The sequence below is a fragment of the Dendrobates tinctorius genome, unplaced genomic scaffold (assembly GCF_039654945.1).
Source record: "Dendrobates tinctorius isolate UK_male_01 unplaced genomic scaffold, ASM3965494v1 ptg000075l, whole genome shotgun sequence".
In the NCBI taxonomy this organism is placed as follows: domain Eukaryota; kingdom Metazoa; phylum Chordata; class Amphibia; order Anura; family Dendrobatidae; genus Dendrobates; species Dendrobates tinctorius.
The window spans coordinates 12922079-13066257 of NW_027361743.1; the positions used below are offsets into that span (position 1 = coordinate 12922079).

The 144179-nt window shown below is 45.3% G+C and overlaps 1 protein-coding gene across 1 annotated transcript; it reads right to left on the bottom strand.

Annotated features, from left to right (window-relative positions):
- Positions 1–5001: 5001 nt before the first annotated feature.
- On the bottom strand, positions 5002–99003 carry CUL5 (cullin 5). Its single transcript, XM_073583002.1, has 19 exons — positions 98846–99003; positions 86300–86409; positions 84596–84695; positions 78075–78251; positions 77792–77933; positions 76044–76189; positions 75863–75943; positions 74744–74837; positions 59200–59330; positions 58892–58999; positions 55334–55398; positions 50619–50751; positions 48849–48980; positions 44093–44216; positions 15451–15626; positions 14032–14193; positions 13820–13938; positions 11078–11201; positions 5002–9879 (listed from the first exon to the last, which is right to left on the bottom strand). Exons 1-19 carry the CDS (start codon positions 98867–98869, stop codon positions 9685–9687), a joined length of 2343 nt encoding a protein of 780 aa, XP_073439103.1. The 5' UTR covers positions 98870–99003; the 3' UTR covers positions 5002–9684.
- Positions 99004–144179: the final 45176 nt, after the last annotated feature.

A 144179-nucleotide genomic window follows, 5' to 3' on the forward strand; every position in this document is an offset into this window, starting at 1 on the left:
TGAGCTATCTGGGCACTCTAAGCCCGACTGGAGAAAAGCCAAGATGTTGGGGATCGAGAATCCCAGCGGGGAAACACCGCGGCGTCGACACCAAGCAAAGAACACCTTCCAGGTGTGGTGGTAAATTTGTGCTGAAGCAGGCTTCTGGGCGCTAATCATTGTAGCGACCACCTCGCTCCCGAACCCTGCCTGGGTTAGAATCCAAGATTCAACGACCATGCCGTCAAACACAGGGTCCCTGAATTCGGGTGGCAAATCGGCCCTTGAGACAGTAGATCTGGTCGCTATGGCAGGCGCCAAGGAACGTCGGCGAGCAGCTGCATTAGATCTGCGTCCCATGCTCGACGGGGCCAGCAGGATCGTCGGCACCCCTTCCGTCTTGATCTTTTTGATGACTCTCGGAAGTAGTAGCAGCGGAGGAAATAGATATGGGAGGCGAAATTGGTGCCATGGCAGAACCCACGTGTCCACCACGAATGCCTGCGGGTCCCTGGCCTGAGCGACATATGTGGGCACCTTGGCATTCACTCTGGAAGCCATCAGGTCCACATCCGGAGCTTCCCACAGTTGACAAAGCTGCTGAAAAGCTTCGGGATGTAGAGACCACTCTCCGGATGCAAGACCCTGCCGGCTGAGAAAGTCTGCCACCCAATTTTCCATGCCCCGGAATGTGGACAGCCGAAATCACTGAGTGGTTTGCTTCGGCCCACTGAAGCATGGTTGCTCTGCTGCGGGTGCCCCCTTGATGATTTATGTAAGCCACCACCGTGGTGTTGTCCGATTGAATCCAGACGGGGCGGCCTGCTAGAAAGTGAAGAAACTTCTGCAGAGCCAGCCGAATTGTTCGTATCTCCAATAAGTTGATCGGGAGGCGTGCCTCCTGTGGCGACCACCGTTCCTGGGCTGTGTGGTGGCGAAACACCGCTCCCCCACCAAGGAGTCTGGCGTCGGTTGTCATTACCAACCAATGATCTGGGGGGAAAGGTTTCCCCTGGGCCAGAGAGGAACTGGTTATCCACCATCTGAGCGACTGCCTGACTTGAGAGGACAGTCGGCACAGCCGATCGAGCGTGAAAGGATTCTTGTCCCAGGCGGACAAGAGGGCGTGCTTCAGGGGGCGAAGGTGGAACTGGGCAACAGGTATCGCTTTCATTGCTGCCACCATTTTCCCTAGAATCCTCATCCTGCATCAGATGGTATGATGGACTGGTTGGTGAAGTGTCCGGACTCCCTGCCGGAGAGCTAGCGCCTTTTCCTGAGGGAGAATTACCAACCCTCGGCAAGTGTCGAAGATCATTCCTAGGAAGGAGATCCTCTGAGCTGGCACAAGGGATGACTTCTTTGCATTGCCAACCATCCTAAGCGGGCAAGAGTATCTAGCGTGATATTGACATTTTCCTCGCATGCCCGTATTGACGGGCCCTTGACCAAGAGGTCGTCCAGATAAGGCAAGACGACTATGCCTCGAGAATGCAGTGTGGCCATGACAACTGCCATAACCTTTGTGAACACTCTGGGAGCCGTGGCTAGCCCGAGGGGTAGCGCTACGAACTGAAAATGTTGATCGCCGATGGTGAAGCGTAGAAACCTCTGATGAGGAGGAAAAATGGGAATATGCAGATATGCGCCCTGGATGTCTATTGAGGCCAAGTATTCTCACTGCTCCATGGCAGATATGACTGAACAGAGACTCCATCCAGAAATGTCTGATCCTGATGAATTTGTTCAGAAGCTTCAGGTCCAAAACAAGCCTGACAGACCCCTGAGGTCTTTCGTGTTCCGGCACTGGAACAATGACTCCGTTGTGCTGGAGCGATTTGATGGCTCCCAATAGAGCCCTTGCCTGGGTATCCACCCTGGGAAGCCGGGAAGAAAAAACCATCATGGAAGATATCTGACAAAATTCTATTCTGTAACCCGAGGCCACCAATTCCTTTCCCCATGCGTCGTGAGCGACATTGACCCAGACGTAGTGAAACCAGTGTAGGCGGCCGCCCACCTTGCCGGTGTTGTCTGGTAAAGGCCTCGAGTCATTTGGCCGACGATCTTTGGGATCTGGATCCCCTCGATCTGGGCTGCTGAGTATGCATTCTCCCCAATGGGTTGGCTCTATATGAGACCTGCCGCTCCCTATCCTGGTTATCCTGAGGCGGCGGAATTGGCCGCTGTAGTCCTCCCGGGGTTGCGAAAGGCCCGAAAACGTGCCTGAAAACGGGTGACGAAAAAGCGTTTTGAGCTTTTGTTGAGGGAGAAACCCGCTCTTTCCTCCTGTGGAGTCGGAGATAAGTTGATCCAACTTCTCCCCAAATAGGTGGCCGCACTGATAAGGCAGGGAAGTCAAGGACTTCTTAGAAGTAGAATCGGCTCGCCATGTCCTTAACCATAGGGCTCTTCTGATAGAAATTGCATTAGCGGCAGCAAGTGCTGAGCAATTGTCCGCATCCAAAAACGCATTGATTACATAGTCTCCGGCCATCGCCATCTGACCTGCGACCTCCGAAATCTCTGCAGGTAGAGCCTGTTCCTGCGCAACCTTGTTTAATGTTTCGGCCCATATCATAGCCTTGGCTACCCAAGTTGCTGCGAATGAGGGAGCGAGCGCTGACCCTGACGCCTCATATACTGAGCGAGCTAAGCTCTCTATAAGGCGATCCGTGGGATCCTTAATTGAGGAAACACTAGGGACGGATAGCAGGGTCTTAGTGGCTAGGCGCAAAACCGGAGGATCCCCAACGGGGATTCCATCCATCTTTTACAGAGGTCAGGAGCAAACGGATACCTTGTTTCGAGTGCCTTTTGACCCGAGAAACGCCTGTCTGGACGTTCTCTGTGCCGCTGCACTATGTCCTCAAACTCCGGGTGAGAGGAAAAAATTCTGTGTGGGCGCTTCACTTGCTTAAATGCCACTTCATGCCCCGTAGCCGCTGCGTGATGCTGGAGAATCCAGGTCAAGGGGCTCGACTGAGTCACATTCTGAGGTCTGCTCGCTTTCAACCACTGGTGACAGGGAGCGAGAAGCAGAACTTACGGATGCCAAGGTACCGGATGGACTGGGCGACACTGTGTGGATTCGTTTCCCTCGGGTCTGCCTGGAGTGAGCGGCCCCTGCAGGCGAGGGACTCTTGTGAGGTGGAGGTCCCCTCTAAGGCCGGCGAGCCACTGTCCCTGCCCCCATCTGAGGCCTGAAGGGACTCAATTGCATGAACTGTGACAGTGGTAGGACCCACTCTGGGGGGCTTGGCACACTGGTCGCGGTTGCAGGGGAGGACGGACACTGAGGTTCTGTTAGGCATCGGGTTGAGGGCGCTGTACCGCGGGAATCCCGAGCCTTGTCCTCTGTGGTCTGTCCACACCAGTATTGTGGGTTCGGTCGCAAGGGAGGGCTCCTGGGCACGTTTGGAGTCGCCGGCTTTGCATAATCGCCTGCTCTGTGCCTGCGGAAACGCAGCCCAACAAGAGATGCATGCTGCTTCTTCAGACATGCTGTATCTGTCCACTGCTGGGGATAGGGGGAAGGAGGTAGCGCCTCGCTTTCCCTGTGGTCTCCCGGGCAGCACTTACCCTAGTCTTGTGCCCCCCCATTCCTGGACGCCTCCGCACAAAAATCGCGTGCCACCAGCCATGGGGCGGACCGCCAGCATATAAACCGGTCCAGGGGCGGTATATCCGGGTCTGCGGCCTAGCCGCGCTCCGAAGCCAGGGACTAAATTTATGCCCCGCCACCCAGGTCTGGGAGGCAGGCCGCTGGAAGTGATGCCCAGCCCGGAGGCGGAACTTCCGGTCGCGGCCTAGCTTCGGCTAAAGCCGCGGCCTCAATTTATCCCCTGCCCGTTGATGGTTTGGGGAAATCGGACCATTTCAATAGGATCCGTTGCCCCTGTCTCATCTTCATAGACGGTAAAAATAAAATAAAAAAAGGTCTGGGGAAAAAGGCCCAGATATGTCCCACGGTGCGGGAGAGGATACGTGGAGACGATATTCAGCACGTGCTCGCCCGTTGATAGTTTGGGGAGATTGGACCCTTTTAATAGGGTCCGTCGCCCCTGTCTCATCTTCATGGAAAAAAAAAAAAAAAGTCTGGAGCAAAACCAGATGTGTGTGCCTCCATGGACACTAAGCAAAAATCTAAGTTTCGCCCGCAATAAGGGCAAGGGTGTATACAACGGAGGAGGAGCTAACCTCTTTTTTTCACTTAGTGTCAGCCTCCTAACGGCAGAAGCATACACCCACAGCACCTGTGTCCCCCAATGAGGCAAAGGAGAAATCTTCCAATGAGTATGGCCATTAGTGACAGGACTGCTTTTGGATGCCACAGTGCTGACTTGACAATGTGTATCATAAGGAAGAACAAGATATTCCCCATCTCTGTTGGCCGTCATTAAAGCATGGTACTTAGACATGAGTGACATTAAATGTACGACCTTCAGTATGTGATCAATTGGTGCCCGACTCTTAGATTCCCCATCAATTAGCGTAAAGGAGGCCACAAATGTCCAGCATCGCTCTTCTCAATGCGTCTGAGTTTGGTAGGTCACTCACTTTAATTGAGCCAAGCTGCTAAAGACAAAAGGGTGCCATAAAAACAGTCTATGTGTTTCCAGCATAAGGTGAGCCCAGTGGAGAACTTCGTGTCTTATCTTCTAGAAGACATTCATGATAGGGCAGTGCCTAAAATTGGGGTTAAAAAAATGGGGTTAAAAAGCTGTTAAAAAAATGTATACCTTGATAATTATGACAAGCGAGTGGCTGAAAAACACATGGCAGCAGCAAAACCCTGATGGCACACAAGTGGCCTAATTGTAGGATGTTTCTCTTGGCCACCCACCTAGGCCACAAGGTGACATAACTAGTACTCTAGAGATGCGCAAGCATTCCCTGAACTCCCAATAGTAAGTGTTCAATGAGTAGAGATGTAGAGAATGGTCTGATCATGGTCTGATGTTACACATATGGTCACTGTACGATCTGATAATAAAAATGCATTTGCACATGATACAAAGCTTTTATGCACCTCAAGGTTTTTATTGTACAGCTTAAAAGTTAATAAAACTGAAGGGTAACATGAAAAAGACTGGACATAATCTCGCCATTTACATACACATGATCACATTCACCCTTGTATTGTGTTGTGTACAAGTTTACCTTCGTTCGGTGCTTTGTACATTCAGATTGCGATGTGTGCGGACATCGGGCAAGTAGGGATTAGGACTGACGGGTAGGAGGTAGGTCCACTAAGCACCCTTTTAAATGAGCTGATAATTGTCCACATTTGCTCTCAATAATCCGCCCGTGTAAACAAGACGGTGATTACCAGTTAAACAACTGTCTGTCGGGTGATAAAACCATTTATTCTAGTGTCTAAATAGTTATTGGCTGAATTTTTTTCTGTGAAAGCAGGAGAAGTGCTGCCGAGAACATTGCAGTAATAATCGTTCCGGCCCCATTGGTTTTCGTTGGCTCGTTTTTAAAAAAAAAAATGCAGGCGTCGATAGTGGAACATTGTAATTTCCGGGGAAAAAAAAGGGGAGTCTAAATAGGTCTTAAAGGGGTTGTGAAAACAAGACACGGTAGGTGACAACTTATTGATTGGTGTGGAGTGTGACCAAGGGGACCTGCAATAAATAGGTGAAAGGGGCCAATTTTATCTCTATGAGTGGCAGTGCACACGCCCGACAGCTGCTCCATTCATTCCCAATACAGCTGCTGAGCGGTGCGCTCTGCTATTTCTGGCAGCCACACAGAATGAGTGGAGCGGCGATCAAATATCCAACCGGTATAAAAGCGCCCCATCAGAAATAAACATTTCCTGTTCTGTCAATCGGTGTGCGTCCCAGCTGACCGAATACCAACCCAATGAAGAATTAAAAATGTTTTCACTGGACAACGTCTTATCTAGTCACACCAGTTATCATCAGTGAGTTGTTTTTGCGTGCTGTTATCTATAACAATTTGTTTTTTTCTTTAGACACTCTTTGTTCAAACCTATAGATTTCTATATGGAGAACGACCAGAATAATGGACTGGACCCTGTACTGGAGGATGGAATCTCAACGGTAAAGAATCCGAAAACCAATGAAGATTAGTAGAGATACTGCGGAAATGCCTTGTGGAATAGCCAAGGACAGGATCACCTCCCATACTATTTGATAAGGAAAGTCATCCCCACGGCTCCACATGAGAAAAAGGCTTTGCTAATTTCAGTGGAGCGCATCCGCTCTCATTGGCACTGCACATGTCACCTCTTGCATCTATCACTGACGCTGACATTTACAGTACTGAAGTGGACAATTTCCATACTCCAGTCCTATAGCTACAGTGATGCAGCTCAGATATGACCCAGAGAGAGACAGGGTTCAGACGGCCACATTTTACAGACCGCCACAAGTCTCGAGATAAAATTGCAGATTCAGACATATATGAGGTTGGAAGATCAAGCCAGTAGACTTATGAAAAATAGCGGTCTTAGCCCGGCCCAAGAAAATTCAACGTTCATTGTATAGATGTTACTATGCACCAGATACCTGCTCACAATAGAGGTCAATAAAGAATTAAGTTTCCTTTATGACGGTGGTTTGCTCCAGCTGTGAACATAGCCTAAGGGTTCTTTTATAACGGCAGATAAGCTGCCCAATCAAATCCGGATCACCGACAGAGGAAGTCGTTGGCATGTCTTCTACATGTGGTAATCATTCTGCCAGTGGTATGGGGAGGAACAATCGGCACAACGACCCTATTTATTGGCAGCTGAAGGAACGTTCCTAAAACTACTCTTACTTACAAAATGCGTAAAACTGAAGAGAACGACTGTCTCCTCGCAGTCTACATCGGCAAAGGCTCTTATGTGAGTGTCGATCCGCTAATTATATTGTAAGCTCGCGGCTCGTTATCGGAAGAAATCTTCCCGTGTAATAGGACCTTACATGTGGGGCTTGTGCTACCGACAAATATGATGATATTTTATGCCTGCATAGAATATGCAAACAGCCTATGAACTAGATCGTTCGTCAGCTGGTCGCCGGGATATTTACATGGGCGATTCACGGGAACGTGCATTTCCATCAACCTTTATTCTGCAGAAAAATGGACCTTTAGTCATTCGTGTCTTTGGATGTCTGGTGATGACCAATGTATTACAATGCCTATCGATTGTAGTGGGAAGCTCAATTAGCAAGCACTAAAGCTGTTCTCACACATTCGTGGACGGACTGCGTTTTCCGGAGCGGTCACAGGTCGTCATTCTGACTGACACTCAATATACCACTAATGTGGCTGCCGAGATCTGGGCAAACTTTACACGGCCGGGACCGAAAACGGTCTGTACACCTTCATTTAACATAAAAATATACCTCCTGCTCTTGAGAAGCTACATGGCCTGATAGGTTCATGGACAGAAAAAAAAGACTTATTTTGGGAATAACTATGCAGAAGTAATACTATATAAAAATATCTGGTGCAAATATTTAATTTATTTAGATATACATCCTAGAGCTGATTGTGTTGGCTTTGTGAAAATTATGATTATGTACAAACACGCACGCACACACATATATATACACACACACATACATATGTACAATATATATACAGGCACGTGCATATATATATACACACACGTGTGTGAGTTTATGGGAAAAGTTAATACACAAAATATATGTCTGGATGCATAAGAGCGCATCTAGACATATGTATATACAAATGCATACATGTACAATACAGTCTTTACGATGGCAGTCTCTGCTGTAAGAGGCCTTCAACAATAGGTGACATTTTCATATTAAAACGGGAGAAAGTGCCAATGACTTTTTAATGTGTATTTTTTTGCTACCAGGCTCTGTTCACAGCACGATGTTGTAGGTACACGTTGGGAGTATTCCTTGGCATGCCACTGTATTACCATACGTCAGCCACATTAAAAACATATCTTTTTTATTTTTTCAACGTCCCTTTGATTAGGAAAGCGCTGTAGACTTTGCTGTCCTATAAAATGTATGGTGAAAGCGAGCACATGCCCAAAGTGCACTCTTTTAGCATATGCCGGGTGCAGAGGACATATGGACATGTCAATGGTTTGCTTCGAGGAAGTCCCGAGAAGCATGTAACCAAAAACGACATGCCCAGAGCCTTACAGGTCAGCATGAAACTTCTGTATTCATGTTTTTCAGTTTTAATCGAACATTCTGAATCAACTACTGGCATGAAACGACAGGGAGGTCCAAAGCCCAGATCACGTGCATGATCATCGGTTTTCGGTACCAGGTCAGTCATTCGATTGCACACTGGTGACATGCAATAGGGTCCGTTGGGTGTCCATCTTTTTGACGAGAAGACTAGAGTTGCAATACCGCATTATTCTTACTATCAAACATGCCTTAATCTGCTACAGAGAATCAAGATCGAGCCTTTCTTTGGCTAAGCTCACATAAGGGCATTTTCAGTCCAGGCGCACAACGGATAACATATGGACCACACATGGGCAGATGTAAACCCATGGGCAAGGGCACATTGGCTATTTTTGACACAGACCCAGGTCCAAGTGAAAAAAAAAAAAAAAAATGGCAGCATGCGCCAGTCTGGTCCGATTTACTGTTGAACTAGTGCAGGCAGCTCTTGCACCGATCGGCTGTGTGGACAAACACGTGGAGCAGCGGATGTGACCGGTCTGAGAAATTCAAAGCCCGTGTGAACTTAGCCATAAGTGAATCATTTACACTTTTATACTGGCTCCTTGCATTGACCAGACCTTAAAAAGAAAAGACAAAAAACAGTTTTTGAAGAGGACCAACCAGCTTTCCCGACTGGGTCTCACCAACAGAATACCAATTCTGGAGTACCCCGCTTTAGATCTCTGTATTGTCCTGTTTCGCTGTTATTTCTCCTGGAAATAAATGAATAAAGTCACGAATGGATGTTACCATTCCCAATAAAGTGTGAGTTTCTGCACAGCCCAATACTGTCAGCATTGAGTGGACAGTTGCAGAAACACAAGTGCAATGGTGATGCCCATATTTCCAGGAGGAATAATAAAGGGATGACACAGTACATCTAATTATGCAGGATTATCAGGTTTATAAAGAAATAAGAGCAATAAGTAAACCAAAAGTGCCGGGAGAGCAGACAGAACCAATAATAATACGAACCTCTCCAAAATGAATGATGGGTATAAAGGAGTCACGAAAGTTGTGCAAGAGAAAAAAAAAAAAAAACAGCGATTAAATTAATGCAATGTTTTGTTATGAAAGTGCGATTTTTGGGGCAATTTTTGAATTTTTTTTTTTTAGTTCTTTTTCTTCCTTCCTTTAAAGTCTAACAGTAACAGCAATAATCAGTGCATTATGAAATGTGATAATCCCGTCCCGTGGGCAGGAAAAGAAAAAATTAGGAAAAAACTGAACACTAAAGCTTCATGGTAGGACAAAAAAAAAAAAAAATTACCGTACTCTACAAGCTCACAAGTTCTTCCAAAACGACTTTCCATTAAAACAGCATGCTGGTAAAATCGATGTGAAAGATGCTGTCATGCTGGCAGAATGGCACTGGCAATAGAGTTTCGTCCTTTAGTAATGTAAGGCAGGGGGGCTGTCATATTTATGCAATACAAAAGTCCACAGTCCGTTTGCTTTTAGCATAAATATTCGAGTTGGCCTGCTCCAGCACTCACGTCATCCAGATATGTTAGGCGGGAGATCATGCCATGTATATGAACGTGTTGATATCGGACTCGTCTCTTCGGATGTATTTGTGTTCTATAAGCCATTCAATTTGTTCTTTTATCATTTTTTTCTGTGGCAAAAACATGTTTTTCAAAATTTCTACAAGTTCTGTCTGGAGCTGGGCGTTCGTGATTTTCTTCCTCATCTTCATGATTTGAATAATGGCCTCCTAAAGGAAAAAAAAAAGAAAAAGGGAACATCTTTTAGGAAAACTCACTCGTAGGAACAGGGACCGAGGCACAGTACTGCCACTGATCGGGGGGCTCTGCAGAGACTGAAAACACCGTCCCATTTATCGAAATCCACTTTGGCAACTCTTTCACAAGTCCATCAGAGTATGGAGTCTTACTGGGAATGCTCCACTTAGTGAAGGTCAATGTTCAACACTTCAAAGGGATTGTTTGCTACTTTTAAAAAGTTTCTTGAAAGAATACAGAAAAGTAGAAAACAAAAAAAAACACACCCATATTTGCTTGCTTACAAGACTTCCATTCTGCTGCTGGCATCATCATCTGGTGCCCACAACAGCTAACTAGCAGCCACTGCAGAGAGCCAGGACACCGGCAAGAGGTAGAAACGGAAGGAAATACTTTCCTACTGGACCAGTGCCATGTTTTTTTTTTTTTGTTTTTTTTTTAACTTTTGCAAAACCCCAAACCAATGAGAAACAGTTTCAAAATGTGTGACCCCTCAAAAGAGCTTTGCGATATGACTAATGTGCCTAGTCATAGGACCGAACATTCATTTACGTGGTAGCCACCTCCACTTGGAGCTAGCACTAATGAAAAATTCTAGCAAAAATTTGCATTTGAAATGTAGTCATTTTTTTTTGTTCATTTTTACAAAAGTTTTTTTTTTTCTAAACGCTTTTATCACTTCTCCGCAAGATATGAGATAAATGTATGATCAGAGGGGTTTGGCAACTGGGAGATTGAACCAATCCAAGTCCCCTGTCAACAGAGCAGTAGTGCGCTTACAAGACCAATGCTATGGCTCCATTCCCACAGTGGACTTTGGCACCCCCGTTCTTGGGACTGCTGGACATTGCAGTGGTTGGACCCTTACATGTTTTCCAATTAGTTATGATAGGGTATATAACTTACTGATCGCTGGGACCCCTCCAATCCTAAGAATGGGGCTCTGCAAAGCTCCATCTGAATATAGCAGAGGTCGAGCATGCACACCTCTGCCACACTCCTTTTCTAAAGCGCTGCTGGAGAAAGTCCAGCGCTGCAGACAACTGGTCACTAGTGAGAGATGACCGCTGTGCAACATACACAGGGATGAAGATACATTTTCCAGGGAGTATTTAGTAATGGAACATTGTCTAGAAATAATTAGACCGATGATGTGCTGCCCACACGTACCTGTGTCCTCAGTATTCGTAGCTGCACAATGCCTTCATTTTCTTCCTCCCTCATCCTTTCGGTTGTCAGCTGTAAACGGCCGATCAGATTGATCTTTCCTCGCTTCTGAACTTTTCCATTTTTTCTGCAAAAAAAAAAAAAAAAAGACAAGTCAGGTTGTACAAAGTGGACAGTCGAGAGGATAGACGAATAGTGTGCGGGTCAGATTGTGAGACTGATACTTACAGCAGATTATAGGCGGCCATGCATATTGGGCGAGTCATCAAGTTTGGCGTAGCACACAATCATTTGCAGGAGTAGAAGTCGCCAAACTCATTAAATAGCGCATGCCGCTTAATGATCTTAGCGCCTCTACTAAGTGCAATGCGCTACGCCAAAAATGGTTCATCAGGCAATGACTGGAACAGCATTTTCCAGCGCACAAAAACTAGCAGGCGTAAACTACCGTAATTAAAACATCCGTGAAACGCCAACAATCACTAATTTTTTAAAACTTTTACGCCAATTTGGTGGTGTAAAAGCTTTGATGAATGGGCCACAGAGTATTTAGGAATAGGTTGATGGTGTAAAAATCATTGAAAACTCGTCACTACGCCAATGCAGCCCCGCATATTTTACTCAATATTGAACACATTGAATCACATCGGGTGAAGGACTAACAATATTTTTGGAAAGCCCATATCACATAGCCATTCTTTCTGCCAAAAATAGGATTTTGGGTACTGACTGTAAAATCTCTTTTCTCAGCGCCTTCATTAGGTGATATAGGAAGCCATGGGTGTATGCGGCTGCCACCAGGAGGCTGACACTACGCAAAAACTGTTAGCTCCTCCCCAGCAGTGTACAATCGTTAACTGCATTTAAGCAGTCCCAAGGGTGAGCAAAAGGACAATACCCTCAAGTCTGAGCTCAGGCCACTGAGGCTTGCAGGACCCTTCTACCGAGGTTTGCATCCAACGAGGCCTAGGTGTGAACCCTGTAAAAAAAACTTTGTGAAGGTATGAATGGAAGCTTTGTAAAACTGGCAGGCTGACTCATGTTGGTGGGCGGCCTATGTTGCTCCCACTGAGCGAGCAAAGACCCCAAGTGGATGCGCTCTGTCCCTAATCCAATAAACATCCAGAATGACAGAACAGATCCAGCGGGCATTGGTAGATCAGGAAGCAGGGAGGAAATTAAGACCAGAGAGTCCGCCTGTCTGAAGGGTGCCATCCTTCAGTGTCAGAGAGCATTTCTGGGGATAGAGAGCAGCCCCCAGGTGACAAAACTTACCAAGGTGCTGGAGCCTGTGACCCTGGAGAACAGCTAGGAACAGTGGTTCAGCAGACCTGGGCAGTGAGCTGCTGAGTCTGAAGCAGCCAGAAAGCCTGCAGTGGTTGACCGTGAGCCAAAGAGTAGAAGGTGGTGGTACTGGGAAGAATCATAGTAGGTGGCATCAGAAAGCGTGAGCTGAGTTCCCCCGCTTTTGAATGAAAAAAAGCACCCTGATAGGCCGAGAGCAGTGGGTGGTGAGAGAGCCAGCACACGCAATTGGCCTGGCTACCGGAGAAAGCCTAGGCGAAAGCCGGTGACTACATTTATAAAGCGTGGGCGCTGCTGGAACCATAGCTGATCTTGGAGGGGAAGACAAGGAGTGAATAGGGCGAAAAACTAGTAAAAGAAAACAAAGTATTAAGAAACCACAGCAAGCTCACCAACCAAGTCAGAAGGTGCACAGAACTTCGTCTTGATGGGATGAGATGTCTAGAAAAAAAAATGGTGATGATGTTCCAGCTCCTTAAAAATCTTCATACTTTATTGATCCACCATGGAAATACAGCAATAAAACTCCTTAGAAAAGGTGAACCTCAGGGGTTAAAGCTACGCGTTTCGATCTGGAACAGATCTTTATCACAGGTTTGATTAGGAGTTTTATGGCTGCATTTCCATGTTGGATCAATAAAGTATGAAGATTTTTAAGGAGCTGGAACAACATCACCATTTTTTCAGGGTGAAAAACTACCAGGGAAGGAAAAGCTAGGAAATGTTTGTTTGTTTTTTTTAGGGAAAAAAAAAAAAAAGCTGTGTGTGCATGAGATATCTGAAATCTCATAGCTTTTACTCAAGAGCTACATGTGGTTCGTGGGTCCGTGATATGTGGCCTGCGGCTGTCTGCCAACATTGTGTATTACCACCAGGTGTAGCACGCAGCTATTAAGAGTAGCTCTCTAGATGGTGACTTTTGTGTGCAGCCTTGCACAGAAGAGCAGATCTGAATGGGGTAAGATAGGAAAGCCTAGAGCTTGGCATACCTGCCTTAGTGCGATTTCAGTGGAAACGCTTTGGCTGTCATTAAACTGGTAATGGGGGCTCGGGGTATCACTAATGTAAGTGGGACAGGAGCTGGATGTGGCTCGCGACCCTCCGGCCTAAAGGGTCACAAATGTCCGATTGCTGGAGCATTACAAATCACAAGAATGGGGGTATTGAGCCCCTCTCTGTTCCTTCTATATGATCAGCCATGCACCCCGGCACCACATTAATTGTTTCTACAGCTGATGGAAACATGGGCCACTGTGCTTGTTTTATTGCCGCTCTGGTGAAACTACAGCTCCCTACACGACCAGTGGAAATACAAGTTGTCAATCAATTTGCAGACATTTGGTGACAGTCAGACATTAGCAGCTGATATAACCCTATGTGATTATTTTCTGAAATAGAAACAGCAGCAAAAAACAAGAGAATCGGCTATAAAGTACTTACATTAAGCTGAACTCCTGGTTCACAGAAAATAAGGTGCCTTCAGCGAAGTCTTTTGGGGAGTTTACTTGCGGTTCATATGACAGAACTTGCCTTTTCAATTTAGGAAATGCTACTAGAGACTAAATACAGAGGAAATTGTTAATATTAGCTTTGTCAGAACGTACAAACAGAATGCTAACAACATACAGAAAGCCACAAGAACAAGAACATACCCACAGGGTCCTCCGCAGCTCGGCATCGGGCAATTCCGTTGCCAATTTAAGATTTTCAAAGCTTATTTTTTCTTTAGGTCTTTGATTCCAGGCAAACAAAACTGCGAGCTGAAATGTGGTGACCTCCAGGTCGTACTGACCCACTTCATTCTTAAATGTGATCTACAAAGTGGAATAAATGGATAATTAGGGGCATCACAACATGTCATGACACAGTGCATCAATATTTATAAGAAGAGTTTAAGACGGGCTGTCCAATAAGTAGTCTGTATATAAATAAAAAAAAAAAACTTCCAATATACTAACCATTAAAGGGACTGTCCAATACATTGATATTGATGACCTGGAAATGTCATCAATATCAGACCGGTGGTGGTGGTCTGACATCCAGCACCGCCACTGATCTGCTGTCATCTGTCAGTTCTGTAACAAAGCTGCATTCGCTGATTTGTGGGCGCTGTGGAGAACTGCAGCTCAGCTTCAAGAGTCGCTGGAGCAGATAACAGCTGACTGTTGTAGTTAAGGCCCCGTCATATACAGCGATATCGCCAGCGAGATCGCTGATTTTGTGACGCCACAGCGATGTCGCCACGCCAGCAATATCGCTGTGTGTGACGGGGATCAGCGATAGGCCCCCCTGCTGGGTATTGCTGATCGTGCAGGATCGTCTTGGGCCGTTTTTTGATCGTTGGTCTCCCGCTGGCCAGCACGCATCGCTGCGTGTGACAGTGGGAGAGCAACGATCAGCGACACTGCACGCTGGTTTCCAATGTAAACAGCGGGTATCCAGGAGCCGCGCAGCTCTTGGATACCCGCTGTTTACATTGGAAACCAGCTTGCTCGCTGGTCCTGATGGCTGGTGAGTCTGTCTATGTGACAGTTCACCAGCGAACAGCTAACTATGTCCCAGCGATCCCATCCACGTCGGATCGTAGGTGGGATCGCTGGGACATCGAAGCGTGTAACGGGGTCCTTACACAGATATCGGACCCCCACTGATCTGATACTGATAACGTCATCAATATCCAAATAGTGGAAAAAGCCCCATTAAAACCCCCCTGTTCTAAGCTGCCACTCACTGGCTGGCTTGTGCATGGAGTCGGCCACACTAATATCACATTCATAGAGGAGACATCAGGTAGTCACATTATCCAATTGCTTACGGCCTTTGTGAAAGGTGCACAATTTTACTGATATTTTTAATGAAAAAAGTTTTTTTTTTTCTAAATTTTATGTGTTTTTGCAAGTTTAGGTAATGGCCAATTCTGAAACAACTCTTCATGTCATTTAGCAGCAGGATAGCCCAGAGCTGTATCCAGAGGCAGCACAAACCCGGTGACAGTTCCATTTATATATACATTCGGGAAGCGCCAGTCAAGAGGACACCCAGATGCCAGATCTCCTACCGCTCGTACGTACAATGCCATTAGACATCAGATGGTGCCAGTGCAGTTTTCTACCGCTGTGGTTCTTCTTATAGAATTCCTCTACTTCAGGAATAAGGTCTTCCAGTTCAGTGGGTAAAGAAACAAATACTTTTTCAGAACTTCTCGACCAAGCACCAGCATTCAAAATTTTAATATTCACAGAATCAGCTGAAAGAAAAAAAATTACAATCATCATGAAAAAAATCAACTGCACTATGAAACAATTTTCGACATGTAATGTTCCCACCTCAAAGGTTTTAATTGGTGGAAGCTGATGCCGAAACCCTAATGAAGTGGGAGGACTGTTGTGCCCCCTTTGATAAGATGGGGCTCTCACAAGCCCATTTTCAGGTGACCGCACCTCTCCAAGTAGAGTTAAAGGGTTCGGCAGAGATGTGCAGATCTAGTGAGATTGAAATTCATAAAACTGTGCAGATTTTACTGACGTGTTCGATTTGCATAAAAATTTATGCTCAACAAACAATGTTTATTATGCTCTGGGGTCTGGCGAGATCCTATATCTTAATTAATGTGAGGCCTCCTTCACACATCAGTGTCTCCAGTACGTCTGGTGTTTACACACACACACAAACATTTAATACCTATGGGAGTGTCCGTGTGACCCACATGTGGACATGTCCATTTTTTTCCCGGTACCACGGATGTCAATATGTCCCGCACAAGTGTGTGTCATTCCCATGACATGTACTGGAATTAAATGCTCTGGCGGCTGGGAAAAGCAGTGAAGTCTATGCTATTCCCGGGTGCTAACCGAAACTGACATCATCCTGACCTACGATCAGTGAGACTAGGTGATGCTGATAACAGCTGTAGTCAACACCCAGCGCGCCTGGGAATAGCATTAGGGTTGATCGAATAGCTTTGGATAAGAGCTTATCCGAATAGCTACAGCGCTTACCGAATAGCTGCATCAGAAACCTGGGACACCTGGAGCACACCCAGCTCTCCATACATGTGTTGTGATAGTGAAACAGCCGCTACATATGCAGCTTCGGCGCCGAACAGCCGATCATCAGGAGCTCTCAAGGTATCCGGGTTCCTGATGCCGCTATTCGGTAAGCGCTATAGCTCTTCAGACAAGCTCTTATCCGAAGCTATTCGATCAACCCTAAATAGCATGCAATAATTAAATTAAAAAAAAAAAAAATATCGTTCTGGCGTCCCCCCTATATTTTAAAACCAGTGGAAATAAAGAAGACAGTATAGGCTTCTATTATCGGGTTGGGAAGGTCCATGATTATTGGCACGTCCCAGTCTAAAAATACAAGCACGCAGCCTCCACAGAAATGGTGCATCCATTACATGTGACAATTCTGGCGATGAGCTTCGGCTCTTCCCAATTGCCCTGGTATTTGGCAATCAGGGTAATTGTTTTGGGGTTGGCTGTGTAAAGTCTGCTGACATCAAGCCCAGGGGTTAGTAATGGAGAGGCGTCTATCCGGGGGCTGGCTGGCACTTTTCAGCCTGGGGGGCAATCACAAGGCAGTGGCCCTCCAGTTGCGGTGCTTTTGCCCTGCTTATCTCTCGCCGCTGCATTAACCTCTTCCCGACCGCCCACAGTAGATAAACGTTGGCGCTTGCTGGGCTTTGTGCAGCGCCGACGTTTATCTACTGTCGGCGGTTTTGTGCCCCCCGGGACCCCCACGTACCTTATAATGCAGGGATCCCGGCGCACAATGCATGCTGGGACCCCTGACCTCATCGAGACCTGATTGGTTCAGGTCCTGAAGACGTCAGATCACAGCAGCCAATGAGAGAGCTCGCTAGGAAAAGTTTGTTGTAGCAAGAAACTTTCCCAGCGATCTGCCTTATAAAAATGCTGTTTCTCCTCAGAGCTCCTGTCAGTGAGAGATTTGAGGAGAAACAGCGTTACAAGTGCTGCTGGCAACAGCTGTGCCAGGCAGCAATTGTGCTATAAAGTGAAAAAAACAATAAAAAACCCAGATAAGGCAGGTTAGGGCTAGTAACAGTTAGGGTTACTGTTAGGTTAAAGTTAGGGTTACGTCAGTCAGTCACGTGACGTCAGTCACGACACGTCAGTCACGTCACGTCAGTCACGACACGTCAGTCACGACACGTCAGTCACGACACGTCAGTCACGACACGTCAGTCACGACACGTCAGTCACGACACGTCAGTCAGTCACGTCACGTCAGTCACGTCACGTCACGTCAGTCACGTCAGTCACGTCACGTCAGTCAGTCAGGTCACGTCAGTCAGTCACGTCACGTCAGTCAGTCACGTCACATCAGTCACTCACGTCACCTCAGAGTTTTCTATTTCTGGAAAAAAAAATAAAAACTAATAAAATGGCCCGTCCGTATTATAGTACAGAGGAAGCTTATGCACTGTTATGTTCTGACAGTGAAGAAAGCGCAGTGTCAGATGGCGATGTGGATTTCGAGGGCTTTAGTAGCAGCGACAGTGATAGCTCAGAAATGAGCAGTGATTCTGGTCCATCTTCACACACAAGGACCAGTACAACAAGAAGGACAAATAGTGCTTCTGGAGAAACGTCTCCAACTCAGGGAACAATGCCCAGTACTAGCGCTGTCCCTAGTGCTCGTGAATTGGCGCACGTCAGTGTCCCAGGGGCTTTGCCTCTTGATGTAGCATTTCCCAGATGGGAGGCTTCGGATTCGGCTACTCCATTCATCCCTAATTTTAATGCCATTCCTGGTATAAATGTGGAGGTGGAAAATTTTGGACCAATTAATTTTTTTAATTTGTTTATGACAGATAGCTTGCTAGAGCATATTGTCCTACAAACAAATTTATATGCGTCCCAATTCATCAGCCAGAATCCACGATCCTATTATGCTAGGTAAAATTTATGGACACCAACTAATGTCTTAGAAATGAAAAAATTTTTAGGACTTACATTCGCTATGGGGCTTGTAAAAAAAAAATGAGCATTCGGTCCTATTGGTCCAACCGCCCTGTTCAAGCCACCCCTATGTTTTCTGCAGTTCTTCCTAGGACCCGTTATGAAATGCTCATGAGGTTTTGGCATTTTAACGACAATAGTCAATCCCTGCCCAGAGATGCCTCAGAACATGACAGACTATTCAAAATCAGACCCATCATCAAAGACTTAACAGAAAAGTTCTTGAGGCTCTACACCCCAACAGAAAACATTTCCATTGATGAGTCCCTTGTAAAATTCAAAGGAAGACTGCACCTCAAGCAATTTATTCCTTCTAAGAGAGCAAGGTTCGGAATAAAGCTCTATAAAATGTGCGAGAGTTCAACCGGATACACAGCTGCTTTTCGCATTTATGAGGGGAAAGATAGCCAACTAAACCCACCAGGATGCCCTACTTATCTGGGGACATCTGGAAAAATTGTTTGGGAGCTGATAACTCCATTTTTACAAAAAGGCTATATGTATGTTGACAACTACTACACCAGCATACCCCTATTTAAAAGTCTGGTGGACCATAACATAGGGGCTTGTGGGACCATTCGCAAAAACCGTCAGGGGTTTCCACAATCGTTGGTCAACGAAAAGTTCCGAAAGGGGCAGTCAGGGGCTTTACGCAATGGAGAGCTGCTTGCCCTTAAGTATAAGGATAAAAAAGATATTTTTATCCTGAGCTCGATCCACACAGATGCCACAAAGGCCATTGCAGACCATCAGGGATCCACTACTCCAAAACCTGTGTCTGTCATTGACTACAACAAATATATGGGGGGTGTGGACCTTGCAGATCAGGTTCTACAGCCATACCAGGTATCAAGAAAATCATATACCTGGTATAAGAAGTTAGTCATTTATTTGTTTCAGGTGGCCACATATAATTCCTTTGTGTTGTACAGAAAAGCCGGAAATACAGATACTTTCCTTGATTATCAGGAAAAGGTCATTGAACATCTTGTTTTTGAAAATTTTGTCCCCGCCAATCCTTTAGAATCTGAAGATGTTAGAAGACTCACTGAGCGACATTTTATTGCACTCATTCCAGCAACTGAAACAAGAAAGAACCCCCAGAGAAGATGTCGTGTATGTTCCAAGAGAGGAATGAGGCATGATACCCACTATTATTGCCCACAATGCCCATCATTGCCAGCCTTATGCCTCCATGACTGCTTTAAAATCTTCCATACAGAACCACGTTTTTAAACTTTTTTGACTTTCAATGCAGTCACTTTTGGGGGCTTATGCTGTTCTGGCACCTCAGGGGCTCTGACAATGTGACATGACATCCTCAAAACATTCCAGCAAAATCTGAACTCCAATATGGCGCTCCTTCCCTTCCAAGCTCTGACATGCGCCCAAACAGTGGTTTACCCCACATATGGGGGGTGTCATCATACTCATGACAAATTGCACAACAACTGTTGGGGTCTAATTTCTCTGGTTACCCTTTGGAAAAAAAATTGAGGGCGAAAAGGTAATTTTTTGTGGAAAAAATATGATTTTTTTATTTTCACGGCTCTTCGTTATTAACTTCTGTGTAGCACTTGGGCGTTCAAAGTGTCCACTACGCATCTAGATAAGTTCCATGGGGGGGTCTAGGTTCCAAAATGGGGTCACTTATTGGGGGTTTCCACTGTTTAGGCACGTCAAGGGCTCTGACAATGTGACAGGTCACCCACAAACAATTCCAGCAAAATCTGCTCTCCAATATGGCACTCCTCCCCTTCCAAGCTCTGCCGTGCGCCCAAACAGTAGTATTCTCCCACATATGGGGTATCGGCATGCTCAGGAGAAATTGCTCAACAAATTGTATGGAGCAATTTCTCATGTTACCCTTATGAAAATGCAAAATATGAAGCTAAAAATTTATTTGTGAAAAATGTTGCTTTTTTTTTATTTCCACGGCTCTATGTTATAAACTTCTGTGAAGCACCTGTGGGTTCAAGGTGCTCAATACACATCTAGATAAGTTCCCTAAGGGGTCTAGTTTCCAAAATGGGGTCACTTATTGGGGGTTTCCACTGTTTAGGCACGTCAAGGGCTCTGACAATGTGACAGGTCACCCACAAACAATTCCAGCAAAATCTGCTCTCCAATATGGCACTCCTCCCCTTCCAAGCTCTGCCATGCGCCCAAACAGTAGTATTCTCCCACATATGGGGTATCGGCATGCTCAGGAGAAATTGCTCAACAAATTGTATGGAGCAATTTCTCCTGTTACCCTTATAAAAATGCAAAATATGAAGCTAAAACAATTTATATGTGAAAAATGTTGCTTTTTTTTATTTCCACGGCTCTATGTTATAAACTTCTGTGAAGCACCTGTGGGTTCAAGGTGCTCAATACACATCTAGATAAGTTCCCTAAGGGGGTCTAGTTTCCAAAATGGGGTCACTTGTTGGGGGTTTCCACTATTTAGGCATGTCAGGGGCTCTCCAAACGCAACATGGTGTCCGCTATCGATTCCAGGTAATTTTGCATTCCAAAAGTCAAGTGGTGCTCCTTCCCTTTCAAGCCCTGCCATGCGCCCAAACAGTAGTATTCTCCCACATATGGGGTATCGGCATGCTCAGGAGAAATTACTCAACAAATTGTATGGAGCAATTTCTCCTGTTACCCTTATGAAAATGCAAAATATGAAGCTAAAACAATTTGTGAAAAATGTTGCTTTTTTTATTTCCACGGCTCTATGTTATAAACTTCTGTGAAGCACCTGTGGGTTCAAGGTGCTCAATACACATCTAGATAAGTTCCCTAAGGGGTCTAGTTTCCAAAATGGGGTCACTTATTGGGGGTTTCCACTGTTTAGGCATGTCAGGGGCTCTCCAAATGCAACATGGTGTCCGCTATCGATTCCAGCCAATTTTGCATTCCAAAAGTCAAGTGGTGCTCCTTCCCTTTTAATCTCTGCTGTGCGCCCAAACAGTATTATTCTCTCACATATGGGGTATCGGCATGCTCAGGAGAAATTGAAAAGCAAAATGTATAGACCATTTTCTTCTGTTACCCTTGCAAAAGTAAAGAAAAAAAAGTCTAAAGGAAAATTTTTGTGAAAGAAAAGGAAATGTTTATTTTTCCCTCCACATTCCATTCATTCCTGTGAAGCACCTGAAGGGTTAATAAACTTCTTGAATGTGGTTTTGAGTACCTTGAGGGGTGCAGTTTTTAGAATGGTGTCACTTTTGGGTATTTTCTGTCATATACTGACCCCCCAAACTCACTTCAAGTGTGAGGTGGTCCCTAAAAAAAATGGTTTTGCAAATTTTGTTGTAAAAATGAGAAATCGCTGGTCAACTTTTAACTCTTATAACTTCCTAACAAAAAAAAATTTTGATTCCAAAATTGTGCAGATGTAAAGTAGACATGTGGGAAATATTATGTATTAACTATTTTGTGCGATATAACTCTCTGATCTAAGGGCATAAAATTAAAAATTTGAAAATTGCAAAATTTTCAAATTTTCACCAAATTTTCATATTTTTAACAAATAAACGCAAGTCATAGCAAAGAAATTTTACCACTGTCATGAAGTACAATATATCACGAGAAAATAATGTCAGAATCAGCAGGATCCGTTGAAGCGTTCTAGAGTTATGACCTCATAAAGTGACACTGGTCAGAATTGAAAAAATTTGCCCGGTCACGAAGGCAAAAACAGGCTCGGGTGCGAAGGGGTTAAAGAAGCAGAGATAACAGGCTTTAAAAACAGGGTGGTACATAGATATGGGAACAGAACGGAGCTAGCTGCTTATATATGGAAGCAGAACCAAGCTTAGGGCCACGTCACACATAGAAATCTCGCTAGCGAGATCGCTGCTGAGTCACAAGTTTTGTGACACAACAGCGATCTCACCAGCGAGCTCGCTGTGTGTGACAGCGATCAGCGACCGCCCCCCTGCCGGTATCGCTGATCGCTCTTGGAAACCGCTGGACATTTCTTACATCGCTGGTCTCCCGCTGGCCAGCACGCATCGCTGCGTGTGACAGGCGGGACACCAGCGATCAGCTGGTAACTAACGTACACATCGGGTATCCAAGGGACGTGCGTCCCTTGGATACCCGATGTGTATGTTAGTTACCAGCTCCCTGCATCAGCGCGCTGGTAACTAACGAACACAGCGAAGCCGCGTGCTCGGCGTCGCTGTGCTGATCGCTGGTGAAGCTGTCTGTTTAACAGCTCACTAGCGATCACATAGCGACTTACCAGCGATCCTGACACGTTGATATCGTTGTCGGGATCGCTGGTGAGTCGCTATGTGTGACTCCAGCTTATCTGCCCACATAGATAATGTAACAGAAGCAAGCTGGCTACATAGACACGAGACCGGAACCAAGATTGTTAAGTAGATAAGGAAACGGACTGGAGCTTACTACAGAGATATGGGACCAGAACCAAGCTTACTACAGAGATATGGGAGCAGAACAGAGGTCACTACAGAGATATGGGAGCAGAACCAAGCTTACTATACAGATATGGGAGCAGGACCGATCTTACTACAGAGATAAGGGAGCAGAACCGATCTTACTACAGAGATATGGGAGCAGAACCAAGCTTACTACAGAGAAATGGGAGCAGAACAGAGGTCACTAGAGAGATATGGGAGCAGAACCGTGCTTACTACAGAGATATGGGAGCAGAACCGAGCTTACTACAGACATATGGGAGCAGAAACGATCTTACTGCAGATATATGGGAGCAGAACCGATCTTACTACAGAGATAAGGAAGCAGAACCGAGCTTACTACAGAGATATGGGAGCAGAACAGAGGTCACTACAGAGATATGGGAGCAGAACCAAGCTTACTATAGAGATATGGAAGCAGAACCGATCTTACTGCAGATATATGGGAGCAGAACCGATCTTACTACAGAGATAAGGGAGCAGAACCGATCTTACTACAGAGATATGGGAGCAGAACCAAGCTTACTACAGAGATATGGGAGCAGAACCAAGCTTACTACAGAGATATGGGAGCAGAACCGAGCTTACTACAGACATATGGGAGTAGAAACGATCTTACTGCAGATATATGGGAGCAGAACCGATCTTACTACAGAGATAAGGAAGCAGAACCGATCTTACTACAGAGATATGGGAGCAGAACCGAGCTTACTACACAGATATGGGAGCAGAACCAAGCTAACTATAGAGATATGGGAGCAGAAAAGAGCTTACTACAAAGATATGGGAGCAGAACCGAGCTTACTACACAGATATGGGAGAAGAACCAAGCTAACTATAGAGATATGGGAGCAGAACCAAGCAAACTATAGAGATATGGGAGCAGAAAAGAGCTTACTACAGAGATATGGGAACAGAAAAGAGCTTACTACAAAGATTTGGGAGCAGAAAAGAGCTTACTACAAAGATATGGCAGCAGAACCGAGCTTACTACAGAGATATAGGAGCAGAACTGAGCTTACTACAGAAATATAGGAGCAGAACGGAGCTTATTACAGAGATATGGGAGCAGAACCAAGCTTACTACGGATACTCCAGAGATATGGGCCCAAAACCCAGCTTTCTACTGAGATATGGGAGCAGAACCAAGATTACTACAGCGGTATGGGAGCAGAACCAAGCTTACTACAAAGATAAGGGAGCAGAACCAAGCTACCTACAGAGATTTGGAGCAGACACACACACACACACATACACCAGCTGAAGAGCCCGGCGCTGCCCGGGCATAGTAACTAACTGTGGTTAGTTATAACAAATTATAATTATCCTCCATCCCATAGTCCCGTGCCCATATACCCATCATACATATCCACCATCCCATAGGCCGGTGCCCATATACCCGTCATACATATCCTCCATCCCACAGTCGAGTGCCCATATACCCATCACACATCCTCCATCCCATAGTCCCATGCCCATATACCCATCACACATCCTCCATCCCATAGTCCCGTGCCCATATAGCCATCATACATATCCTACATCCCATAGTCGAGTGCCCATATACCCATCACACATCCTCCATCCCATAGTCCCATGCCCATATACCCGTCATACATATTCGCCATCCCATAGTCCCGTGCCCATATACCCATCATACATATCCTCCATCCCATAGTCCAGTGCCCATATACCCATCAGACATCCTCCATCCCATAGTCCCGTGCCCATATACCCGTCATACATATCCTCCATCCCATAGTCCAGTGCCCATATACCCATCACACATCCTCCATCCCATAGTCAACCATTATGACATCATAATGAGCGGCGGGGCTTGCAACCTATGATGACATCAGTGTCGCCATGGCAACCATTATGACATCATAATGAGGGGCGGGGCTTGATACACACTTTTTCCCCATTATGTAGATAGGGTCAAAATTGTTTGGTGAATTGGAACGCGCAGGGTTAAAATTTCGCCTCACAACATAGCCTATGACGCTCTCGGGGTCCAGACGTGTGACTGTGCCAAATTTTGTGGCTGTAGCTGCGATGGTGCGGATGCCAATCCCGGACATACACTTGAACTTTACACTGTGTTCCAAATTATTATGCAAAAAATATTTCCTCATATTTTCTCTAAATTCCCTATATGAATTGCAGTCATTGTTATTTTCCAGTCATCTAATATTCTAGTATAATTGCAATGTTTTTGAACAAACTGCCTATGAAAACAGTATATTTTTAAAAATAAGAAACACTCAAAATGCATGTTCCAAATTATTGTGCACAGCAGAGTTTTCAACCTTTTTATTTTTATTTTGAACAAAAAATGGTCAATTGTGAAATAAGCATTATCAGCTTATTACAAAATGAAATCGAGGGGGCGTGGCTATGCCGTGAGAGGGAGAGGACGCTGGTGAGGAGAGCTCCGCATAATCCTGACTGATCCTGATCTCTAGACCCTTTCCTAACAACCCACTTGCTGCTGACTGGATCCCCCTTGACGCTGGGACCCCCTGGGCACTCCGTGGCAGGTCGGGAGACTGCTTCTGGGAGCGGGCGATGGGGGAGATAGGAGCGGGCGGCTGGTTCTTCCACGAGGTGGCGGCCATCTTGGGAGCGCAGCTCAACTGCTGAGAGCTGCAGCGCCGGCTTCCCACTGCTGCACCGCCGCCGGGGAGAGAAAAAATCTGATTGATAATCCGGGGGAGCGCGAGGTGAGTGCCCTGGGAAACGGGCCCCTGCGCGGTATCCCTCTCTGCCCATCCACTCACTACCGGCTGGCGCCATCATTAAGGGAGGCTTTGTGCACCCTCCCTCACTGCAGCTGCCTCTGTGGGACCACCTCCCCCCTCCCTCCCCGGGCCACAAAGATCATCTGGACTGTGCCTAGCTGCTACCCTGGTAATCCCTCAAACGTCCCTCTGTAGCTTGATTCACAATTAACTGTTACCAGCCCGCTGTGATACCCATCTGTAGTGGGCAATACCTGGATTGCACACCTTAATTTGTTTTATCAGCCACACTGTAGACAATCATGAGCCGACTTAAGGGGCCGGGAGCGGCGGAAAAATTAAAGGAGTTTGCTAGACCTGACCCCGCTGAAAGTGCGCGGCACAATAGGAGCACATCTTCTCAAGTTCAGCACAAAAATCGGCAGTCTGGGGGAGAGGAGGAGACGGATCAGGAAGAATTGACCCTTAAACAAGCGTCTGCGCAGTTGATGCAGGCTCTCTCATTGACCAGGACATCCCTGACAGAGAAAATTGAGGATGTTTATACGGAAGTGGGGAGACTCCGTCAGGATATGCAGGCCATGAAGGGACGCATTACGGAGGTGGAGACGAGGGTGTCCAGGGTGGAAGATACCATTACACCCATGGAGGCTAAATTAACGAAGGTGGCGGGCTCCATGAATGCCTGGAAGCAAAAGGCGGATGATTTAGAAAACAGTATGCGCAGGAATAATATACGTATTGTTGGACTGCCTGAGCGCTCGGAAGGTCAGCATCCTGGGCAGTTTCTAGAGGATTGGCTTAAGACCTCTTTAGGGGACGAATTTTCCTCAATGTTCGCCGTTGAAAGAGCTCATAGGGTCCCTACCAGACCCCTGCCTCCGGGGGCCCCACCTCGACCATTCCTGGCACGCCTGCTCAACTACAAGGACAGAGACACCATCTTGCGCCTGGCACGCCTGAAAAGTCCTATTAAATTCAATAATGTTGTCATTTCCATCTTTCCGGACTTCTCCGTGGAGCTGCAGAAACAGCGGGCGCAGTTCTTCGAGGTCAAGAAGCGACTCAGAGACAGGAACATTGTATAATCTATGATATATCCAGCCCGGCTCCGAGTTGTCCATAAGGGATGAGGGTTCTTCTGTATTTTTTACGGATCCGACGGAGGCGACTGAATGGCTGCGTTCCCTTGGGTCGTTCCCCTGCAAGGGAGTCCTAATGCGGCGACTGTTATTTCGGATCCTTTCAACCAAAGGTCTAATTGGAGCTCTCCCGGCGAGTTCCCAGATACCAGCTATACCGGACACTGTGCTCAGTGATGGTATCCCCTTGTTCATTTTCTGTTGGGGGCGTAAGACTGTACGCCTATGTTACTAGGTTCCTGCATTGCTTTTGCTTTTTCTTTTTTAAAAGTTTTTTTTACGTTTGTCTTTGTTTAGATAGAGGCTGCAGCCGACGTCAAATTCTGCTATCTGTGTGGACTCTCTGCACCTGGCTCGGGCACCATTATACACCATATTTGAATGGATGGTAATGGGTTCTGAGCTGATTTGTATGACCTGGAATGTGAGGGGCATAAAAACCCCTCGCAAGAAAATTAAGGTATTCTCACAGGTCAGACATTGCCGTCCTCACATATTGGCCCTAGTGGAGACGCACCTGACCAGGGATACAGTTCGGTGGGTGCAGAAGCCGTGGGTGCAATGGTTTATGCATTCTTTTCACACCAGCTACTCAAGGGGAGTTTCTCTGTTAATTCATAAGGATGTTCGGTGGGAGGTTAGGGAAGCCCGGAGAGACCCCGAGGGACGATTTGTGTTTGTTGATGCGCTGATTGACTCTCAGAAATATGTCATCCTTTGTATTTACAATCCCCCTCCGGCTAATATATCAATTCTCCAGAGGGCATTGAGCTTCGTTTTAAGTTACCCAGACGCACATGTCATCTGTATGGGAGATTTTAATCTGGTCATGAATAGCCATCTTGATAAATTGAGACTGGGCGATGGAATACAGGGTGGGGTCCCCCCCCCCAGGCTCATCCCAGCTGTCACAATTCATGGCAGGTAGTGGGTGGCTAGATCTATGGAGAGTGCACCATCCAGAGACGAGGGAATACACTTGCCATTCCTCCACTAAACGCTCTCTGTCTCGCATAGACTACATTTTTGGATCCAGCCGTTTGGCGGCGTGGGTGGAGGACATTAAACACGGGAACAGGGGAGTTTCGGATCATAGTCCAGTCATTCTCAAACTTACATATGGGCCATTGACTAACAGAATGGCATGGAAGCTGAACCCTTTTTGGCTGAAGTTGATAACACCCCCTGATAGAACGATAGATCAGCTATGTTGCTTCGTCTCGTCCCACCCCGAACCCTAAAATATTAATGTATTTTGGGATGCTCTTAAAGCCTATTTACGGGGTTGTTTATCCTCTACAATTTCTCACATTAAGCGAGTGACATCGGAGGAGGATGGCGAGATGGAGCGACATCTGAAAGACTCGGAGGCAGCCTATATATCGGATCAATCTAACCGTAATAGGATAGAATGGCTGACCGCTCAAAGGTTATATGCTCAATACACGGATACCAAGACGAAACGTAAATTATTTTTTGCCCGGCAGTCTTATTTTGAGATGGGGAATCAGGCGAGTAAATTTCTGGCCTACTTAGTACGACAGCACAATGCAACCAACACAATTCTACAGATCTGTGATTCAGATGGTACATTGGTCTCCTCAACTGAGGAGATACTAAGGTGCTTTTCTGACTATTATGGCTCATTGTACAATTCTAAGACAGATGTGGATGGCCCAGAGTGTTTGAACTATTTGTTAGATATAGAGTTTCCCACGCTAAGTCCTTCCCAACAGGCCTATATGGATGCTGCGTTTACTCTGGAGGAGGTAGAGGATGCCATACAAGGCATGGCCTCCGGGAAGGCCCCTGGGCCGGATGGATTTCCTGTGGAGTTATATAGAAAATATCAGGATATACTGGCGCCTCTTTTGTTGACAGTGTTTCGTGGGATTTGGGAGGGGGGATGCATGCCGGAGTCTTTTTATGAGGCCAATATAATAGTTCTAAAAAAGGAGGGGAAGGACCCTTTGGATTGTGGATCGTATAGGCCTATATCACTAGTAAATGTGGATTATAACATTTTTACAAAAATTTTAGCCAAAAGAGTAAATACCGTTATATTGGATCTTGTACACCCTGATCAGACGGGTTTTATGCCGGGTAAGAGCACTTCCACAAATATCAGACGTGTCCAGTCAGTGGCCCAATATAGTTCTCTGGTACCGGATAATGAATAGGCATTGGCATCACTAGATGCGGCCAAGGCCTTTGACTCACTTGAATGGCCTTTCCTCCGTGCATGTTTGCAGAGATATGGATTTGGCGAAAGATTCCAAAACTGGGTCAATGTCTTATACATGAAGCCCAAGGCCCGGGTCATCGTAAATCGCTCCATATCTGAATCATTTTCATTGCATAGGGGAACCCGTCAGGGGTGTCCTCTTTCCCCGGCCCTTTTTGCTCTCGCTATTGAGGCGCTGGCAATTCGTATAAGATTATCCCCTGATATCGCTGGTATAGAGATAGCGGGTCGGACGGATACCATAGGCTTATACACTGATGATATGGTGATATTTATGGACAAAGCAGAGGAAACCCTGACAAGAGTGATTACTACCATAAATAAATTTAGTAAATATTCTGGCCTTTACATAAATTGGGATAAATCTGTTTTGATGCCTCTTTCCCATTTCCAATGCCACAACTTGAGACTCTCTCCCTACTGCCCATCGTGACCAGTTTCAAATATTTGGGGGTTCATATCTCTAAGGGCAGTAAATTTGATCTACAACTCAATATACAACCACTGCTGGAGACGGTTAGGGGTAAATTTGCGATCTGGGGTAAGCTTCCATTGTCTGTAGCCGGACGTATTAATTTAATTAAAATGATATTACTCCCCAAGCTTAACTACTTTCTTCAACATAGTGCGGTGGTGGTGCCCAAATCCTTTTTTGCTCATTTAAATTCCCAAACCACATCCTTTATTTGGGGGAAAGCCAGGCCTAAACTGAAGTTAACCACTCTACAGAGGCCCAAGAGGGGAGGGGGAGCAGCATTACCCAATTTCTTTTTATATTATCTAGCTGGACAGGCCAAGGCCTTAAGTGCATGGATGCCTGGAGGCCACCTCCCGAATTCTAAGAGTCATCTTCTTCATGCTGCAGGGACTGGTTGCCCACTAGGTATTTTAGAAATGAGGAAAATAAATGTCCCGAAACTGCTGCCTCTGCTCCCTCTGGCACAATCAATATGGAGACAGATTAAGGGGGTGGTTGGATTTGGCGATGTTATAGCTGAAATGCCCCTGTGGAATAATGACTACCTCCCGGTGCTGCGTGAACATCCGTCTGCCGAGTTCTGGGTTCAGTACGGTGTCTCTACGATAGGTGATCTATAAGATCATGGTACTTTAATATCCTTTGAGCAATTACAAGTCAATCGCGGTGTCCCGAGATCCCAGTTTTTCCGTTATCTACAACTAAGGTCAGCTTTTCAATCGCATATGAGAAATTTAGATATGAGTGATGACATTTCGTCTCTGCCCTTGACAGGGATCCTCAAGTCACAGGGCCCTCAAGGTCTCATCTCCTCTCTATATACATATACCGTATATACTCGTGTATAAGCCGAGATTTTCAGCCCATTTTTTGGGGCTGAAAGTCCCCCTCTCGGCTTATACACGAGTCATATACCGGGGGTCGGCCGGGGAAGGGGGAGCGGGGGTGTCAGATCATACTCACCCTTCTCTGCAGCTCCCCTGCTTGTTCCATGTATGTCGGCGCTGCTCTCTTCCTGCTTCAGCTGTCAAATGGCACCCGCTCATTAAATATGCGCATATTTAATGAGTGGGTACCACGTGACCGCTGAACCAGGAAGAGAGCAGCGCCGACATACATGGAACAAGCAGAGGAGCTGCAGAGACAAGCGCCAGGACCCGGTGAGTATGAACAGGGGGGGGGGAGGCATATTCACCTGTCCCTGCGCTCTGCTGTCTTGCGTCCTCTGCAGTGACATTCAGGTCAGAGAGCGCTATCGCGCTCTCTGCCTGCACAGTCACTGCAGAGCGCAACGCTGATGAGCAGGGGGCAGCGACGGAGGTGAGTATACAGTTTTTTTGTTTTTTTTTGTAAGGGAGTCAGGGGCAGCAGCAGCATAACAGGGGCCACTCACTGCGCAGCATAACAGGGGCCACTCACTGCGCAGCATAACAGGGGCCACTCACTGCGCAGCATAACAGGGGCCACTCACTACGCAGCATAACAGGGGCCACTCACTGCGCTGCATAACAGGGGCCACTCACTGCGCTGCATAACAGGGGCCACTCACTGTGCACCCTCGGCTTATACACGAGTCAATAAGTTTTCCCAGTTTTTTTGTGGCAAAATTAGGGGGGGGTCGGCTTATACTCAAGTATATACGGTATGTTGTCAGTGGGGACAGAATGCGCCATAGACTCCGTTAAGGAAGAAATGGGAGAGGCTCATTCCTGATACACGGGATGAGGAATGGGAAGAAATTCTGCAGTCACCAATCTGGGTGTCTCTGTCTGCCAACAACAGGATGATACAATTGTACATTATTAATCAATCATATTTGAACCCAATTCGACTCTTTAAGATGGGCCGATATCCATCATCGGAATGTTTGAGATGTCATTCAATGGATGCAGACTTTATTCATATGATTTGGTGCTGTCCTGTTGTTGTGCAATTCTGGAGAGGGGTGACGTCGTTATTAACATCCTTGGTACAAACGCCTGTTCCCCTCGAACCGCTGATATGTCTGTTTGGAGTGTGGGATGAGGAGACGTGGGGTCATTATGTTGGGATTTTTTTACGGGAGACACTGTTCATGGCACGAAAGATACTGGCACTACGATGGATGGGGAATTCACCTCCTTCTCTTGGGTCCTGGATCACTCTCGTAAATTCGATTATCCCATATGAAAGGACACTGTATCAGAATAGATTTGGGAGAGATGGAACTCCTCTCACTTTACCTTGCAGAGCGGAGATGTCGCACAATAAACTGCTTGCTATATAGAAGTAGGCTGCAGAATAGTTAATGTTTTAGTAGATGTCGGTAGAGTTTAGAAGCCAGGCAGGTTTTATTACTGGTACAATAACATAACACCATTGTGATTCAACTGATATTATGTCTGCTTTATTTACATACAGTTGATGCACATATTATGCCTCATGTCTTCATGCTAATTGTACATATCTATTTTGTACTAGGCTTCACATTTGCACTGAATGTATGTATTGTAAAACTGCTTATGGTTTAATAAACGAATTTAAAAAAAAAAAATGAAATCAAACAGTTTTCAAGTCAAAACTTTCTTCTAGGTGATGTTACATTTTCACATAGGACCCCTTGTTGGAAAGAAGCTTCTGAACTCTCTTGTCCATTGAATTTGTCAGTTTTTGGATGGTTTGTGCTTCAATTGTTTTGCATGTGGACAGAATACCCTCCCAGAGCTGTTGCTTAGATGTGAACTGCCTCCCGCCATCATAGACACTACTTGTGATGATGCTCCAGAGGTTCTCAATGGGGTTGAGGTCAGGGGAAGATGGTGGCCACACCATAAGCAGCCAGAGATGCAGATGTGTTATTTGCAGCATGAGACGGTGCATTATCATGCATGAAAATGATCTTGCTGCGGAAAGCACGGTTCTTCCTCTTGAACCATGGCAGGAAGTGCTGTTTTGGAAACTCCACATAGATTATGGAGTTCATCTTTACCCCTTCAGGGATCCTAAAGGGGCCGACAATCTCTCTCCCCATGATTCCAGCTCAAAACATTACTCCACCTCCTCCTTGTTGGCGCCTTAGCCGTGTTTTCATGGGGTGTCCATCAACCAGCCATCCTCCACTCCATCCATCCATCTGGACCATCGAGCATTGCAAGGCACTCATCGGTGAACAAAACAGTTTGGAAGTCAGTCTTCATGTATCGTTTGGCCCACTGGAGCCGTTTCTGCTTGTGTGCAGTGGATAGAGGTGGTCGACAGGATGGCTTACGCACAGCTGCAAACCTCTGAAGGACCCTGCATCTTGTTGTTCGGGGGACGTTGGAGGCACCAGCAGCTTCAAAAACTTGTGTGCTGCTATGACAAGGCATTTTTTCAGCTGCTCTTTTAACCTGACGCAATTGCCTGTTGGAAAGAGTCCTCAAATTTTCCTTATCAGCACGCACACGTGTGTGCTGGGAATCAGCTACATACTTCTTGATTGTACGATGAAGTGTCTTTGCAATGTTGATTGTAGTCATGCCTTGACCTAAATACTCCACAATTTGTTGCTTCTCAGCAGCCGACACATCCTTTTTCTTTCCCATTTTGGCAAAAAATGTAGGCTGCTTAATAATGTGGAACAGCCTTCTTAAGTAGTCTTGCCAAACTAATTTGCACAGGTATCTGCAATTGCTTTCAGTGATATAAAGAGCCCTGACACACATCACCAATGAGTTTAAATGACAAACAAAAAAATTCTAACCTTATCACTCCTAAACTCTTTTTGCATAATAATTTGGAACACTATATATATATATATATATATATATATATATATATATATATATATATATATATATATATATATATATATATATAAACTGTGTTCCAAATTATTATGCAAAAAGAGTTTAGGAGTATATATATATATATATATATATATATATATATATATATATATATATATAGTTAGTAGAATGGCTCCAGTTGCCCCATGTATATAGCAAGATGACCCCAGTTCTCCCATATATATAGTATGATGGCACCAGCTCCCCCACATATAGAGCAGGATGGCCCCAGTTCCCCCACATATAGAGCAGGATGGCACCAGTTCCCCCACATATAGAGCAGGATAGCCCCAGTTCCCCCACATATATAGCAGGATGGCCCCAGTTCCCCCACATATATAGCAGGATGGCCCCAGTTCTCCCACATATATAGCAGGATGGCCCCAGTTCCCCCACATATATAGCAGGATGGCCCCAGTTCCCCCATATATATTAGTAGGATGGCTCCATTTCCCTCATATATATAGTAGGATGACCCCAGCCCCCATATATACAGCATGGTGGTCCCAGTTATACATATATACAGTAGGATGGCCGCAGTTCCCCCCCATATATACAGTAGGATGGCCGCAGTTTCCCCACCATATATACAGTAGGATGGCCACTGTTTCCCCCTCACATATACAGTAGGATGGCCGCAGTTTCCCCCTCATATATACAGTAGGATGGCCGCAGTTTCCCCCCACATACAGTAGGATGGCCGCAGTTTCCCCCTCATATATACAGTAGGATGGCCGCAGTTTCCCCCCACATATACAGTAGGATGGCCGCAGTTTCCCCCCATATATACAGTAGGATGGCCGCAGTTTCCCCCCATATATACAGTAGGATGGCCGCAGTTTCCCCCCATATATACAGTAGGATGGCCGCAGTTTCCCCCCCAGATATACAGTAGGATGGCCCCAGTTCCCCCATATATATAGTAGGATGGCTCCATTTCCCTCATATATAGTAGGATGACCCCAGCCCCCATATAAACAGTATGGTGGTCCCAGTCCCCCCCCTTATATACAGCAGGATGGCCGCAGTTTCCCCCCATATATACAGTAGGATGGCCGCAGTTTCCCCCCATATATATACAGTAGGATGGCCACAGTTTCCCCATATATACAGTAGGATGGCCGCAGTTTCCCCCTCATATATACAGTAGGATGGCCGCAGTTTCCCCCTCATATATACAGTAGGATGGCCGCAGTTTCCCCCTCATATATACAGTAGGATGGCCGCAGTTTCCCCCCACATATACAGTAGAATGGCCGCAGTTTCCCCCCATATATACAGTAGGATGGCCGCAGTTTCCCCCTCATATATACAGTAGGATGGCCGCAGTTTCCCCCCCACATATACAGTAGAATGGCCGCAGTTTCCCCCCATATATACAGTAGGATGGCCGCAGTTTCCCCCTCATATATACAGTAGGATGGCCGCAGTTTCCCCCTCATATATACAGTAGGATGGCCACAGTTTCCCCCTCATATATACAGTAGGATGGCCGCATTTTCCCCCTCATTTATACAGTAGGATGGCCGCAGTTTCCCCCTCATTTATACAGTAGGATGGCCGCAGTTTCCCCCGACATATACAGTAGGATGGCCGCAGTTTCCCCCGACATATACAGTAGGAAAGCCGCAGTTTCCCCCCACACACACAGTAGGAAAGCCGCAGTTTCCCCCCATATATACAGTAGGATGGCCGCAGTTTCCCCCCATATATACAGTAGGATGGCCGCAGTTTTCCCCCCATATATACAGTAGGATGGCCGCAGTTTTCCCCCCATATATACAGTAGGATGGCCGCAGTTTTCCCCCCATATATACAGTAGGATGGCCGCAGTTTCCCCCCATATATACAGTAGGATGGCCGCAGTTTTCCCCCTATATATACACAGTATGATGGCCCCACAGCCATTTCATGTAAAAAATAATACAATTTATACTCACCTCATCTTGATTACTGGCACCGCGGCCTCCATCCATGTCCTCTTCTGGCCTGTAGAGAACTGGAGCGGCGTGAGACAATGACGTCATCGCGCCGCCTGCGTGCACATCACAGTCTGTCTCATAAGCCGCAGACCGCGGCCAGCAGGAGCTCGGGGCTGACATCAGTGTACCACTCAGAGTACGCTGATGTCTCAGCCGCAGCTTGGGAGATTAGACTGTGATGTGCAGGGCCATCAGGCGGCCGGCCCTGCACAGCTGCTGGGGGAGCGGCCCGGGGGGATTTGCCTCCCTGCCACCTGGCCCAGCCTGCCCCTGCGTCTATCAGACACCACCATTACCCTGTATTCAAAAGAAATAAACACACATGCACAAGTCATTTAATTCTAAAGAGAACTCCCTGACAATTACTCTCTTTTACCCATTTATTACCATAAAAAAAAAAAAAATAATAATCCACAGTCTGCCGCAATCCATAATATGGATGTCCCATGATGATCCCTGACTGTGCTACATCCGGAGACTGTGATAAGCAGTGACATCAGTAACGTTACCGCTCACCACGGCCGCAGGAACACACAGTAGTGTGAGGACCAGCGGCAGTGATGAGCGATGACGTCAATAAGGTTACAGCAGGTCGGCTCAGAGAGAGGTTACCATGAGCACCTTACCATGACCTGTGGTAAACTTAATGACGGTACTGATGCTGGCTCTCATGCTACAGCAGTGAGTTGTAAGCGTTAATGTTACTGATGTCACAGCCTTTGGATACAGTGGGATGTCCAAATTACTGATGGCGGCAGATCCTGAGTATGCTAATAAATGGGTAATTGTTGGGGAATACGTTTTACAATTAAAGGATTTTTGTGTACTCACCGTAAAATCTCTTTCTCTTAGCCTCTAATTGGGGGCCACAGAACCATGGGTGTTATGCTGCTGTCCACTAGGAGGCGACACTATGCACAATCTGAAAAAGATTAACTATGGCTCCTCCTCTGCAGTATACACCCCTGGACGGCGTTAGCCTTCTCCAGTTTTATGCAAAAGCATTAGGAGGAATATAACAAACAACATAACCATGCATGTAAGAAGGCCACTATGTTCGAGCTCAAAGAACAATATGAGAACTCAACCGTAACAACTGCCCGTAAGGGCAACAGGGTGGGAGCTGTGTCCCCCAGTTAGAGGCTAAGAGAAAGATTTTACGGTGAGTACACAAAAATCTCCTTTACTCTGTCGCCTCATTGGGAGACACAGAACCATGGGACGTCCCAAAGCAGTCCCTGGGTGGGAAGCAATGGACGAATATTGTGCAGACAGGTCCCTAAACTTGGGGCACCGCCGCCTGCAGAACCCGTCTACCCAGGCTCGCGTCCGCTGAGGACTGGGTATGAACTCTGTAGTGTTTGGTAAACGTGTGTAGGCTAGTCCAAGTGGCCGCCTTACACACTTGTTGAGCCGAAGCCTGGTGCCGAATGGTCCAGGAGGCCCCTACCGCCCGTGTAGAATGCGCCGTAATACCGGCCGGAAGGGGAGAATTTTTAAGGCAGTAAGCATCTTGTATTGTGGATTCGATCCACCTGGCAAGGGTAGCCTTGGAAGCCGGCAGACCCTGGCGGACACCTTCCGGAAGAAGGAAAATGGAATCAGACTTCCGGAAGGGCGCAGTCCTAGACACGTATATACGCAATGCCCTGAAGAGGTCAAGCGTATACAGAGCCTTCTCCACTCTATGAACCGGAACCGGGCAAAGGGACGGCAGTGAAATTTTCTCATTGAGGTGGAAGTTGGACACAACCTTCGGATGGAAGGATGGGACCGTTCGGAGAACTACCTTGTCCTGGTGAAAAGCCAGGAAGGGCCGTCTGCAGGAGAGTGCCGACAGTTCAGACACCCTGCGTAGTGATGTGATTGCCACCAGAAAGATCACCTTCTGGGATAGAAGGCAAAGTGGGACTTCCCTACGGGTTCGAAGGGAGGTCCCTGCAATGCTGTCAGGACCAGGTTGAGGTCCCACATTTCTAGTGGACGTCTGTAGGAGGGAACCAATCGGGAAACCCCCTGAAGAAAAGTTCTTACTTGCGACTTGTTAGCAATTCGTCTCTGAAAAAGCACTGAGAGCGCTGACACCTGGCTCTTAAGCGAGTCCAGGGACAGTCTGGCCTCCAGTCCTGATTGGAGAAAACCAAGTACTTTGGGGAGGGAATAAGGGAGTGGGATCTGGCCGCGAGATTCGCACCAGGTAAAGAGAAGGCTCTCCAGGTACGGTAATAAATCTTGGCAGAGGCTGGCTTCCATGCCCTGATCATGGCTCCAATGACATCCGGTGAGAGCCCTGCCTGGGTTAGAACCCAGGTCTCAAGGGCCACGCCGTCAAATTGAGAGCCCCTGAACTCTGGTGGTAAAATGGGCCTTGTGACAGAAGATTGAGACGGTCGGGGAGACGCCAGGGGGCGTCTGCTGTAAGTTGTACGATGTCGGCGTACCATGTACGTCTGGGCCAGTCCGGCGCGATTAGGATGGTTGGAACTCCCTCTTGTTTATCTTCCTCACCACTCTGGATATCAGGGGGAGAGGTGGAAAAAATGTACAGAAGCTGGAACTGGGTCCAGTCCTGAACCAGGGCAACCGTTCCGAGCGACCGCGGATCGTGTGTTCTGGCCATGAAGTTGGAGACCTTGGCATAGAAATGGGATGCCATTAGGTCCACGTCCGGGGTCCCCCCGCGATGGCAGATCTGGCGAAAAATTTCGGGATGGAGAGACCACTCTCCTGAGTCCATTCCTTGTCTGCTGAGGAAGTCAGCTTCCAAGTTGTCCACACCCGGAATGTGGACCGCAGAGAGTACCGACCCCGTGTCTTCCGCCCAGTGGAGGATGTGTGTCACTTCTCTCATCGCCTGGGTACTGCGTGTCCCGCCTTGGTGGTTCACATATGCCACAGCCGTAGCATTGTCCGACTGTACTCTGATATGAGAGGCTGCCAGTAAGTGACGAAAGGCTCTCAACACCAGGAGGATGGCACGAATTTCCAGGATGTTGATGGGCATGTTCACCTCCACTGGTGACCACTTACCCTGTGATGTAAGTGCACCGCATCCCAACCCGTCAGACTCGCGTCGGTGGTCAGAACCTTCCATTGACCTGTGAGAAAGGATTTCCCTGTTGCGAGCGAGGTTGGCTTGAGCCACCAGAGCAGGGACCTCCTGGTTGACGATGTTAGCTGGAACTCCCTGTCGAGGGAAAAAGGATTCCTGTCCCAGGACTTGAGAATGGCGAGTTGAAGAGGCCTGAGGTGAAACTGGGCAAATGGGACCGCTTCCATTGCTGCCGCCATCCTGCCGAGTACCATCATGGCAAACCGGAGAGATCGGGGGGCTGCGGAGGAGGATGCGAACTCGTAGATGGAGAGCCAGTGCCTTGTCCTTGGGAAGGAGCACCAGACCCCTGGAGGTGTCGAATAGCATTCCCAGGAAGGTCAGAGACTGACTCTGGGTAGTCGATGACTTTTGTAGGCTGACTAATAATAATAATAATAATAAATTTTATTTTTATAGCGCCGACATATTCCGCAGCACTTTACATTTCAGAGGGGATTTGTACAGACAATAGACATTACAGCATAACAATAATCACGTACAGTAGATTATAACAAATACCAAGAGGAAAGAGGGCCCTGCTCGCAAGCTTACAGTCTATGAGGAAAGAGGTAGACATAAAAGGTGGGTGGTAACAGTTGCCCTGATTGTATGGACCAGCCATAATGTTAGGTGTGTGACAGTACGGACACAGAGGGATGCATAAAGCATGTGGGAACATGATGCGGGAAAACTGGTTATGGTAAAACTTTTGGCTGTGCCACACAGGGATAGATTAGGTTAATGTGTTGAGGCGATAGGCCAGTCTGAATAAATGCGTTTTCAGGGCACGCTTAAAATTGTGGGGATTGGGGACTAATCGTATTGACCTGGGAAGTGCATTCCAAAGAATTGGCGCGGCACGTGTAAAGTCTTGGAGACGGGAGTGGGAGGTTCTGACTATTGAGGATGCTAACCTCAGGTCATCAGCAGAACGGAGGGCGCGGGTAGGGTGGTATACTGAAATAAGGGAGGAGATGTAGGGTGGTGCTGAGTCATGGAGGGCTTTGTGGGTGAGGGTAATAAGTTTATACTGAATTCTGGAGTGGATGGGTAGCCAGTGTAATGACTGGCACAAGGTAGAGGCATCGGTGTAACGATTGGCGAGGAATATGATCCTGGCTGCAGCATTCAAGACAGATTGGAGAGGGGAGAGTTTGGTAAGAGGGAGACCGATTAGAAGAGAGTTACAATAGTCGAGACGAGAATGAATAAGAGAAACAGTAAGAGTTTTTGCAGAGTCAAAAGTAAGAAAAGGTCAAATTCTAGAAATGTTTTTGAGGTGCAGATGACAAGAACGAGCCAGTGATCGAATGTGGGGGGGCAAAGGAAAGCTCGGAATCAAGTATGACCCCAAGACAGCGGGCCTGTTGCTGGGGAGTAATAGTGGAACCACCCACAGAAATAGCAATGTCGGGTATAGGTACATTAGTAGAGGGAGGAAACACCAGGAGTTGTCTTTGACAGGTTCAGTTTCAGATATAGTGAGGACATGATAGTAGACACAGCGTTTAGACAATCGCTGGTGTTTTCTAGAAAGGCTGGCGTGATGTCAGGAGAAGAAGCGTATAATTGGGTGTCATCAGCATAGAGATGGTACTGGATCCAAATCTACTGATTGTTTGACCAATAGGGGCAGTGTACAAGGAGAAGAGGAGGGGGCCTAGAACCGATCCTTGGGGGACCCCAACAGTAAGGGGAAGGTGAGAGGAGGAGGAACCGGCAAGAGATACAGTAAAGGAGCGGTCGGACAGATAGGAGGAGAACCAGGAGAGAACGGTGTAGTTGAGGCCAATGGAACGGAGCATAGTGAGGAGGAGCTGATGATCCACAGTGTCGAATGCTGAAGAGAGATCCAAGAGAATTAGCATGGAGTAATGACCATTTGATTTAGCTGTTAGCAGATCATTAGAGACTTTAGTGAGGGCAGTCCAGGCGACTCAGTGTCGATTGTGATTGAGACGCTGAGCTCGCAGTCCTTGAAGGTGGAAGCTTTGATGAGGAGATCGTCCAGGTGTGGAACGACTACTATGCCTCTGGAGTGTAGAACATCCATGGTGGCTGCCATGATCTTGGTAAACGTTCTGGGAGCCGTGGCGAGTCCGAACGGGAGAGCCACGAACTGGTAGTGGTCCTGGCCGATTGAGAACCTGAGAAATCTCTGATGGGCGGGAGCAATCGGTATATGCAGGTATGCGTCTTGTATGTCTATGGAGGCGAGATATTCTCCCTTCTCCATGGACACAATGATGGACCGAAGGGACTCCATGCGGAAGTGACGAACCCGTACATATTTGTTGAGTTGTTTTAGGTCCAATATGGGCCATCAGCTGCCTCCTTTCTTGGGGACTACGAATAGATTGGAGTAGAACCCTCGGAATCGCTCAGCCGCGGGAACCAGTACTATGACTCCTGCTTGAAGAAGGGAGGAAACCGCTTGGTGGAAGGCACGAGCCTTGGCTGGCGGTTTTGGGGGAACAGAGAGGAAGAATCGGTTCGGTGGGTTGGAAGTGAACTCTATCTTGTATCCGGGAGACACTAGTTCCCTGACCCACCTGTCTTCTGTAATAGGCAGCCAGAGTTGCTGAAAGAGCAGAAGTCGTCCGCCTACGGGTGGAGTGTCTTCCGGAGTTCGTGAGTCATGAAGAGGAGAAAGTGTGAGGTTTTCCTCCTTTGGGCTTCGACTGGCCTGCTTTTGACTGCCAGGGCTTGTCCGACCTTTGCGTCGACCGTGAGTTGTCCCTGCGTGGAGAACAGTTACGATTTTGTGCTGGACGCGAGACGGACCAGCCCAAACTGAAGCGAATGCGGGAGCCAGAGAGGCCCCTGTAGCCTTGAAAATTGAACGAGCCATGCGTTCTACCTGTCGGTCTGCTGCGTCCCTGAGGGTTGAGCTATCTGGCAGTGAGAGGAGAGTCTGTGCTACTAGTCTAGAGACTGGGGGGTCCACTTCGGGTGGATCTGTCCATTCTTTGGTGTCCTTCTGCGGGAAAGGGTACCTTGCCTCCAAATATTTGTGATTAGTCAATTTCTTCTCAGGCTGTGAGAACTGCTTGTTAAGGATCACCTTAAATTCTGGGTGATTAGAGAAGACCTTCGGCGGTTTCAGAACACCTTCAAAGGAAATCTTGTGTTCTGGGGCCTCCGGGGGTGGATCGGAAATATCCAGCACCCGATGGATGGAAGAGATTACGTCCTCAACTTTCGCTGTATTGCTAGGGGGAATTGGGATCAGGGACCCCTCCGTTTCGTTGTCTGAGTCGGAGTCACAGATGCCTTCCGAATCCTGTGTATCGCTGAGGCGTCCCCTGGTGGGTGAACTGGGGCGGAGGTCTTCTGTGGTCGGGGATCGCTGTGGAGATCTACGTTGTCTGTCCCTGGTAGGGGATGGTCTAGGTGACCCGGAACTACGGTGTCTTTCCCTAGAGGGGGATGACCGTGTGCTATGGAATGACGCAGATGAACGCAACCTGTGGGTCCGCTTACGTCTGGACCCGAGTTGAGCTCTCCCTTTGCTGGGTAATGTTCATAGCCGAGGCATGACCCTGCAGAGCCTGAAGCAATGTGGAGGTTAGGTTATCTATAGACTGCGTCATAGATTGCGACATCTGAGTAGCCCATCCCGGCGTGGCATCAGATACCGAAGCATTGGTAGGGGCTTCTTGGGGTTCTGACCCAGTAGTCTGGATACAGTCCCGGCAGTGCGGGTACGTGCTGCCACTGGGGACAATGGTTCTGCAGGCTGTGCAGAATGCATAAAAGCAGTCCTGCCTGGTTCTCTTGAGCCTTGAGCCCAGCACAGTGCACGAGAGAGGGGTGGGTATGCAGAGGGCCTTACAGGGGAGGCTATTCAGAGGAACCTATAGGGAGTCTTATAGGAATATCGAATCACAGCCGAGTAAGAACCCCAGCTGTGATCTTACCCCATCAGTGTGCCCCTAGGTCCAGCGCCGAAGATCCACAGTCCTGTGCCCCCTCCCGGAGACTGGCTGGCCTGGACGATATGCAGGGTTAATCTTGTCCTGCAGCAGAAATGGCCGCCGTGAAAAAAAAAAGAAAAAAAAAAAAAAAGGCGTCAGGTCTGTGTAAAAAAAACGCGCCCTTTCAGTCTCGATCCGCCCCGTCTATGACACTGTAGAGTGTCATAATTGTCATCCGGGGGGGCGGAAACAAGGCGGTGGCCTCGGCTAGGCCGAGGCCGCGGCCTAAATTAGATGTCCGATGCCCAAGAGGGCTCCAGGTAGGCGCGGAAGTCTGGGAGGGGAGCGGATCTTAACCGGGCGCTCCCGGATTGAAGGCATGATAGCGGTGGGGCTATAGGTGGTGGTGGGGGGTGGGCTAAAGGATCCCCCCCCTGCTGCTGCCAGAGATACAGGGCGCAGGGAGACCTGTGTCTCAGATGTGCCATGCCTGCCTGCACTCCCCCCCGGTCCCGACAGGAGCCCACAGCTGGGCTGGGGTCCCTGGATGCAGGCGCAGTGTGCTGGCCCATGCTGCTGGGAGCTGCAGAGTGCTGCCTGTGCAGGCCCTACCTGAGGCGTCTCAACCTAATGCCCCCAGAGGGGGACTAGGGAGGGTGCTGCTGTCACCTCCAGGGGGCTTTATCGTCGCCTCGACCTCAACCCAGAAACCAAAGGGAATTGGGGAAGGAGGGGGATCTCGACTTCAAACCAGCACCCGAGGGACTGGGGAAGGAGCGACATGGGGAATAGCCATCTCGACTTCAACCGGGCACCCTATAAAAAGGGGCAGAGGAAGGAGCCATGTCGGGAGTCTCGCAGGAGACCCACTTTTCTTCATCTGTAATCCTTAGGTGTGCCTCCTATGCGACACTAAGCAAAAACTGGAGAAGGCTAACGCCGTCCAGGAGTGTATACTGCAGAGGAGGAGCCATAGTTAATCTTTTTCAGATTATGCATAGTGTCGCCTCCTAGTGGACAGCAGCATAACACCCATGGTTCTGTGTCCCCCAATGAGGCGACAGGCTTTTGCACATGACGTAAGGTTGTGACATACGTCGTGTCATTGGCGCGTGATTACAACATGCTAGTCTCTGCCTGAAGTTCCAGCACAGCGTGAAGATGCATGGGGTTCCATTGCGCGGTGTTGGAAAAAAGATACCGAGGACTTATGTGGGAGAGCTACAAGCAGAGGTGGCAGAAAAGGCAGGCAGTAGGTTTTTACGCTTTTCTTTTTTTGATTAAACCTTTTTCCAGCTCGCTATGATTTAGCAAAATGGCAGCAAACTGGACACCAATTTGCTGAATTTGCACAGAGCAAATTACAAAAAAAAAAAAAAATCCACATTCTGGAGAATATAGATTTTTCTCAAATTCGAGCACAATTCCATTCCACTCAAATACATTCCCCCAAATCTAGTGTTGGGTTGAGCCCCTCTTCCACCTAATTTCTGAGCTTCTCCGGGGCCTTAACACTCTGCTCCCACCCATCACATTCTGGGAATATGACTATATGTCATGTCAAAAACATATCTAAAAAGGAGCATTTTCTCTAAGTAGGTTTCATATACCGCCTCTCGCTTTATATGATAGGCTTTTTTTAAATGGCTTATGTCAGATCTGGTTAAAAAGGATCTTGGTCCAGGATAGTGACGCTGGCATCTCTTGCCATACGGTTACTATGGACATAGTACTGATCATTGCATTTATGTGCATCGTATCGCCATCATCTACCTGCTGCACACTACATATTATCTGCAGGATCGATATTTTTCAAAGTACAGCAGAACGGTTACATGTGTCGAGTCCCAACCCACAATTCAGACATATCTCATAAACCTCCTACCTGGAAGGGCTAATTTATTATTTTTATGCATTTCCTTAAAAGCCTGATTTAAATCTTCAGAAACTTTAATGTCTTGAAACATTCGAGCCAGTTTGTTGACATAATCTGCGGGCATTCCCACTTCCTGCAGAGAAATCATAAGAAAGCACGGTGAGGCAAGGCCACCTCCAGATGTCAGAGTACTGGAATTACAAAAACTATGTCAATATGGAAATAAGGAATTCCGTAGTCAAAGACGAGATTCTGGCGATTCTGCGTCAAAAGTTTGAAAACATTAAAATCAATGGGGAGCTATGGAAACCGTAGGGCAAACACTTGAATATTGCTGAGAAGATAGAAGCAGAGCTATGCAAAAAATACAATGGAAATACAAAAAAAACCTTTTAAAAGGGGTTGTCACATTGTCCACATAACCTATAAGGCTATGTGCACACGCTGCAGATCACCTGTGGGTTTTTCCGTGCGGATCCGTGATTTTCCTGAGGTTTTCCCCTGTGGTTTGACACCTGGACAATGGAACGGTGCCAAACCGCTGCGGAATCCGAAGAATTGACATGCTGCGGTTTGTAAACTGCAGCAAAACCGCGCGGAAAAAACCGCAGGGTGAGCACAGCGGTTTTGAAAACCCATAGGATAACATGGTACTGTACCATGTCTGCAGAACTGCTGCGGATCCGCAGGGCCAAAAATTCTGCGGAACCGCAGCAGAATCTGCAGCGTGCGCATATACCCTTAGGGTATGAGAACATAATAGAGGGGTCTTTGTTTCTCTGTATCCCCTTCTGCGTGGATGAATGGACAGCATCTCTCTACGAGTCTCCTGTCTCGGAGAATTAAAGCCGACCTTGTGTCGCACGATAGTGACAGGACAGGTGGTTGGCGATGGCCATCATTGCCCCCAGATTCTTCTCCTACAGTTGTGGCCAAAAGTTTTGACACCCCTGCAATTCTGTCAGATAATACTCAGTTTCTTTCTGAAAATGATTGCAAACACAAATTCTTTGGTATTATTATCTTCATTTAATTTGTCTTAAATGAAAAAACACAAAAGAGAATGAAGCAAAAAGCAAAACATTGATCATTTCACACAAAACTCCAAAAATGGGCCAGACAAAAGTATTGGCACCCTCAGCCTAATACTTGGTTGCACAACCTTTAGCCAAAATAACTGCGACGACCCGCTTCCGGTAACCATCAATGAGTTTCTTACAATGCTCTGCTGGAATTTTAGACCATTCTGCTTTGGCAAACTGCTCCTGGTCCCTGATATTTGAAGGGTGCCTTCTCCAAACTGCCATTTTTAGATCTCTCCACAGGAGTTCTATGGGATTCAGGTCTGGACTCATTGCTGGCCACCTTAGAAGTCTCCAGTGCTTTCTCTCAAACCATTTTCTAGTGCTTTTTGAAGTGTGTTTTGGGTCATTGTCCTGCTGGAAGACCCATGACCTCTGAGGGAGACCCAGCTTTCTCACACTGGGCCCTACATTATGCTGCAAAATTTGTTGGTAGTCTTCTGACTTCATAATGCCATGCACACGGTCAAGCAGTCCAGTGCCAGAGGCAGCAAAGCAACCCAAAAACATCAGGGAACCTCCGCCTTGTTTGACTGTAGGGACCGTGTTCTTTTCTTTGAATGCCTCTTTTTTTCTCCTGTAAACTCTATGTTGATGCCTTTGCCCAAAAAGCTCTACTTTTGTATCATCTGACCAGAGAACATTCTTCCAAAATGTTTTAGCCTTTTTCAGGTAAGTTTTGGCAAACTCCAGCCTGGCTTTTTTATGTCTCGGGGGAAGAAGTGGGGTCTTCCTGGGTTTCCTACCATACAGTCCCTTTTCATTCAGACGCCGACAGATAGTACAGGTTGACACTGCTGTACCCTCGGACTGCAGGGCAGCTTGAACTTGTTTGGATGTTAGTTGAGGTTATTTATCCAACATCCGCACAATCATGCGTTGAAATGTCTTGTCAATTTTTCTTTTCCGTCCACATCTAGGGAGGTTAGCCACGGTGCCATGGGCTTTAAACTTCTTGATGACACTGCGCACGGTAGACACAGGAACATTCAGGTCTTTGGAGATGGACTTGTAGCCTTGAGATTGCTCATGCTTCCTCACAATTTGGTTTCTCAAGTCCTCAGACAGTTCTTTGGTCTTCTTTCTTTTCTCCATGCTCAATGTGGTACACACAAGGACACAGGACAGAGGTTGAGTCAACTTTAATCCATGTCAACTGGCTGCAAGTGTGATTTAGTTATTGCCAACACCTGTTAGGTGCCACAGGTAAGTTACAGGTGCTGTTAATTACACAAGTTAGAGAAGCATCACATGATTTTTCGAACAGTGCCAATACTTTTGTCCACCCTCTTTTTTATGTTTGGTGTGGAATTATATCCAATATGGCTTTGGGACAATTCTTTTTGTGTTTTTTTCATTTAAGACAAATTAAATGAAGATAATAATAGCAAAGAATTTGTGTTTGCAATCATTTTCAGGAAGAAACGGAGTATTATCTGACAGAATTGCAGGGGTGTCAATACTTTTGGCCACAACTGTATAGATACTAGACTCCAGGATGCAAGTATCTCATTCAGGCAAAATCGGTGAAGTATTAGAAATACCTTAACAAGAAAAGCTGGGCTCCCCAGAAAGGTAAAGTTTGTAAAGCCACTTCTGTTTTTAGACCTGGAGTTAGTCAGGTTTTGGGTAGTGGACCAGTCATTACTTCCTGACCCGGTTGTCTCTGTGGTCCTCACTCTGTCCAGGTATTGGACTATCATCCATAAACTGGAATACACTACGTGCACTTTAGATGGAGAGAAACTGTCTGAAGACACAGGACCTGTTTGTCTCAGACAACTTGAAAAGGAATCTGTCAGCAGGATTTTGCTATGTAATCTGAGCGCTGCATTATGCAGGAGCAGCACCTCCCACTCCACACTGTACATTGTCAGCAAGCTGCAAATCAGTGGTGGGGGTGGGGTGACACATAAGCCTGACTAACATGCATGAGACACCTAGTCTGGCAGTGATAATTTCCTGCTGCTAAAACACTGATTGTATTGACAATACAGCAGAGTCAGGCTCTCTGTCTCTCTATATTATTCTGCTCCACGTTAAATAACAAAAAGCTGCTGACAGATTCTCGTAAATTGAGGACTGCTCGTCACCAGTTGGTGGTTATTGATGTAAGGTAACACATGATCTTTTTCGGGTGCTTGCTAATATGCCAGCTATATAGAAGATTTTTTTAAAAGAATAGGAGAAGCCCTGTGTGAACAGAACATCTGTCTCTGACTGCATGGATCCTATTTTTGCCTCCCACTAAGCATCTAATCGGCCACAGTGACCACAGATCTGGTAGCCTTGGAATCGTCCAGCAAAATCAACTGTTTGATATGGGTGCTGGCCAGTTTGGGGAGTGCCATGATTTTATGACCTCAGTGGAGTTTTATAATCGTCTCTGGCTTGTCGCCCACAAAATGCGGCCATCAGACTGTAGGCTCTGCGCGGCAGGCTTAAAGAGTGGAGCAGTATGGAACATCGGTAAGCTATTTGCACCTTTATGGGACACGAATTATCGCAGCATCAGGCCTCCTGATGAGCCCTGAAAGGCGAAACGCGTTGAGGCATTAACTATTTGATGGCAGGTGGCGACAAACGCAGATAAGTACCGCTGTTGCAGCTCTGCGTTCCCTATATATTTCTAACAGTGGGACACTGTTGATGGCCTTTATAGTCATTTTTCAATCATCTTTTTGGGCTATGGCTTATTATTGAGTCAATGTAAAAAATGCCTCTCTTGGTTATGAATCTTTTGTACAAGATTTAGGCATTATCTGAACTGAGTTATCCCACTGGGTTGCCTTATGGCTGTCTGCTTTTTTGTGGGACTTCAATATGACCACCTAATGCCATGTGTGTTCTAAATTTATTTTAACCTCTTTTCTTGGGACACAGGGTCCTCTATAGAGTAGGTTTGATCTCTGTTTAGAATTAGGGGTTCCCTTGCATCGGGTAGAAGGGACCACTAGTGGCTGTAGGGTTTGTTAGGGCCCCCAGGGATAGCCATCGTGAGCGGGGGCGCCATAACGTTCCCCCCTTAGGGTGCCAACCTCCGCAGCCAGGCAGGGTACAGCTTAGTAACGAATTAGGGACTCGTAGGGGTCACCTTAGTGTGGGCTATGTTTGAACACTAATTTTCAACTTCTGTCACATGTTTTCTGGTGTGTACCACATTTGTGGTTTTTAAACAATAAAGTATCGTTTTAGGGATTTAATATATGAGTTTATTTGGTTATTGATGTAAGGTAACACATGATCTTTTTCGGGTGCTTGCTAATATGCCAGCTATATAGAAGATTTTTTTAAAAGAATAGGAGAAGCCCTGTGTGAACAGAACATCTGTCTCTGACTGCATGGATCCTATTTTTGCCTCCCACTAAGCAGCTAATCGGCCACAGTGACCACAGATCTGGTAGCCTTGGAATCGTCCAGCAAAATCAACTGTTTGATATGGGTGCTGGCCAGTTTGGGGAGTGCCATGATTTTATGACCTCAGTGGAGTTTTATAATCGTCTCTGGCTTGTCGCCCACAAAATGCGGCCATCAGACTGTAAATCATAAACTGTTCTAATACAGCAGCTCGTAGTTGAGAATAGACACCAGTGATACGTCACACAGAGATTAAACTATAAAACATATCAAGTCTGAAAATTGCCTAAGATATGTATGTAAATTCTGGTACAGTTATCTTTTACCCTGAGCCATTCAACCATGTTCTCTTCAATCTCACTGTCCGCAGAGATGTCCAGGATGAGCCGTCGGGTGAGATGAGCCTTGTGGTATCTCATGAACACATCTTTGTTCTGAACATATTTCAGCACCAGCAGCTGCAAAAAGCAGAAAGAGCAATCGTGGTTACATCTATATAACACAGCAAGAGTCAAAGGCTGCGTTCACACGTGGAGTGTTTGTTGCAGCTTTGATACAGATAATAGAACCCCCTACTTAAAGGGGCGTCATAGCTCCATACAGCACCGTGCCCCCCTCGTGGCATTCACTGCTTCATGCAGCACAGCTTGCAACATTCAGAAGTGGATGGGCTCAGCATTACAGCTCCGTCCTAATTTATAAAAAAAAATGCATCCAAGCTGCATTGCCAGGCACAGGCGCTACTAAACGTGTCAGTGGTGGCAGGGGCCTACTGAAAAATGAAGAGCCATGTGTCTCGTGGCTGATAAATGTTACCTGTGTAAAAGATCGGAGGTATTTTTTGGACAATAGGATGCACCTTGCTGTAAGATGTACCAAAGGTTTAGACAGCAGAAAATAATGAAAAATAGCAATTTTAATGCGCTAAGGGAGACTAGGGAGGTAATAAATCTATTGTTAGCTTCTCTCTGCAGTATATGAATTCCGCACCCTCCGCAGCGCACACATTCCATAGCGCACACATTCCGCACCCTCCGCAGCCCACACATTCCGCACCCTCCGCAGCCCACACATTCCGCACCCTCCGCAGCCCACACATTCCGCAGCCCACACATTTCGCAGCCCACACATTCCGCACCCTCCGCAGCCCACACATTCCGCACCCTCCGCAGCCCACACATTCCGCACCCTCCGCAGCCCACACATTCCGCACCCTCCGCAGCCCACACATTCCGCACCCTCCGCAGCCCACACATTCCGCACCCTCCGCAGCCCACACATTCCGCACCCTCCGCAGCCCACACATTCCGCACCCTCCGCAGCCCACACATTCCGCACCCTCCGCAGCCCACACATTCCGCACCCTCCGCAGCCCACACATTCCGCACCCTCCGCAGCCCACACATTCCGCACCCTCCGCAGCCCACACATTCCGCACCCTCCGCAGCCCGCAACGTACACATTTTGCACCCTCCGCAGCGCACACATTCCGCACCTTCCACCTTCCACATTCCGCACCCTCCGCAGCGTACACATTCCGCTACATCAACATTCACAAGACTCGGCTACATCAACATGCATGCACACACTGACCACACTTTGAAATTCCTTCTAGGTATGTGAATGAGCACACGACCTAAAAGATCCTTCAGCTAGTAACAGTCTGCAAAATCATGGCACCTTTGGGTGATGTGCATGTCCTGGTAGCCTTCTCACCCTCACCGATCCGACCGGTCAGTGACAGGAAAGGGAAGAAAGAACTGTGCCTCTGCCTAGTTTCTCTCAGGCCTCCTTTACACGTCCGTGTTTCCAGTATATGTGGCACCAGTTTTTTACGCATACCACGAGTGCCCATTATAACCTATGCTGCCATGCACATGTCTGTATTTACACGGACTGTATCCCTGCAAACCACACGAAGACCTGTCCATTTTTTCCAGCAGCGCGGATGACGAGGGACAATACAAGCCTATGGGTCTGTGAAAGACCAGTAACTCTGCAGTGTAATTTTCACACACGTATATAGATATACTCCTATAATATATGCAAACACAAATATGTACTGGAATTCCGACAAACACTTCATTGACTCTTACCACTTCCTTGAGCTTTGCCTCAATTTCTTCAGATGTCAGTTTTTTACTGAGAGGTGTTTTTCGTAACAACATATCACAGTAGTTTGCAAGTAATTCTGGACACTTTGATTCGGGCTGTGTTTTCAATCCAACACTATAAAAAAAAAGTAATTTATTTAGTCACATTATAAAGGGTTATGACTCCCATTGTATCTGCAATTCTAACTGTGCACAATCAATGACTGTGCATCAAGAATGGACATGGGACCTCTACTTTAGGCCACAATCAGATGACCATATTGTCTCATACATGAAAAAAGACAAATGTCATTCAAACTAAATGTACGACTGCAGACTTCTCCTATACAATACAATGTATATATATATATAAAAAAAAAAAAAAAAAAAGTGATTCTCGCCCCAAAAGACATGGTGGGTTAGTGTTCTGTCGAAAACAAAGACAGAACATGTACATGAAAAACAAACATCTGAATGAAATCCAAGTACCGTATATACTCGAGTATAAGCCGATCCGAGTATAAGCCGACCCCCCTATTTTTGCCTCAAAAAACTGGTAAAACTTATTGACTTGTGTATAAGCCGAGGGTGCACAGTGAGTGGCCCCCCAGTTATGACGCACAGTGAGTGGCCCCCCAGTTATGACGCACAGTGAGTGGCCCCCCAGTTATGACGCACAGTGAGTGGCCCCCCAGTTATGACGCACAGTGAGTGGCCCCCCAGTTATGACGCACAGTGAGTGGCCCCCCAGTTATGACGCACAGTGAGTGGCCCCCCAGTTATGACGCACAGTGAGTGGCCCCCCAGTTATGACGCACAGTGAGTGGCCCCCCAGTTATGACGCACAGTGAGTGGCCCCCCAGTTATGACGCACAGTGAGTGGCCCCCCAGTTATGACGCACAGTGAGTGGCCCCCAGTTATGACGCACAGTGAGTGGCCCCCAGTTATGACGCACAGTGAGTGGCCCCCAGTTATGACGCACAGTGAGTGGCCCCCAGTTATGACGCACAGTGAGTGGCCCCCAGTTATGACGCACAGTGAGTGGCCCCCAGTTATGATGCACAGTGAGTGGCCCCCAGTTATGATGCACAGTGAGTGGCCCCCAGTTATGATGCACAGTGAGTGGCCCCCAGTTATGATGCACAGTGAGTGGCCCCCAGTTATGATGCACAGTGAGTGGCCCCCAGTTATGATGCACAGTGAGTGGCCCCCAGTTATGATGCACAGTGAGTGGCCCCCAGTTATGATGCACAGTGAGTGGCCCCAGCTTTGCTGCACAGTGAGTGGCCCCAGCTTTGCTGCACAGTGAGTGGCCCCAGCTTTGCTGCACAGTGAGTGGCCCCAGCTTTGCTGCACAGTGAGTGGCCCCAGTTATCTGCACAGTGAGTGGCCCCAGTTATCATGCACAGTGAGTGGCCCCAGCTTTTCTGCACAGTGAGTGGCCCCCAGTTATGATGCACAGTGAGTGGCCCCAGTTATGATGCACAGTGAGTGGCCCCAGTTATGATGCACAGTGAGTGGCCCCAGTTATGCACAGTGAGTGGCCCCAGTTATCTGCACAGTGAGTGGCCCCAGTTATCATGCACAGCGAGTGGCCCCAGCTTTTCTGCACAGTGAGTGGCCCCAGCTATCTGCACAGTGAGTGGCCCCAGCTTTTCTGCACAGTGAGTGGCCCCAGCTTTTCTGCACAGTGAGTGGCCCCAGCTTTGCTGCACAGTGAGTGGCCCCAGCTTTGCTGCACAGTGAGTGGCCCCAGCTTTGCTGCAGTGAGTGGCCCCAGCTTTTCTGCACAGTGAGTGGCCCCAGCTTTTCTGCACAGTGAGTGGCCCCAGTTATCTGCACAGTGAGTGGCCCCAGCTTTTCTGCACAGCGAGTGACCCCAGCTTTTCTGCACAGCGAGTGGCCCCAGTTATCTGCACAGTGAGTGGCCCCAGCTTTTCTGCAAAGTGAGTGGCCCCAGCTTTTCTGCAAAGTGAGTGGCCCCAGCTTTTCTGCACAGTGAGTGGCCCCAGCTTTTCTGCACAGTGAGTGGCCCCAGCTTTTCTGCACAGTGAGTGGCCCCAGCTTTTCTGCACAGTGAGTGGCCCCAGCTTTTCTGCACAGTGAGTGGCCCCAGCTTTTCTGCACAGTGAGTGGCCCCAGCTTTTCTGCACAGTGAGTGGCCCCAGCTTTTCTGCACAGTGAGTGGCCCCAGCTTTTCTGCACAGTGAGTGGCCCCAGCTTTTCTGCACAGTGAGTGGCCCCAGCTTTTCTGCACAGTGAGTGGCCCCAGCTTTTCTGCACAGTGAGTGGCCCCAGCTTTTCTGCACAGTGAGTGGCCCCAGTTATCTGCACAGTGAGTGGCCCCAGCTTTTCTGCACAGTGAGTGGCCCCATCATGTTGCTGCTGCCGCTGCCTCCCTTACAAAAAAACAAAAACCTGTATGCTCACCTCAGTCGCTGCCCCTTGCTCATCAGCGTTGCGCTCTGCAGTGACTGTGCAGGCAGAGAGCGATAGCGCCCTCTGACCTGAATGTCACTGCAGAGGACGCAAGACAGCAGAGCGCAGGGACAGGTGACTATGCCTCCCCCCCCCCCCCCCGCGTTCACACTCACCGGGTCCTGGCGCTTGTCTCTGCAGCTCCCCTGCTTGTTGTTCCATGTTGTCGGCGCTGCTCTCATCCTGGTTCAGCGGTCACGTGGTACCCGTTCATTAAATATGCGCATATTTAATGAGCGGGTACCATTTGACAGCTGAAGCAGGAAGAGAGCAGCGCCAACAACATGGAGCAAGCAGGGGAGCTGCAAAGAAGGGTGAGTATGATCTGACACCCCCGCTCCCCCTCCCCTGCTGATCCCCCCCGTATATGACTCGTGTATAAGCCGAGAGGGGGACTTTCAGCCCCAAAAAATGGGCTGAAAATCTCGGCTTATACACGAGTATATACGGTATTACAAATTCCTATTTATACACAGCTTATCAACAAAAACTTCAGTACTGAAGGCTACGACTCTGATTTATAGAGACCGGTGAGTTTCTTGCCAGTCTTGATGAGGAAGTGTGTACGAGTTATGCTCTTATTTTATTAAGAGGCGCATGCTTCTTAATAAATTAGGAGCGCTCAACCAGTGGCATTTGCCACCGTGCACCACGCCAGAATTCTTAAGGCCCCGTCACACTGAGCGACTTACCAGCGATCCCAACACCGATATCAAGGTGTCAGGATCGCTAGTAAGTCGCTATGTGATCGCTGGTGAGCTGTCACACAGACAGCTTCACCAGCGATCACCACAGCGATGCCGAGCGCCCGACATCGCTGGCCATCCCTGTAAAAAATAGAATCAAAATAAAAAATATTGTTATTCTCACCTTCTGTTCAGCCATCCTGCCTCTCTCCACGCGCCGGTCCCAGTGATCATTTGCGAGAATGACCGCGAGATGTCACGGTCTCGAGGGATAACAAAGTCTCGCGGTCATTCGTGCAAAGGATCACTGGGACCGGGAGCGTGGAGAGAGGCAGGATGGCTGAACGGGACGTCGCAAGGTGAGAATAACTAGATTTTTTATTTTTTTTTTACACCTGATCGCTGGTATCCCGCGTGTCACACGCAGCGATGCGTGCTGGCCAGCGGGAGACCAGCGACCAAAGAAATGTCCAGAGGTTTCTTCCGCGATCAGCGATACCGGCAGGGGGGCCGCTCGCTGATCGCTGTCACACACAGCGATCTCGCTGGTGAGATCGCTGTTACGTCACAAAAGTTGTGACTCAGCAGCGATCTCGCTACCGAGATCGCTTAGTGTGACGGGGCCTTTACTCCAGTATGTGACTGGAATAAAATTTCCAGTGTTAGGAATGCCACAGCGCGTCATGAATTAAAAGAGCTGTGGCGCCCTGCTCTCGTCCTGCCCCAGCTCTTCACATTTTGGGTTAAGCTGGCATGACTATGCCAAAAGTCACAACATTTTTGAGACTTTTCAAAGCGATTTACGCCAGAATTCTGATGAAATCACTTTATTGAATCAGGGCAATGTGTACAGCCAGTTGTCTCTTGCTTGAGCAGGACAACTTATGCGACTGGCACTTTGTACTGTGTTATTGATAAGCCTCCATGAAAGGGGTTGTCCGGGCTTTTCACATATTCTCAGTGCATATCTGGGCTGCAGAATGCTGACAATAAGTAATTTGCCTTCTGTGGCCAGTTTGCAGGGTTTGCTAGATATCATCTCTTGCTTGTAAGAAAAACGTCCAGGGGGGTGTGTTCTGGCATTGAAATGAGAACTGATCGTTTCCTCCTCACTGGTTTCACTTTCCATAGATCACTGTTCAGCGTGTGTCTGGGGGAGGAGCAGCTGTGTGGTCCTGTTCTCTGCACTGAGGCTGCTAGAGGGGGAGGATTTTTAACTGTGTGAGGAGGGCTTGTTCATGTGGACGAGAAGGGCCTGTTGCTATGGAGGGTGGGGTTGTTGCTATAGAGGGCAGGTTTTTAGTAGAGTAGGAGGAAACGACCAGTTCTCATTTCAATGCCAGAACAACCCACCCTGGATGTTTTTCTTACAAGCAAAAGAGGATATCTAACAAACCCTGGAAACTGGCCACAGAAGATAAATTACATATTGTCATAATTCTGCAGCCCAGGTATGCACTGAGATTATGTGAAAAGCCCGGACAACCCCTTCAATGATTTTATTCTTCATAGCCAAATCACAATTTTGTTGAATTTCAGCTGGAACATATTACCCTTTCTGCTTTAGCGGCAGTTCCAGCTTAAATATAGTAGCATCATTCACAACGGCCTTGTATGCCTGCAAATGGATGAAATAAAAGCAAATCAATGAAAATAAAGAACAAGAGAAGCCAACAAGACTTCACTGTCTCATTACACTTTTTACATTTATTACGCATTATTTTCTAGTACTCATAGGTGCAAAGGTGCGTCTACTGAACTGCATAGGAGCTGATCTGCAATACCTGAGGAACAATCACTACACAGTGTACAGAGCTTAGCTATTCCACCACAATACACCGTTTCCAGTCATCACTGTAGCAGACAGTGGAGGTGCTGTGTGTTCAACCTCAATTAATCCGATAATGATGACCTATCCTAAGTGTAGGTCATCAATATCTCAGTAGTGGAAATCCAGAGCAGGAAGTCTGCATAGTGATGATTCAACCAATAGCCATAGAGCAGGAAGTCTGTACACTAATTATTCAACCAATAGCCACAGAGCAGGAAGTTTGTGCATTGATGATTCAGCCAATAACCACAGAGCAGAAAGTCTGTGCATTGATGATTCAGCCAAAAACCACAGAGCAGGAAGTCTGTGCATTGATGATTCAACCAATAGCCACAGAGCAGAAAGTCTGTGCATTGATTATTCAGCCAATAACCACAGAGCATGAAGTCTGTGCATTGATGATTCAACCAATAACCACAGAGCATGAAGTCTGTGCATTGATGATTCAACCAATAGCCACAGAGCAGGAAGTCTGTGCACTGATGATTCAGCCAATAACCACAGAACAGGAAGTCTGTGCATTGATGATTCAACCAATAGCCACAGAGAAGGAAGTCTGTGCATTGATGATTCAGCCAATAACCACAGAGCAAGAAGTCTGTGCATTGATGATTCAGCCAATAACCACAGAGCAGGAAGTCTGTGCATTGATGATTCAGCCAAAAACCACAGAGCAGAAGTCTGTGCATTGATGATTCAACCAATAGCCACAGAGCAGAAAGTCTGTGCATTGATGATTCAGCCAAAAACCACAGAGCAGGAAGTCTGTGCATTGATGATTCAACCAATAGCCACAGAGCAGAAAGTCTGTGCATTGATTATTCAGCCAATAACCACAGAGCATGAAGTCTGTGCATTGATGATTCAACCAATAACCACAGAGCAGAAAGTCTGTGCATTGATTATTCAGCCAATAACCACAGAGCAGGAAGTCTGTGCATTGAGGATTCAGCCAATAACCACAGAGCAGAAAGTCTGTGCATTGATGATTCAACCAATAACCACAGAGCAGGAAGACTGTATAGTGATGATTCAGCCAAAAACCACCGAGCATGAAGTCTGTGCATTGATGATTCAACCAATAGCCACAGAGCAGGAAGTCTGTGCATTGATGATTCAGCCAATAACCACAGAGCAGGAAGTCTGTGCATTGATGATTCCGCCAATAACCACAGAGCAGGAAGTCTGTGCATTGATGATTCAACCAATAGTCACAGAGCAGGAAGACTGTAGAGAGGATTCAACCAATAATAGCCAGAGCAGGAAGTGATGTCAGAGAAGGGGGAAGCATTTTGGTAATCACTCAATAACTAACTTAATAAAAAGCAGCACCACTTGTTGCTCATGTTGTTGTGGGCTAAAGTGTACACATTAGGGTGACCGGATCTCATATGGGGGGGAAAAAAATGTCAGAATCTTGTTCGTCTGGACCCCACAAAACGATTCCCCTTTCCAGATATTGAGAGAGCCAAAATTTGAGCTCGATCAAACGACGTTAACCCGTGCCGCTCGTCGCTCAAAGTTTGAAAAAATCCAAATTGAGGTATTTTAAGATTTAGGTATTTTGCATAGTCTGTTAGACTATAAAGAATGTGACAACAACATTGCAGAAATAGCCCTGACCAAATTTTCGAACCATTTGTGGTATTTGAATGCAGAGTTGGTGGGATTATCGTTTTTTGATCCCACCATTACAGACAATGAAAAGTTGTTAATGGCTAATAAATTGCTCAGTAGCACAGATGAACCATCAGAGCACGCTAACCTACATGAGTTGATAATTTTACATAGTTATCTAATCTATTCTAGAGCTTTTGTTAAAGTAGTTTTTGAAACGTCAGAATATAATGCTCGGCATTTGCTTACAACTTGCAGGACATATTGCTTTTGTTCTTCATCTTTTGTCAGAAGGTCGTTAAAGTCGGTTACTTCCTACCTCTTTTAATTTTTCTTTCCTAACTTTTGGATTTACAACCCTAGCGTGCTCTGATGGTTCATCTGTGCTACTGAGCAATTTATTAGCCATTAACAACTTTTCATTGTCTGTAATGGTGGGATCAAAAAACGATAATCCCACCAACTCTGCATTCAAATACCACAAATGGTTCGAAAATTTGGTCAGGGCTATTTCTGCAATGTTGTTGTCACATTCTTTATAGTCTAACAGACTATGCAAAATACCTAAATCTTAAAATACCTCAATTTGGATTTTTTCAAACTTTCAGCGACGAGCGGCACGGGTTAACGTCGTTTGATCGAGCTCAAATTTTGGCTCTCTCAATATCTGGAAAGGGGAATCGTTTTGTGGGGTCCAGACGGACAAAATTCCGACATCGATTTTTTGCGGTCACCCTAGTACACATTCAAACATATGGGGACCAGACAAAATTTGCAGTTCTGGTATGTTAATGGACCCCAGTAGGTATATTTGACAAATTATAAAATTGCTTCATACTCAAAATATGACCACATATAAATACTATACAAAATGTCTCTGTTGATTGGAAAACCCACATGAACTACTCTCTCTTACAGGAGAATCCTCCATTATGGCTGATGCGTGTTAATGGGGTTGTCCACTACTCTGAAAACCCCTTCTCAATCACTGTATTTCGCCCATGTAAAATAATAACAGCAATTCTCAATACCGATGCAGACACAGTTCCAGCAATGTCGGGTGCATGGTCTCTCGGGGCCCTGCACTCAATCAGCGGCTGCTTCATTTTCTTTGGAAGAAACTGACAACTGGAAGACGTAAGAGCTACTTCTGTCTCAGTCTTCCTCTGGATGTCAGTTTTGTCTGAAGGAGGCGAGTGAAGCAGCTGCTGAATGACGACAGTGCTCCCTTGACATTATGATACGCGAGCCCTGAGATACCAGGTGGCGACATAATTGGAGTGGTGCCTGGACTGGATGCAAGTATAATAGTTATTATTTTACATGGGAAAGATATAGTGATTGCGAAGGAGTTGCCCTAGTAGTTGACAAAAACTTTAAAGCCGCGTATAAGGTTGCCATTTTTACTGAACACATAGTGCAGTGCCTTGTCCATAATTTAAGGATGATGTAGTTTATAGTCTATGACGGTCATTTCTTTTATCCATTTACACCAATGTGATTTGTTCTGCTTATATCACTACATATGTAACCTTGGCCTCCCTTTAAGATTTTGTTTTGCGGATATGATTGTATTCTAAATCTTTGTAAAACGACATTAACAAATTACAGCTTTAAAAAAATTACACAGAAATAAATAAAAATAAATAAATAAAAAACTTGCCTTGTCCCGAGCTGTGAGAAACCTTGGATCATCTTGAAAAGCTTCTTTAACTAATTTGCTAAATCTATTAAACAACGTGAGTAATTGTTCTACGTATTTCTCTGAATCCTTGTAAAGACACAAGAGGAAAAATAACAGAAAATGAAAATAATCCACTACTGAATTATTCCGCAGTCACTCATTTATGGTTTTAGCCAGCTTCTCTATAATATGGTTCTACAATAAGCTCCTTTCTGTGTCTGTAATTTCATATTTTCTATAACCTTACCATCACGGGAATCCGTGCTGGGTAAAGGAAGGATACTTACAGTAGTAATGGTTTCTGCAGCTGCCACCATGTCCGCTAATCCAGCGCTCACAATGTGTTCTTCCAAGTCCTTTAACATTGGCTCAATCCCATTAGGAACTTTATCCATCAATGAAAACATTAAATGTAATTCTAAGAAGGAAACAAAGAAAACTCATCGTATGTGTCACACTGCTATGTTCACATAAAACCATCATTAAATAGTGTAGTATGCAATATATAGTCATGATATGCCTCCCCTCTAGCACCCCTCCAATCTATCCTAAATTCTGCTACCCGACTATTACCCAGCCTCCCCCCTATGCCAGGCCCTTCACTGGCTTCCTATTGTCCAGAGGCTCCAGTTCAAAACCCTAACCATGACATACAAAGCCATCCACAACCTGTCTCCTCTACATCTGTGAAATGGTCTCCCGGTACTTACCTACACGCAACCTCCGATCCTCTCAAGATCTCCTTCTCTACTCCCCTCTTATCTCTTATTCCCACAACCGCATACAAGACTTCTCCCGTGCTTCCCCCATACCCTGGAGCTGTCTGCCGCAACACATCAGACTCTCGCCTACCACGGAAACCGTCAAAAGGATCCTGAAGACCCACCTGTTCCGTCAAGCCTACAACCTGCAGTGATCCTCGGTCTACTGAACCACAGCATGACCTGCTCTACCCTCTCCTACTGTATCCTCACCCATCCCCTATTGACTGTGAGCCCTCGCTGGCAGGGTCCTCTTTCCCTCTGTACTTGTGTGTGCCTTGTATTGCTCATGTTTATTGCACTTATCTATGTCTGCCCCTTTTTCACATGTAAAACACCATGGAATAAATGGAGCTATAAAAATCAATAATATTATTATTACGGACGGATACCAGTGCATCGAGAACATCATGAAAAGATGTTCATGTAAAAACAAAAAGGTATAATACCCATAAAAAGGGAATGTAAAACAGGCACAGTGTTTTTTTGTTGTTTTTTTTATAGGTTTTACACCTTTGTATCATGCAGTCCATATTTCATGTCTGCTTATCAGCTATGACAGTCTTGTGTCTAACATGTCTTATCAATTGTTAAATTATTTCTTAATAGATTTGATTTTATGTGTATATATTTGTACCTTGCACTTACTCTCTACAGGTTTTGTTTCTGCTTTAGGCGCAGTCTGGCCTTCTTACTTTTAAGGGGGTTTTACACTAAGCAATATCGCTAGCAATATCGCTAAAACGTCACTGGTTTTGTGACGTTATAGCGATATTGCTAGCGATATCGCTATGTGTGATACTTACCAACGACTGGCTCCCCCGCTGTCCATCGCTGATCGCGCGAGAATGTCCGGCTCCATTTCTCGTCGTCTGCTTCCTGCTGTGACGTCCAGCGACGCGTGGAGGCGGGCGGGAGGACGCAGGATCGCTGTGTGTGAATGGTAAGTATCGTGCGCTGCGTCGCTGCTGCATCGCTGTGAGATCTTTCTGTATGAAAGCTCACTAGCGATCATTTAGCGATGCACCAGCGATCCTGACCGGGTCGGATCGCTGGTTGGATCGCTGGTGCATCGCTAAATGTAAAAGGGCCTTTAGGCTCTTTCTACATATATACACAGTTAAACTGATTTTTACAGAGTGGAGGACAAGGCTAGCTTTCAGTAGGCGTCTGATGGGAGCCATTTAAATGCTTATACAGCAGAAATAAAGGCTAGCACAAACATACTGGGAAAAAAAAAATCCAAGTGCGGTGAAATTATATTACGGAGTTTAATTGATCGAGTTAATGAATTTTATATTTTGATGGACTTTTACAGATGCGGAAATACCAAATATCTATTTTTAATGAGGGAATAGTGGGGGTGCTTTAATTTTTCAAAACTTTTTTTAGTCTCCCTATGTGACTTGAAACGGCAATCGTCTGATCACTTGGACTACATACAGAAATACCGGAGCTTGCAGCATATGGTAAAAATCATGGTCTCCTGTGAACACGAACCATAGGCTGGGTTCTCATAGGAGGAGGTTTTTGAGGTAAAGGATGAGCAGTCTAGGCTGAAGTATGCCACTGAGCTAGGGAGGGCTGAAAGACTCTTAAGGACAAGTTAAGAAAGGATTGAAAAGATTTGGGAACGCTTATACGCCAGAGATCATCTGTGGTTCAAGAAAGCCAATGAGGCGAAGGAGAAATAGGATCAGTCTTTTCTCTGAACGGACTTGGGCTAGGTTCACATTGCGTTAATGCAGTCTGTTCAACGCATAGCGCTGACGGACTGCATTAACGCTACTGTCATTTTGTGATCACGTTTAGCAATCAAGTTAGCGCAGCTTCCCTGTCTGTGTTAAAAAGCAGAAAGAACAATGCAAAAAGTTTTTAGGATCACCACACAAGATACCAATATATATAGCAAAAAAAAGTTTATTGTTTACAGAGCCAAAAACACCACACACAATTTAAAAACACTTAAAGTTTAAAGGGACTGAAACAAATGTAGTCCCCACAATCTATGGTAGTCATAATAATAATATAGCCACTAGCCGCTTAGTAATTGAATAACACACAAGAAAATACAGAATGATGCAGGTTTGCTGCTAATATAGGCCCCCTAATATCGGAGGTAGATACAAATTTCTTAGTGGGACAGAAAAAAATATTAGTAACCAGCCCACAAATCAGGACCTAGTATGTGATGGACTCCTAAGCACCAGGGCTGTGGAGTCGGTAAGCCAAACCTGCGACTCCGACTCCTCAATTTCCCTTACACCGACTCCGACTCCAACTCCAACTCCGACTCCACGACTCCCACACATATTGCTTATATTTAAGTGAAAAATTTATTGTAGTACAATGTGAACCTCAGACATTTAATCATTTTTATGATCCAATAATCAAGATATTTAGATAGAACAGAATATATATTGGTGTACTACCCGGTTTTCATTCTTTTTGATACAGATAATCCTGAATGCTATCTATGTGTTTTCAACTCTGCAAGCTTATACCTGGTAACCAGCTTTTCCAATCTCTGCTCTGAATCCACTCCTGTGTCTCCATTCAATGTCAGCAAGCAGTTAATCCTGAATGCTATCTATGTGTTTTCAACTCTGCAAGCTTATATCTGGTATATAGTTTTTTTTCAACTTACTCTGCTTGTCCCCTTATGTTGTGAGGTCAAGAAACTTTTCAAAGTGCTTTATGATCCATGTAGTGCTGGACATGTGTTTATTTGACCACAACATTTTATTGGGTCCTGGTGTCTCAATTTAGTGTGATTGATTAACGAGAAGAGAGAGCCAAAAAAAAACAAAAAAAAAAAACTTAGCCTTAACCTCCTATATATTCAGACATAGCTAGGGGGAGCATTTATGCAGGGGTGGCATTTATGCACATGTAATCGAAGTACATGTATCAAAGTACTTCTGGCAGTTATAACATGGCAGTTAGACAGGCCAGGAGACAGGTAAGACATTTATATACATCTACTCCCTGTACATTTGGAGTACAACAAATATATACCATATGCATTTGTGTAATGTATATCCTGGCCGCTGCATTCACACACATCCACCGCCCTGGCATTAACTCTCCACACTCCATCCATATTGGCCCCTCGCTTCTTTCCTCTCCTATGTATAGCACTCACGCTCTTTTCACATTGTTAAATTGCACAGATCCAGGCAGTCCCACCATTCAACACCAGAGACGCTCTCACAAATCACTTAACCATCTGCTCACTCTTTCTATCCTCCTTCTCCTAGTCGCAGGAGTCATTGCTCCCAACCCTGGTCCCCCATGTTATAGAAAGTCAAACCCCCCCACTGCTACACTCAGAAACCCCTCTAATCTTATTAATATTCCATGCATGCCATCTGTCTCTCTTAATTGTGCACTTTGGAATTCTCGCTCAGTGTGTAACAAACTCTCCTTCATTCATGACTTCTTCCTTTTTAATTCTCTTAACCTCCTGGCTCTTACTGAAACCTGGATCCAGCAGTCAGATACTACCGCTGCTGCTGCTCTTTCATACAGGGGGCTACACTTCTCTCATACCCCAAGATCAGACAATAGAGCTGGTGGAGGCGTTGGTCTGCTCCTATCACCAAAATGTACCTTTCAGGTTATCCCTCAAGTACCCTCACTTGTCTTCCCTTCTTTTGAGGTCCATGCCGTCAGACTCTACACCCCCTTCTCCATGAAAGTGGCGGTGGTGTATAGTCCTCCCGGCCCCTCCCATCAGTTCCTGGATCATTTTGCCACTTGGCTTCCACATTTTCTCTCCTGTGACATCCCTACCCTCATCATGGGAGATTTCAACATCCCCATTGCTCTTCCCCTCTCCCCATCTGCTACTCACCTTTTATCTCTAACCTCCTCATTTGGCCTTTCGCAGCTTACTAATTCTCCAACGCATGAAGACGGAAACTCCCTCGACTTGGTCTTCTCTCGGCTTTGTGCAGTGGATGATTTTGCAAACTCCCCTCTCCCGCTCTCTGACCACAATCTTCTTTCATTCTCTATAAAGAACTGCCAGGCTGCTCAGGTCACCCCCACTGTCCAGACTTATAGAAACATACAGGCCATTAACACCCAGAAACTTCTGAAGAACTTGCAGTCTTCATTGGCCCCTATCTCCTCCCTCTCATGTCCTGATTCTGCATTGAAGCATTACAATGAAACACTTCAAAGTGCCCTGGATGAATTTGCACCCCCTATAAATAGAACACCACAACACAGACGGCGACAACCCTGGCACACGGTGCAAACACGTTTCCTGCAGCGGTGCTCCAGGTGCGCCGAACGTCTGTGGAGAAAATCCAATCTACACGAAGATTTCATCCATTTTAAGTTTATGCTTAGAACATACAACACTGCCCTTCACCTCTCCAAACAAACCTATTTCAACACCCTCATCACCTCACTGTCCAATAACCCGAAACGTCTCTTTGACACTTTTCATTCTCTACTCAATCCAAGAGTACAGGCCCCAACCACGGAGCTCCGAGCTGACGATCTGGCCAATTACTTCAAAGAAAAAATTGACCAGATCCGACAGGAAATTATCTCCAAATCCCCTCATACCATGCACTGTCCTCCCTCCCCCACTGCATCTAACTCACTCTCTGATTTTGAACCAGTCACAGAAGAAGAAGTAAGCAGGCTCCTTGCATCTTCTCGCCCAACTACTTGCACCAGTGACCCATTTCCGTCACATCTCCTCCAGTCCCTTTCCCCTGCTGTCACCCCTCACCTAACTAAAATATTTAACCTCTCTCTCTCTTCTGGTATTTTTCCCTTTTCATTTAAGCATGCCATCATACATCCACTACTTAAAAAACCATCCCTCGACCAAAACTGTACCGCTAACTATAGACCTGTCTCTAATTTTCCCTTCATCTCTAAACTCCTGGAACGCCTGGTCCACTCCCGTCTTATCCGCTATCTCTCAGAAAACTCTGTTCTTGACCCTCTCCAATCCGGTTTCCGCTCTTTACACTCCACTGAAACTGCCCTCACTAAAGTCTCTAATGATCTGCTAACAGCTAAATCAAATGGTCATTACTTCATGCTAATTCTCTTGGATCTCTCTGCAGCATTCGACACTGTGGATCATCAGCTCCTCCTCACTATGCTCCGTTCCATTGGCCTCAAGGACACCGTTCTCTCCTGGTTCTCCTCCTATCTCTCCGACCGCTCCTTTACTGTTTCTTTTGCCGGTTCCTCCTCCTCTCACCTTCCCCTTACTGTTGGGGTTCCTCAAGGATCGGTTCTAGGCCCCCTCCTCTTCTCCTTGTACACTGCCCGTATTGGTCAAACAATCAATAGATTTGGTTTCCAGTACCATCTCTATGCTGATGACACCCAATTATACGCTTCTTCTCCTGACATCACGCCAGCCTTTCTAGAAAACACTGGCGATTGTCTAAACGCTGTGTCTATTATCATGTCCTCACTATATCTGAAACTGAACCTGTCAAAGACTGAACTCCTGGTGTTTCCTCCCGCTACTAATGCACCTATACCCGACATTGCTATTTCTGTGTGTGGTTCCACTATTACTCCCCAGAAACATGCCCGCTGTCTTGGGGTCATACTTGATTCCGAGCTTTCCTTTGCCCCCCCCATTCGATCACTGGCTCGCTCTTGTCATCTGCACCTCAAAAACATTTCTAGAATTCGACCTTTTCTTACTTTTGACTCTGCAAAAACTCTTACTGTTTCTCTCTCGACTATTGTAACTCTCTTCTAATCGGTCTCCCTCTTACCAAACTCTCCCCTCTCCAATCTGTCTTGAATGCTGCAGCCAAGATCATATTCCTCGCCAATCGTTACACCGATGCCTCTACCTTGTGCCAGTCATTACACTGGCTACCCATCCACTCCAGAATTCAGTATAAACTTATTACCCTCACCCACAAAGCCCTCCATGGCTCAGCACCACCCTACATCTCCTCCCTTGTTTCAGTATACCACCCTACCCGCGCCCTCCGTTCTGCTGATGACCTGAGGTTAGTATCCTCAATAGTCAGAACCTCCCACTCCCGTCTCCAAGACTTTACACGTGCCACGCCAATTCTTTGGAATGCACTTCCCAGGTCAATACGATTAGTCCCCAATCCCCACAATTTTAAGCGTGTCCTGAAAACGCATTTATTCAGACTGGCCTATCGCCTCAACACATTAACCTAACCTATCCCTGTGTGGCAGAGCCAAAAGTTTTACCATAACCAGGTTCCCAGCATCATGTTCCCACATGCTTTATGCATCCATTAGCCCTCTGTGTCTATACTGTTACACACTTAACATTATGGCTGGTCCATACAATCAGAGCAACTGTTACCACCCACCTTTCGTGTCTACCTCTTTCCTCATAGACTGTAAGCTTGCGAGCAGGGCCCTCATTCCTCTTGGTATTTGTTATAATCTACTGTATGTGATTATTGTTATGCTGTAATGTCTATTGTCTGTACAAATCCCCTCTGAAATGTAAAGTGCTGCGGAATATGTCGGCGCTATAAAAATAAAATTTATTATTATTATACGATATGGATAGACAGATATGGATAAATGGATAGATAGAGCAGATTTCTAATCTGCTTTTGCTATTGAAAACATTATCTATGAGCTCAAAAACCTTTCAGGTGATGCAGTTTTTTAAAAAGATGATGAGCTTTTGCAGCTGAAAATGTATCCTCAAAAAACACAGGAAAAACGCTGTGTGTGAATGTAGCCTTAGATCAGGAATATTACAGCCATTTATAGGACATTTCATAACTTTCCCAAACTCCTATGAAAAAATATTCAGCACATCCTGCATTGAATTACTGTACCCAATTTATTATATATTTTAGGAGTCGGAGTCGGTCCATTTTATACCGACTCCAACTCCAACTCCGACTCCACCAAAATGAGCACCGACTTCGACTCCACGACTCCGACTCCACAGCCCTGCTAAGCACTAAAGGAAAAGGTATGTAACACAATACAGAGAACCATTCCTGAGTCTGCAAACAGTCAGCAGAATGATACATCACCGCAGACCAGTCCAGTTACTTAGAAGTCATAGTCGCCCCGTCACCCAAATGCAGCATTCAGACAGGCAGGCAAAGTGGCATAGAAGGACCCAAGCGTTCCGACACTCAAGGTGTCTTTTTCAAGGTGAGTGTAACCGGTTCTGTTAACCCCAACTATTTAAATACAAATCATTAAGAATACATTTTTACCAGCTGGTGGCTGTCGGCAGGAGAGCGGCATGAGGCGGCATGATGGCGCGCGGTGAACTACCCAGGAAGGCTCACCCATCGGGGTCAGAGTATCCAGAGCGCCTGCGCAGCCAGTGTCTCATAAAGTGTAAGGCGCTTGCGCAACAAACAATGCAATGCACCTGCGCAATCAAAATAACTCACAAAGGGTTTTACAAAAGTGCCTGACGCTTGCGCAGAGGATAGCCAACAAAGGCTCAGAGTTATCATCAGCATAGCAGACTAATGCTCATGCCTAAATAACCTCTAAGGTGGTTCTGAACAAATGGGTAGATTCATAGGATCCATGAACCCTATAGGAATGAATATCACAGAATAAAGGTTTATCAGACCTTCTTTTATAGCCCAGGAAAGAGGTAATGGGAAGACTTCTTCTCGATTTGATCCAACTTACCTCTGTGTTCTAATGGTGGACGCTCTTGCCATTTGGCCACTCAGGAATGGTTCTCTGTATTGTGTTACATACCTTTTCCTTTAGTGCTTAGGAGTTCATCACATACTAGGGTCCTGATTTGTGCGCTGGTTACTAATATTTTTTCTGTCCCGCTAAGAAATTTGTATCTACCTCCGATATTAGGGGGCCTATATTAGCAGAATACCTGCATCATTCTGTATTTTCTTGTGTGTTATTCAATTATTAAGCGGCTAGTGGCTATATTATTATTATGACCACCATAGATTGTGGGGACTACATTTCTTTCAGTCCCTTTAAACTTTTTTTTTTTAAGTGTTTTTGGCTCTGTAAACAATAAACTAATTTTTTGCTATATATATTGGTATCTTGTGTGGTGATCCTAAAAACTTTTTGCATTGTTCTTTCTACTTTTTAATATAAATTTTTTGCATGCTATTTAGTGATCCCAGTGGGGCTTATTTCCCCTATCATTTAATGATGGTGCCCGCTTAACTATTTTATATATGCTTCCCTGTCTGTGCTAGCGGTGACGGACCCCCGAACACTGCAGCCCGCGTCCGCGGGTCCGTCACAGAATGACGGCACATCGAGAACGCATGCCGATTATGGCATGCGTTAGCGATGGGCTACATAAAGGCGGTCTATGGCTGCACTAACGCATCCGTTACATAGCATTTGTGCCGCTATGTAACAGATGCAGTCAGCGCATTGCCATCAGCGCAATGTGAACCCAGCCTTAGGCAGTTTCATCCAAAGACAAGATGAAGGGTTTACCTCTTAAATGGAGAGGATAGAAAACAACTTATCGTGGTCCAGGAAATAAGTAAAAATGTTGCGCCAACTAGCAATTCAACCATGGCCCTGGACCAGGTATGGAGACGCAAAAAGCCCCATAAAGAAAACACCAGGTGGGCAGCCAGTGAACGAAGAGGGAAAAGTCCTGTACATGTCCTGTCTATGGAACAGCTGACTAGATACCGCTGGCCCAACAACAGCAAAAAAACTCAAGCAACATAGTACTGCTCCACTGGGAAGGCATCCACTTACTTACCCAGCGAGTCATTGAGGGTCGCCGCCTCGGATAGCGGAAAGGGTTACTATGCATGAAAGGTGCGGGGTCAGGGGGAAGCAAAAGTACTAAGAGAATCCTTATGTGACACACAATTGAATGATACAGTGGGGAAAAAAAGTATTTAGTCAGTCAGCAATAGTGCAAGTTCCACCACTTAAAAAGATGAGAGGCGTCTGTAATTTACATCATAGGTAGACCTCAACTATGGGAGACAAACTGAGAAAAAAAAATCCAGAAAATCACATTGTCTGTTTTTTTTTTTTCATTTTATTTGCATATTATGGTGGAAAATAAGTATTTGGTCAGAAACAAGCAATCAAGATTTCTGGCTCTCACAGACCTGTAACAACTTCTTTAAGAGTCTCCTCTTTCCTCCACTCATTACCTGTAGTAATGGCACCTGTTTAAACTTGTTATCAGTATAAAAAGACACCTGTGCACACCCTCAAACAGTCTGACTCCAAACTCCACTATGGTGAAGACCAAAGAGATGTCAAAGGACACCAGAAACAAAATTGTAGCCCTGCACCAGGCTGGGAAGACTGAATCTGCAATAGCCAACCAGCTTGGAGTGAAGAAATCAACTGTGGGAGCAATAATTAGAAAATGGAAGACATACAAGACCACTGATAATCTCCCTCGATCTGGTGCTCCACGCAAAATCCCACCCCGTGGGGTCAGAATGATCACAAGAACGGTGAGCAAAAATCCCAGAACCACGCGGGGGGACCTAGTGAATGAACTGCAGAGAGCTGGGACCAATGTAACAAGGCCTACCATAAGTAACACACTACGCCACCATGGACTCAGATCCTGCAGTGCCAGATGTGTCCCACTGCTTAAGCCTGTACATGTCCGGGCCCGTCTGAAGTTTGCTAGAGAGCATTTGGATGATCCAGAGGAGTTTTGGGAGAATGTCCTATGGTCTGATGAAACCAAACTGGAACTGTTTGGTAGAAACACAACTTGTCGTGTTTGGAGGAAAAAGAATACTGAGTTGCATCCATCAAACACCATACCTACTGTAAAGCATGGTGGTGGAAACATCATGCTTTGTGGCTGTTTCTCTGCAAAGGGGCCAGGACGACTGATCCGGGTACATGAAAGAATGAATGGGGCCATGTATCGTGAGATTTTGAGTGCAAACCTCCTTCCATCAGCAAGGGCATTGAAGATGAAACGTGGCTGGGTCTTTCAACATGACAATGATCCAAAGCACACCGCCAGGGCAACGAAGGAGTGGCTTCGTAAGAAGCATTTCAAGGTCCTGGAGTGGCCTAGCCAGTCTCCAGATCTCAACCCTATAGAAAACCTTTGGAGGGAGTTGAAAGTCCGTGTTGCCAAGCGAAAAGCCAAAAACATCACTGCTCTAGAGGAGATCTGCATGGAGGAATGGGCCAACATACCAACAACAGTGTGTGGCAATCTTGTGAAGACTTACAGAAAACCTCTGTCATTGCCAACAAAGGATATATCACAAAGTATTGAGATGAAATTTTGTTTCTGACCAAATACTTATTTTCCACCATAATATGCAAATAAAATGAAAAAAAAACAGAATGTGATTTTCTGGATTTTTTTTTTCTCAGTTTGTCTCCCATAGTTGAGGTCTACCTATGATGTAAATTACAGACGCCTCTCATCTTTTTAAGTGGTGGAACTTGCACTATTGCTGACTGACTAAATACTTTTTTTCCCCACTGTATCATTATATGATATCTCAAAAAAGGGGTGACAGATTCCCTTTAAGGATGAGACCACCTCACCAGCCAGGAGAGTATCCTTCACCACCCGTACGCCAGATCAAAGTGGCGGAGGCGAACATAGTATATTGCTGGGACAGTGTCAGAGATTTCCCAAAAATACTGGGCAGATGGAAGACTGTCTCAGTCCACGGTGCTCTGGACAGAGTGCAGAGAGGATCTCTGTGAGGAGGCCTGGTGGGGAGGGATTGATTCCCGGGATCCATGCCCTTGATTGATTTAAAATACAGGATCCAAATGCTACAAGGCAACAATGCTAGCTATTGAGCCACCATGCTGCTCTATTTTGACGAGTGGTGCCCGTATGGGGAGCAATCTGTGATGATAACCGCTCCAGAAGCTCGGCCCATTCTGGGATAGACTAGTGAAAATACCTGATATCTAGGTTATGGGCAACATCTATGTAGAGGGCTCAATTCGTGAGATGTGCTTCAGAGGTTCACAGCAGGGCTAGGATAAAGGCTCCAAACCAGACAAGAAGCCAGGCTAGCTCTATCAGGAATGTTTTTGAAGTGATAGCAAATAAATTAGGATACAACTGTACAAAATGGTGCCCTCTGTCATGCAGGTAAAAAGCTGGAGACAAAATTACAAAATGCCTACTGCCGGTGGGGCACCCCAAGCATGGAAGACTGCAGAAAGTTACCAAATGAATTAAAAAAAATGCCGGAGGGAGCTCTAAAAAGTAAAAGAAACTCATTAAAATAAAGTTGAGGGAAAATACCTAAGAAAAAAAGGATAAATAAAAGCAGCAAACCTGATGCAGGTTATGTCTGCCATCTGCGGACACCCGGCTAAAACAGAGCTGGCTATTGTCTGAGTAGTGAGCGCAGCCCCCCAGGCAGGGTCGACACCTTTCTTCTAGCTAATGTTGAAGTAAAATGGCAGGGCCTAAACCCAGGGTCCTATGTTCACAATTCTATTAAATGGACTCTGTCAGCAGGATTTTGCTACTTCATTTGAGAACAGCCTGATGTAGAGAAGCAGACCCTGGATTCAACAATGTGTCACTTAGTTTACTGGGTGCCGCCGTTCTGACACAGAGTTTTTAGATGTAGAAAGAAGCATAGCGGAGAAAGCTGCCCCCGACCGCACCAGGTTCTTTATATACATAGTCTATAGACAGTGAGCTGCTTATTGGAGTCGTATGAGTGCCCGTGCGCCAACTAGTCACTGCAATGATAATCCCCAGGTGAAAAAACTTTCAGTGTAAGTAAACAACAGCACACAGCCTGATATGTGACACATCATTGAATTCTGTGTTTTAACCCCCCATTTCATGCTATCCTCAAAATGACTCAAATAGTAGAAACCTGCTGACAGATTCCCTTTAAAGAGAAATAAAATTCCTGGTGTTTTTTTGCTTGGTACTAAAACATTTATTTACTACAACCTACTGTCTTCTTCCCCACCATCCTGTAGCATGTAAGCCCAAAAGGGCAGGGTTCTATCTCCCCTCTATATCAGTCTGTGATTGTTAGTTTGTTTACTGTAAGTGATATCTGTAATTTGTATGTAACCCCATCTCTTGTACAGCACCATGGAATCAATGGCGCTATGTAAATAAATAATAATAATAATAATAATAAATAACTACATGTTTAGAAAACTACTTTTTCCCCCCTTTAAGTTTTATTGGAGGATTTTTTTTAATGGATTACTATTTTGTCACTTCTGTCTTCTGCTCACGGTCTGCAGCTGTTTCCAGTTACCAGGCTCCCTGAATGGCTCTGGCTATAGTGCATGAGCTATAAGCCATGAAGCCAAATTACATCACTGTTAACTGAGGACCTACACCCCGTCCACCGTCAGAACACAGTAAGCAGTCGTTATGGTTTACATTTCTCCCCTGCAAAAAAATTAAAGGGAGTCTTGGCAGCAAGTTTTAGTTATGTAATCTCAAAGCATGATGAAGCGACTGATACTCTGATTACAGTGATGTTTCACTTACTATGCTGCTGTTTCAATAAATTAAGTATTTTATCAGCAGGAGATTATCACTACAGAACTAGGTGTGTCGTGCCACTGATGAAATGCTCTATGCAACCCCAGCCCCACCACTTACTAGCAGCTCTTGATCGATATACAGTTTACACAAAAAGCTGCCAATCAGTAGTATTGCGGGGTTATACAGGGCTCAGCGTTCTGACCTCTGCAGCAGGGGAAAAAAAAAAAAAAAAAAAAATCAAGGAGAAACTCTGCTGCTCTCAAATACATAGCAAAAACCTGCTGACAGATTCCCTTTAACGCAGAGGTAACAAATATGTCCATAGTTTTTTGTTTATGGTTTTACTTTTAATGGGGCAAAAGGAGGGTGATTTCTACTTTTTCATACTTTTAATAACTTTTTTCTTTTTAACTTTTTACTGTATTTACCAACCCCACGAAGGATAAGCTTTATACAACTTTCCTGGTCATGTGACCCATCTGGGTCACATACCGAGAGTTCCACCTTCCCACTAACGCCGTCACGTCCGGTCATATGATTGGCTTTGTTTATGTTTTGTCTGTGCATTGCTTCATCGCAACTAGGAAGTGATTCAATGCCGCACCTTTTCCATCCGGTCACATGATGAAACTATGACAACGGCGCAATCATCCCTACTATATAGGCGGTATATAATCATTGGACTTATTGGGACAACTGTCCTTTCTTTTTATTGGCTCTGGATACCTTAAATACCTCGTCAGCATCTAACCACCACTGGACAAAGAATTTCAGTGCGAAACGCGTGTTGGGTGTGGTGGGGTCCCTGGATTGATCTTTGTGGTAATGATATGTGCCTTATATATTTGACATTGCTTTAATCAAGCCATCATATGTGTCCTAGGAACTGGACCGCATCAGGTCTCTAACACTAGTGGCTTTCCATTCCTTGGCTTATTAAACAGCTCTTACTGTTGGCCATTATTCACTACTTTGACATGTATGCTGCCGGATGCCTCGGAGCATCTCCAGACATTATTGCTTATGTTGGGGCTTGTTTGAAATAATCATTGTATAATCTATGCACATGCGTTTAATGGTTTACAGCATTGTATTTACTTTTACGAGTTATTATGAACAGCTAATTACGATTCATTGTGCCTATATTAACCCATGATTCTTTAGGAGATTCACGTGTAGATAGTTGTTCTTTGGCAATGAGCAGTATTTATCTTCTGCATTATCTCTAGCTGTGACGCAAATACCCAACCATTACTGTATCCAGGTAGAGCCACCTATGGTCTTGTCGCTTTTTTATATATGACTTCTATTGTTTTTTTTATGTATTTAATAAAAGTTAACCTTTTAACTTTGGCTCTTGCATAAAGCTTATCCTTCTTGGCGTTGGTGTCTTGCTTTATGGCCTATTGTATATGGGATAATTAGATAGATGTATCTTTTTACTGTATTTAATAGTCCCCTTACTGGACTTGACACTGTGATCTTCTGATCGCCTGTGATATACAAAGCAGTGCTTCAGCACAAATCACGATCTATGAACACCGGCCACGGGGATCATCAGCAGACCCTCGGCTGTCATGGCAACCCATCGGTGCCCCACGATCACGTCAGAGGCGCACGGATGGGAGATGGAATGACATAAGCCCGTATTAGAGATTGACAAAGAGACAGGTTAACAGCCGAGGATGGAGCGCCCCTCGTGGCTGTTAGAGGCACTTGATAGCAAATCAACTCAGCAGTCGTGTGATAAAAGATGCAGGCAGGGACACTACATATGACAAATATACATCATATGTCATGAAAGGGTTAGTTTGCATCTTTTTAGTCTATATTCTGGATAGATTTTTTCTCCTCTTTGGTCGCAATGGTGGGTGCATTTTTGCTTGCAGACGACTTATCAAATGCATCTTGTAAAGGGAATCTGTCACCCTATTTTTCGCCTATCAGCTGGCGACACCGCCATCAGGGGCTTATCTACAGCATTCTGTAATGCTGTAGATAAGCTCCCGATGTAGCCTGAAAGATAAGAAAAATAAGTTATATTATACTCACCGGGGGGGGGGGGGGGGGGGGAGGCGGGGCGGTCCGGTCTTGGTCCGATGGGTGTTGCGGTCCGGCGCCTCCCTTCTTCTAACGGTGACGTCTTCTTCTTTGCTGCCTGTCACGGCTCCTGGGCAGAGCAGAATACTGCAGTGCGCAGGACCTCTCCCGGCACCTGCGCACTGCAGGGCTCTGCTCTGCCCTCAAGAGGGCAGAGCAGTGCGCCTGCGCAGGAGCCACGACAGGCAGCAAAGACGTTACCGCTAGAAGAAGGGAGGCGCCGGGCCGGACCACGACACCCATCGGACCGGACGCCGGGGTGAGTATAATCTAACTATTGTTCTTATCTTTCAGGTTATATCGGGGGCTTATCTACAGCATTACTGAATGCTGTAGATAAGCCCCTGATGGCGGTGTCGGCAGCTGACAGGCGAAAAATAGGTGACAGATTCCCTTTACAAGAGTCATCTTTTTTGACAAAATCAACTCCAGAGCAAGGAATACCAGAAGACAAAATAGAAAAGTGGCAGTTAATAAAAAATAGAAATTTAATTTTGTAGTTCCACTTACTTTCTGTTTCATTGCGCTTGATCATTCCTTGGCACTCTGCTAAAATAGTCTCTTTGAAGGACGTTACTAGGGCGTTCACACAACATTCCATCAGCTGGAAGGTCAAACATGAAAGTCACTTTTCTGAATGAGTAAATCGTCACAGTATTTTGCATTAGTGGACTACTAGAGAACACAATAAAATCACTTGTACACCCGGTTTCAGAGACGCTGCCAGAATGACCGTCGCGCGTGCGCAGATTTGCATGAGCTGGGGATGACACCGGCTAGTGCGAATTATGTTAATCACGCCCACAGGGACGTGATAACACGGAAGGAGGGCTGACTAGTCAGGGGAAACTGCCGCCCATGCGACTAGTCACCATTTATTTAACTGAATTATGCTATACAGGATGGTTAGGAGGGAGTTTAATCACAGATAGATGAATGCTGCTGGATTGGAGGGAATGGGGGACCTGACAGGTTCCCTTTAACAATTGCTCATTTTGCCTACCTAGTTAATTGTTCTCTTTTCTTTTGCTCTATGTAGAAACAGGAAGTGTCTTGTCCCTACATTTATCATTCCCCTCTTCAACTTCTGACCCAGCTGCTCTGCTCCTCCCTGCCAGGGACTTTTGCAATGAAATTATAGCTTATAGAGAGAAAATTGACTTCCTGCTTCTTCAGAAAGCTTATAAGGATTTAGGCAGTCCGTTTCCTGCCCAGTGCAGAGTCCTCCTGCTTGAACGACAGCTATGCTGTGTGACTTCACGAAAATGAGCCAGCAATCAAGCAGGAGGAGGTGGTGCTGGGTAGGGAAGAGCTGGAGTGACGGAGACTTCAGATCTACCATAGTTCTCCAGCCTCATTTGTATATTAAGTATCGCAGGAACGGAGCAGCAGACAGGCCATGTAATGGTATTGCTGGACTTGTCTTTGAAAGAGCTACATGAACATATAAATAATTTGGGGTGTGAAATTTATTGATAGCTCCCCTTTAAGGTTGGTCTTAAGAGTGCCAGGCTGGCATGTACAACGCGTCATGTTTCATCCACATACTTGAAAGTGCGAGTCTCTGTATCTGGAAAAGTTGCAGCTGGAACAACACTGCTTATTAATTTTACATCTGCACATACTCACCGCCTGCACAGAATTGCATTCCCGCCTGGTTTCTAAGTACCGCACCGCTCTTTTCTCTTCTTCTCTAAGTTTAGCATCTGCCTGTTTATGGAGAAACGACAATAAGAAAACTGCAGTTTATGCTAGATCACACATACATGGATTTTGTTTTTATTTATTTTTTTTATTAGTGGCATCTTACATATTTCATATAGTTCTGTACACCGTTTTGCTGAAGGTAAGAAGGGGCTTGGGTTCGGTAAAACCTCTCCGTAGAATCTAGGTATGCTTTTTCAAAATTATCTCTATAGATCTGGAGTTTGTCTTCAGGATTTGAACAGAGGTTAACTGCAAAGTAACAAGTGACAAAAGACGACAAATTAAGATCGAAGTAAAGGAGGATATAACAAAGCGAGCCATCAAGGCGCCGCTCTTCCCCGACACAGAGCGGTCACAGATTGCTCCTGCCGGCGATTCAGCTGCCTCTGCTGACTTCATGTCGACAGAGCGGCTGCTTCTTTTCCACTCTGCTCGGTTGACACAGTACAGTTTGTTTCACACGTTTCTTTACTCCTTTCCATGTGTGTTCCTGCATGGTTATGCTATGTTCATTTTCAATCTACAATGCACATATTTCAATAAGAACAAGGAAAACCATTGCATGAATAGAAGAGCCACTAATTCCACAGCGCTTTACAGACATTATCATCACTATCCCCACTGGGGCTTGCAATCTAAATTTCCTATCACATTGTCTTTGGATTGTAGTAGGAAATGCACGCGAACACAGGGAGAACATAAACTCCTTGCAGATTTTAAACTTTGGAGGGATTTGAACTCGGGACTTGGGTCTCATTAAGCGCTCATTCAGTCGTCCCGTTTTTCTGCTATAGCAATTTATAGAATAGTGAATGGGGTTGTTTACATGTCCGTAATATTTCCTGAACAGAGTCATCAGCGCAATATCACGGAGACATGTCCGATATTGATCCAAGTGTTGCACGGCAAGTCTACGAGTCCTTGGGGGGGGAAAAAAAAAAAAAAAAAAAAATCAGGACAGCAATCAGATGCCCTCTGAGAGTGTCTGATTTTCATGGATTGTTGCATAGGAGAAAATGATGGAGAAACCTTTTTTTTTGTTTTTTATCTTTTCAGATATGAAACTGATGAAAACCACTACACGGTCCGAGGTCAAAATGAGGCTCAAGTCATCCTACGACCTATATTGGGGGCTGCTCGACACTGCTAAGGTGTCTGTTAGGGCCCCGTCGCACATAGCGACTCACCAGCGACCCCGACAACGATATCAACGTGTCAGGATCGCTGGTGAGTCGCTACATGATCGCTGGTGAGCTGTCAAACAGACAGCTTCACCAGCGATCAGCACCAGCGACGCCGAGCGCGCGGCGTCGCTGTGTACTTTAGTTACCAGCGCGCTGATGCAGGGAGCTGGTGACTAAGGTACACATAGGGTTTCTAAGGGGTGTGCGTCACTTAGAAACCCGATGTGTAGCTTGGTTACCAGCTCCCTGCATCAGCGTGCTGGTAACTAAGGTACACATCGGCTTTCTAAGCACAGCGCGCTGCTTAGAAACCCTGCGTTTACCTTAGTTACCAGCGCGCTGATCGCTGGTCTCCCGCCTGTCACACGCAGCGATGCATGCTGGCCAGCGGGAGACCAGCGATCAAAAAAATGTCCTGGCTATTCCAGGACGATCAGCGATAACCGGCAAGGGGGACGGTCGCTGGTCAGTGTCACACACAGCGATCTCGCTGGTGAGATCGCTGTTGCGTCACAAAACTTGTGACTCAGCAGCGATCTCGCTAGCGAGATCGCTATGTGTGACGGGGGCTTTAGTCTCGAGGGGAAACAAAGAATATTACAGGAGATATGGAAAGTGCCTAAGGAAAAATGCCGCTGTACCAGATATGGACATAGCAGAGACTTACCGTAGGATTCTCTAACGCCAATGACTAGTTGGGAGTCAAATGCTTCCCCTAACCTCTCAGCATGGACTAGCTTCATAGCGCTATCCTGAAGACGATTTTTAATATTTGAAAATATAGATTCATTCCAGGTATCCAGCATTAGCTGCAAAGGAAGACAACGCACAAGTAGATTAGAAGGCGACTTACCGAGAATCGGGCTCAGGCATCAGTTAAACGCCCGGTCACCCGAGACCCTTTAAATCCTGCACAGAAAAAGGAATGCAATATATATAGCAAGGCCTACCTTTCTAACAATACTGTCTTCCACATTGGACTTTTTGTTGCTTCCTTGTTTACCCATTAACGTAATTTCTAATTGACAGAAGGGCTTGGGCAAGATGTCGCACTGGGTGAAGAACTTGCGCCACTCTACAATATAAGCTTTAAGCAAAGCGGTGTCATCCTGATGACTTAATACTCTCTTCAAAAGACAAAAAAGGAAAAATTTATATAATATTATTCACAAAATCAGAACTTAAACATTAGCCATTTTCATAAACTTCAGCACGTGGCCAAAGTCCCAGTGTTTGATACAAGCTTAGATGCGCTGAGCCAGACCCATTCCTGGTAGATGATGGCTTAGTCATTCCGCCATCATCTGCCTTTAACAGTAGCGAGTAGAGCTTGTGGCTGTTACCCTATTACATGCTTTTGTAATGGGCCATTAGAGAATGACAATTGGGGGGGGGTCTGCTGTAGACCTCTCTGCCTATATAGCTCCTCTTTTCCCCCATTTAAAGTAAATGGAATCAAAGTGTTGTACACCTCAAAATAATATTAAGAAAAACATAAGGCCACCCAGGCAATGAAAAGGTTAAGGGTCTTGAAAAATGTTGATTTAAGCTAAATATATACACATACACACACACATATACACACAAATTTTAGAATTTTCTTTCACCACTTAAAGAAAAAAAAATTTGACCTAAATCATCCAGACCTGGAGAATTATGTTTTCACAATTTTTACTGCACAATGATAACCATAGAAACACCTGCCCCCCACAAAAAAATGCAGAATTGTTGCTTGTTTTGTCACAATTTCACCTCTTTTGGAATTTTTTTCCCACCATTTTCCAGTAAATTTTTTGGGAATATGAATAGAGTAATTAAAGTACAACTAGTCCTGCAAAAAACAAGCCCTCAAATGGGTATTTGGGTGGAAATATATGTTAAAAAAAAAATGTATGGCTTTTGGAAGAAAGCGAGGAAAAAAAAGTGCAAAAATGAAAAATTGCTGGTCCTGAATGAGCTAGCAGTAGTGATGAGCGAGTATACTCGTTGCTCGGGTTTTCCTGAGCATGCTCGAGTGTCCTCCGAGTATTTTGGCGTGCTCGGAGATTTAGTTTTCGTCGTCTTATCTGCATGATTTACGACTCGTAGACAGGCTGAATACATGTGGGAATTCCCTAACAAACAGTGCAGGAGGTCTCCACTTCCCCGTTCCCTATCGCAGGGCCACCATTGCTATTGTTACCCAGGTTTCCCTTTTATTATTTAAATTCGCCTAACTGGAGGCGGTGTATCCAGGGTCACGCGTGTCATCTAAATCCGTCCTGCTGGAGGCGCTGTGTCCAGCCATGCGTGGCCGTGACATTATCACCAATCAACCAGGGAGTGTATTTTTCCTCCATATCCAAGGCCCCTTCCTCTGCAGTGTGAGCAGCAGGTGCGCTGCGGGGGAGTAGGGGCAAATCTCAACCCTCGCCATTAGCCAACCCTGGGAGGCGCAGACCTCGTGGTGTAAAGGGTTGGAGGGTGGTGTTCCCTTGGTGAATATAGGGGGTGTGAGTGTGGTGACACAGGGGGACACCTCTGTTCTCGATCCCAGAATAAGTTCACTGAATTATGACAAACGAATGTGTGACAATAAACATTCAGGTCCGGATCTGTGTGTGAACGAGCATGTATGGGTGGCCACCAAAAAACATCCTGTGGAAGGGTGTTGCGGAGTCTTACCAGCTCATACCGAACATACACATACAAAACTCGTTCCCCAGGTCGGCGCTTTGGAGATGTGTGGTGCCTCCAGAACATACATTGCTTATACCAGCGGTGCGTTTGTCACTAAACCTGTCAGGTAGTGGTTGGGGTGAACTCTGGATCTGGGCGTCCCCGCTGTAGGTGGTTCCCTAATGAGGAGCGGTCTTGAGGGTCCAGAGGCCCCTCATTAAGGGGAGGGTACTGTCATGACCCAGGTTGGATATGACAGAGAAAATGCACATGTAACCTTTTTTTTTTCTGAAGCTGTGTGCTTTGGTGTGGTTTTTGCCCCCCCGGTGGCCATTGGGATTATTGCACTGTGGTGTCCTTTGTTCTAAGTTTGCCCCCGGTGGTGGTGAGCGTCATTGCACTCTGTTTCTTTAGTTTAGTGCACATGATTAATGCAGGTGTGATTTCTGGCTCTGCTATAAAAGATTCACAGGTGTTGCAATCAGCGTTGGTGATAGTCCTCAGTTACAAGCAAGCCTGGGTGAAGGATGGAGCTGAAGGAGAGTCCCAGGCAGCTCAGTGAGAGTCCTGGAGTGGCAGCTATGGTGTCTGCGAGGAGGGCTGGCATGGCTTGGTGGAGTTGCAGCTATGGTGTCAGCAAGGAGTTCTTGCATGGCTTGGTGGAGTGACAGCTCTGGTGTAGAGCTGCACTCATGATGCTGGAAAGCTGGACTCGAGATGCTGGACTCTGTTTCTGGACAGCTGCACGCAGGTGGTGGACTGTTATGAATGGGTCACCGAGGAGAAAAAAGCAGAACAAGCTAAGTCACAGAAAACCAGAGAGGTTGGTAACTATGCAGATTGCAGATCCCCGATCTTACCACAACAACTAGCAGTAGCCGTGGAGCGTGCCTACGATGTTGCTAGACGCCTCGTCACGGCCGGAGGACTAAATAAGCCTAAAGCAAGAAAAGGGAAAACTAACTGCCCCAGAGCAGACCCCAAAGGAATAAATAGCCCAGCCCCCCCCCCCCCCCCCTGGTGTTGTAAGGGACGCAGATGGAACTGTGCAAACGGAACTGCTTCCATGGCAGCTACCATTTTTCCAAGAACTCTCATGCTGAAACGAATGGAGTGAGGCTGGACAGGAAAGAGTTCGCACTGCCTGTTGTAAAGCTTGCGTCTTTTCTGGAGGGAGAATGACCAACCCGCGGGAAGTGTCCAAGATCATTCCTAAAAAGGAGATTTGCTGAGCCGGTTTCAGGGAAGACTTTTCTAAGTTTATCTTCCGCCCCAGGCGTGAAAGTGTATTTACTGTGATCTCCACAGATTCTTGGCAGGCTGAAAGGGACGGACCCTTGATGAGCAGGTCGTCGAGATACAGTAATGCTACTACTCCCCGAGAGTGTAGAGTGGCCACGACAGCCGCCATGACCTTGGTAAAGACCCTGGGGGCAGTGGCGAGTCTGAAGGGTAAGGCCACGAACTGGAAGTGTTCCTCGTGAATTGCAAAGCGCAGGAACTGCTGGTGAGATGGGCAGATCGGGATGTGAAGGTAAGCGTCCTTGATGTCAATGGATGCTAGGAACTCTCCTTTCTCCATGGAAGCGACCACTGACCGGAGAGATTCCATTCGGAATTGCCGAACTGTGACGAACTCATTTAACAGTTTGAAACCCAGAATGGGATGCATTGAGCCGTCTTTCTTTGGGACCACAAAAAGGTTTAAATAAAATCCTCTGAACCTTTGGTCATGAGGGACCGGAATGATGACGCCGTCCCTTAAGAGAGCTTGAACAGCCCGAAGGAAGGCTCTTTGTCTTTCATTTTGGCGGAGAGGAAAGGAAAAAACGAGTTGGAGGGGGAGAGGAAAACTATCTTGTATCCGGAGGACACTAGCTCCCTGACCCACTTGTCGTGGACGACTGCGAGCCAGGTGTGGCTGAAGGAAAGTAGACGGCTGCCTACTTTGTCGGTGTCCCCCGGATACCGCAACAAGTCATTGGGTAGATCTTTGAGACCTGGCTCCTTTGGAATCAGAAGCCCTAGGTCTGGGTTTCCACGGACGGTTAGGTCTGTACGAGACCTGGGAGCCTCTGTCCCCACGCGAAGATGGACCTGATCTGGAAGAGAAGGTAGAGGAGGACCAACCGGAGTTGTTGCGAAAGGAACGAAAGCACACCGGCTGTTGGTTGTGAAACGTCCGAGCAGCTTTTTGTTGAGAGAGAAATTTACTCTTTCCCCCCCGGTAGCATCAGAAATGAGTTGATCTAGTTTCTCTCCAAAAAGGCGACCTGTTTGAAACGGGAAAGAAGTCAAGGATCTTTTGGATGCGGCATCCGCCCGCCAGTCGCGGAGCCATAGGGCTCTTCTAATGGAGACTGCATTAGCGGCAGTTTGAGCAGCGCAGTTGGCGGCATCAAAAGAGGCGTCCACTACGAAGTCCGCTGCATTAATTATCTGCCTGGCGACCGCGGTTGCCTCCGGAAGAAGATTGGTGTCCTGGAAGGAGGTAATCAAGACCTCTGCCCAAGCGGCCATTGCTTTTGTGACCCAAATTGCCGCGAAAGATGGAAAAAGCGCCGCTCCTGAAGCTTCAAAAACTGAACGGGCAATGTAGTCAATCTGACGATTGGAGGGGTTTTTGATCGAGGACCCCTCGGACACAGACAGAAGTGTCTTTGAAGCCAGGCGCGATACAGGCGGGTCCACCGGAGGAGAATGTAACCAATCTTTCATTAGGTCTGGGTCAAAGGGGTATTTAGCCTGAATAGACTTGTGCCCTGTGAATCGCTTATGCGGACGATCTCTATGTTGCTGAACAACTTCCTTAAAATCTGGATGGCTGGTAAATAACCTACGCACGCGGTTGGTTTTCTTAAGAGAAATAGGATGTGTTGGAGCGGGAACATTATCCTCATCCAACTTCAGGATTTTGTTAACTGATTCTATAAGAGAATTAAGAGACTCTTGGTCAGATGGAGGATTCTGAGGGGCTGACGTGTCAGAATCAAAATCAGAGTCGTGCTCGCTGAGAACTCCAGGAGAGGGAGAGCGAGAGATAGGAGCCGCAGATGCAGAAGCGCGAACAGGGCTAGGGGAAGCGTCATGGGTCCGCTATCTAGAGCCCTGACCATCCCTTGAACAAGAACGGCCCCTGCTGGCGGACGGATCCCTTTCGAATATAGCCTGGGTCAGAGACTCTACCGATCTTGACAGGGACGCAGCACACTCAGGGGTACTAGACGCAGGAGACCCCTCGGCAGCGGCGGCAGGGGGCGATTGAGCGCAGGTCCGGGCGCAGGCCGGGTCGCAGTCAGGGCAGAACGGATTAGTCTGTGCACTAGGTAAGCCAGCCTTGCAAGAGGTACACACGGTAAAAAACGCAGTGTGCTTTTTAGCAACCCGCTTCGCTTCCTTAGATTGAGACATAGCGCTCCTGAAAAGGTTAACGGCAGAGTCTGCTGCAGCTGCAGGGAACGTGCCAGGAAGGGGTTAAGCTTTGATCTGGGATAGATGCAGCTTACCCGGTTCTATCTTGTGTTCCCCGGGAGGAATGGCGGTGGCCCTGCGGTGACACCCGGTATCCGGCTGCTCGCCTCACAGCTTGTTGAGGAAGAAGGATATGGCCCCCGAGATTAGGAGCGTGCATCTCGTGCAGGCTGAGAGGCGCCAAAGCAAGGGGGGCGGCGCTATTCAAATTGCGGCCTAGTAGGCCTGAAAAGCCGGGGCCTTGATTTTTAGCCTACCTGAGGTAGGCGCCGGTGGGCGGGCCGGGGCGGCACCATTTAAATTGCGGCCAAGCAGGCCAAGAAGCCGGGGACTAAATTTTTCGCGCTACCCGCGGTGGGGGGGTGGGGGGGGCCCACGGTGAGGGCCGCGATGGGCACCGAGAAGGTGCACCGCCGCTGACTGCATCACTGCTACCCCCTGGGGACAGGACCCGACTTCATACCTCCACTCCAGCGTTCAGCGCTGTTCGGTCCTCTATGCAGACTCTCATCCTCCAGGATGAAGCAGAGCTGGAGGAGTTCTTAAATGGGCCACACTCAATCGACCCTCCCTATGATAGGGGGATGGAGAGCCATGGGGCTGATTCAGGGCGTATATCGGTATCCGGCTGCTCTGTCCTGCTCCGGACGGGAACTTCCTTCATCGCCAAAAGTAGAGGAATCAGCCCCAAAAACGTTGCAGGAAAGGTACGTGAAGGGTTACTCCACATGCTTGCCTGTTGTTGGTTCGGGGGAGAGTGGACCGTAGAAAGGAACCGTCGCCCCCTTCACTCCGTTAATTAAAAAATAAAAATTTACAGAAAAATTCAAATTTAAAATAAAAACGGTGGGGTCTGAAACCAGACCCAAGTGCCTCCTACAGACACTAAGCAAGAACTGGAGATATCTCATCCAGCTGCGGGGTGTATACTGCAGGGGAGGAGTTAACTTTTTTCTTTCTGAATGCTTAGTGTCCTCCTAGTGACAGCAGCAAAACACCCACTCTCTCTGTGTCCCCCAATGAGGCGTAGGAGAAACAGTATTTACAAGCAGAGATAGAGCAGGCGTTTTTTCCAGCCCGTGCTGGTGTAAAACTGGAAGTTCAGCCGCAGGGAAAATATAACTCTGTTTTCTCCCTGCAGCTGAATATCCAGTTAAACATTTGCATATGTTTCTGGTATTTACCTGCAGATCAGCACTACGGCTACATATAAATAAGTTTAGAACTGGTCATAAAACAAAATAAATAAAATTAAATTAAAAAAAAAAGAAAAAGTTATGGTGAACAGTCCTATAACTGAAATTAAAAAGGACAATAGATTAGAAATTATTAAAGCACTTACTGCTTGAGCTTGCTTGATAAAATCTAGAATATCTTCCTTTAAAGCCTGATGAATTTTTGCTGGACCTTTATCATCCCATAGGCATACTGCATGCACATCGCTGTAACACAAAACAGTAAAAATGCTCTAAGAAAATATTGAATACAGTGCAAAAGTATTAGGCAGGTGTGGGAAAAAAAATCATGCAGAGAAGAAAAACTTAAAAAATAATAGAAGTAGGTAATAGTTTATTTTTTATTAGTTAAGAAAATGCAAATGTGAATGAACAAATGAAAAAAATCTAAGAATCACAAATATTCAGGGTGACCGCCCTTTGCCTTAAAACCAACATCATTTCTTCTCAGTACAATTACACACAATATTAGCAGGAACTTAGCATGGAGGGTGTTCCAAACATTCTTGGAGAACTAACCACAGGTCTTCTGTGGATGTCGCTTGTGAACATGGTGATTGAGAAAAGGGATGTCCACTACAGTCGACCCTAACACTTCTATTTTTTTTTCTTAAAACATTCATACGACACACTTTTTCCCACACCTGCATAAAATGTTTGCAGAATGCTATATATTGATGACCTATCCTTATAACAAATCACGAATATCAAATCAATGGAGATATGTCCGAGAGCACTTCCACTGATTACGTAGCTCCCGCTGCATCCAGACGTGCAGTGTACAGAGCTGGAACAGCACAGCTCCGTACACTGTGTAGTGGCTGTTCTCAGGTTTTGCGGTTCACCCCCTTGTGTATTAAGGGATGGGGCGCTGCATTTTGCCTTCTGTTCCATATGGAAATCACAATGCAGATGTGAAAACTCAGGATTATAATTGCAGATGTCAGTCACAGCCAACCGTCCTCACAGGCACAGTATAAAAGCGTATAGAGGGCCGCTCCTCATCTGCGACACGTATGTTCAACAAGGAGCAGCAATAGGTTAATAAGTACAAAAAGTGTCACTTTGGTCTCTAAGGCCTGTTTCACGTTTTCATTTTTTGACGTCAGTCAAAATCCACCACTTTTATAAAAAAACGGATGCGCCCCTTTTTTGGTGGATCCGCTTTTTTCCCCCATAGACTTGCATTAGTGGCGGATGTTGACTGACGGTCGTCCGTTGCATCCGTTTTTTTACGGATCCGTGAGAATTTTAGCGGTTCCCGGGTGGAACAGACGGACCCTGAAACCTGAAACTTTTTTTGGATAGAAGGTCTGCTATTTTAAGTGCGCATACCCGGAAGATTTGCCCCCGGGAAACATTTTAACCCTGAAATACCGTCGTAGAAGCGGCAAAAAATCTCTCTCTCTTTTAAATTCCATCCACTTGCCGGCTGCAACGGATCCGCACAACCAACGAATCCGGTGGCATCCATTTGGCCCTCAATGGAAACGGATCCGTTTTTAACTGCTCTGGCGGATTTTGACCGACATATACAGACGGAAATGTGAAATAGGCCTTAAGTCCATGCAAACTTTGTGACAAGAAAAAACAAAACATATCAAGCCAAACTTCCACACAAAACGGCATCAATAGAAACACACTTGTCATATGTAAAAGTCAGTATATTTCCTGTTTACTCTTATATTAGTTTTTCCTTTTTACTGTAGAAAAGTATAATCTGGAAATAGCAAACAACTTGATAATTTTTTGCATTTCTTGAAGTGTTTTCACCATGAAACAATAGGCATGGAATATGGAGGAATACTTACGAGAATAGATCAAACCACTGCTGCTTTGTGACGGACTCCTGGCGTAAAAGTTTCAGAACTATAGGCCTCATGAAATCCCATTTGTCCTCAAACTGAAGGGAACCTTTATTCTGGAAAAAAAAAAAAAAAGAATACAATATAATGTATGCAAAGCAATTCCGCCATATTTCCTAGTAATAAGCTAAGTTTCACGCGTCCATGAAAGACCTGAGCTCACCTAAGCTAACAGCCTCATAGGCATATTAGGTCATTACCTCAAGTCAGGAGACTGTTCGATCAGCGCATCTTGATCAGAGCACGCTCCGAGTTACAGACATGTGAATCTAACTTAATACCTTATGTCTTTAAAGAGGACCTGTCACTTGGCAAAAAATAGGTGCGTTGAAAAACGATATAAAAATAGTTGTGCCCCACTGATTTCGCAGCTCTTTTCCCTTTTGTACTAATTTACTACATTGAGGACATATTCACATTTATATCTTCTGGAGAACATTATGTGAAATCTCTATTTGTAGTTCAACTGGTAGTTTTATTTCAGAGTCTTGTCTGGGGGCAAGAACTTTCACCCCTTTTTCCCGGACGCTGCCAATCAACTTCAAACTCAAAAGTTGCCAGGCTATGATTGGAGGCAATCGGGAGGGAGAGGTGGAAACACTGCCCCAGAGAAGATTCTGAAGAAACTCCCAGATGGTCTACAAGCATAGATTTCACATACTGAGCTCCAAAAGAAACAAATGTGAATATCAATGGGGTGCAGCAGTGAAAAATGGATAAGAGAGGCAGAATCATTGGGGTGGGGATGGGAACAGAACTCATGAATTTTTACAATGTTCTTAATTCAACTTTTTTTGACCAAGTGACCATTCTACTTTAGAAGAGTATTCCCAACTTTGAATAGGTAATAACTTGTGAAATGCTCCGTTAGAATGGAGCAGCAGCTGTGCAGTCAACCCACTTCTCTAGTCTTTGTCTTTAAAGACTCTCTTGCAGGCCCATAGACAAGACAGGATAAGTGATGACTTGCTTACATTGGACGAAGTAAGCTACCAGTGCAGTGTAAAAGACCCTTAGGCTATGTTCACATGTACATGCCCAGTAGTCATCCATTAATATAGATACAGTAGGCATAAAAGTTGTGCAGACACAACTTGTGTCCATTTCAAAATGGTCAAAAAAGTGGACAAAACTGAAAATTAAAAATAGGAAAAAAAAGTAAGAAAAATTTTAAAATGACAGAAAAAACCCCAAAACAAAACGGATCCAGTTGAAATTTGTTTCATATATTGTGATTTCCGGCAGAACCGGGTGCCACCAAAGCTATTTCTCCATTATATAGGAGTTGAGAAGATTGGCATATGTACTCCCCCCCCCCCCCCCTCCAATCTCCGTAATGTGGCCAATTGTTGTGCTGCTGGGATCATGAATAGAGGGAAAGGAATACCATATTTAGGCTGTGTTCACATGTTGCTTTTTTAATGCAAATTAAAAGCTGCTTTTTACAGTACCAGCAACAGCGATGAGATTTCAGAAATCTCACACACACCATGCTTTATTTTTTACTGGCTGAATTGGAAAACTGCTGGGTTTTTTTTTTTTCAATATTTCAGTTCTTTCAGTGTTTTTGCAGCTATTTTTTCACCATAGAAAGGAATGAGAAAGTGCAAAAAACTCAAACCAATCGTTTTTGGTGAATAAAACATGTACTGCCGACAAACGACATGTAAGCTGCACCAAAAAAAAAAAAAGTAAAACCTAAGTTTTGAAAGCAGATTCTTTAGATTCTTTACTGCCAAGACAGGAGGTTTTGCTTGCAGAAAAAAAAACTGCAGCAAAAATGTAACATTTGAACATAACCTAAGGCTATGTGCACACGCTGCGAATTCACCAGCGGATTTTTCTGTGCGGATCCGCTGGTAAATTGACCTGTGGTTTTACCTGTGGATTGGACAGCGGTTTTCCCCTGCGATTTGACACCTGGACAATGGAATAGGTGGCAAACCGCAGCGGAATCCGCAGAAAGAATTCACATGTCAATTCTTCCCGTGGATTTAAAACCGCAGCTTTTCTGCAGTGAAAAAAACGCAGCATGTGCACAGCAGATTGTAAATCACATAGACTTACATGGTACTGTACACTGTCTGCAGAACTGCTGCGGATCCGCAGCAGAATCCGCAGCGTGTGCACATACCCTTAGGGTACCGTTACACCTAGCGACTCACCAGCGATATGACGCGGTCAGGATTGCTGGTGCATCGCTAGGTGGTCGCTAGTGAGCTGCCACACAGGCAGATCTCACTAGCGACATCGCTGGGGTCGGGGGTCGCTACTTACCTGTCAGACGCGGCGATGCTGCGTCCTCCCGCCCGGCTCCACGCGTCGCTCGTCGGCACCACAGGAAGCCCAGCAGGAAGTGACCGACGAGGAATGATCCAGGAGCTTCTCGCTCGCCCAAGGATGAGCAGCGGGGGAGCCGGTCGGAGGTAAGTATCACATGCAGCGATATCGCTAGCAATATCGCTGCTGGGTCACAAAATCGGTGACTTTACAGCGATATTGCTAGCGATATCGCAGTGTGTAACGGGGGCTTAAGGGAGCAGGAGGACGTTCGGACCAAACAAATACTGATGAAAGGCTCTAATTTCGCCTGAATCTTTTTTTCCCCCAGTTTAGGGGTATGCACAGGCAATGCCTTTTTAAGGTGGGGAAACAAAGTTCAGAAAGACAGATTTTAATGATATGTATGGAAAATCCACAACTTGCCCACCATCCGTTAACATGTCCCAATAATCCATGACATGGCCAAGACATTTTTTTTATTGACTGGAAGCAAATGGTGCTTCATATAGAAAGAGGAGATTTAAAGAAAAATTGATACATGATATTGGATGTTTGTTGAAAACGCAAGCTTTACTAACAATGAAAACTCGTAACTACAGGAGCTTCTCACAAAATTAGAATATCATCAAAAAGTTAATTTATTTCAGTTCTTCAATACAAAAAATGAAACTCCTATATTCTATAGAGTCACAGAGTGATCTATTTCAAGTGTTATTTTTGTTAATGTTGATGATTATGGCTTATAGCCAATGAAAACCCAAAAGTCATTATCTCAGTAAATTAGAATAATTAACAAACACCTGCAAAGGCTTTCTAAGCGTTAAAAAGGTCCCTGAGGCTATGTGAAAATAACTATCAAATGTAGAGGGTCTCAGAGCAAGAAATCATATGAAAAAACCCTAAAAACGATGCTTTATTATTAAAAGACCAAAGGTCACACCACAAAGTGAACAAAACAAAACAACAACGTGTCCAATTAGTACCCAAATACAAAAAACATGTAATGGGGGTTTCCTAGGAGTCCCTATTGACGTCTATCATTAGACAGATTTTAATCCTTTTGGGGATTAGGGTCCTCCTTACTATAGTTGATCTCTGTCTAATGATAGGGGCCCCTTTAGCATCGGGGAAGGGATCCCTAGTGGCTGCAGGGTTCATCAGGGTCCATAGGGACAGCCACCGTTGAGCGGGGGCGCCACAACGTTCCCCCTAGGGTGCCAACCTCCGCGGCAAGGAAGGATTGAGCATTAGACGTCAATAGGGACTCCTAGGAAACCCCCATTACATGTTTTTTGTATTTGGGTACTAATTGGACACGTTGTTGTTTTGTTTTGTTCACTTTGTGGTGTGACCTTTGGTCTTTTAATAATAAAGCCCTGAGGCTATGTGCCCACGTTGCGTTTAAATCCGGACACTGCAAACCGGACTCCTTCCCAAAAATCTCGCGGTTTTTTCCGTGCGATTTTACCACGATTATGTTCGCGATTTTCGCGTGCGATATTCAAGCACGTTCCAAGCGATTTGAAGCATCGCTTGGAAAGTGATTGACAGGTTGGTCACACTCATCAAACATAGTGTTTGACAAGTGTGACCAGGTTTTTACTATTGAGGCCGCCTATGCGGCCTCAATAGTAAAAGAAAGAATGTAAAAATTAATTTAAAAAAAAAAAAAAAAATCGGGGTATATTTACCTTCTGAGATCCCGCGCAGTCTCTGCGACGCTCCCGTTCCCAGCGATGCCTTGCAAGACCTGTGATGACGTTGGTCTCGCATTGCTATAGCGATCTCACGAGACCGCTAGAGTCACGTGAGACTACGTCATCACAGGACTGTGCCGCAAGGCATTACTGGGAACGCTGTGGCCCGGGAAGGCAGCGCAGGACGTCGGAAGGTAAATATACCCCGATTTTTTATTCTTTTTTTACAGGGGTATGGTACCCAGGGCCTGGAGGACAGTCTCCTCTCCTCCACACCGTGGGTACCAACCGCACATGAGACGCTTAACTTTGCGCATGGTGGGCATAGCCACAGTAAGCGATTCTCATGCATTCCTATGGGTGCGGAATCGCGGCAATTCTTTGCGATTCCGCACAAAAGAATGAGCATGCTGCGATTTTTTCCGCAATGCGATACCGCTGCGGAAAAAAGCGCAGCATTAGCACAGCATGTGCGGAATGCCATAGGAATGCATGGGGTGCGTTCTGTACACGATTTTTAAACATTTTTGCAGCGTTTTCATGCCGAAAACGCTTAAAAATTGCATCGTGGGCACACAGCCTCAGTCTGTTTCAGTAGCTCCACAATCATGGGGAAGACGGCTGACTTGACAGATGTCCAGAAGGCAGTCACTGACACACTACACAAGGAAAGTAAATTTTGCGTTTCATTTGGAAACCAAGGTCCCAGAGTCTGGAGGAAGAGTGGAGAGGCCACAATCCAAGCTGTATTTTGTCTAGTGTGGTTTCCACAATCAGTGATGGTTTGGGGAGCCATGTCATCTGCTGGTGTAGGTCCACTGTGTTTTATCAAGACCAAAGTCAGCACAGCCGTCTGCCAGGAAATTTTAGAGCACTTCATGTTTCCCTCTGCCGACAAGCTTTTTAGAGATGGAAATTTTATTCTCCAGCAGGAGTTGGCACCTGTCCACACTGCCATAAGTGCCAGTACCGGGTTTACAAACGGTATCACTGTGCTTGATTGGCAGCAAACTCGCCTGCCCTTGACCACATAGAGAATCAATGGGATATTGTCAAGAGGAAGATGAGAGACACCAGACCCAACAATGCAGACGAGCTGAAGACTGCTATCAAAGCAACCTGGGCTTCCATAACACCTCAGCAGTACCACATGCTGATCGCCTCCATGCCACGCTGCACTGATGCAGTAACTGATGCAAAAGGAGCTCCGACCAAGTATTGATTGCATTTACTGATCATACATTTCAGCAGGTCAACATTTTGGATTTTACAATATTTTTTCAAGCTGCTGTTATTACTGAGATAATGACTTTTGGGTTTTCATTGGCTGTAAGCCATAATCATCAACATTAACACAAATAAACACGTGAAATACATCACTCTGTGTGTAATGACTCTCTATATGAGATTCACTTTTTGTATTGAAGAACTGAAATAAATTAACTTTTTGAGGATATTCTAATTTTGTGTTAAGCACCTTGTATATAACAAAAATTTATAAGAAAAAATTGCAAAACTTACACGGTGTCAGATCTTCATGGATATGAAATGTCTGAAATAGAAACCAGATAGCAAAGCGAATAGCTCAGCAATGCGATCTGTGCTCGTCTATAAATAAGCCGACAGGCGCTCACGCAGGGCGCGACCCACCTAACACTTGGATTGTCTGATCTGTGAGGATAGACGCACAAGTGTTTTCACACTGTTTTTCACCTATTTTTGAAGTCTCATTCAGACGTTTACAATTTCTATTGTACACAGAAAAGAAATTAACATTTTGAATCTGTGCCAGTTTTTACTATCACTTGTGAGAACTCATTTCTCGTCGTCTGTGCCGCCTTTTTCCCCCCAAAAGCCTCCCTCCGGCTACGATTGATGTGGATGAGGAATTCAGCATCATCCACATAACCGAAAGATCTCTCGCCTGCACACTAGCATCGTCGACTCGCGCAGGTGCACTTTACTCTGCCCTACAGCTTGCAAAGAACAAAATATAACTGTGAACGTGTCTGGGAAACATCATTCCAGCAAAAAGGAGCCATAATTACTTTTACCGAAAGCATGTGTAGTTATGTTTTGCTCTCTGCCCACAGTAGGGCTGAGCAAAGTCTGGATGCGCAAGTCGACGATTCTAATGCGCGAGTGCGAGATCCTTCGGCTATGTGGAGGACGATGGATGTGTCATTCAGATGAAAGCAGGAGAACGGCATTTAGGCACAAAGAGGCAGCACAGACGTCGAGGACTGACGCCCAATGGACCGGACCAAAGACAATTACACAGAGATCGGGAGAAAATAAAAAGATATTTTTGGTGGTATACGGGGGGAATTAGGGGATGATGGACACGTTTAAGCAATGCTGTTCAGGAGCTCAGAATGTTGGTGGCATAGGTTCACATATTAAAAACTGGTGACAGGTTCCTTTTAATGGGGTGAAGCTTATGTGAATGTTTAACAGCTGTTAGTTCCACACCATGTAACTCTGTCCTGTGATATGCACTTATTTAGCAAATAAAGGAAGCTTTCCATGCACCTTCGCGAGTGCCGTAACGTCTCTCTTATTATTATATGTCTATTTTTATTTACTGAGCAGCACCACCACTTTCCTCACCTTGTCAGATCTTATTTTCCCACTGATGTTAGTGTTTGGGGCCTAGCGCTTACTTCTACTTTTTGGATTGCATGATACTCTGCCTCCAGAGCTTATCTTAAATTAAAAAAGGCATTACCAATGTGAGCCATGTGATGACTGACAGTCTGCTCTCCTGATCTACATGTCTCACACTGGTAACACCACCTTCCATTTTGAAAAATAAATCTCTGGAGGCAGATTTTCAGGGAGCTCTAGAGCTGGCCCATAGATCTCAACAGCTCATATTAGGAAAAACATGGATTTCTCTGACACAAGATAGCGGACCAGAGATATGAAGGTATTATTTCATTAAACATTCTATGACCTGTATACCCATACAGACAGCTTAGAAGGTTTGATCCTACTGACAGATCCCCTTTAAGGCTGCGTGCCCACAATGAGTAATTGATGCTGCATATTTTCCTTGTGTCAAAATACAGCATCTTACAATTCCAGAAAAATGGATTTTTTATATGCAGATTTTCCACATTAATGAAATTCTATGGGGAAAATCTGCACTCTCAGCGTACCCGCAAGAGAAATTGACATGTTTTGGAGCGCAGGTCAGACTACCTAATGCAAAATAAAAAAAAAAAAGTGGGCATGAGATTTCTACAAATCCCATCCATTTTGCTGAAACTGTAAGATGCTGAGAATTTATTTTCGTAGTGAAAAAATTCAGCGTCAAAAACTCCTCATGAAAACTTAACCTTAGAGGTCAATATGTCAGGAGGCTTTGTCCTGATGAACAAATACCAATAATTTCGCTGCCAATTTCCTTAGCATACGAGGTCATCTGTACGTTATGAATTAAAAGAGAGAACATATACAGGGTATGTCAGAAACAGAATATGACCTTCAAGAGGGTCAGTAATTGGGAAAATGGGGGGGGGGGGGGGACATCAATTTAGTCAATGGGCCGCTTTAGCACTATAATGCACTGGGGCCAGACCACTAAAGCTGTGCTACGCTTTTTATAACTTCAATATCTAAATTGAGAGAACCAAGGGCGAGAGCCTACAGCTTCCCAAGAAAGCGGACGCCACTCCCATGGATATGTTCGGAATTCTTAAAGGGAAGCTGTCACCAGCAAAAACGCTACTAACCTGCACCTATGGGGGTTAGTTACCTGCCTGGCGCCTACATGTGGACAAACGCTGTGGGGAGAAAATTAACTTTATTCTCGCCGGCAGCATTCGGTTTCAGGCACAGGGGCGGTGTAATCACGCCTCCGGCACTAACGGACAGCCGGATCCCAAAGCAGAGCCAGTGTCAGGCAGAACAAAGTTCATTTTCTCTCTGCAGCGTCCGGCTACGTGCAGGCACCGGGCAGGTTAATTACGCCAGTAACCTGCAGATTATTCCCACATCGGAAGGTTAATAGCATGTTTGCTGGTGACAATTCCCTTTCAGAAAAAAACAGCAGAAACCGTAATATTAGAGAAAACTACAGATCACACAACTGCACTATTGCCATGAAACATTTCGTTGTGCTCGCTGAAAAATCTGCACGGAATTTAAACCCCCTCGAGTTCTGCATGTTCTTGGGCCGGCTTTCTATCAGTTTTTTTTTTTTACTTGAGCTGAACAAAAGCGTCCAAAGTTGCCAACCAGACCAGTGTTCATAACCAGGCAGAAAACCACCTGCAAGGTTTTTTTCCAACTGGCACCATTATCTGACTTAGGCCGGGATCACACATGCGAGGAGTACAGCCGAGTCTCGCATGTTAAGGCTATGTGCCCACGTAGCGTTTTTCAAGCATTTTTTTCCTGAGCATAAACGCATGCCCTTGCCAGGAAAACCGCATGCGCTTTTTGACACGCCTTTTTGATGCGATTGTCAAGCGTTTTCCTATGCGTTTTTGCAATTACAGTGTATGTATGCGGAATCACATGCGATTCCGCACAATTAATGAATATGCTGCGTTTTTCTCTGCAGCGGAAAAAAACGCACCATTAGCACAACATGTGCGTTTTCCATTCTATTACATTAGATGCTTTTCTTAAGCGTTTCCGCAGCAGAAACGCTTGTCTAAAAGCGCTGCGGAAACGCTTAAAAAACGCAACATGGGCACACAGCCTTATACCCGGCACTCGGGAGGGGAGTGTGCGGTTTCATGTATTGCTATGCGGCCGCACGTTCCACTCCAGAGTGCTGGCGGCAGTGCCGGGTGTTAACATGCGAGACTAGGCCATATTCCTTGCATGTGTGATTCTGGCCTTACTAGGTGACCAGGAACGATTCCACAGAAATCCGTGCGACCCGATCTGGTATCACTTTACATCTGGGTTTCACTACCAAGCCAAAGGGGAGAAAAAAAATGAATGGGATTATTTCACTAAAGCCTTGTCTCCAAAGTAAAAAAAAAAAGAAGTGTCAACATCAGAGATAATGATACCTTAAAATAGTTTTCCACCAATTTCTGGCCCCCTGGACCATGTGCAAGAAATCAAAGGCCGATTTGCAGTGGCATTTAAGGTGTTAAGGGCAGCGCATAATGCATCATGGCACAGCCATACAAACCGTGCATCTTCTCACCCATCTCCTCCCTTGTCGAGCGGGTAGAGATAAAGGGGAAAAAAGGTGGGAAGATGAAGTTAAAAGGCTGGTTCCACCACGATGCAACGAGCGCCTTGCTTTGAAAAGTAATTCTGTACCTTTAAGAGCATCAATAGGAGCAGACTCCGCTCGCTGCCCTTACAGGTAGATGCAAGTTATATAAAACAGTCAGCATCTGTGGTTAGGATGTAGGTTCAGCTCCTGAGCCCACTCTATATACAAGGAACCAACATAGGACAGACGAGCAAGTCCTATGTCAGGAAGGAGTTACTGTAGATCATAGGTGAAGCCGACGATTAAAGGTGGCATTGCTGTCTTCTAAAGTGATGACATACTACTGAATGTTCAGCTTCTGAAAGATAAAACTTAAAGCGATTTTTAGATGTGTTCTGTGAAACCGGAAAACGCCTTAAACATGGGGCGCAGTGCTGTGGCCCCTTTACTGCATTAGGGGGATTTCATACATCGGACCTCCCAGGGTTATAAAGAGATGGACTAGCCTAGCGATATAAAATGGGACTCTTTAATGCCGAGCATGGGGACTTATCCTACTGAGATTTATGGTAAAACTGAGGGAAGTCATCATCTAGATTTTGGTCAAACAGAAGACTAGACGGATTTTTGCAAAACATGCCTGATAACATTCTGTGGCCACTGTAATGGCAGCCATGTCAGTTGTCACCCAAAATAGACAGCCATGAATAACTAAACCATAAGCAAACAAGAAAAACTCCACAAAATGTGAACGTTCTGTACAGGAACTTCCTCCAGAATCACAGGTTGCAGGCAGCAATGATATAAGGTACCCGAGAGACAAGGTCAGTGGTTATGAAGGAACATCATGCAGCCATTGCCGGCATAACTACATTATAATTATTTTTGGTAAGGTGAAGCCATGCTGCGCAAATCAGGCACAGAAGTAATCATACAGCGGCTGCATTACTGCCGTTGTGCATGTTTTACTATGAGACTCTCTGGTGTATCAAAGAGCAAACTTTGAGAAGTCAGTGGGGACTGGCTAAAAACTCCAGATGACCAGTCCTTGCAGGTCCCCAGTAGTGTCACAGACAGGTCTCGCACATAGGGAGCGATCAGACAAGGGAAGCAGGGCCGGGGGCGACTGAAGGACCTGCCTTGGACTAGTCATCTCAGATAGCCCTAACTTTTTGTGACTAGTGTATCTGGCTTTTGGGTAAAATTTCAGGATGAACCTAAAATGCACGCTAGCCTTTCCAGGTGAACTTCATATGACGGTCTCTAAACTTTTGAATACACACATCTAACTGCTCAGGGTTTCAATACTTTATGCACAAGTTGCTGTTCTCCAACAAGGAGCTTAATGGCAAAATTCACAATAGGTGTTTGACCCATGAATCGGCCAATAAATTTTAGGGTTGAATTACAATTGGTGTTAGACTATCCTCCTCATCACGCTGTTCACATTTTGACACCATGAGACCAATACAACACCTAACAATTGATCATCCGGTACCTCGCCATTGTGAGGCTTCAAGCAGTATGTTCTCAGACAAAAGTGGACACTGAACTTAGAGTGTCACAGAGTCATCAGCAGGGTACAACAGATATACAGAGACTGGAAGAGTCACAGAAAGACAGAAGTGGATGTCCTTTGGCCACATTCAACACCAAGGACTGTTGCATTGTGAACAATATCCTTCCGAACCGGATGATGAATGCCACACAACTCCAGACACGTTTAAGGGAGGTTAGAGGCACCCAAGTGTCATGTCAGACCATTCAAAATGATTTACATCAGTGTGCTAGATGACCGGCAATGGTACCTGACCAGGTACAGGGAGAATATATGCTGGACGAGGGACAAGTGGGCCTCAGTGCTGTTCACTGATGAAAGTCGATTCACGCCGAGCAGAAATGATGGCCACCATTGATGTTGGAGACGTCAAGAAAAGCGCTATGCATCAGCCACTGGTGTCATCGGACGAGCCTTTGGTGGTGGTGTTAGTGTGGGCAGGTGTAGATAGTTAATACCCAGCTGGCCTACACTTCGTGAATGGTACAGTGACAAGCCCTTACTACCTGAATAACATCATTAATCCAGTTATTGGGACTCTGCACCAACAACACAGGCCTAATCTCATCTTCATGGCCAACAATGCTCCAGCTCACTGAGGTCACATCTTCAGGGACCAGCTGCTGGAGACTGGGACACCTCCAACCTATGGGTATCGCTATGAAACAGTCCTCCTCCTGCTGCTGTTCACATTTTGACACCATGAGACCAAGACGGCATACTTTTGTGTTTATTGAGCATTAAAGTATTTACATTGATCTTTCTGGCTAACACGGTGCCACAATATAATTTGTTATGCATCACATACATGGCTGTAATAATGCAGAGTGTCCGATTCCCAAGGTCTGAGGCTCAGGAAGCATGAATCCACCATCAGCAGATTGCTAGGAGCCAGGATTATCGGCCAGAACAGTGATCTGTGGCTGTAGGATGAGAACCCAGAGACTTGCCTCATCCCTGACGGCATCCACAACTCTTCCTTTCCTTGGCCGGCCTGGCGTGACGGCATCATCGCACCGCAGTGACGGCATCATCGCACAGGGCCGCTTAATCACAAGACCCGGAGATGGGGAGGCAGGAGGTTTCCTCGTGGTTCCAGTCTCACAGCCATAGATGACGGTCCGGCTCCTGAGAAACGATTGGCACCAGCTCTAGGTACACCCGATGCCCGGCAGGGTCGGTCTGGGGGCGACCATCTGCACATAAACACCTCTTCCCTCGGGAACAATCTGCTTGCTGGACCCCAACACATCACCCCTCACAATTCCAGGAGTGGCCCCGTGAGCTGGAGCCATCGGGGCCCTGATGTGCCTCATTTAGCAAACACTTGGTCTCCTCAAGGAACAGCGTGTCCACGGCATCTCCGTACAGAAATGGGGGACGACGCTCCTCTCTTGATCCTCCTGGAAAAGTCTGAATTCATTAATATCCGGCCGTCACCATCCTGTCAGTGATTGGACAGTGGGTGACGGTGTAGGGTAATTCCCACTTGTCCATTTACTCCCAGGTTTCCAGGAGGAGCAGCAGAGGACACCGCAGCGGAGCAGGAATCACACAGCCCGGACCGTCCCCTCAGGCTCCACGCACTGTTACACGCCGGCTCTGCTCACACACTGCGGGACACAGAGCTGTGTGTGCGGCTCCGGGCAGTGACAGCGCACAGACGAGGCGCAGCCCGGCAGCGGCCGTCACTACAGGCCGGAGGGTAGCTCCGCACCCCGGTGACTGGGGAGCGGCAGCGCAGACCGGGGGGGGAGAGGGCTCCTTACCTTTAACAGATGAGACGTCGCCATGTTCCCTGAACTTGTCCTCCCGCCGGATCCCGCGAGATCTCTCTGCTTACGTCACATCCCGCGAGACGTCCATCGATTACCACACAGTTTCGGGATCACATGACTTCCGTCTCCGCCGTCCGCTGTCAGTCAGAATAACTCTGTTCACTATTGGTCAGGGAGATCGCTGGGGGGGGGGGCGGGGACAGAGACTATAAAAGCGTCAACTCGCCATTTGCGCGGGAAGTTACTCTAGTCAGCGGTGTTGTTCAGTGTTAATGAGGCCTAGATTTTATGTTGTGTTTTTTTAATGATTACTTTCTGAGGAAAATGGTTTCTTTTTAGCAACAATTGTAAAATTAAGTTTCTCTGGTCTTCACAGAAAAGTGCACTAACTTCCAACTCTCTCTCTGGCGCATTCATGTGTAAATATGGCTGACCGCTCGTCCAGACTTCTGTGAGAGAAATGAGAAAAGATGACTTTTGGGTAAAATGCCAACTTTTTCGTGTCAGAAAGTCATTTTTGCCACGATTTCCCGCCCAGACCTGAACCTCTCCTAATCGCTGCACACCACAGCTTTGTGATTTCGACACGGCGAGATCTTAATTTACTTCACGTCGGTCTTCATAAAATCTGTACAGGCATAAAGGGCGCTTATGGCTTAATCTTACGCTTTGCTTGTGCAAAAAAAACAAAACCAAGATAAATGAATCTACAGTAAAATTGGTGCTACATTCTGGTGTAAAGAATAGTTAAAGCATCAATTTGCTCTTCTTGGTCAGGGAGAGCACATATACTCCAAAGGCTTAACACCTGTAGTTAGCTGGTTTACATAGAATCACAGAATGTTAGAGTTGGAAGGGACCTCCAGGGTCATTGTGTCCAACCCCCTGCTCAGTGCAGGATTCGCAAAACCATCTCGCCTGTCTACACTGAAGGCCTCCATTGAAAGAGAACTCATCACCTCTCGTGGCAGCCTGTTCCACTCATTGATCACCCTCACTGTCTAAAAGTTTTTTCTAATATGTAATCTACAGGGTGGGCCATTTATATGGATACACCTAAATAAAATGGGAATGGCTGGTGATATCACCTTCCTGTTTGTGTCACATTAGTATATGGGGGGGACACTTTTCAAGATGGGTGGTAACCATGGCAGCCATTTTGAAGTTGGCCATTTTGGATCCAACTTTATTTTTTTGAGTGGGAAGGGGGACATGTGACACATCAAACTTATTGAGAGTTTCACAAGAGAAACAATGGTGTGCTTGGTTTTAACGTAACTTTATTTTTCATGAGTTATTTACAAGTTTATGACCACTTAAATACAAACATATGGGCCATAAACACAGTGAACAAGTCTGTAGAACAGTGTTCACACCACCAAAGACTGAAACATAGAAAAGCATAGTAAAACAAACGTACAAAAATACTCGGTTGTAAAGAAGTAGCAATAAACAGCAAGTGCTAGTAAAAAAATGATAAAAAACGGTATTTGGTTGATGCGTTTTCAGATAGGTAATGTTCGATGTGGACATGCTGCAGAGGACAGCTTTTATGTGCATGGCCCTCAAGGGAGGCTGTTATGAATGGGTCACCGAGGAGAAAAAAAAGCAAAACAAGCTAAGTCACAGAAAACCAGAGAGGTTGTTAACTATGCAGATTGCAGATCCCTGATCCTACCACACAACTAGCAGCAGCCGTGGAGCGTACCTACGATGTTCCTAGACTCTTCATCACAGCCGGAGGACTAAATAAGCCTGAAGCATGAAAAGGGGAAAACTAACTGCCCCAGAGCAGACCCCAAAGGATTAGATAGACCCCACACATGTATTGACGGTGAAACAAGATGAAGGCACAAACACAGGCAGGAAAATAGGCTGAGCAAACGATGGGGCCCAAACTAACAGGAAAGGAAAGGAAAGACACTATCTGCAACCTGCAAAAAAACCTGCAAAAATAATGTCCAACACTTCTGATAGCAAAATTAACCCTGAAGTCACTAGACTTCTCCCACTATATCAGCACTCTGAAATATTCTGAGACAGAGCAAAAAGAGACCAAACTAGTAAGGGACAAAAAGCAAATTGGCAAAATACTGATAAATAAGAGTGGAAATTCAGCACAGCCCCCCAGCTGGGGCTGGCTGACCACACCAAAAAACTGAATAGACCAACAAAATCAAGTGTGAACATTAGCAGAAAAACGTAGCTTTAGATGACTGGAACAGAGCTGAAAACCAAGAGCTGACAAACCAGAAGGAATCACCAGCAACCGAATAGGGCGTCAGCTGTCTTAAATCCAATCTGAGACTCCCGAGGTCCAATCGTCATCCTCATTATCAGGTGGCAGATCTCCACCAATCAAATCAGCCTCACTACCTCCTGTTACCACCAGAGGGAGTCTGGAAGGAGAACTCACAACTGGTGAACCAGAGAATGAACTCACAACAGTACCCCCCCCTTGAGGAGGGGTCACCGAACCCTCATCCACGCCACCAGGCCGATCAGGATGGGCCCTGTGAAAAGCACGAACCTATCTATTGGCATGAATATCGGAGGCAGAGACCCAATAATTATCCTCCTGACCATAACCCTTCCATTTGACCAAATACTGGAGTCTCCGTCTAACAAAACGAGAATCCAATATTTTCTCTACCTCATATTCCACATTGCCTTCAACCAACACAGGGTCAGGAGGTGCTGCGATAGGAACCACTGGCTCAACAACCTTTTCAACAGAGATTTGTGAAATACGTTATGGATCTTGAACGTAACTGGAAGAGCCAATCGAAACGAAACAGGATTAAGACTTTCCAAAATCTTATAAGGACCAATAAATCTTGGCTTAAATTTAGGAGATGCAACCTTCATAGGAATATTCTTAGATGACAACCAAACCATATCACCCATTTTAAACCGGGGACCAATGGTCCTATACCGGTTGGAAAATCGCTGGGCCTTTTCCTGAGAGAGTGACAACTTATCCACCACTTGGTCCCATATCTGCTGCATTCTCTTAACCACAGTGTCCACACCTGGGCAGGATGAAGATTCCACTTGCCCTGAAGAGAATCGAGGATGAAACCCAAAATTACAGAAAAAGGGTGACATCAAAGTGGCAGAACTAGCTCTATTGTTCAGTGCGAATTCGGCCAAGGGCACAAATGAGACCCAATCATCCTGATCAGCAGATATAAAACATCTTCAATAAGACTCCAAGGTCTGGTTTGTTCTCTCAGTCTGTCCATTGGTCTGGGGATGAATCGCAGAGGAGAAGGACAACTGTATTCCCAGATTGGAACAAAAGGCTTTCCAGAATCTGGAAACAAACTGGACTCCTCTGTCGGACACAATGTTCTCAGGAATCCCATCACCGAACCACCTGTTGTAAAAACAAGGGCACCAACTCAGCGGAAGATGGCAACTTTGGGAGTGGTACAAGATGGACCATCTTCGAAAATCTATCACAAATCACCCAGGTAACTGTCATTCTCTGAGAGACAGGAAGATCAGAAATAAAATCAATTGAGATATGGGTCCATGGCCTCAGTAACCCACTAGAACGAGAACAGGGTTTAGACCGAGAACAAGTCCCACAGGACTGTACAAAATTCCTGAAGTCACGAGATAAGGCAGGCCACCAAAATGACCGACTCACCAAATCTCTGGTACCAAAAATACCTGGATGACCAGCCAATGCGGAGCAATGAATTTCAGACATCACTCTCTTTCTCCACTGGTCAGGAACATACAATTTTCCCATAGGGCAACGCTAAGGTTTATCCTCCTGAAATTCCTCCAGAGCGCGTCTCAAATCGGGCGAAATGGCAGAAAGAACTACCCCCTCACCTAGGATGATAGTAGGCTCGGTCACACTAAGAGAATCAGCAAAGAAACTCCTAGAAAGGGCGTCTGCCTTAACATTCTTAGTGCCCGGAAGAAAAGAGACCACAAAATTAAAACGCTTGAAAAACAAGGCCCATCTAGCCTGTCTAGGATTCAAGCATTTGGCCGACTCCAGATAAATCAAATTCTTGTGATCGGTGAGGACCACAACTTGATGTCTAGCTCCCTCCAACCAATGTCTCCACTCCTCAAATGCCCATTTCATGGCCAACAATTCCCGATTCCCCACGTCATAGTTGCGTTCAGATGGGGAGAACTTTCGAGAAAAGAAGGCACAGGGATTCATCTTAGAAGTCACAGGGTCTTTTTGGGACAAAACAGCTCCTGAACCAATCTCAGAAGCATCTACCTCCACCTGAAATGGAAGTGAGACATCAGGTTGCCGTAAAACTGGAGCTGAAGTAAATCTCTGCTTAAGCTCCTGAAATGCTGAGATAGCCTCAGGAGACCAATTCAGCACATCAGCGCCCTTCTTGGTCAGAGCAGTCTGTTATGAATGAGTCACCGTAGGAGGCAAAAACAGAAATGCTAGCTAAGTCCAGAAAACCAGAGAAGTTGGCAGCTATCGGATTGCAGACCCTGAACCTATCAACACAACTAGCAGTAGCCGTGGGGGGTTCCTACGATGCCCTAGACCCCTCGATCACAGCCGGAGAATTAAATAGGCCTAAAGAAAGAAAAGGGGAAATCTAAACTGCCCCAGAGCAGACCCCATAGCAATAGGCAGCCCCCAACATATAATGACGGTGAAGCAAGATGAAAATACTAACACAGACAGAAAGATAGACTGAGCAAAGACGGGGCCCGAGCTAACTAGATAGAAAAGGACAGGAAGGCTGCTGTCTGCAATCCGTGAAAAACCCTATGAAAATAAGAGCCAACAGACTGACAGTGAAAAAGGCCCTGAAGACGCTAGGCTTCAAAAAGCTATGTCAGTACTCAGGAATATTCTGAAGACAGAGCTACAGGCAAAAGGAGATTCAGCTCACCTCAGAAGGGAATGGCAGAATACAGAAAAGCAAGGAGAACAAAAAACAAAACAAGAATGCTAACAGGCAAAACAGAAAACTTAGCTTTAGAGGAGCAGGAATCAGACTGGTGTCCTAGAAGTCCACAGAGAAATCACCCGCAGGGCAGAGGGGCGTCGGCAGCCTTATATCCAGTCCGTGACTCCACTCAGCCAGTCATCCTCATTAGACTCAGGTGCCTGATAATCAGGCTCATTACCTTCCTTTACCGGAGTAGGGAGTTCACCAGACCTCAGTGACGAAGGGGAAAATGAACTCACAACAGTACCTCCCCCTTGAGGAGGGGTCACCGAACCCTCAACCACGCCACCAGGGCGATCAGGGTGAGCCCGATGAAATGCACGCACCAATCTTTTGGCATGAATATCAGAGGCAGAGACCCAGGAATTATCCTCCTGACCATAACCCTTCCACTTAACCAAATACTTGAGTCTCCGTCTAGCCAGACGGGAATCCAGTATTTTCTCTACCTCATATTCCATGTTACCTTTAACCAATACAGGGTCTGGAGGTGCCACCCCAGGAACAACTGGTTCAACAAACCTCTTCAACAAGGACTTATGGAACACATTATGGATTTTAAATGTGACAGGAAGAGACAAACGAAAAGAGACCGGATTAATAATCTCCAAAATCTTGTAAGGTCCAATAAATCTAGGCTTAAACTTAGGAGAAGCCACCTTCATAGCAATATTTTTTGATGATAACCACACCATATCACCAATCTTAAACTGGGGACCAATGGTCCGATGTCGATTAGAAAACCGCTGGGCCTTTTCCTGGGAGAGAGATAACTTATCCACCACTTGGTCCCAGATCTGGTGCATTCTCTCCACCACAGTGTCAACACCTGGGCAGGCAGAAGGCTCCACCTGCCCTGAAGAAAATCGAGGATGAAACCCAAAGTTACAAAAAAAAGGTGTCATCAAAGTGGCAGAACTAGCTCTATTATTTAAAGCAAATTCGGCCAAGGGCAAAAATGAAACCCAATCATCCTGATCAGCGGAAATAAAACATCTCAAATACGACTCCAAGGTCTGGTTTGTTCTCTCTGTCTGCCCATTGGTCTGAGGGTGAAAAGCAGAGGAGAAGGACAACTGAATTCCCAGCTTGGAACAGAAGGTCCTCCAAAATCTAGACACAAACTGAACTCCTCTGTCAGATACAATGTTCTCAGGAATCCCGTGTAAGCGAACCACCTGTTGCAAAAACAGGGGCACCAACTCAGAGGAAGATGGCAACTTAGGGAGTGGTACAAGATGAACCATCTTAGTGAACCTATCACAAATCACCCAAATAACAGTCATTCTTTGAGAGACCGGCATATCAGAGATGAAATCCATTGAAATATGGGTCCATGGCCTCCTGGGGACCGGCAAAGGCATCAACAACCCACTAGAGCGAGAACAAGATTTAGACCGGGAGCAAGTCCCACAGGACTGCACAAAATTCCTGACATCATGAGACAAGGTGGGCCACCAAAAAGAGCGACTCACCAGATCTCTAGTACCAAAAATACCTGGATGACCAGCCAATGCAGAGCAATGAACTTCAGACATCACTCTCTTCTTCCACTGGTCATGAACATACAACTTTCCACTGGGACAACGCTCAGGTTTGTCCTCCTGGAACTCTTGCAGAGCAAGTCTCAAATCGGGCGAGATGGCAGAAAGAACTACCCCTTCGCCTAAGATGGTAGCAGGCTTGGTCACCACAGGAGAATCAGCAAAGAAACTCCTAGAGGGCGTCTGCCTTGACATTCTTAGTTCCAGGAAGAAAAGAGACCACAAAATCAAAACGTGTAAAAAACAAGGCCCACCTAGCCTGTCTAGGGTTCAAGCGTTTAGCCGACTCTAGGTAAATCAAATTCTTGTGGTCAGTGAGGACCACACTGTGGTCAGTGAGGACCACAACTTGATGTTTAGCTCCCTCCAACCAATGTCTCCACTCCTCAAATGCCCATTTCATGGCCAACAGTTCCCGATTCCCCACATCATAGTTACGTTCAGATGGAGAGAACTTTCGGGAAAAGAAAGCACAGGGATTGATTTTAGATGTTACAGGATCCTTTTGGGACAAAACAGCTCCTGCACCAATCTCAGAAGCATCCACCTCTACCTGGAACGGGAGTGAGACATCAGGTTGCCGCAAAACCGGGGCGGAGGTAAATCTTCGCTTCAGCTCCTGAAAGGAAGCAACAGCCTCAGGAGACCAATTCAACACATCAGCACCCTTCTTAGATCAGTCAAAGGCTTGGCAATACTAGAAAATTTTGCTATAAATTTTCGATAAAAATTAGCAAAACCCAAAAACTTCTGGAGGGCCTTCAAAGAAGTGGGCTGAACCCAATCATAAATGGCCTGTACCTTGGCCGGGTCCATTTCAATAGTTGATGGAGACAAAATAAATCCCAAAAATGAAATCCTCTGTACTCCAAAAAGGCAATTCGATCCTTTGACATACAGGGAATTCTCCCTCAAGATCCGGAACACAGTCCGAATATGTTCCACATGAGAATCCCAATCCTTGGAGAAGATCAAAATATCATCCAGATAGATAATCAAAAATTTATCGACAAAGTCTCGGAAAATATCGTTCATGAAGCACTGGAAGACAGAAGGGGCATTAGTGAGCCCAAAAGGCATCACCAGGTACTCAAAATGTCCCTCCGGAGTATTAAAAGCCGTCTTCCATTCATCCCCCTGCTTAATGCGGATAAGATTATACGCCCCCTGAGGTCCAGCTTGATAACCAGCAAGCACCTCTAACTCTAGAGAATAGATCCGAAATCAGGGGTAACGGATACTGATATTTAATAGTAATTTTATTGAGGGCACGATAATCAATACAAGGCCTTAAAGAACCATCCTTTTTGGCCACAAAAAAAAAAACGGCACCTAAGGGTGAAGAGGATGGTCTAATATGACCCTTCTCCAACGCCTCCTTAATATAGGACCGCATAGCCTCGTGCTCGGGTACAGATAAATTGAAGAGCCGACCCTTGGGAAATTTACACCCCGAGCTTAGTTCAATTGCACAGTCATAACTCCTATGAGGAGGCAAGGACGCAGACTCATTCTCACTAAATACATCATAAAAGTCCGCCAAATAGTCAGGAACATCATGCGACTGAGGAGAGGTGGAAAAAAACGGAGCCTCACTAAAGGCACACCGACAACCCCAACTCACCACAGACACAGATTTCCAATCCAAAACTGGATTATGAATTTGCAACCAGGGAAACCCCAGAACAACGGCATCATGCAGACCATCAATACCAAAAATCTGCAATTTTCTTGATGGTCTGGGGCGACCCGCATGACCACCTGGGTCCAAAACTGAGGTTTATTTTTAGCCAAAGGAGTAGCATCAATCCCCCTCAAAGGGATAGGCGTCTGCAGAGGTCATCGGAAATCCACAACGTTTAGCAAAATCCAAGTCCATTAGGTTTAGCGCTGCTCCCGAATTCACAAAAGCCTTGGCGGAAAATGTGGACAGGGAGCAGATCAGAGTAATTGCCAGAAGAAACTTAGGTTGAACACCACCAACAGAAAACGTGTGTGCAAAGCGTTTCTCTCGTTTAGGACAAACAGAAATAATATGCGAGGCATCTCCACAGAAAAAACACAGCTTATTACGCCTTCTGAACTTCTGACGTTGCGCCTTAGACAAAACTCTATCACATTGCATAGGTTCAGACGTCTGTTCAACCGGTGGCAACACCTCTCGTGCAATCCTGCGTTCACGTAAACGCCGATAAACCTGAATGGCTAATGACATAGAATCGTCCAGACCAGAGGGAACAGGAAATCCCACCATAGTATCTTTTACGGCTTCTGACAAACCCTTCCGAAAGAGAGCAGCCAAGGCATTATCATTCCAGGTAGTAAGGACCGCCCACTTTCGGAACTTTTGACAGTACAACTCTGCAGAATCTCGACCCTGGTTCAATGCCAACAGGGTCTTTTCAGCCTGATCAATAGCATTAGGTTCGTCATACAACAACCCTAAAGCTTGAAAGAATGCGTTCACATTAGTCAGAATAGGATCATCTGGTTTCAAAGAAAACGCCCAATCCTGGGGATCGCCACGCAGCAAAGAGATGACAATTTTAACCTGCTGCGCAGAGCTCCCTGACGAGTTAGGCTTCAAGGCAAAAAATAATTTACAATTATTTTTGAAACTCAAAAATTTAGATCGATCCCCAAAAAATACATCAGGTGTAGGGATCTTTGGTTCAACAGCATGCGAACGAGCAAGGTAGGCGGAAATTCCCCGCACTTCCGCAGCGAGCTGCTCCACACGATCAGACAATTGCTTTATCTCCATTGAGAGAGAAAAAAAAATTCCCTCTATGGCCTCAGAGATATAGAGGAAAGAATATACACACACCTTTTTTTTTTTTTTTTTTTCTTTAAAACACAATTCTTTCCTGCTATTGAGTACCCAGGATCTGCGGTATGGCGGGTGATTCTGTTATGAATGAGTCACCGTAGGAGGCAAAAACAGAAATGCTAGCTAAGTCCAGAAAACCAGAGAAGTTGGCAGCTATCGGATTGCAGACCCCTGAACCTATCAACACAACTAGCAGTAGCCGTGGGGGGTTCCTACGATGCCCTAGACCCCTCGATCACAGCCGGAGAATTAAATAGGCCTAAAGAAAGAAAAGGGGAAATCTAAACTGCCCCAGAGCAGACTCCAAAGCAATAGGCAGCCCCCAACATATAATGACGGTGAAGCAAGATGAAAATACTAACACAGACAGAAAGATAGACTGAGCAAAGACGGGGCCCGAGCTAACTAGATAGAAAAGGACAGGAAGGCTGCTGTCTGCAATCCGTGAAAAACCCTATGAAAATAAGAGCCAACAGACTGACAGTGAAAAAGGCCCTGAAGACGCTAGGCTTCAAAAAGCTATGTCAGTACTCAGGAATATTCTGAAGACAGAGCTACAGGCAAAAGGAGATTCAGCTCACCCCAGAAGGGAATGGCAGAATACAGAAAAGCAAGGAGAACAAAAAACAAAACAAGAATGCTAACAGGCAAAACAGAAAACTTAGCTTTAGAGGAGCAGGAATCAGACTGGTGTCCTAGAAGTCCACAGAGAAATCACCCGCAGGGCAGAGGGGCGTCGGCAGCCTTATATCCAGTCCGTGACTCCACTCAGCCAGTCATCCTCATTAGACTCAGGTGCCTGATAATCAGGCTCATTACCTTCCTTTACCAGAGTAGCAGAGTAGGGAGTTCACCAGACCTCAGTGACGAAGGGGAAAATGAACTCACAACATCAGTCAGTGGTTTGACAATACCAGAAAAATTACCTATAAATTTACGATAGAAATTAGCAAAACCCAAAAACTTCTGGAGGGCCTTCAAAGAAGTAGGCTGAACCCAATCATAAATGGCCTGTACCTTGGCCGGGTCCATTTCAATAGTCGATGGAGATAAGATAAATCCCAAGAATGAAATCCTCTGTACACCAAAGAGGCATTTCGATCCCTTAACAAACAGGGAATTCTCCCTCAAAATCCATAACGCAGTCCGGACGTGTTCCACATGAGAATCCCAATCACTAGAAAAGATCAAAATATCATCCAGATAGATGATCAAAAACTTATCCACAAAGTCACGGAAAATATCATTCATAAAGGACTGGAAGACAGAAGGGGCATTAGTGAGCCCAAAATGCATCACCAGGTACGCAAAATGTCCCTCCGGAGTATTAAACGCCGTCTTCCATTCATCCCCGTGCTTGATGCGAATAAGATTATACGCCCCCCTGAGGTCAAGCTTAGTAAACCAGCAGGCACTCTTAACTCTGGAGAATAAATCAGACATCAGAGGTAACAGGTACTGATATTTAACTGTCATCTTGTTAAGGGAACGATAATCAATACACGGTCTTAATGAACCATCTTTCTTGGCCACAAAAAAAAAAACAGCACCTAAAGGTGACGAGGATGGTCTAATATGACCCTTCTCCAATGACTACTTAATATAGGATCGCTTAGCATCATGTTCGGGTACTGATAAGTTGAAAAGCCGACCCTTGGGAAATTTACACCCAGGCATCAACTCAATTGCACAGTCATAACTCCTATGAGGAGGCAAAGATGCAGAATTACTCTCACTAAATACATCAGAAAAATCGGCTAGATAATCAGGAATATCATGAGACTGAGGAGAGGTGGAGAAAACAGGAGCGTCCCTAAGAACACACTGACAACTCCAACTCACCACAGACCCAGATTTCCAATCCAAAACTGGATTATGAGTTTGCAACCAAGGAAAACCCAGAACAATAGTATCATGCAAATTATGCAGCACCAAAAATTTACAATTTTCTTGGTGGTCTGGGGCAACTCGCATTGTCACCTGGGTCCAAAACTGAGGTTTATTCTCCGCCAAAGGAGTAGCATCAATACCCCTCAAAGGAATAGGCGTCCGCAGAGGCGTCATGGAAAAACCACAATGTTTAGCAAAGTTCAAATCCATCAGATTCAACGCTGCTCCTGAATCCACAAAAGCCTTCGTGGAAAACGTGGATAAGGAGCAGATCAGTGTAATTGCCAAAAGAAACTTAGGTTGTATACTGCCCACAGCAAATGTGTGTGCAAAACGTTTCTCTCATTTTGGGCAGACAGAAATAATATGAGATGCGTCTCCACAGAAAAAACACAGCTTATTACGCCTTCTAAACTCCTGACGTTGCGCCCTAGACAAAACCCCATCACATTGCATAGGTTCAGACGTTTGTTCAAAAGGTGGCAGCGCCTCCCGTGTAGTTTTACGTTCACGTAAATGCCGATCAAGTTGAATGGCTAATGACATAGAATCATCCAGGCCAGAGGGAACAGGAAATCCCACCATAACATCTCTTACGGTCTCTGACAAACCTTTCCTAAAGAGAGCTGCCAATGCACTATCATTCCATGTAGTAAGGACCGCCCACTTTCGGCATTTTTGACAGTATAACTGCAGAATCCTGACCCTGGTTTAATGCCAACAGGGTTCTCTCAGCTTGATCAACAGCATTAGGTTCATCATACAACAACCCCAAGGCTTGAAAAAAATGCATCCACTTTAGTCAGAATAGGATTTTCAGGTGTCAGAGAAAAAGCCCAATCCTGGGGATCGCCGTGCAGCAAGGAGATGACAATTTTAACCTGCTGCACAGAGCTCCCCGATGAGTTAGGCTTCAAGGCCAGAAATAATTTACAATTATTCTTAAAATTCAGAAATTTAGACCGATCCCCAGAAAACACATCAGGAGTAGAGATCTTAGGTTCAGCAGCATGTGACTGAATGAGGTAGGTGGAAATTCCCTGCACTTCAGCAGCCAGCTGCTCCACACGATCAGACAATTGCTTAATCTCCATTAGCAAAAAGAAAAAAAAATCCTCCTACAGCCCCAGAGTAAAAAGAGGAAAAAATTCTGACCCTTTTTTTTTTTTAAAACAACTTTTTCCTGCTTTTGAGTACCCTAGAATCTGCGGTATGGCTGGTGATTCTGTTATGAATGGGTCACCGGGGAGAAAAAAAGCAAAACAAGCTAAGTCACAGAAAACCAGAGAGGTTGGTAGCTATGCAGATTGCAGATCCCTGATCCTACCAAACAACTAGCAGCAGTCGTGGAGCGTACCTACGATGTTCCTAGACGCTTCGTCACAGCCGGAGGACTAAATAAGCCTGAAGCATGAAAAGGGGGAAAACTAACTGCCCCAGAGCAGACCCCAAAGGAATAGATAGCCCCCACACATGTATTGACGGTGAAACTAGATGAAGGCACAAACACAGGCAGGAAAATAGGCTGAGCAAATGATGGGGCCCAAACTAACTAGAGAGGAAAGGAAAGGAAAGACAATGTCTGCAACCTGCAAAAAACCCTACAAAAATAATGTCCAACACTTCTGATAGCAAAATTAACCCTGAAGTCACTAGACTTCTCCCACTATATCAGCACTCTGAAATATTCTGAGACAGAGCAAAAAGAGACCAAACTAGTAAGGGACAAAAAGCAAATTGGCAAAATACTGACAAATAAGAGTGGAAATTCAGCACAGCCCCCAGCCGGGGCTGGCTGACCACACCAAAAAACTGAATAGACCAACAAAATCAAGTGTGAACATTAGCAGAAAAACTTAGCTTTAGATGACTGGAACAGAGCTGAAAACCAAGAGCTGACAAGCCAGAAGGAATCACCAGCAACTGAATAGGGCGTCGGCTGTCTTAAATCCAATCTGAGACTCCCGAGGTCCAATCGTCATCCTCATTCTCAGGTGGCAGATCTCCACCGATAAAATCAGCCTCACTACCTCCTGTTACCACCAGAGGGAGTCTGGAAGGAGAACTCACAACTGGTGAACCAGAGAATGAACTCACAACAGGAGGCTGCCCTATGCAGCGTGTCAATATCGGACATTACCTGTCTGAATCCTGCTCATATAGGTATTATACACATGATCAGGTTTTTAAATACATCTGTTAGGGACTGCTCTGATACGGGTTACATTGACGTTTGGTAGAGCGGCTTAGTATACATTTTTTGCAAAAGAAGTATCAACCAAATACTGTTTTTTATCATCTTTTTACTAGCACTTGCTGTTTATTGTTACTTCTTTACAACAGAGTATTTATTCTGCCCATTCTGTGCTGCAAGATATTTTTAAGTGCTGTTCCAGCTATTGCAGTAGGTGTCATACGTTGCCTTTCTCCTTTTTATTCATGTGTTTGGAATCTTCTGTTCCCCCAAAATGGTTAACTGTTCAGAACCTCCCCTTCTTCCTTCCCTGGTCAACAACATGCAACCATTTCCAGCCGTCTTCTGAGTAGCTCACGTGCTCAGCTCAGCTCTCTGCAAAACAATTGCTTATAACGAGCGGATACCAGTAAGGTTTAATGCATTTATGAATATATGTTATGCATCTCTGTTAGCTGGCCATAATGCATTCCTCATGATGTTTGCAATGCATGTTCAGCTCCTGTAATGCTAGTACACTGCATGATAGTTATGCATCCTCCTCCGATCAGTGAGTGTAAAGCTGCCAGCCATTAGTTGTTAGATATTTCTTTCTCTTTTACTGCTGTGTATGTTATATTGCTCAGCTTCTATATTATATAATATATAACTTTCCTCCCACCTATCATCTAACTTGCTCTTTGACAATCTACAATCTGGTTTCCACCCCCATCACTCCACTGAGACAGCCCTGACCAAAATTACTAACGACCTACTTACAGCCAAATCAAATGGACAATACTCTATACTCCTGCTTCTAGACCTGTTCTCTGCATTCGACACAGTTGACCACTGCCTCCTACTACAGATCCTCTCCTCCTTCGGCATCAAAGGCCTTGCCCTATCCTGGATCTCCTCATACCTTTCCAACCACGCATTCAGCGTCTCCCACTCCCACACCACCTCCTCATCCCACCCTCTCTCTGTTGGAGTCCCCCAAGGCTCTATTTTAGGACCCCTACGCTTCTCCATCTATACACTTGGCCTGGGGCAACTCATAAAGTCCCACGGATTCCACTACCACCTTTATGCTGATGACACTCAGATCTACCTCTCTGGCCCAGACGTCACCTCTCTGCTGTCCAGAATCCCAGAGTATCTATCAGCTATATCCTCCTTCTTCTCTCGCTTTCTCAAGCTCAATGTTGACAATTCTGAACTCATCATCTTTCCTCCATCTCACAGATCTTCCTTACCCGACCTAGCTATAACAATTAATGACATCACACTTTCCCCAGTACCGGAAGTCCGCTGCCTTGGAGTAACCTTTGACTCTGCCCTGTCCTTCAAACCGCACATCCAAGCTATTTCTACCTCCTGTCGCCTCCAGCTCAAAAATATTTCCAGAATCTGTCCTTTCCTCAACCCCCAATCTACTAAAATGCTTGTGCATGCCCGCTTCATCTCCCGCCTCGACTACGGCAACATCCTTTTCTGTGGTCTCCCTGCTAACACCCTCGCACCTCTCCAGTCCATCCTTAACTCTGCCGCCCGACTAATTCATCTCCTCGCTACTCCTCTGCTTCTCCCCTCTGCAAATCTCTTCACTGGCTCCCATTCCCTCAGCGTATCCAGTTCAAATGACTAATACTGACCTACAAGGCCATCTATAACCTGTCTTCCCCTTATGTCTCTGAACTAATCTCCCGATACCTTTCCTCATGTAATCTCCGGTCCTCCCAAGACCTCCTCTCCTCCACACTTACTCCTCACCCAACCGCCTCCAAGACTTCTCGCAAATAGCCCCTATTCTCTGGAATTCTTTGCCCCAACAAGTCCGACTATCAACCACATTTGGATCCTTCAGACAGAACCTGAAAACCCACCTCTTCAAGAAAGCCTACAGCCTGCAATGACCCCGCTACCTCCTCTCTCACCACTACCGGTGATATCACCTCAACCAACAACGGAACTGCTGCAACCCCGCAACCTACTGTCTCCTTCCCCACTATCCTGTAGCATGTAAGCCCGAAAGGGCAGGGTCCTCTCTCCCCTCTGTATCAGTCTGTCATTGTTAGTTTGTTTATTGTAAGTGATATCTGTAATTTGTATGTAACCCCTTCTCATGTACAGCACCATGGAATCAATGGTGCTATATAAATAAATAATAATAATAATGCATGCTATTGATATAACAGCATTCTGTATCATTGCTATTACCTGCCAGTATTTGTGTATTGTATATTGTCTACCAGTACTGACATGCTGCATTATCTGTTTTTTTTTATAGTTTTTACCTGAATCATCCACATTGTGTACAACAATATCTGAATCATCCACATTGTGTACAACAATATCTGAATTATCCATAACTGTGTTCAACAACCCCTGATCTCATCTACTACTGTGTTCTCTTATACCATCTGTTATCATCTCCCATTGTTGTCCACATCATCCCAATAAATATAGACTTCAGCACCCATACAGTCTTGTTTCTGGGAGTGGATGAAAGGTTAAGCCGTATGCTGGAATCCACACAGCGTCATACGTGGAAGAAGGCAGAACAGTATTTTTATACGTTTGTTTTACTGTGCTTTTCTGTGTTTCAAGTTTATGACCACTTATAAAATGTGTTCAAAGTGCTGCCCATTTTGTTGGATTGTCAATGCAACCCACTTCTTCCACTCTTGACACACTGATAGCAACACCGCAGAAGAAATGCTAGCACAGGCTTCCAGTATCCGTTGTTTCAGATGCTGCACATCTCGTATCTTCAAAGCATAGACAATTGTCTTCAGATGACCCCAAAGATAAAAGTCTAAGGGGGTCAGATCGGGAGACCTTGGTGGCCATTCAACTGGCCACAACGACCAATCCTCTTTCCAAGAAACTGTTCATTTAGGAATGCTTGGACCTGACACCCATAATTGATGGTATGGTGTGGTGTATGTGGCACAAAGATAGTGCGGTCATTCTTCATCAATGGAAACCTCAATGATGATGTGTTGCTCTCTTTATGCACTGAAGATGGCATGTTCCCTGAGTTTTTCCAGCAAGATGGTACACCACCACATTATGGGTGTCAGGTCCGAGCATTCCTACAAGGAATCTGACACCTTTAGACTAGCATTTCTTCTGTGGTGTTGCTATCAGGCTGTCAAGAGTGGGAGAAGAGGGTTGCATTGACAATCCATCACAATGGGAAGCACTTTGAACACATTTTATAAGTGGCCATAAACTTGTAAATAACTCATGAAAGAATAAAGTTATGTTAAAACCAAGCACACCATTGTTTTTCTTGTGAAATTCTCAATACGTTTGTTGTGTCACATGACGCTCTTCCCATTGGAAAAAATAAACTTGGATCCAAAATGGCTGACTTCAAAATGGCCGTCATGGTCACCACCCATCTTGAAAGTTTTCCCTCCTCCCATATACTAATGTGCCACAAACAGGAAGTTGATATCTCCAACCATTCCCATTTAATTTAGGGGTATCCATATAAATGGCCCACCCTGTATATCTTCTCCCTCTTAGTTTCATTCCATTGCTTCTCGTGTTTCCTGACATCCCTTCAGATATTTGTAGACAGCTATTAAGTCTCCTTTTAGTCATCTTGTTTGCAAGCGAAACATTCCCAGGTCTTTTAAAGCAACCTTGCCAGCAGGATTTTGCTATATAAACTACAGGCATTGTCAGATTGGCAGTGTTGCACTGATTAACCCCTTAGTGACAGAGCCAATTTTTACAGTTCTAACCACTGTCACTTTATGAGGTTATAGCTCTGGAACACTTCAACAAATCCCACTGATTATGAGATTGTTTTTTTCGTGACATTGTACTTCATGTTAGTGGTAAATTTTCTTCAATATAACTTGCGTTTATGAAAAAAAGAGAAATTTGGCAAAAATTTTGCTATTTTCAAACTTATTTTTTTTTTTTCACTTAAATCAGAGAGTGGTGTCACACAAAATAGTTAATAAATAACATTTCCCACATGTCTTCTTTACATCAGCACAATTTTGGAAACATAATTTTTTTTTGTTAGGACATTATAAGGGTATGTGCACACGTTGCGGATTAGCCTGCAGATTTTTCTGCAGACAATCTGCATCTCTTGGCAGAAACCGCAGGGTACAACGCATGCTGTTTTCCTGCAGATTCCTAGCGTTTTTCCAGTGGATTTGATGCAGATTCTAGTGTGTTTTGGCTGTGCGGATTTGTCGAAGAGTTTGTCCCTTGTGCTTCTGGAGGAGTGAGATTTACATGGTACTGTAAACTTCATGGAAAACTGCTGCGAATCCGCAGGGCCAAATCTGCAACGTGTGCACATTCCCTAAGGGTTAAAAGTTGATCAGCAATTTCTCATTTTTCCAACAAAATTTACAAATCCATTTTTTTAGGGACCACTTCACATTTGAAGTGAGTTTGGGGGTCAGTATAACAGAAAATATCCAAAAGTGACATCATTCTAAAAACTGCACCCCTCAAGGTGCACAAAACCACATTCAAGAAGTTTATTAACCCTTCAGGTGCTTCACGAGAACTAAAGCAATGTGGAAGGAAAAAGTGAACATTTTACTTTTTTCACAAAAAAAATTACTTTAGAGCCTTTTTTTTATTTTTACAAGGGTATCAGGAGAAAATGGACCACAAAAATTGTTGTGCAATTTCTCCTGAGTATGCCAATACCCCGTATGTGGGGGGAAAACCACTGTTTTGGCACATAGCAGGGTTAAGAACAGAGGGATACCGTTTGACTTTTTGAACGCTGGAAAATTGGCTGGAATCAATTGTGGCGCCATGTCGTGTTTGGAGACCCCCTGATGTACCTAAACAGTCGAACCCCCCAATTCTAATCCCAACACACCCCTAAATCTAATCCCAACTATTACCTTAACCTTAACCCTAACCACAAACCTAACCCTAACACATCCCTACTCTAATCCCAACCATAACCCTAACCACAAATCTAACCCTAACATACCCCTAACCACAACCCTAATCGTAATCCCAACCATAACCACAACCCTAACCCTAGCCCAACCCTAACTTTAGCCCAATCCTAACTTTAGCCCAACCCTAACCCGAACTTATTTATTTATTTTACTCATTTATACAGCACCATTAATTCCACAGCGCTTTACATACATTATAATCACTGTCCCCATTGGGGCTCACAATCTAGAAACTCAATCAGTTTGTCTTTGGAATGTGGGAGGAAACCGGAGATCCCGGAGGAAATCCACGTAAACATGGGGAGAACATTCAAGCTCCTTGCAGATGTTGTCCTTGGTGGGATTTGAACCCAGGACCCAGTGCTGCAGTGCTAACCACTGAGCCACTGTGCTGCGCACTTTTAGCCCAACTCTAACTTTAGCCCAACTCTAACCCTAATTGAAATAAATACATTTTTTTTATTTTATTATTTTTACCTATCTAAGGGGGTGATAAAGTGAGTTTCATTTACTTTTTTTATTTTGATCACTGTGATAGAGTCTATCACAGTGATCAAAATGAAAAATTTCCTATTGTTGCCGGGAGCCAGCCGGCAGATCTCGGCAGGTGCACTACACATGCACATTTTCTTCCAGGAAGAAGACACCTGTGTCCCAGAAGACTTCATGGGGGGTTGCAGGGACACTGGAGGTACCGGGGGGCATTGGGAGACCCCATTGCTCTGTCCCCTGATGTGTGATCACACCAGAGGAGAGAGAAATTAAATGGGAAAATTGACCTTTTTTTGCGTTCGCCGTTATTCCGTTAATAACGGCGATCGTGACACTGAGGTCGGTAAAAGTTGACCCGAATCATGTTCTCTGGAGTCTCAGCTACCCCCAGTAGCTGAGACCCCGGAGAAATTCTGACGTTGAGGTGGCGCTATACACTTATTTCTCAGTGCAATTAAAAAATCGGTGCTGAGGCATAAGTAACCTTAACTGCCTCCGTTAAAAGGTGTATTGGAGGTCATTAAGGGATTAAAATGATACCTGCGGTGAAGAAATCCATCTTGTAGTTCTTGTGTAATTAGTGTTAGAATTTTTCAGTTAATGATATGCCCGTTCTCCGTGGTGGGCCTGTGGGCAGAATCATATTTTCCTGCTCTAAGCCAGAGACACCAAGAGACCGTCTCACCGTCCCGCCCGATGCACAATCAGTCTGGCTCTAGCTCTGTCTCTATGATGATGAACGTGTTTGTGCTTCCTTTTTTGCTCTGGCTTAGAGCCAGAAGGTAAGACTCTACCTACTGTCCTGCCCTGGAGCACGGTCATATAATTAACTGAAAACATCTAACACTGAATAAACAAGAAACACAAGACGGATTTCTTCACTCCAGGAATCATTTTTATTCAGTTTATAACTGCCAACCTGACAATGTCTGTAGTTTTTTTTTTTTAATCAGATAAATTTTTATTTATGATAACAATTACATCATATACATGACATCAAGCAATTGTTCACATATAAACATGTTTTTATAAACAAAAACAAAACTCCTCCCTCCCTTTTCCCCCCCTATCCCCCCTCCGAGATCCCTTCAGTGCCTTCCCCGTTCCTCGTCCAGTACTCTTTCCAACATCCATATATATTTATGTAATGTGAATATCTTCCATATCCCAATACGTCCCTCCCACCCCTCTAACTCCATTCTACCCATGGCTGCCTTATCTTGTGAAACACCTCAAGTTTATTTCTTTTAGTGTAAATACTTTTTTCCAATGAAATTATATGCTCCGCCTGCGCAAGAAAGTCCCGTCTAGTCGGAGGCTCCTCTCTGATCCAAAACCGGGCAATCAATTTCCTTGCTATAAACAACAGTCTAGCAATCGCCAGTTTGACCATAGCCGTCGCTGCCAATTCTTCCACAAAGCCTAAAATACAGATCAAAGGGTCTCTGGGGATTACACATTTATATATCCATTCGATCCGATTCAGTACAACTGTCCAGTATGTAGACAATCTAGGGCAACACCACAACATGTGCATCATATCTGCCCGTTCCTGCGAACACCGTGGACAATCGGAATCAGACCTCAAACCCATCTTGAACAATCTATCAGGAGTTCTGTAAGCTCTATGAATTACGTACAGCTGAGACATCCTCCCAGGTTCGCTCATAGAAATCTTAGGCACATATTCTAAAATAGATTCCCATCTATCATCACTTATTTCTCCCAATTCAGACTCCCATTTCACTCTAGCCTTGATGGGATGACTGACTAGAAATGTAAATAATAAATCTCTATACACTTCTGAGATTGCCCCCTTCGTCTCGCTGTTGCCCAAAATGGAGGCCAGCGTGACATCAATCTGGACCTCAACAGGCCTCCTCCGACATTGCGACCGATACGCATGCTGAATTCTTTTATAATGATACATATTTGAGTGTGGAAGCTGGAACTCTGATTGTAGCTCCATGAATGATTTAAGTCTCCCCTGACCCACAAGCTGACCCATCCGTCTGATTCCTGCCTCTCTCCAAAGCCCAAATCCCTCCATTCGCTGGAATTCTTGTAAATTTATGTTATCCCACACTGGAGAATATTTAGTAAGGCCCGTGACACCCCTAATCTGTTTAACTTTCTCCCATACCTTATGAATAAGGAGAACCGTAGGAAACCTAGAGCCAAATTTTAAAAACTGCCCCCCTTCCAGGCTCTCTCCCAAAGGCCATTTCCCAAACAGCTTTCTCAAACTACTGGGCGATTGTTCCTGTCCCGTCTCCTCCCCCCATCCTCCCATATGTTGACATTGTGCTGCTAAAAAATATACCCAGGGATTAGGAAGCGCCACCCCCCCGTCCTCTTTCGGCCTCTGCAACGTTTCTTGTTTAAACCGTGGGCTTTCCCCCCCCCATATTAGGTCGCTTAACAGCGATTTAATTTTACAGAACCTACTCTGTGGGATCCAAATTGGAGAATTATGCAGTACATACAGCAGCTGCGGCATCACAATCATTTTTAAAAGATTTACCCGTCCAATCACCGAAAGATGTAATTTATTCCACGCCGAAATCTTGGAACGAACTTTTTGTAGCAGAGGGCTTAAATTAAGTTCTTCAAAACTACTCAAAGGGAGGGCGATCTGTATCCCCAGATATTTAAATCTCGAAACTACTCTCAATTTCGGTAATATTCCAACCTCCCCAATATCTCCATCTACTGTATCAATGGGCATGATTCACGATTTATCCCAGTTAATTTTGAGTCCAGAAAATTCTCCGAATTCCTCAATTAATGCCATCGCATTATCCAAGTTCTCCCCCGAGTCCCCAAGGTATAGCAGAATATCATCAGCGTACAGAGACACCTTCTCCTCCTTCCTTCCATAAACAAATCCCTTTATCTCCTGTGTATCCCTTATTTTAATAGCTAGGGGTTCCACGGCGAGGGCAAACAGCAACGGAGATAATGGGCATCCCTGTCTCGTACCCCTATATAGTGAGAAACTATCAGATAATTTATTGTTTACTCTGATTTTTGCCATTGGAGAGGAATACAGCAACCCCACCCAAGACATAAACCTAGGCCCGAACCCAAAGCCCAACAGGACCGACCACAAGTACTTCCATTCTACACAGTCAAAAGCCTTATGGGCATCCAAAGACACTACCACTCTTTTTCCAGCATTATCGGCCTGAATTTGCATATTTAAATATAATCTTCTTAGATTGATTGCTGTAGATTTATTGGGCATAAAACCCGATTGATCTGGGTGAATTATTTTAGCCACCACACGGGTCAACCTGTTGGCCAAGGCCTTTGCCAATATCTTAATATCTGTCGTAAGAAGTGAAATCGGTCTGTAGGACTCTGGATCTAAAGGGTCTCTATCGGCCTTAGGAATGACCACAACAATGGCCTCTCTCATAGAAGTAGGCAGCTGCCCCCTCTCCAACGACTCATCAAATACCTTCACCAATTTAGTTATTACTTCTTCATTTAGTATTTTATAGACCTCCGTTGGAATACCATCTGCCCCCGGGGCCTTATTACCCGCCATGTCCGCCAATGCCACGTTCAACTCCTCTGCCGTAAGCGGCCTATCCATCCACTCTCTATCTTCATCCCCCAATCTAGGAAGCTCAATCGTCCCCAAATAACTGTCCATCTCCTCTTGACCTTTATGTGTCTGTGAGGAGTATAACTCACTGTAAAACTGGACAATGTCTGTAGTTTACTTAGCAAAATCCTGCTGACAGGTTCACTTTAATCGTTCTTCCTAGGACATACTTTGCAGTCCGCTCACTATCCCGGTAGCTCTTCTCAGATCTTGCTCCAGTTTTTCAATCTTTTTTAAAATTGTGGTGGGTGGTGCCCAGAACTGGGCATAGTATTTCAGATGAGGCCTGACCAAGGAGGAGTAGAGGAAGATAATTACTTCACATAAGCTAGACTCTGCTTCTGTTAATATATCCTATAACTGTGCCTTTTTTTGCTGCTGCATCACACTTTTGACTCATGTGCAGTCTGTAATCTATTAGTATACCCAAGTTTTTTGCACAAGTGCTGTTGCTTAGTTATATTTCTCCCATTTTGTAGATGTAATTTTAGTTTTTCTTGTCCAGATGTAGAATCTTTCATTTCTCCCTGTTAAATACCATTCTTTTAGTCACTGCCCATTGTTCAAACTTATCTAGATCTTTCTGAATCCTTTCTCTGACTTCTCTAGGGTTACCTATTTTTCCTAGCTTTGTGATACTTTTAAGATACTTTATCATATGCTTTGCTGAAGTCGAGATATACTATATTTCCCGCATTTCCCTGATCCACCCAGTCAGTGATTCCATCATAGAAGGAAATTAGATTAGTCTGGCATGACTTGCTTGCTACAAACTTATGCTGGCTCTGGTAAATTACTGTAATTTTATCCAAGCACTAACATAAATACTGTTTGTGCAAAGATCTTTCCTGGTATAGAAGTAAGGCTCACCGGCCTGTAATTTTCTAGCTCCATCTTCTTTCCTTTTTTGAAGATAGGGGAAACATTAGCCTTTCTCCAATCTTCTGAGACTTCTCCTCTTCGCCATAATTTTTCAAAGATTCTGTCTGGTGGTTCAACAATTTCCTCTGCTACCTCTTTCAGTACCCTAGGATGTAATTCATCTGGGCAAGAAAATGTATATTCATTTAAATTAGCTAAGTATTCCCTCACCATCTCTCTGTTTATAGATAGTGTGAATTTATTTATTCCTTCAGACAAACAGTTTAAACATTCAAAAGTCATACAATTCTCATTAAGATAAAACCAACTGAAAAAAAAACGATATTTGGTTCAAAAGGCTCCATTTGGGGTTGTCGCCCCTGTGGTGCATGCGTGGCATGTCCAAATATTGAAGCTACAAAAACTTTTACAAGCTCTTCTAATAGTAAGGCCTACAAGATTACCCACAATATCATTTGTAATACTGTAGGGGTAATTTCCAGCACATGCTGTCCCTGCAATAAAATTTACGTGGGCCTTACAACAAGAGAACTTGATTAATTGGTTGCAATTATTTCGCAATTAAGGAATTTGGGTTTGACTTTCTATTGGATCGAATCAATCCTTGGGTCCATGGACTATCTGTGGCTGTGCTAATAACAGCTTGTTGTCAGTTGGATTGACATCGGCACCTCCGTACTGATTTTTATTTTTAGTCTTGTTTTCTTTTAATTCCTCTTAAGGTTTCTTTTGTAATTAATTGAAATAAGACTGATGAAAATATTGCTACGAGGATCTTTGATGTAACATCGGGAGAAAATATTTAGAATAGAATTTTTATCTCTAATATCACATGTCACTCAATTGCTCACATTCAGTATATTTTTGTTTCTCTTTTTTTTACAGCATCACAATTCTTTGAGTAAAAATACACTTATTTATTTTTTCTGTAGTGTTTTACTTTTTAGCCTCATTAGTTAATTAGTATCGTAGCTTGGCACTCATCTTTACTATTCATTAAATTATTTGATCATATTTCAATTTATTCTTTCTTCACTGTTCAATCATATAATATTCTGTGAGGCACATGTGTCAATATGATCACTGCAGCCCTAGATGAATTCATTGTGGAGTGTAGTTTGTAACATGAGTTCATATATAGGGGGTTTCTGTTGTTCGGCACCTCACGGACTAACTACACATTCCTTGTTGGGTGTAGTTTCCGAAATTGGGTCACTTGTGGGAGGTTTCCACTGTTTAGGCACATCGGGGGCTCTCCAAACGCCACATGGCGTCCGATAATTATTGAAGCAAATTTGGTTTAAAAAAGTCAAATGGCGTTCCTTCCCTTCCGAGCTCTGTTGTGTGCACAAACAGTGGTTTTCCCCCACATAGGGGATATTGACATGCTCAGGAGAAATTGCACAACAATTTTTTGGGTCTAAAGTAAATTTCATTTTTTTTCTACATTCCAAAAATTCCGTTGAGGCACCTGAAGGGTTAATAAACTTCTTGAATGTGGTTTTGAGCACCTTCAGGGGTGCAGTTTATAATGGTGTCACTTTTGGGTATTTTCTGCCATATAGACCCCTCAAAGTCACTTCAAATGTTAGGTGGTCCCTTAAAAAAAGTAGTTTTGTAAAGTTTGTTGGAAAAACGAGAAATCGCTGGTCATATTTTAACCCTTATAACTTCCTAAAAAAATACATTTGTTTAAAAAATTGTGCTAATATAAAGTAGACATGTGGGAAATGTTATTTCTTTACTATTTTTGTGATACATCTATCTAATTTAACGTTATAAGAATTCAGAATTTGAAAATTGCAACATTTTTGTCAAATTTCAATTTTTTCACAAATAAAAGTTATATCGAAGAAATTTTACACTAAAATGAAGTACAATATGTCCGGGAAAAAAACAAAATCAGTGGGAATCGTTGAAGCATTTCAGAGTTTTAACCACATAAAGTGACAGTGGTCAGAATCGTAAAAATTGGCCTGATCATTAACCTGCAAACCACCCTGGGGAGTAAAGGGGTTACATTTTATTTGTAGTCGTGCTTCATACTTATAAGTTATACATTCTGAATGGTCAAACCACATTATTTTTGTTTTGTGTTAATAAAGTTACTCTAATGTAAATAATTATATCTCAATGTATAACCCATGCGGGTACACTGAGTTCAATTCAAAAATCCACCTACTTTCTACCTGGGACATACTTTTTATGTAATCACCCCCCTCTCCAATGCATTTTTACAGACTATCAGAACCCTACAAATTGATCTTTATGTTTAACTGTTTAACGTTTTCACAGAGGGCAACTCAGTAATTTATTGGAGGTATTACTAATATGTTCCCCAATACGTTCTTGTAAGGCCTGTTTCACACATCCGTCTTTCAGTTGCTAACCGCCAAAATGGCGGAAAACGGATCCGTCGGCGGACTGAGAGGAACGTGTGGCATCGGACCGTTGTTTAGACGGCTGAATTTGAAAGGAATCCGTGCCCGGAAAAAAGGAGAGAGAAAGAGAGAAAAAGAGAGGGAAAGAGAGAAAAAGAGAGAGAGAGAGAATTTTTTTTCAGCCGCCAGACCTGGCATTTAGGGTTAAATCTCCGGCAGCGGTAATCCTTCCGGGCATGCGCAGTGTACAAATGCGGATCCGGCCAGCAAAAAAAACGTTGCAGTGTCCATCCTGTCATGTCAGCGGACACCCAAATTTTGGTGGATCTGTAAAAAAACGGATCCAACGGATGACCATCCGTCAAGATCCGCCGATAATGCAAGTCAATGGGAAAAAAACGGATCCGCCAAAAAAATGGCGGATCTGTTTTTTTTTGCAAAACGGCGGATTTTGACTGATGGTGGCAGATGGATGTGTGAAAGAGGCCTAATTCATGTTTTGTATGTCCCACATACACTTTTTTACATGGGCATTTTCCATAAATAACTTTTAAAAACATCTCTCTTCTGACATAATATACATGCCAGAGGAGAGAGAAATGAGAATTAAAATGCAATAACGGGCAATCAAAATAATGCATCTGCACAAAAGTGGTATAATTAAAAACATCAGCCCGGCACGCAAAAAATAAGCCCCCGAAAAATGTAGACGCTACGGGTCTCGGAAAATTGCGCTTTTTTTTTTTAAGCAAACTTTGGAATTTTTTCCACCACTTAGATAAAAGAGAACCCAGACATGTTTGGGGTCTATGAACTCGTAATGACCTGGAGAATCATAATGGCAGGTCAGTTTTAGCACTTAACCCTTTCACTACCAAGGGTGGTTTGCACGTTAACTACCGGGCCAGTTTTTACAATTCTGACCACTGTCCCTTTATGAGGTCATAACTCTGAAACGCTTCCGTGGATCCCGGTGATTCTGACATTGTTTTCTCGTGACATATTGTACTTCATGTTAGTGGTAAAATTTCATTCATATAACTTGCGATTATTTATGAGAAAAATGGAAATTTGGCGAAAATTTTGAAAATTCCGCAATTTTCCAACTTTGAATTTTTATGCCCTTAAATCACAGATATATGGCACACAAAAATGTTAATAAGTAACATTTGCCACATGTTTACTTTACATCAGCACAATTTTGGAACCAAAATTTTTATTTGTTAGTAAGATATAAGGGTTAAAAGTTGACCAGCGATCTCTCATTTTTGCAACACCATTTTATTTTTACGGACCACATCACATTTGAAGCCACTTTGAGGGGTCTATATGATAGAAAATACCCAAAAGTGACACCATTCTAAAAACTGCACCCCTTAAGGTGCTTAAAACCACATTCAAGGAGTTTATTAAGCCTTCAGGTGCGTCACAGGAATTTTTTGAATATTTAAAAAAAATTAACATTTAACTTTTTTTTACAAAAAAAATTACTTCAGGTTCATTTTTTTTATTTTACCAAGTGTAACAGGAGAAATTGGACTGCAAAAATTATTGTGCAATTTGTCTTGAGCACGCTGATACCTGATATGTGGGGGGGAACCACTGTTTCGGCGCATGGCAGAGCTCAGAAGGGAAGGAGCGCCGTTTGACTTTTTCAATGCAAAATTGGCTGGAATTCTGATCGGACGCCATGTCGCGTTTGGAGAGCCCCTGATGTACCTAAACAGTGGAAACCCCCCATAAGTGACCCCATTTTTGAAACTAGACCCCGTAAGGAACTTATCTAGATATGTGGTGAGAACTTTGAACCCACAAGGGCTTCACAGAAGTTTATAATGTACAGCGGTACAATTAAAAAATCATATTTTTTCCACAAAATGATCTTTTCACCCCCAATTTTTATTTTCCCAAGGGTAACAGGACCCTAAAAGTTATTGTGCAATTTGTCCTGAGTACGCTGATACCCCATATGTGGGTGTAAATGACTATTTGGGCACATGGCAGAGCTCGGAAGGCAAGCAGCGCCATTTGACTTTTTTGGCTGGAATTGAGATCAGACACCATATCGCGTTTGGAAAGCCCCTGATGTACCAAAACAGTGGAAACCCCCCACAAATGACCCCATTTTGGAAACTAGACCCCCCATGGAACTTATATAGATGTGTGGTGAGAACTTTGAACCCCCAAGTGCTTCACAGAAGTTTATAACGCCCAGGCGTGAAAATAACAAACATTTTTTTTTCCACAAAAATGATATTTTTGCCCCAAAATTTTTATTTTCCTAAGGGCAACAGGAGAAATAGGACCCCAAAAGTTGTTTTGCAAATTGTCCTGAGTAGGCTGGTACCCCATATGAGGGGGTAAAACACTGTTTGGGTGCATGGCAGAGCTTGGAAGGGAAGGAGCACCATTTGACTTTTTCAACGCAGAATTGGCTGGAATTGAGATCAGATGCCATGTTGCGTTTGGAGAGCACCTGATGTGCGCAAATAGTGGAAACCCCCAATTCTAACCCTAACCCTAGCCCTAACCCTAACCCTAACCCTAGCCCTAACCCTAGCCCTAACCCTAGCCCTAACCCTAACCCTAGCCCTAACCCTAATGGGAAAATGGAAATAAATACATTTTTTTAATTTTATTATTTTTCCCTAACTAAGGGGGTGATAACGGGGGGTTTGATTTACTATTTATGGCGGTTTTTATATTTGGCGGCTGTCGCACGCTAAAAGACGCTTTTTATTGTAAATATAGTTTTTGCATCACCACATATTGAGAGCTATAATTTTTCCATATTTTGACCCACCGAGTCATGTGAGGTCTTATTTTTTGCGGGACGAGTTGACGCTTTTATTGGTATCATGTTCGGGCATGTGACATTTTTTGATCGCTTTTTATTTCGTTTTTTGGGACGCAGAATTTACAAAAACCAGCGTTTCATGAATTTCTTTTGGGTGGTGCATTTACGCCGTTCCGGGTGCGGTAAAATTTATAAGGCGGTTTTATTCTTCGGGTCAGTACGGTTACAGCGATACCTCATTTAGGTCTTTTTTTATGTTTTGGCGCTTTTATGCAATGAAAACAATTTTATATAAAAAATAATTATTTTTGCATCGCTTTATTCTGCGAGCTATAACTTTTTTATTTTTTCACTGATGATGCTGTGTGGTGGCTCGTTTTTTGCGGGACAAGATGACGTTTTCAGCGGTACCATGGATATTTATACGCGTCTTTTTGATCGCGCGTTATTGCACTTTTTGTTCGGCGGTATGATAATAAATCATTATTTTTTGCTTCGTTTTTTATTTTTATTTTTTAAGGGGTTCGCTTAAGGGGTTAACTATTGGGACAGTTTTATAGGGCGGGTCGTTACGGATGCGGCGATACCAAATATGTGTACTTTTATTGTTTTTTTGTTTTTTTATTTCCAAAAAATGAATTTATTGGGGAAAATTTTTTTTTTTTTTTCTTTTTAATTTATTTGGCGATTTTTTTTTTAATTATTTTTACACTTTTTTTTTATTTTTTTTTTACTTTATTACAATGTCCCAGGGGGGACATCACTGTCCTGTGACAGATCGCTGATCTGTCACATCACAGATCACTGTGACAGATCAGCGATCTGTCACAGGCACTACACAGGCTTCCTCATGCCTGCGCTTTGCAGGCACTGAGGAAGCCAGCTTCCTGCAGGCCCCCGGAGGTCCCCGTCGCCATCTTGGATCCGGGGACCTGCAGGAAAGGAGCCCCCCGCAGCAGCGCTGCACATTGCGCTGCCGTGGGGGGCTCAGGGAAGCACGGAGGGAGCCCCCTCCCTGCCGATGCTTCCCTTTAACCCCCGGTACACCGCGATCGTGTTTGATCGCGGTGTGCAAGGGGTTAACGTGTCGGGGGTGGTCCGTGACCGCCCCTGACACATTGTGCCGGGTGTCAGCTATGATAATTAGCTGACACTCGGCCGCGATAAGCGGCGCTCACCACATGGGCGCCGCTGATCGCGATGACGTAATATTCCGTCCATGGTAATTAGGTCCATGGTCACATGGACGGAATATTACGTCATTTGTAGGTAAGGGGTTAATGAACCTAGCAAAAAAGCCAAATAAAAAACAAGTGTGGGATTGCACTTTTTTTGCAATTTCACCGCACTTGGAATTTTTTTTCCCGTTTTTGAGTACACGACATGGTAAAACCAATGGTGTAGTTCAAAAGTACAACTCGTCTCACAACAAATAAGCCCTCACATGGCCATATTGCTGGAAAAATAGAAAGTTATGGCTCTGGAAAGGAGGGGAGCGGAAAACGAAAAATCGAAAAAAGCTCCGGTCATTAAGGGGTTAATTTTAAACACTGTGATAGAACCTATCATAGTGATCAATAGCCAATAATTTGTATATCATCATTCTTAGTTAGATTACATCTGTTTTATTTTAAAATTTGTATTTATTTAATTCTTTGCCATTAGAGCTTGGGTTGGGGTTAGGCTAAGGTTAAGATTTGGCTAGGATAAGGGTTAGCATTAAAGTTAGGAAGTTAAAAAAAAACATGATGACAATATGACATCTAGTGTTGAGTGCAAGTGCCCGATGCAAACTGGAGTAGCAAGCACTTGCACTCAACTCTAATGACGACATATTCAATATGACGACCTCATGTTATCAAATCCTGTGTAGTACCTTTGGGTTAAAAATCCTTACTATACCCCTGGATAAGATCCTTGAGGTGTGTAGTTTCCAAAATGGGGTTATTTGTGGGGGTTTCTACTCTTAAAGCACATCAGAGGCTATCCAAACGCAACATGGCGTATGCTATTGATTCCAGCCATATTTAAGCTCAAAAAGTCAAATAGTGCTGCCTTTTTTCCGAGCCCTGTCGTGATTCCAAATAGTAGTTTTCCCCTACATATGAACTAAATATGTTCCAAGAATGATCACTGTTGTGTGTGGCTATATACAGCCCAGAGTGCAGATTATGATATAGTAGTAATAGATAGTGTTTACAGTGTCAATATGGCTGTTGTGCAATTACATACCCAAACCAAAATAGGGAATAAGAAGAACACATGCTGTGCATATGTATACAGACATGCAATACTTGTAGTCATCCGGTTGTGCATATGTATACAGGCATGCGATAGCTGTGAAACCGCAACTGCACACACTATATATGCTGATATAACCTGTACGTCAGAATGCGTTACCCATGTTCCAGAGTTTACTCTACGTTACCCCACCGCATGTTTCGCAAGGGCTTCTATTAACATTGTAAGCACTATATTTTATTATTCTATGACATCACTAGATGAAGGCCCAATGCTATCGTATCGGGAGGGCGGTAATGTCACGTTGGGGGCAGGCTTTGCAGCATTAAAAATCTCTCCCCCCATGAGCTCACCCACCTATCCACTCTCTCTTTCCCCATGTGCTGACCTCCCGTCTGTGCTCTCTTCTTTGACCTGTCTACCCTATGTGCTATCCCCCTTGTCTGCTGGCTCTCTCCTTCCTGTGCTGTGTTCTCCCCTCATGTGCTGTCCCGTTTGAGCTGTCTCCCCCCTGTGCTTTGTCTCTCTCACCCCTGTGTCTGACTGGGTACAGAACATACAACAGCTCCTGGGCAGTGGATGAAGCAAAAGACAATACTGACATTACAGTGTGACGTCCGTCCGCGGATCTGGGCTGCAGTAGGGACAGCACCCCCGAGAAACCCCGAGAACCTTAACCCCTATACAGGGATCTGGAATTGTAGCAAGGCCCAGGGGGTGGCTGTCTAGAAGCAGTGCGCCAGAGCAGGATGGTCGCCAATAGGGAAGAAGGCAGGGAACCAAATACGTAGTCAGAAACCGGGTGAGCAGCGGAGGTACAGAAACGGCACGCAGTGGCAGAGTCGAGAGTCCAGGCCAAGGTCACAAAACGGGAGGGCGGTAAAGGTACAAAAACGGCAGGCAGTAGCAGAGTCGAATATCCAGGCCAAGGTCACAAACCGGGAGAATAGCAGAGGTACAAAATCATCAGACAGTAGAGGGGTCAGAAATCCAGGCTGAGGTCAGAGTCAAACAATAGCAAATCACACAGTAGCACATAGGGGAACCAAGAATATATCCAGCGGCTTGCAAGACCAGTCCCAAGGTATTTGAGGGATCAGGTCATCCCTCACAGGCTCCCGGACTGATGATGTCATCAGGACCGCCCCCAGGACCAGGCCAAATGGCGATGCACCAACCCCTCCATGACCGACAGAGGAGTGGAGCCTGCGTCCATCAGATGCCTGCGCAGGAGCCCCTTCTCTGTCACCGCCATCACTCGGGGGCGAACCACGGCGCCTCCCAGTGGCCGAGGCAGGAACAGCTGGCCCCGAGTCTGACGGCGATGTGACAGTCCGGCGCCTCCTAGTGGCCGAGGCCGGGACAGCAGGCCCCTAGTCTGACGGCGACGTGACATACAGCAGGAGATCGCAGAGGATACATTTTGTAAGGTAAAATATTGTTCAGTGAAATATTTTACCTCACAAAATTAATCCTCTGTGATCCCCTGCTGTAATTGCTTCCTCCCCTGCCCAGGAGATATGGTATGTTCCGTACATGGTCAGAAACAATTTTTAAAATGAACTTTTGTTTGTGGGAAAACCTCTCTAATGTGACCGGCTTCATCTACCTGTAGACACGTCGTGCATATGCCGCCGGGATCAGCCGAATGATGGTGTTCCGCTGGTGGTACCACACAAGAGGCTGCGTGAGTGTGTGTGTGAGTGTGAGTGTGTTAGTGTGAATGTGAGTGTGAGTGTGAATGTGAGTGTAAATGTGAGTGTGAGTGAGTGAGTATGAGATTGAGTGTGCGTGTATGAGTGTTAGTGTGTGACTGTGAGAGTGTGGATGTGTGACAGTGTGAGTGAGAGTGTGTGAGTATGTGAGTGTGTGTGTGGTGCGTACGGCGTATAGAGTGTGTGTGTGTGGTGCGACGGTGTTCCGCTGGTGGTACTGCGCAATAGGTTGGTACCAGCAGCAGTTTCCATATTGAGAGACCCATCACTTCAGTGTCCCAATATGGTGGTCAATTAACTTCTTCCGCTTGGAATTCTGGGATATGGTGACATCTGGACAGAACAGGAAATTAAAACATTACAAGGCAATTATATAAATAGATACTGTGTACGGTCTGTATATAACTAAACACACAGTGATTATTCTTTGAACATATTTATGCTACATGACTGTTGATATACTAAACCTTTTAGTTAATATATCTGTGCCCATATAGCCTTTGTTGTTACATATTTAAGTCGTTTTAAAAAACTCAAAGTTCTATAAAAAAAAAGTTGCCATATTCCGAGACCTGTAGCCAGGGCTGTGGAATTGTGGAGTCGGAGCCCATTTTGGTGGAGTTGGAGTCGGTATAAAATGGACCAACTCCGACTCCTAAAATATATAATAAATTGGGTGCAGTAGTTCAATGCAGTTTGTGGGGAATATTTTTTTCATAAGAATTTAGTAAAGTTATGAAATGTCCTATAAATGTCTGTCTTAGTCCTGATTTAAGGTCTAGACTTTTAGCTGAGATAAATCTGTGCTGTAGTTTGTATTCATGATAAGTAGTGAAGCTTCTCCTCTACAGAAAAGGGGAAAAAAAACAACAAACACACAGGGAAGGAATGTGTTATGATTGGGTCACTGAGGAGGATAGCAGGTCCAGGCTAAGCCACAGAAAACCAGAGAGGTTGGTAACTAAGCGGATTGCAGACCCCTGATCCTATGCACACAACTAGCAGTAGCCGTGGAGCGTACCTACGATGATCCTAGACACCTCGGCACAGCCGGAGAGCTAAATAAGCCTAAAGCAAGAAAGGGGAAATCTAAACTGCCCCATAGCAGACCCCAAAGGAATAGATAGCCCCCAAACATATATTGTCGGTGAGACAAGATGAAAACACAAATGCAGGTAGGAAAATAGGCTGAGCAAATGATGGGGCCCACAATAACTAGACAAGACAGGAAAGGAAAGGGGGCATGGCTATGCCGTGAGAGGGAGAGGACGCTGGTGAGGAGAGCTCCGCATAATCCTGACTGATCCTGGTCTCTAGACCCTTTCCTAATAACCCACTTGCTGCTGACTGGATCCTCCTTGGACGCTGGGACCCCCTGGGCACTCCATGGCAGGTCGGGAGACTGCTTCTGGGAGTGGGCGACGGGGGAGATAGGAGCGGGCAGCTGGTTCTCCTACGAGGCGGCGGCCATCTTGGGCGCGCAGCTCAACTGCTGAGAGCTGCAGCGCCGGCTTCCCACTGCTGCACCGCCGCCGGGGAGAGAAGAAATCTGATTGATAACCCGGGGGAGCGCGAGGTGAGTGCCCTGGGAAACGGGACCCTGCGCGGTATCCCTCTCTGCCAATCCACTCACTGCCGGCTGGCGCCATCATTAAGGGAGGCTTTGTGCACCCTCCCCCACTGCAGCTGCCTCTGCAGGACCCCCTCCCCGGGCCACAAAGATCATCTGGACTGTGCCTAACTGCTGCACTGGTAATCCCTCAAACGTCCCTCTGTAGTTTGATTCACAATTAACTATTACCCATCTGTAGTGGGCAATACCTGGATTGTACACCTTAATTTGTTTTATCAGCCGCACTGCAGACAATCATGAGCCGACTTAAGAGGCCGGGAGCGGCGGAAAAATTAAAGGATTTTGCTAGACCTGACCCCGCTGAAAGTGCGCGGCACAATAGGAGCACATCCTCTCAAGTTCAGCGCAAAAATCGCCAGTCTGGCGGAGAGGAGAAGACGGATCAGGAAGAATTGACCCTTAAACAAGCGTCTGCGCAGTTGATGCAGGCTCTCTCATTGACCAGGACATCCCTGACAGAGAAAATTGAGGATGTTTATACGGAGGTGGGGAGACTCCGTCAGGATATGCAGGCCATGAAGGGACGCATTACGGAGGTGGAGACGAGGGTGTCCAGGGTGGAAGATACCATTACACCCATGGAGGCTAAATTAACGAAGTTGGCGGGCTCCATGAATGCCTGGAAGCAAAAGGCGGATGATTTAGAAAACAGAATGCGCAGGAATAATATACGTATTGTTGGACTGCCTGAGCGCTCGTAAGGTCAGCATCCTGAGCAGTTTCTAGAGGATTGGCTTAAGACCTCCTTAGGGGACGAATTCTCCTCAATGTTCGCCGTTGAAAGAGCTCACAGGGTCCCTACCAGACCCCTGCCTCCGGGGGCCCCACTTCGACCATTCCTGGCACGCCTGCTCAACTGCAAGGACAGAGACACCATCTTACGCCTGGCGCGCCTGAAAAGTCCTATTAAATTCAATAATGTTGTAATTTCCATATTTCCGGACTTCTCCGTGGAGCTGCAGAAACAGCGGGCGCAGTTCTTCGAGGTCAAGAAGAGACTCAGAGACAGGAACATTGTATAATCTATGATATATCCACCCCGGCTCCGAGTTGTCCATGAGGGTTCTTCTGTATTTTTTACGGATCCGGCGGAGGCGACTGAATGGCTGCGGTCCCTTGGGGGATCCCCTGCGAGGGAGTCCTAATGCGGCGACTGTTATTTCGGATCCTTTCAACCAAAGGTCTAATTGGAGCTCTCCCGGCGAGTTCCCAGATACCAGCTATACCGGACACTGTGCTCAGTGATGGTATCCCCTTGTTCATTTTCTGTTGGGGGCGTAAGACTGTACACCTATGTTACTAGATTCCTGCATTGCTTTTGCTTTTTCTTTTTTAAAAGTTTTTTTTATGTTTGTCGTTGTTTAGATAGAGGCTGCAGCCGACGTCAAATTCTGCTATCTTTGTGGACTCTCTGCACCTGGCTCGGGCACCATTATACACCATATTTGAATGGATGGTAATGGGTTCTGAGCTGATTTGTATGACCTGGAATGTGAGGGGCATAAAAACTCCTCGCAAGAAAATTAAGGTATTCTCACAGGTCAGACATTGCCGTCCTCACATATTGGCCCTAGTGGAGACGCACCTGACCAGGGATACAGGTCGGTGGGTGCAGAAGCCGTGGGTGCAATGGTTTATGCATTCTTTTCACACCAGCTACTCAAGGGGAGTTTCTCTGTTAATTCATAAGGATGTTCGGTGGGAGGTCAGGGAAGCCCGGAGAGACCCCGAGGGACGATTTGTGTTTGTTCATGCGCTGATTGACTCTCGGAAATATGTCATCCTTTGTATTTACAATCCCCCACCAGCTAATATATCAATTCTCCAGAGGGCATTGAGCTTCGCTTTAAGTTACCCAGACGCACATGTCATCTGTATGGGAGATTTTAATCTGGTCATGAATAGCCATCTTGATAAATTGAGACTGGGCGATGGAATACAGGGTGGGGTCCCCCCCCCCGGGCTCATCCCAGCTGTCACAATTCATGGCAGGTAGTGGGTGGCTAGATCTATGGAGAGTGCACCATCCAGAGACGAAGGAACACACTTGCCATTCCTCCACTAAACGCTCTCTGTCTCGCATAGACTACATTTTTGGATCCAGCGGTTCGGCGGCGTGGGTGGAGGACATTAAAAACGGGAACAGGGGAGTTTCGGATCATAGTCCAGTCATTCTCAAACTTAAATATGGGCCATTGACTAACAGAATGGCATGGAAGCTGAACCCTTTTTGGCTGAAGTTGATAACACCCCCTGATAGAACGATTGATCAGCTACGTTGCTTCGTCTCGTCCCACCCCGAACCCCGAAATATTAATGTATTTTGGGATGCTCTTAAAGCCTATTTACGGGGTTGTTTATCTTCTACAATTTCTCACATTAAGCGAGTGACATCGGAGGAGGATGGCGAGATGGAGCGACGTCTGAAAGACTCGGAGGCAGCCTATATATCGGATCAATCTAACAGTAATAGGATAGAATGGCTGACCGCTCAAAGGTTATATGCTCAATACACGGACACCAAGACGAAACGTAAATTATTTTTTGCCCGGCAGTCTTATTTTGAGATGGGGAATCAGGCGAGTAAGTTTCTGGCCTACTTAGTATGACAGCACAATGCAACCAACACAATTCTGCAGATCCGTGATTCAGATGGTACATTGGTCTCCTCAACTGAGGAGATACTAAAGTGCTTTTCTGACTATTATGGCTCATTGTACAATTCTAAGACAGATGTGGATGGCCCAGAGTGTTTGGACTATTTGTTAGATATAGAGTTTCCCACGCTAAGTCCTTCCCAACAGGCCTATATGGATGCTGAGTTTACTCTAGAGGAGGTAGAGGATGCCATACAAGGCATGGCCTCCGGGAAGGCCCCTGGGCCGGATGGATTTCCTGTGGAGTTATATAGAAAATATCAGGATATACTGGCGCCTCTTTTGTTGACAGTGTTTCGTGGGATTTGGGAGGGGGGATGCATGCCGGAGTCTTTTTATGAGGCCAATATAATAGTTCTAAAAAAGGAGGGGAAGGACCCTTTGGATTGTGGATCGTATAGGCCTATATCACTAGTAAATGTGGATTATAAAATTTTTACAAAAATTTTAGCCAAAAGAGTAAATACCGTTATATTGGATCTTGTACACACTGATCAGACGGGTTTTATGCCGGGTAAGAGCACTTCCACAAATATCAGACGTGTCCAGTCAGTGGCCCAATATAGTTCTCTGGTACCGGATAATGAATGGGCATTGGCATCACTAGATGCGGCCAAGGCCTTTGACTCACTTGAATGGCCATTTCTCCGTGAATGTTTGCAGAGATATGGATTTGGCGAAAGATTCCAAAACTGGGTCAATGTCTTATACATGAAGCCCAAGGCCCGGGTCATCGTAAATCGCTCCATATCTGAATCATTTTCATTGCATAGGGGAACCCGTCAGGGGTGTCCTCTTTCCCCGGCCCTTTTTGCTCTCGCTATTGAGGCGCTGGCAATTCGTATAAGATTATCCCCTGATATCGCTGGTATAGAGATAGCGGGTCGGACGGATACCATAGGCTTATACGCTGATGATATGGTGATATTTACGGACAAAGCAGAGGAAACCCTGACAAGAGTGATTACTACCATAAATAAATTTAGTAAATATTCTGGCCTTTACATAAATTGGGATAAATCTGCTTTGATGCCTCTTTCAGAAAAAATCACTAATTCATGGAGATTGGAAAAAACTTAGTGTACATAAAAATCCCCTTAAAAAACACAATTTTATTAATGATCATAAAACACACCTTCCCAGTGACGTTGAAAAAATGTCAAAAATTAGACCTAGTATAAGGCGCTGCATAGCCCTACATTAAGGCCTGACTGATACCTTCCTATCCGTGGAGGTTGGCACCCTAATAGTACGATATTGGCGCCCCCACTCAACGAGGACTATCCCTCGCTTCCCTAGTGATCCCTAATATCACAGAGGGGAAAACAATTTCCAGCATAGAACAGTAATGAAAAAATCAGAATGCCCTAGGACTTATGCAGACCAAACAGATAATACAGCAATAAAAACATTTACCATATCATGATATCATGTGACCCACAAAGATAGAATGACCTCAAAAGAAGGCCAAATCAGCAGCTATTCTCACTTGGAGAGATAAACATCCTCAAATACAATCAACAAATGATAAAAAGGTCACTTATCATGTCTCATGGGGGACCCTCAACGCGTTTCCCCGCCGTAGCGGTTCATCAGGAGGAATAGTCCTATCAGAGATATTGTTGCTGCTTCATGCCTGATACCTCAATAATGTCAGGCCTTAATGTAGGGCTATGCAGCACCTTATACTAGGTCTAATTTTTGACATTTGATGCCTCTTTCCCATGCTCCAATGCCACGACTTGAGACTCTCTCCCTGCTGCCCATCGTGACCAGTTTCAAATATTTGGGGGTTCATATCTCTAAGGGCAGTAAATTTGATCTACAACTCAATATACAACCACTGCTGGAGACGGTTAGGGGTAAATTTGCGATCTGGGGTAAGCTTCCGTTGTCTGTAGCCGGACGTATTAATTTAATTAAAATGATATTACTCCCCAAGCTTAACTACTTTCTTCAACATAGTGCGGTGGTGGTGCCCAAATCCTTTTTTGCTCATTTAAATTCCCAAACCACATCCTTTATTTGGGGGAAAGCCAGGCCTAAACTAAAGTTGACCATTCTACAGAGGCCCAAGAGGGGAGGGGGAGCGGCATTACCCAATTTCTTTTTATATTATCTAGCTGGACAGGCCAAGGCCTTAAATGCATGGATGCCTGGAGGCCACCTCCCGAATTCTGAGAGTCATCTTCTTCATGCTGCAGGGTCTGGTTGCCCACTAGGTATTTTAGAAATGAGGAAAATAAATGTCCCGAAACTGCTGCCTCTGCTCCGTCTGGCACGATCAATATGGAGACAGATTAAGGGGGTGGTTGGATTTGGCGATGTTATAGCTGAAATGCCCCTGTGGAATAATGACTATCTCCCGGTGCTGCGTGAACATCCGTCTGCCGAGTTCTAGGTTCAGTACGGTGTCTCTACGATAGGTGATCTATACGATCATGGTACTTTAATATCCTTTGAGCAATTACAAGTCAATCGCGGTGTCCCGAGATCCCAGTTTTTCCGTTATCTACAACTAAGGTCAGCTTTTCAATCGCATATGAGAAATTTAGATATGAGTGATGCCATTTCGTCTCTGCCCTTGATAGGGATCCTCAAGTCACAGGACCCTCAAGGTCTCATCTCCTCTCTATATACACATATGTTGTCAGTGGGGACAGAATGCGCCATAGACTCCGTTAAGAAGAAATGGGAGAGGCTCATTCCTGATACACGGGATGAGGAATGGGAAGAAATTCTGGAGTCACCAATCTGGGTGTCTCCGTCTGCCAACAACAGGATGATACAATTGTACATTATTAATCAATCATATTTGACCCCAATTCGACTCTTTAAGATGGGCCGATATCCATCATCGGAATGTTTGAGATGTCATTCAATGGATGCAGACTTTATTCATATGATTTGGTGCTGTCCTGTTGTTGTGCAATTCTGGAGAGGGGTGACGTCGTTATTAACATCCTTGGTACAAAAGCCTGTTCCCCTCGAACCGCTGATATGTCTGTTTGGAGTGTGGGATGAGGAGACGTGGGGTCACTATGTTGGGATTTTTTTACGGGAGACACTGTTCATGGCACGAAAGATACTGGCACTACGATGGATGGGGAATTCACCTCCTTCTCTTGGGTCCTGGATCACTCTCGTAAATTCGATTATCCCATATGAAAGGACACTGTATCAGAATAGAGGGTGCCCAGGTAAATTTTAAAAGATTTGGGAGAGATGGAACTCCTCTCACTTTACCTTGCAGAGCGGAGATGTCGCACAATAAACTGCTTGCTATATAGAAGTAGGCTGCAGAATAGTTAATGTTTTAGTAGATGTCGGTAGAGTTTAGAAGCCAGGCAGGTTTTATTACTGGTACAATAACATAACACCATTGTGATTCAATTGATATTATGTCTGCTTTATTTACATACAGTTGATGCACATATTATGCCTCATGTTTTCATGCTAATTGTACATATCTATTTTGTACTAGGCTTAACATTTTGCACTGAATGTATGTATTGTAAAACTGCTTATGGTTTAATAAACGAATTTAAAAAAAAAAGATAGGAAAGGAAAGACACTGTCTGCAATCACGCAAAAAACCCTGCAAAAAATGTCCAACACGTCTGATAGAAAAATACTGAAGTCAATCGACTTCGCCCACTATATCAGCACTCTGGCATATTCTGAAAGCAGAGCAAAAAGAGGCCAATCTAATAAGGGACAAAAACAAACTGGCACAAGCAGTAACATAAGAATGGAAATTCAGCACAGCCCCAGCCGGAGCTGGCTGACCACACAAAACTGAAATAGACAAAACCAGATCAAATGTGAACAATAGCAAAAGAACATTTAGCTGAGCATGCAGGGACTGAGCTGGAAACTAAGACCTCAGGAGGCAGGAAAAAATCACCAGCAGGGATAGAGGGAGTCAGCTGTCTTAAATCCAGTCAGAGACTCCAGATCTCCAATCGTCCTCCTCATTATCATGTGGTAGGCCTCTGTTAATTAGATCAGCTCCATTAACTCCAGTAACCACCAGAGGGAGCCTGGAAAGAGAACTCGCGACCCCTCTGTCAATATAACCAGCTCCACTACCTTCACTAGTAACCAGAGGTAGGCCAGAAAGGGAATTCACAACAGTACCCCTCCTTGAGGAGGGGTCACTGAACCCTCATCCATGCCACCAGGCTGATCAGGATGGGCCCGGTGAAAAGCACAAACCAATCTATCGGCATGAATGTCAGAAGCAAAGACCCAAGAATTATCCTCCTGGCCATAACCCTTCCATTTGACCAAGTACTGGAGTCTCCGTCTCGCCAAACGAGAATCCAGTATTTTCTCTACCTCATATAACACACTGCATTTAACCATTACAGGGTCAGGAGGCACCGCCATAGGAACTACTGGCTCCACAAACCTCTTCAACAGAGATTTATGAAACACGTTATGGATCTTAAACGTAACTGGAAGAGCCAATCGAAAAGAAACAGGATTAAGAATCTCCAAAATCTTATAAGGTCCAATGAATCTTGGCTTGAACTTTGGAGACGCAACCTTCATAGGAATATTCTTTGACGACAACCAAACCATATCACCCAATTTAAACCGGGGACCAATGGTCCTATGCCGGTTGGAAAACTGTTGGGCCTTTTCCTGAGAGAGGGACAACTTATCCACCACTTGGTCCCAAATCTACTGCATTCTCTCTACCACAGTGTCCACACTTGGGCAGGTCGAAGAATCCACTTGCCCTGAAGAAAATCGAGGATGAAACCCATAGTTACAGAAAAAGGGCGACATCAAAGTGGCAGAACTAGCTCTATTATTTAGCGAATTTGGCCAAGGGCAAAAATGAGACCCAGTCATCCTGATCAGCAGATATAAAACATCTCAAATAGGACTCCAAAGTCTGGTTTGTTCTCTTAGTCTGCCCATTGGTCTGAGGATGAAATGCAGAGGAGAAAGATAACTGAATTCCCAGTTTGGAACAAAAAGCTCTCCAAAATCTGGAAACAAACTGGACTCCTCTGTCCGACACAATGTTCTCAGGAACCCCATGCAACCGAACCACCTGTTGTAAAAACAAGGGCACCAACTCTGAAGAAGATGGCAACTTTGGGAGTGGTACAAGATGGATCATCTTAGAAAATCTATCACAAATCACCCAGATAACAGTCATTCTCTGAGAGACAGGAAGATCAGAAATAAAAACCATTGAGATATGGGTCCATGGCCTCTTGGGCACCGGCAGGGGCATCAACAACCCACTAGAACGAGAACAGGGTTTAGACTGAGAACAAGTACCACAGGAAAGCACAAAATTCCTGACATCATGAGATAAGGCAGGCCACCAAAAAGACCGTCTCACCAAATCTCTGGTACCAAAAATACCTGGATGACCAGCCAACGCGGAGCAATGAATTTCAGACATTACTCTCTTCCTCCACTGGTCAGGAACATACAATTTTCCCATATGGCAACGTTCAGGTTTGTCCTCCTGAAATTCCTCCAGGGCACGTCTCAAATCGGGTGAGATGGTGGAAAGAACTACCCCCTCATTTAGAATGGTTGTAGGCTCGGTCACAATAAGAGAATCCGCAAAGAAACTCCTAGAAAGGGCGTCCGCCTTAACATTCTTAGTGCCTGTAAGAAAAGAGACCACAAAATTAAAACGCGTGAAAAACAAGGCCCACCTAGCATGTCTAGGATTCAAGCGTTTGGCTGATTCAAGATAAATCAAATTCTTGTGGTCGGTGAGGACCACAACTTGATGTCTAGCTCCCTCCAACCAATGTCTCCACTCTTCAAATGCCCATTTCATGGCCAACAATTCCCGATTCCCCACGTCATAGTTACTTTCAGATGGGGAGAATTTTCGAGAAAAGAAGGCACAGGGATTCATTTTAGAAGTCACCGGATCTCTTTGGGACAAAACAGCTCTTGCACCAATCTCAGAAGCATCTACCACCACCTGAAAAGGGAGTGAGACATCAGGTTGCCGTAGAACCGGAGCAGAAGTGAATCTCCGCTTAAGCTCCTGAAATGCCGAGACTGCCTCTGCCGAGACCAATTCATTCACCACATCAGCGCCCTTTTTGGTCAGATCAGTCAGTGGTTTGACAATACCAGAAAAATTACTTATAAATTTACGATAGAAATTAGCAAAACCCAATAACTTCTGGAGAGCCTTCAAAGAAGTGGGCTGAACCCAATCATAAATGGCCTGTACCTTGGCCGGGTCCATTTCAATAGCTGGTGGGGACAAAATAAATCCCAAAAATGAAATCCTCTGTACACCAAAGAGGCACTTCGATCCCTTAACATACAGGGAATTTTCCCTCAAAATCCGGAACACAGTCCGGTCATGTTCCACATGAGAATCCCAATCACTGGAAAAGATCAAAATATCATCCAGATAAATGATCAAAAACTTATCCACAAAGTCCCGGAAAATATCATTCATAAAAGATTGGAAGACAGAAGGAGCATTAGTGAGCCCAAAAGTCATCACCAGGTACTCAAAATGTCCCTCCGGAGTATTAAACGCCGTCTTCCATTCATCCCCGTGCTTGATGCGAATAAAATTATACGCCCCCTAACGTCAAGCTTGGTAAACCAGCAGGCACTTTTAACTCTGGAAAATAAATCAGAAATCAGGGGTAATGGGTACTGATATTTAACAGTGATTTTGTTAAGGGAACTATAGTCAATACAAGGCCTTAATGAACCATCTTTCTTGGCCACAAAGAAAACAGCACCTAAAGGTGAAGAGGATGGTCTAATATGACCCTTCTCCAACGACTCCATGATATAAGATCGCATAGCATCATGTTCGGGTACCGATAAGTTGAAAAGCCGACCCTTGGGAAATTTACACCCGGGCATTAACTCAATTGCACAGTCATAACTCCTATGAGGAGGCAAAGATGCAGATTTACTCTCACTAAATACATCAGAAAAATCAGCCAAATAATCAGGAATATCATGAGACTGCGGAGAGGTGGAGAAAACAGGAGTGTCACTAAAAACACACTGACAACCCCAACTCACCACAGACACAGATTTCCAATCCAAAACAGGATTATGAGTTTGCAACCAGGGAAAACCCAGAACAATAGTATCATGCAAATTGTGCAACACAAAAAAATTACAATTTTCTTGGTGGTCCGGGGCGACCCGCATTATCACCTGGGTCCAAAACTGGGGTTTATTCTCTGCCAAAGGAGTGGCATCAATACCCCTCAAAGGGCTTGGAGTCCGCAGGGGTATCATGGGAAAACCACAACGTTTAGCAAAGTCTAAATCCATCACATTCAAAGCTGCTCCTGAATCTACAAAAGCCTTAGCGGAAAATGTAGACAAGGAGCAGATCAGAGTCATTGCCAAAAGGAACTTAGGTTGTACACTGCCCACAGCAAATGTGTGCGCAAAACATTTTTCTCATTTAGGGCAGACAGAAATAGTATGAGAGGCGTCTCCACAGAAAAAACACAGATTACACCTTATAAACTCCTGACGTTGCGTCCCAGACAAAACCCTATCACATTGCATGGGTTCAGACGTTCGTTCAAAAGGCGGCAATGCCTCTCGTGTACTGTAGTTTTACGTTCACGTAAACGCCGATCAACTTGAATGGCTAATGACATAGAATCATTAAGACCAGAAGGAACAGGAAATCCCACCATAACATCTTTTACGGTTTCTGCCAAACCCTTCCAAAAGAGCATTGCTAGGGCATCGTCATTCCATTTAGTAAGGACCGCCTACTTTCGGAATTTTTGACTGTATAACTGCAGAATCCTGACCCTGGTTCAATGCCAATAGGGAATAGGGTTTTCTCAGCTTGATCAATAGAATTAGGTTCATCATACAACAACCTCAAGGCTTGAAAAAATGCATCCACATTAGTCAGAATAGGATCTCCGGGTGCCAGAGAAAAAGCCCAATCCTGGGGATCGCCGCGCAGCAAGGAGATGACAATTTTAACCTGCTGCTCAGAGCTCCCCGATGAGTTAGGCTACAAGGCAAGAAATAGTTTACAATTATTCTTAAAATTCAAAAATTTAGACCGATCCCCAGAAAACACATCAGGAATAGGGATTTTTGGTTCAACAGCAGCTGATGGAGCGAGATAGGCGGAAATTCCCCGCACTTCAGCAGCGAGCTGCCCAACACGATCAGACAATTACTTAATTTCCATTAAAGAAAAAGAAAATCCTCCTATGGCCCCAGAGAAAAAGAGGAAAAAATATATATATATATAAAAAAAAAATTCTGACAATTTTTTTTTTTTTTTTTTTACAATTCTCTCCTGCTTTTGAGTACCCTAGAATCTGTGGTTTAGGTTGGTGATTCTGTTATGATTGGGTCACCGAGGAGGATAGCAGGACCAGGCTAAGCCACAGAAAACCAGAGAGGTTGGTAACTAAGCGGATTTCAGACCCATGATCCTATCCACACAACTAGTAGTAGCTGGGGAGCGTACCTACGATGATCCTAGATGCCTCGGCACAGCCGGAGAACTAAATAAGCCTAAAGCAAGAAAGGGGAAATCTAAACTGCCCCAGAGC

Bases quoted from the DNA above. Each gene is read 5' to 3' on its own strand.
- CUL5 (XM_073583002.1), bottom strand. From the start codon at position 98,869: ATGGCGACGTCTCATCTGTTAAAG. The intron at 48,981-50,618 runs GTAAGAGTCAAT...TGCTTTTTGCAG, and splicing joins AGGCAAAGCTCAAGGAAGTG to CTGCTGGTGCTGAAATATGT. The intron at 9,880-11,077 runs GTACGTGTGGGC...TTTTTCCTTTAG, and splicing joins TACGAATACTGAGGACACAG to GAGGCCATTATTCAAATCAT.